This window comes from Girardinichthys multiradiatus, chromosome 19 (genome assembly GCF_021462225.1).
Source record: "Girardinichthys multiradiatus isolate DD_20200921_A chromosome 19, DD_fGirMul_XY1, whole genome shotgun sequence".
Classification (NCBI taxonomy): domain Eukaryota; kingdom Metazoa; phylum Chordata; class Actinopteri; order Cyprinodontiformes; family Goodeidae; genus Girardinichthys; species Girardinichthys multiradiatus.
This window is the reverse complement of record NC_061811.1, coordinates 36,860,117-36,974,523: the sequence shown is the minus strand read 5'-3', so window position 1 is coordinate 36,974,523 and position 114,407 is coordinate 36,860,117. Positions and strand designations below refer to the sequence as shown.

The window sequence follows — 114,407 nt, the reverse complement described above, 5'->3', positions numbered from 1 at the left end:
TGGGTTTTCATGAGCTGTATGCCACAATCATCCGTATTAAGACAATAAAAGACCTGAAATATTTCAGTTAGTGCGCAATGAATCTAAAATATATGAATGTTATATTTTCATCATGACATTATGGAAAATAATTAACTTTATCACAATATGCTAATATTTTGAGAAGGATCTGTAAGTATCGGATATCAATATTGGCCCACATTTTCAAATCTGTGAATCCCTAATTGGGATTTTATGTGACTGCTCAGGTTAGTGTGTAGTGTTAAATTAAGTTGCAAACACTAAGACACTTTTTATTAATTAGGTGACTTCTTAAGGTAATTGGATTTTCTTTAGGGGTATCACAGGAAAGGGGACTGACATACAGTACACATGGACACAAAATGTTTCAAGTTATTTATGAACTGTTTAGAAAACCATGTATGATTTTCCTTCCACTTCACAATTACTAGCCACTGTGCATTGGTTTATTATATAGTCATACTTACAATAAAGTTAGTGATTGTATTGTAACATAATGTGAAAAAGTTCAAGGGGTCTGAAGATTAAATAATAGTTATATTAACTGAGGTAAATCAGCTGAATCATAGCAATGTTTGTCTCTCTGGAACATAACTTCCTTCCTTGTTTTTGCTTGAGTTGAAGGGTGAGTAATGCTCCTAACACATATTTGTTTTCTTTAGGTGTTTCAGACCTTTCTTGTGTCCTTTAATGAGCAGCGTCGGCCCATCATGCCTTTACTGACGGCAATGAGACGAGCTCCAAAGCTGAGCGAGGAGCAACGGGCTCTCAGGGAAGCATGGGACTCTCTCAATGAAAAGGTTTTGTTCGGTCCTCATATGCTTAAAAAACTTTTTATCTGTAGAAGTTCACTTTAAAAAGATGGTCCACCACTGCAAAAAACACTGACTCATAATACTTTTTACTAAATCAATTGTATGCGTAAATTTATATATTTTTGTTATTGTATATTATGATTTTTTTGTACATTAAGTCTTTTCTTGGTCTTAGTTGAATATTAAAGAAAATGTCTTCATTAAAAATTTAATGGACACTTGTTTCCTCTGTTTTCTTTCAGCTACATGAATATAAAGTTGAGTTAGACATGAGTCTTCCACCCCCCCTGGATACTGTAGCTCGATGGTTGCTGAGAACAGAAGGAGCTTTGACTGAGGAGCAAGGTGACCCTCAGGATCACGGCTGTGCTGCTGATGAAGCCAGGGAGAAACAAGAGCTTCTCAGGGTAAATAATCAACTCTAAGAGATGCTACATGGTTAGAGTTATGAAACATCTATGGCAAGTTCCACTGAAAGGGTTTAAAAAGTAATGTTTAGTATTTAGGTGTAATTTACATGTCAAATACAGAAACAAATATTTATCTCTATTCAGATTTCTTCTGGTTTTGGTTTTTTTATAGGAAGAAACTTGTACAATCAGAAACTGAATTTGAATTGCTCATACTGAATCTGTATTTTCATTATTTGAAGTTAAATGCATTGATTTAAAAATGAATTTCACAGAGTTAAATAAATACATGCTTATAAATACAGAATTATATATAGCATGGTGTTGATCACGTCACTTACATCTGGTGACACCTCTGACAAAGACGGACGTTCTGCCGTGGAAACACATCAGGAATGTTTTGACAACTTTGTGTCTTTGATAACAGAAGAACCTGAGGGAATTGCCAAAGCATAGACACTATGCATTTCATTGGAATAAATGGTGTCGAACAGTTTTTCTCAGTGATAGTCTGTGTACATGTGCATGTGTGTTTTCCTGTTGCAGATCTGTCTGGAGGAGATGCCACAGCACTTGAAAATCTTCCAGTCCTTCCAGAACCTCAATGAGTTTGGAAACATGATGGTTCCAACAGACAAGATTGATGAACTAAAGAGGAGGTGCACTGACATTTATCAAAATTATAGTTGCTCTCAAGATGTACACCCCCTGTTGAAATGCCAGGGCTTTATTATATAAAGACTGATACTTAGAAATAACTTTAAACCTTTATCCACATAGTATGTGACATCAGCTTGATTCAGTTTTAGCCTTTAGTCTTTTTCAGTTACTGTGAATCTGATTTACTGTAGAGTTCATCGGTCCGAGTTGGATTTTCCTGACATTTGTGCATCCACCTCCTTTAAATAAAGCCATAGTTTGCATAGAGATTACAAAAGAATCAAAACAATCTCATTGTACAAAGGTACAAATTCCACTGCATTATACAAACAACATGCTGTGGTGAAGGCTTTCATGCCAGAAAAAAGAGAGTTTTGGAATGACCTAGCCGAAGTCCACAATCTGAGGAATTACCTGTAGAGAGGGCAGTGTACCACTGATGTCCTACAATGTGATAAATCCACACACTTAAACAACCACATTATGGCATCTATTTTATTTATTTTCTCCTTCTAATAGTGCAGAATTGAACAGGATAACTTGTACATTATATGTGGAAAAAGTATTGAAATTATGTATTTTGGTCTTATTTTTTGACATCCCAGAAGCTCAGAACTTAGACTTCCAAGAACCACTGAATTACAGACTTTTAATGACATATTTAATGGATCTGGTTTATTGTCATGTTTTGCTAGTATTTGTTTTTTCAACAACCTTATCAGATTCACCAGTGTGAGAGTGACTGCCAAGTACCATGGGATCAAGCTGGAATACAGGGAGCACCAGCACACAGTTCTGGATCTGTTGGGACAGATCAGGACCAAGCTCTACAGCTGGAAGAGACCGTACATTTCTCCAGAGGCTGTCAGGGTGTTGCTACAAGAATGGCATGTAAGTTCGCATTTGGCGTGGCATCTTCAAAGCATGCATCAATAAGTGATCCATTAATGTCTTGACATTAAAATAGTTTTGGATTCAGCTTATTGTAGTCATAGCTTAGATTTATTAGACACATTCATAGTCAAAATTTATGTCACCTGTGGAAATGTTTAGTTGGCTTCTGAAATCAAAACTACACGGAACTACAAACAAACGCACAATGAGCAAATTTGAAAAGTGTTTAAATCAGTCTACCAGGACAGGTAAAAATACAGCAGATTCAATAACAAGCAGACCTCTGAATAACCCTAAGCTTCCTGTTGTATCGGTAGCATGCACACCTTCATTGCTGCTGCTTATACAAGCATTATCCCAGATTTCCTGCAGTTAGTTTGTGTCTTTCCAGTTCTATATGAGGGTTCACCACATTGTAGTTGCTTTTTATTACCTTAGTGAGGACATTCCATGCATATCCGGTCTGAATGCCTCCTGGTACAAAATACTGTGTAACATGTTTAAAAAGACCGCCCTGCATTTGAAGTCATGTTTCTAGTTAGTTCTCCACGAAACAGACTTCACTTTAAATGGAAATTGTCACAATTTTAATATTATGAGATATTGTAGCTTTACACCCCTAATGCCTAATGTTTATAGTACACTATAAAATGTAATTTAATGTGTTGCTTTTTCTATTAAAGATACTTAAGTAGATTTAAAATCATTTTGATTAACACAGGAAATAAACAAACAGGAACTGCCTTCTTTGCTGGAAGCTGCAATTCATAGGCTGAAACAGATTTCTGAGAAATATTCAAGCAAATCTGCCCTCGGTAAGTTTTCTTTGACTACATGACAGATATATTATTTTCAGCCATGTACAATACACAAATTTAACTCACACTCTATACCTTCAAGAACTAACAGATGGAACGTGGCATCTTTTACTGCAATGTTTGATCTCTGTCTGTCTTTGCTTCTCAGCTACAGATTACCACCATGTTGGTCAGCAGGTGAAGCAGCTAGAGGAGAACACTGCTGTTGTTTTGGAGGAGGTGTCGTCAGCCAAGATCATGATGGGCCGTGTTTTGTCTGCCTGGGACTCATACAATGACTGCCTAAGCTCCCTTCAGGCTTGGCTTGAACAGGGCTCTGTAACACACAGCCCAGGCAACACATCAGTGGTATGATGCTCAAACATCTTTTCAGGAATCATTTAATGACAGGATGAGTTCAAGTCGATAACTAACTAGTAGGCCTTGTTTTTTGTGGCATAACCTTTTAATCTCAAAAATACTGTAAACAAGTTTATTATAATAACATATACAGAATAGAATAGAATAGAATAGAATAGAATAGAATAGAATAGAATAGAATGGAATAGAATCCTTTATTGTTCCATAGTGGGGAAATTCAGGGGTGTCAGCACCAAAGTAAAAGGCACTATAAAACATCACCCCAGCAGTAATTGTACTGGCTTCTGGTTAAATTCAGAATAGAATTCAAATCCCTGTGTGTGTATATCAGGTCTTCCACAAGCGTGGTGATTAGAGAGCATGGCTGCATTGACCTGAAGGATAAAAACAATAGGGTGCTATCGTGGAAGGTTTGACACAATACTAATGACTTAACCTGCATTACATACAATGTCAGATGAATCCTCCCAATCCTCTTCCACAGTTAGCTTGATGCTCTAACTACAAACTGACATTATATGTAATGTAGGTCAGGTTAGCATTCAATACTGGCTCATTGTAAAGTCAACATATTACAATTTTCTACAGCAATGTGTGTTATTAAAAATAATCTTTATTATAACTTAACTACCCTAGCTGCTAATAGACTGGAGGAATTAGAACACCGTTAAGAGGTTGGACACAGAACGTCTGTCTGCCTAGTTCGGCATTGCTAAATGCATTTTGGTGGGCGACAGCCATGCAAATTCGAGCTATGCAGGCTAATGCTAACCAACCAACCAACTAATTTGCATAATGAGGCAGAAATTCATAGGAAAATGTAAAAAGCACAGGCATAAATAAATAGCATTTAACAAATAAATAGTCAAAACAAATAAAGGAAAAATACACAAAATATTAAAACCTACACAAATAAATAAATGTATTTAAGAATTAGTCAGTAATAAATAAAGTTGAAAATTGTACTCGTACTCGTCGTCTTCCGCTTTATCCGGGACCGGGTCGCAGGGGCAGCAGACTCAGCAGACTCAGCAGAGACGCCCAGACGTCCCCAGACACCTCTTCCAGCTCCTCCGGGGGGAGCCCAAGGCGTTCCCAGGCCAGCCGAGAGACATAGTCCCTCCAGTGTGTCCTGGGCTGTCCCCTGGGCCTCCTCCCGGTGGTACGTGCCTGGAACACCTCCCGAGGAAGGCGTCCAGGAGGCATCCGGTATAGATGCCCGAGCCACCTCAACTGGCTCCTCTCGATGTGGAGAAGCAGCGGCTCTACTCCGAGCCCCTCGCGGATGGCCGAGCTCCTTACCCTATCTCTAAGGGAGTGCCCGGCCACCCTACGGAGGAAGCTCATTTCAGCCGCTTGTATCTGGGATCTCGTTCTTTCGGTCATGACCCAAAGTTCATGGCCATAGGTGAGGGTAGGAACGTAGACCGACCGGTAAATCGAGAGCTTCGCTTTTCGGCTCAGCTATCTCTTCACCACAACAGACCGGCACAACGCCCCCATTACTGTGGCAGCCGCACCGATCCGTCTGTCGATCTCCCGCTCCGTTCTTCCCTCACTCGTGAACAAGACCCCGAGATACTTAAACTCCTCCACTTGAGGCAGGAACTCCCCTCCAACCTGAAGAGGAAGAGCCACCCTTTTCCGGTCGAGAACTATGGCCTCAGACTTGGAGGAGCTGGTCTTCATCCCAGCTGCTTCACACTCGGCTGCGAACCGCCCCAGTGCATGCTGTAGGTCTTGGCTAGATGGGGCCAGCAGGACCACGTCATCTGCAAAAAGAAGAGACGAAATCCTCTGGTCCCCAAACCAGACCCCCTCCGGCCCTTGGCTGCGCCTAGAAATCCTGTCCATAAAAGTTATGAACAGGACCGGTGACAAAGGGCAGCCCTGCCGGAGTCCAACATGCACCGGGAACAGGTCCGACTTAGTGCCGGCAATGCGAACCAAACTCCTGTTCCACTTGTACAGAGACCGGATGGCCCCTAGTAAAGAGCCACTGATTCCATACTCCTGGAGCACCCCCCACAGGGCATCACGAGGGACACAGTCGAATGCTTTCTCCAGGTCCACAAAACACATGTGGACCGGTTGGGCAAACTCCCATGAACCCTCAAGTACCCTGTAGAGGGTATAGAGCTGGTCCAGTGTCCCACGGCCGGGACGAAAACCACTGCTCCTCCTGAAGCTGGGGTTCAACTATCGGCCGGACTCTCCTCTCCAATACCCTGGCGTAGGCCTTACCAGGGAGGCTGAGGAGTGTGATCCCCCTGTAGTTGCCATGCAATGTTGAAGAGGCGTGTCAACCATGACAGCCCCACAACATCCAAAGACTTGAGGTACTCAGGGCGGATCTCATCCAACCCCGAAGCCTTGCCACCGTGGAGCTTTTTAACCACCTCGGTGACTTCAGCCTGGGTGATGAAAGAGTCCAACCCCAAGTCCCCAGCCTCTGTTTCCACCAGGGAATGCATGATGGCAGGATTGAGGAGTTCCTTGAAGTACTCCTTCCACCGGCCGATAATGTCCCCAGTTGAGGTCAGCAGCTCCCCACCCCCACTGTAAACAGTGTTGGCGAAGCACTGCTTCCCCCTCCTGAGGCGCCGGACGGTTTACCAGAATCGCTTCGGGGCCCACCGGTAGTCCTTCTCCATGGCCTCACCGAACTCCTCCCAGGTCCGAGTTTTTGCCTCTGCCACCACCCGGGCCGCGGCACGCTTGGCCCCACGGTACCCGTCAGCCGCCTCAGGAGTGCCACAAGCCAACCACAGCCGATAGGACTCCTTCTTCAGCTTGACAGCGTCCCTTACTGCCGGTGTCCACCACTGGGTTCGGGGATTGCCGCCGCGACAGGCACCGCAGACCTTACGGCCGCAGCTATGGGCAGCAGCATCGACAATTGATGTGGAGAACATGGTCCATTCGGACTCTATGTCTCCAACATCCCTCGGAATCTGGTCAAAGCTCTCCCGGAGGTGAGAGTTGAATACATCCCTGGCCGAGGGCTCTGCCAGACGTTCCCAACAGACCCTCACTATGCGCTTGGGCCTGCCAAGTCTGTCCCGCTTTCTCCTCATCCAGCGGATCCAACTCACCACCAGGTGGTGATCAGTGGACCGCTCAGCCCCTCTCTTCACCCGAGTGTCCAAAACATGCGGCCGAAGGTCTGATGATACGACAGCAAAGTCGATCATTGACCTCCTGCCTAGGGTATCCTGGTGCCAAGTGCACTGATGGACACCCTTATGTTTGAACATGGTGTTCATTATGGACAATCCGTGACTAGCACAGAAGTCCAATAACAAAACACCGCTTGGATTCAGATTGGGGAGGCCATTCCTCCCAATCACGTCTCTCCAGGTGTCACTGCCGTTTCCCACGTGGGCGTTGAAGTCCCCCAGCAGAATAATGGAGTCCCCAGGAGAGGCACTATCCAGCACCCTAGACAGGGACGCCAAGAAGGCCTGGTACTCCGCACTACCACTCGGCTCGTAGGCCGAAATGATAGTCAGAGACCTCTCCCCAACCCGAAGGCGCAGAGATGCAACCCTCTCATCCACTGGGGTAAACCCCAACACGAGACGGCTGAGCTGGGGAGCAACAAGCAAACCCACACCAGCCCGCTGCCTCTCCCCGTGGGCCACTCCAGAGTAGAAGAGAGTCCAGCCCCTCTCAAGGAGATGGGTTCCAGAGCCCACGCTGTGCGTGGAGGCAAGCCTGACTATTTCTAGTCGATATCTCTCGACCTCCCGCACCAGCTCAGGCTCCTTCCCCCCCAGCGAGGTGACATTCCACGTCCCTAGAGCCAGCCTAAGCATCCGGGGATCGGGCCGCCGAGGTCCCCTTCGTCCGCCGCCCAATCCTCTTTGCACCGGTCCCTCACGGTTCCCCCTGCAGGTGGTGGGCCCACTGGGGGATGGTCTCGCATCTCTCGTTCGGGCTTGGCCCGGCCGGGTCCCGCGAGGAGCAACCCGGCCACCAGGCGCTCTCCGACAAGTCCCGAACCCAGGCCGGGCTCCGGGGTGGGACCCCGGCTCCGCCGTACCGGGCGACGTCACGTGCCTCGATTCTGTAGTCATCATGAGGGATTCTCGAACCGCTCTTTGTCTGACCCGTCACCCAGAGCCTGTTTGCCATGGGAGACCCTACCAGGGGCATTTAAGCCCCAGACAACATAGCCTCTAGGATCATTCGAGCACTCAAATACCTCCACCACGTTAAGGTGGCGATTCAAGGAGTTGAAAATTGTAAGGGATAATAAATCAATAAGGTAAATATTACAAAGTTGAATAAATAAAGAATTTAATTAAATTGGCAGGATTGGTCCTTCATAGGAAAAAGGAGAAAGAGAAGAAAAAAAAGCAAAAGGGAGGGGAAAGGCAGAAATAGAGAAGAGAGGTGCAGAGGAGAAAAATTTGCTAAAATGCTAACATTAGCATATTGGCTTTCACTAGCATGAATGCTGACATTAATTTATTTATTTATTTAAGTTTATTTGATTATAATTTACCCCATCTAGTATCCAAAAAGCAGCGTATAACCCTAAATTAGCTAAAATGCCAATGGTAGCTAAGTGCTAATATTAGTATGTTGGCTCAGAGTAGCCTGTTGGCTAATATTAAGTCAGTCCATCTATAATGCTTGCTGCAGCCTATATCCAAAAGTCTATGAAGTTGCCCTTTGAAATGATTCACTGTTGTTCAGGTGTTGGAACAGCAGTAGAAGCTGTTTAAGTAGCTGACATGAAATGGCCGCTGTTTTGTGGCTCCCCTGGGACCTACAGGATGGTTTTATCATCATAAGTCACAGAGTAGTTTATTCTTTCTGGTTCTGATAGAGATTGGACCTGGTTCTGATGTAGGTTTGTTCCTGGTTCTGATAGAGGGGTCCTCCTGGTTCTGAGGAAGACTTGTACCAGGTTCTGATGGAAGTCTGTACTTGGTGCTGATGGAGTTTGGACCTGGTTCTGATTGAGATTTTTGCCATTATTTGATGGAGTTGGGAACTGGTTCTGATGTAAGGTTCCTCCTGGTTCTGATTGAAGTCTGTACCTGGTTCTGATGGATGTTTCTTCCTGGCTTGGATAGATGTTTCTTCCTGGTTCTGATAGATTCTACCTGGTTCTGATGGAGATTTTTTTTTCCTGGTTCTGATGGCGTTTGGACCTGGTTCTAACGGAATTTTTTTCCTGGTTATGACTGAGGGATCCTCCTGGTTCTGATGAAGATTTGTACCTGGCTCTGATGGATGTTTTTAAGTGGTTCTGATGAAGATTTGTACCAGATTCTGATGGAGATTTCTTTCTGGCTCTGATGGAGTTTGGGCCTGGTTCTGATGGAGTTTTCTTCCTAGTTCTGATGAAGTTTGTATCTGGTTCTGATGGAGGGTTCCTCCTGGTTCTGATGGAGATTTGTAACTGGTTCTGGTGGAAGATTGTACCAGGTTCTGATGGAGTTGGTACCTGGTTCTGATAGAGGTTTTTTTGTGTGTATGTGTGTGTGTGTGTCCTAGCGAGGAAGAAGGAAAAAGAAGATAGTCAGACAGAGGGTGAGAATCACACACAGAGAAATAGAGTGGGGTATAGAGAGATAGAAAGGAAGGAGCAAGATCCATGGCCTGCAATGAATTAGCCAATCAGCATCGAGTTACACGGACACACAGAGACCTGCAGTTTTCTAATGCAGCACCTCATTCTGCCCTTTTTCTGCCCTGCCTTTTTTAACATAGTGGCGCATGCTCCCAAAATACTCCCCATAACTTGGAAACCATTAAGACTATCGATGAAATTCTTGGACCGTTTTTATCAGAAAAGAGACTGGAACAACAATGTCAATCATTTTTTGTTGACAATACATTATTAAAGGCACAACACTATGTGAAAGAAAGGGCAAAATGGAACAAAAGTCAAAACTGCATGAACATGCTCTTGAACAGATTTCTCAGAAACTATGTGGGCTATCAATGTGATTCATGCATAGTATGAATCAGCAGGCCTTGCTGAACAATCATGGAGCTTTTCAGATTTTTACAAGAATGTGTCTATGTGTGACCCTCTAAAAAAGTGGATCATTTTGAAAGTTTTCAATTCAAGGCTGTCTGAGTTGTACCGAGTTGGTACTCTGAAACAAAGTTAATTCCTGACAAAACGGTCATAGGTATCAAATAAATTTTTTAACTGTTAGTGCCAGAAAGCTCTGAAGATTAATTGTTACAATTGGTAGGAGAGGTGGCAAATTGAACACATTTGTGTTTAAGACTTCCTGCTATGAGTCCTATGCCTGCCCAATTCAAGATGTGTTGACTTTGAGATGCTTTGGGGCGAACTGCAAGAAATCTGTGAATCCAACATTAATTAGTTACATTTTCCAAATCCAGAAAGAAAAATCCATATTTTGACGGAAAATTTGTGTAGAAAGAGTAAAACTTAAGTGACTAAGAAGAGTTTGGTTGTACCCATGGACCAGATCCAAAAAGCCATAGTGTGCACTGAGGCAGTTGGAGAATTCCACCTTTGGATTACATTGTAAGAATTAAAACTTCAAAAATTTTGCATAAAACTTGAATCATAATTGAACCGTATCAAAAACCTGAATCATTTGAAAAAAGCTTTATGGCTGGTGAATTGTTTAAAGTTGAATGGAGTTTTTAGCTGAAAGTATCTAAAGGTAGTTATCTGGGACAGGGCTCAAATGTTTTGCAAAAGTTTGCGGAATTTAAACATTTTCCATTAATTTCAATGGGGCCAAAATTCACAGAAAAAGCTGAATATTTTAAATAGCATAACAGCTGCAATTACCAAAAGTCATAGCAGGATTCTCCAGGCTAAACGTTTTGATATCAGAATTGCTGAAATCAGTTGAAGTATGCGGAACTAGTTAAATGCACATAAACTAAAGGAATACGGAATAATAATAAAGAAAAAGAGGAAAACAATAAGTGAGAATACATTATTGCATCTCACACAAACCTGACGGCAGGTTAAAGGTTTCTGAAATAGCACTTGTATCCACTGCTTTAGCAGTTTTGAGACTGGGGTAATCATGTGGAGAAAATCTGTGACCTGGAAAACAAATCTGTTTTTAGTTGCTAAGATATTTACTTATCATAACTGCTCAAGAGAACCCCACTTCCAAAAATCTGAACTGTCCATTTTAAGAGATATCCCCCATTTTTAACTGATTTTGTGTAGACAAACTCATAACCAGTCACTATTTCATCAATGTCAAACGTCACCCAGAAAGGGGTTATGTAAGGACAAAGATAGTGGGCTTCCAGACAGAGAGACAATAAAAAACTCAATTCCATTTTCAAAGAAAACCTAAAATAACAAATTGAGGGGCTTTTTTCAGATACTGAAGTCCTCCTTGCTTCTCTAAGCCAAAATTCTAGTCTACTACAGAAGAGATACCAAGCTCTTCACACAGTGTCAATTAACAAAGGGTCATCTCTGTTAGATTTAACATTACCATTGGGAAAATGTCCTTTACAAGCCATTTTGTTATGTCTGTTGATGCATGGTTTTGTACAGGTAACATCTGAGTCCATGAGTGAGTGGGGCTCCAGACATGCCCTTTTAAATGAGGTGGGCAATTTCCTGATGGAGTCAACTAACCCTCAGACCAGCAGAGGCCTTGCAGAAGAGCTGCGGAAACTCAACAAGCAATGGGCAGACTTTGTCAAAAGAAACACTTTGGTGAGTTAAGAAACAAAATGTGGGTTCTGTTCTGTGCTGTTGTTCTAGATTCATGTGTTTGTTTTTAACTGAAAATTACTGCTGAGAATAATTTTGTCAGGCCGAATTTCAGCTACAGGTGAGCCATCCATGGATACATACAATGCCTTGCAAAAGTATGCAAATCCTGTTTTGACATTTTGTTATGTTCCAATCACAAATTTCACTGTATTTTATTCAGGATTTTATGCAATAGACGAACTCAAAATAGTGTCAGGTTAAAGAAAAATTACACCTTTTTTTTTTTTTTTACATTTTTACAGTTAAAAATGATGAAGTGTGACGTGCATTTGTATCAGCCTCAATCGGATTGGTTGGAGAGCATCTGTGACGAGTGGTAGCACAGATTCTCAGTTCAATGATGATCTTGAATTTGACTAGGCCATAAGTTTTTTTTTGGTGTTAATTTCAAACATGATTGAAAAATAAAAGAGAAACAGAAAAACCAAAATATATCAATCAACACATACAATCAAAGATATTTCACACTATTTCACAGTATTTGCAGTTTAACAGATCAATGTTATATTCGACACACACAAATCCGATTTGACCTAAACTATCCCATTCTAGCTCTGGCTGAAAGTTAAGGGTGGTGGTCCTGCTGGAAGGTGAACCTCCAAACCAGTCTTAAGTTTTCTGCCGCCTCTAACAGATTTTCTACCAGGATTGTCCCCGATTTAACTCCATCCATCTTCTTATCAACTCTGAGCAGCTTCTCTGTCCCTGCTGAAGAAAAGCATTCCCACAGCATGATGTTGCCACTGTCAAAATATGGAGGATGTCTGAGCTCTTCTTTGCTGTGCCTTTTTTTCCTCAGGAAAATGCAACAGAGCCTAGTGCAGATGACCCAGCCAACACACAGGACCTCCAATATTTGATCAGAGAGGCTACTCTAATTCTTAAAGAGCCTCTGGAAGCAATGGCAAGTCCTTTACGAGTGTACAGAAAACGATTACAGGTCAGACCTACAGAGAAATCATCCATTTATTGCACGCAATGTTCATTTGCTTTTCTAACGGTATGTCTTTAATTAAAATTTTGTTTTTTCTCCCATTAGTTCACAATAAGAAAGATAAAAGAAGTAAATCTTGGGGCTCTTGAGCCATCTCCAGAATGCCCACCTGATCAACTACAGAAACGTAGGCTTGCTATACCTGAAGTAAGAATAAGTTTACTTGCATTTATATTTTAGATGCATTTTTAACCATGTTTATTTTTACAGTTTTCATTCTTGAAAATTATATGTCCCATGTATAATATGTTACATCAGTAACCTTCATTATGTTTGCATCAGGTGATGCAAACCCTGTTTGAAGCAGAACAGGTTTGTGCAGAGCTCCAGCACAGTGTATCCGGTTTAGACACCAGACTAGCTGAACTTCTACTTTGGGAAATGGAGGCCAGGGAGCTGTACAAGCTGCTGAGAGCCACAGATCGACAACAAAAAGTACAGGGCCAGGACCCCAGAGCTAGGGTATGATGCCCAAAAGAACAAGAGTATTCTGCCCTAGGTTCAAAGTTGTATTTGATAAACCACTAATATTTATTAAGCAGCATTGTATTTGCAGGTCATCATTTCCCGTGGTCTACAGCTGGAGGGCCAGGTGGTCACAGAGGAGCAGGACCTGCAGGTTATAGTTATGACTAATCAGAATAGCACTCCCATCCAGTACCTTCATGCGTCTGCAATGCAGAAACGAGTCCAAACTGTTGTTGCCCAGTCCCAGGCAAGTTGTTTTTCCAGGCACATATATACATACATATACAGGCTACAAACAGGTGTTTTTCTAATGTATGTGTTCAATTACAGGAAGCTATCGGTTTGCTCAGTAGCCTGGGTGCAAAAAGGGACAGAAGCAGAAGCCCTTCTCCATCAAAGGTCTTCATCCAGGCTAAAGCACAGCCTCAATACCTGAGACAATCAGAGACTAGGCTGCCAACTCATCAGTCAGAGACGAATGTAATTTCACATCAGGATGAAGAAACCTTTGTGCCAAAGATTGTATTGCAAGAACACAGAGAAGAAAAGATGTCTCCACCAATGCCCTATACTTATGCACAAGCTGTAATGCAGACAGGTACAGGAGTGCTTGAAGAGGGCCAAGATGCCAATGCACAAAAACATCAGAAAACTCAAAATAAATGTCAGATACCCCAGCAACAAGCCCTGCAAGAGGAACTTACCAGAAAATGTGAGCAAGAAAAGCAACAACCATCAACAAACAAACTGGAGCAAAAACTAGAAGAGAAAATAGAGCCAGAGTTGAATCTAGAACAACCACAGCCATGTCACAACAAGCCAGAGGAACAAGACATTCACGGAAACGTTTGTCAGTTTCAAATTAAGCAGCACACATATACAAATGTAAAAAAGGAAACCCTTTTTAAACAGAAAGCTAAAGTTCATGAGGAGACTTTAAACCAGCAACCAGCTGCAAAGAAAAAACATCTGAGTTCTCAAGAGCTTCAGAGCAGAAAGGCTCAGGCCATGAAAAACCGCCCATGGCTTCAGAAAACAGAGCTAGGAGGAAAGAAAAGTTCAGATTCTTTTCAAAAACAAGGTTCTGCACCAGATCCCATTCAGATTAGACATATCAAGTCTCAGGTAAAAAGAGAAACTACAAGTTCCGCTCAGGTTGTTTCACAGCATACTTCAACTGGTAGGGCACACCCTAAATCACAAGTAAAGGTGACTAAGCAAACACAACAGTGTGAAAAAGTACAGCAGCAAGATCAACAAAAGAAGCAGCTACAGGACTATCCAAAACAACCACACCGACCTGTAAGACAAACAGAACCTGATTCAGGCACCAAGACTAAATCTCAGATCCAGTCTTTTACAAAACCACATGTAATAAATCAGTCAGAACCTAATGTGCAGGTCAAGCTTCAGTCAGTGGCTCAGGTACAAGTCCAGTCCAGAAGTCCGGTTTACTCTTTTGCAGATAGTCAGCAACCACCAACAACCATGTCCCAACAGATACTTCAACAACCCCAGAGTCACTCTCAAACAAAGGTCCTTTATGGACCTCAGCTTCCTTTACATGTTCAGACAGGGCCTCCGGTCCGACCTATTTCCACAATTCAGGCACCATTACCAGGTTTCATCCAGTTTCCTGTTCCATCCCACATTCACCTTCATAGTCAACCACAGTATTGGGCTCCTGTTAGACCCCCTTCTCCAAAGCCACCAACAACTGACAGGCCTGAAACCCATGGTCAGCAAAGCTTGACTCAGTCTCACCCTCACCCTGCAGCCCCACCTCAGCATGTGGCTTATCCTCAAACCCTTTCCAAGTCAGTTACCCATCCTCAGCAAAAAACAAGTCTTCACACTGATGCGCTTTCCATTGGCCAGGCTCAGAATATTCTTAAACCAATGGCTGGGCCAAATCAGCCTCAAACACAAATCTACCTTGAAACACAAGTTCAACCTGTAGTCCGTTATCAAGATCAGTCAGCCTCTGATCCCACAGCTCTCACTCAGCCACCGGTCATTCTCCAAGGTCTTTATTCTCAGTGCCAACTGCAAACTTGGCCACAAGTTAGAGCTTCAAGCCAAATGTCTATCCAGCAGCTTCAGTCTACATATCAATCTTTGCAGCCTCGGTTTCCATCTCAGCAATGGGCAGAAAAACAAGAACTACAAAACCAAGCTATTCCCCAACAGCAGCATCCACTTTCACAACTGTACCCCCAGCATATTGCTCAAGCCTCACATTCACAGGGGTATTCAACAGTTCAAGCTTTACCCCAGTGGGCTCAGCGAGCAACTCAGATCAGCCCCCATGGATATGTGTTGGGTGTATCCTGTACTCAGCCTCAAGTAAGTCCCCAGACAAACACTCAGTCCTGGACTCAAACCCTTCACCAAATCAGATCCCAAAGCCACATCCAACAGAGTCCACAGACGGGAACTTTTAATGTAGTACAGAAAGAACAAGACCAGATTCAGCAACAGACCTGGTTTCAGCCACAGCCCCAGCCTTATCAGCAGCCTCAATGTGAGACATATCTACCGGCTCAGCATCACACCCACACACAACATCACTCTCATTCCCAGATGCAAACTCAAATACCTTTACAACCTCAACCACCACACCCTCAGCTCTCTATGCAGAACAAACTACACACTCTTCAGCACCAGTCCCAAACAGAAACCCAGACACAGCTGTTGCTACCAAGTAAAATTCATGCCAAGACTAATCATCCTCAGTCTAATCCTCTCCCTCAGCAGGTCTCTCTTCAGCCCATACACTCCCAGGTCATGCTTGACCCAGTGATTGAGTTCAAAAGTGTGTCACCTCCATTGCCCAAACCTCTGGCCCAAGCAGACCTGGATCTGCCAGCTGCATTTGACTTGCTAACTCAGAGAACAGGACAGTCATCAGCCAAACCAAAGACAGAACCTGTAACTGACCACATACAACTAATTGCTACAGCAACCACCATGCTCAATGTTGAATCCACATCAAAAGAGAAGGAGCAGAAACAGATCACATTAGAAACCGTGGCACAGAAACAGCCCGAAGTTCCCTCCCTGCCTGTGCCTGGTGTTGTATCTGTCATACAACCTTTACCTGAACCTCGGGTGCAAGAAAAGCCTGTGGTTCTGTCACCAACCAAAGCTGATGTAGAATCAACACAGCAGTCCATTGTGGTGTCAGAAACGTCATCACAACCAGCAGCTCAGTCACAATTTCGAACCAGTGTTCAGTCAGTGACTGAACTCAAGGTGCAATCATTGTCACCACCTAAACCTCAGGCACAGTTCCCATCACAAACCCAGCAGCTGGCTCAATCAGCAATGCTGACCAAGTCCCAGACGTCAACATTGTCCAGGTCTCAATCATCCCCTCAGACAAGTCCTAAGACTCAGCCAGTTCCCCTACTGACTCCTCATATTCAGGCAGAATCACCGGATCTCTTCACTGAAACATCCTCTCTAGCTCAAGCTCCTTCCCAGGTCTACACAGAAGCCTATGTAAAGGCCCAGGCTCTGGCCAGGAATCACTTTGAGGAGGCCAAGCACTGCCTGCAGGCGCACATCATGGAAACAATCTCTGTCTTCAAAGATAAATGCTTGTCAGCCGAGCAAGCGTCAGTTAAAGAGGTAAATAGAATTTGAATTTTTTGCATGAATTATAGTTAACCTATATAAAAAAGACATAACATACAGTACATACCAAAGGTTTGGACACACCTTCTCATTCAAAGAGTTTTCTTTATTTTAATGACTATGAATATTGTAGCTTCACACTGAAGGCATCAAAACTATGAATTAACACATGTGGAATTATATACTGAACAAAAAAGGGTGAAACAACTGAAAATATGTCTTATATTCTAGGTTCTTCAAAGTAGCCACCTTTTGCTTTGATTACTGCTACGCACGCTCTTGGCATTCTGTTGATGAGCTTCAAGAGGTAGTCACCTGAAATGGTTTTCCAACAGTCTTGAAGGAGTTCCCAGAGATGCTTAGCACTTGTTGGCCCTTTTACCTTCACTCTGTGGTCCAGCTCACCCCAAACCATCTCAATTGGGTTCAGGTCTGGTGACTGTGGAGGCCAGGTCATCTGGCGCAGCACCCCATCACTCTCCTTCTTGGTCAAATAGCCCTTACACAGCCTGGAGGTGTGTTTGGGGTCATTGTCCTGTTGAAAAATAAATGATGGTCCAACTAAATGCAAGCCGGTTGGAATACCATGCCGCTGCAAGATGCTGTGGTAGCCATGCTGGTTCAGTATGCCTTCAATTTTGAATAAATCCCCAACATTGTCACCAGCAAAGCAGCCCCACACCATCACAACTCCTCCTCCATGCTTCACGGTGGGAACCAGGCATGTAGAGTCCATCCGTTCACCTCTTCTGCGCCGCACCAAGACACGGTGGTTGGAACCAAAAATCTCAAACTTGGACTCATCAGACCAAAGCACAGATTTCCACTGGTCTAATGTCCATTCCTTGTCTTCTTTAGCCCAAACAAGTCTCTTCTGCTTGTTGCCTGTCCTGGTTTCCTAGCAGCTATTTTACCATGAAGGCCAGATTCACACAGTCTCCTCTTAACAGTTGTTCTAGAGATGTGTCTGCTGCTAGAACTCTGTGTGGCATTGATCTGTTCTCTAATCTGAGCTGCTGTTAATCTGCGATTTCTGAGGCTGCTGACTCGGATGAACTTAGCGTACGCAGCAGAAGTGACTCTTGGTCTTCCTTTCCTGGGGCCGTCCTCATGTGAGCCAGTTTCGTTGTAGCGTTTGGGGACACTTTCAAAGTTTTCCCAATTGTTCGGACTGACTGACCTTCATTTCTTAAAGTAAAGATGGCCACTCGTTTTTCTTTACTTAGCTGCTTTTTTCTTGCCATAACACAAATTCTAACAGTCTATTCAGTAGGACTGTCAGCTGTGTACTGTATCCATCTCCTGCACAACACAACTGATGGTCCGAACCCCATTTATAAGGCTTGAAATCCCACTTATTAAACCTGACAGGGCACACATGTGAAGTGAAAACCATTTCAGGTGACTACCTCTTGAAGCTCATCAACAGAATGCCAAGAGCGTGCATAGCAGTAATCAAAGCAAAAGGTGGCTTCTTTGAAGAACCTAGAATATAAGACATATTTTCAGTTGTTTCACACTTTTTTGTTCAGTATATAATTCCACTTGTGTTAATTCATAGTTTTGATGCCTTCAGTGTGAAGTTACAATATTCATAGTCATGAAAATAAACTGTTTATAAAAGAGAGTTATTTCGTGAGAATATCCTACTTTGCCTCCCTATATATATTTAGCTCATAAAAAAAGCAGGTGATGTTTTAAAATCATACTGGTTGCTCTGATCAGAAAATCTACAGTCTATTTCAGTTCGGGCAAATTAATTTATGTAAAGTCATTGGGGCTTCACAAAATATCAAGAATATAATATGAATGCAATGGCAGTGTGCAATATTAAAGTTAGAGTGTTAGGAATGCAGTTATTGTTGGCTAATATATTCCAGGTGCCACTTTGCATGTCAAAAAGATATTCTGTCTCACAGCAGCACATTCCCAGTGCTCACCAGCAGACACATGCTGAAGGTCACAGAAAGCTAAGAGCACAAATGAGAAAGAGAGAACTAATGTCAATTTAGCTAATATGGTCATAGCAATATTTATCAATAACATTGCATGACTTTCTAATATCCTGCAGTTGTAATAGTCATAGTAAAAAATCCTATCAAAGCAACAATATTGCACTTAGTTTATCATGAGCAGCTTCTCCTTGTTGGCATCATAACGGTTCAATAAATATTGACAATATGAAAACTCTGAATTTATTTTACACTAGAGGAGAGATTTCAGAAAATTCAGAACCTGGTAAAAAGTATCTCCTTATTTGTATATTCAAACATTAAAGAGGTAGATTTTTTAATCAAGGATTACCAAAGTAGGGTAATCACAGGTCTATCAGGTTTACCTATTTAATCAACATAATAAAGACATTTGCACTGGCCATTCCATTCTTTTTCCCAGGAGACTCGGAAGACTCTTGACCCAGAGTTGCTCGAGGAGTTCCTGAGAGCAGCCAAAGGCATGGAGGCTTTTTGTACTCCCTCTCAACTCAAGGAGATGGAGTTCTTCACTCAGTCTGTCCAGTCACAGTGGGAGGTAGGATATTAGGAGAATTGCTCCTAGTTTTCTGTCTGATTTTAACCAAGCTGACGTTTCTGTTGGGGCTTTAATGAATTTTGCGTTGTTTTTTTTAGGATTCAGCTATTTATAAATGTTTTTTGCAAACCATTTTAACCCAAATACATTATCAGTGTTGTGACTTTGTATCGTTGTGACACCTAAACACCTAAACTCTGTGTCAAGAGATATGCTTACAATCTTTAAGATTTGGAGAACACCTACAAGAAACAGTGTGGAAATATGAACAAGTTAAGGAGTGCATGCTGGCAGACTGGTTTCAAGACTGAATGCTGAATTTAAACCAAAGTGTGTTTCAGCAAATTGCACCGTTATTTTTGCTCCAAATAAATTGTCTGCATGTATTTCAGTTGAACTGAACAAGACATGTCACACAAAAAAGACATTTGAAACTGATTTATCTTGATCTCCAGCTTTAATCTCAGGTTAGTGTCTGTTTAGTCCAGATAAATACAGGATTGTGTAAGTTGGTAAATGAGACAACAGGAGAGAGTGGAGTCTCAGAGCTTTAATTTCTCATCCCGTGGGTAGACCGGCACTTTGTGGTAACCTCTCACCAAAATCCACCTTAGACAAAATGACGGCCTGTTGAAGGTGAACAGAGGAGTTTTGGATATGTGGGATGGGGTACCGGTCGTGTGAGATAATGTTATTCATGGGGCGAAAACCACCACAAGGGTACCAGCTGGCATCTGATTTAGGAACCATGTGTAGGGGAGAGGTCCAGAGGCTGTTTGGGCGCTGCAAAATCCCCAGACGTTCCATGGTGGCAAATTCCTTCTATGCCTTTGCTAGTTTAGCAGCATCTACCCGGCATCCCGGAGCAAGAACTGGCCGGCCCACAGTGGTGATAAAATGCTCCAGTGCAGCTGAGAATGTCGCAACAGTCAGGGTGGGGAGTCGCTGGTATGCATTTACAGAAGCAAGTGTGTTAGCCAGGGTAGGAGGCCTGTGCTCCGCAATGTACAAGGATAAGTAGTAAAATAAACTGCATCATGTATACGACAGTTAGCAATATCCATCAATAGTCTGTGTGCACACAAAAAATCTGCTCTCAAAATAGGCACCGCTACAAAGACCATGACAAAGTCCCAGCCAAACTGATGTCCATTATAACACATAGTCACAAACCTGGTGCCAAAGCTGCAGATGGGTGGGCTGTTAGCTGCATCAAGAAGCGGTCCATGGGCATGTGTCAAGGCGTCTGCTGCGATGCAGGCAGGAGGCTCCTCTGCGCTTCTGTATCCACAAGAAGCCATCTGCCCGACAAAGTGTCCTCAATGAACAGCAGCTCATTTATCTTGTCAGTGCCCATGGCTGCTAATGAGCACCAGCTCTTCCGTTTCCCTGGCTAATGAAGGAGCATGGCATGTTGCAGCGCTTTGCCCTGGCACCAAAACGGCGATGGTAATAACACAGTCCGTCATTGTTCTTCTATCTGGAGGTGGGAGCTGATGCATGAAAAGCTGAACAAATAGAAATAGGTATGGCCCAAGCCCAGAAGAAGCCCATTAGCATGTTATCCATCAGCTCTGTGGGTTTATTCTCTCCCAAGCCGTTAAGAGATAGGAGTTACAAGTTAAGCTTGGCTAGCCTCTTTGTTCAATCCTTAGGACTTTTGAACCACATTCCTCATACATGTGTGGTTTGCAGCAACATTAGTGTTTAACTCAATGGTTTTTCATTTGAAATCTATGACTAACTGCTGCGACATAGAAAGGTTCTAAGTTATCACCTTAGTGATTATAAAGATGGCTCCGCTGATGGCGCCTCGGAGCTTTGCTCTCTTGTCTTCTGAGTGTTTTTGTTGCTTTCTGCCACCATTTGGTGGTCTCTTTCAGCAGAGAGAAACTTCTAAACATCAGACAGTCCTCTCTGGGCATTTTTTCAGCATCATTCAACGCCAGCTTCACTGAGATCCTGGCCAGCGGAGCGACAGCTCTCTATGGGATATACCGCTAGAGACACCGGAGAGGAAAAGGAGCTGGCGTGCTCATGAAGCTGTAAATGAGGGGGCTACGTGCACCCTTGCCTCCAGTCCACCTGACTGTTTAGAGCGCACCGCCGCGCAGACCTATCAGGAAAAATACAAAGCTTTTATATAAACAAAAGTTGGTGTAGAGATACCAAAGTGTTGAAGAAGACATGTAAACCTGACCTGGAGGCATTTCTCATAAACTGTAAACTGTTTTATTCACCATGGGAGTTCTCCTCACTTGTATTGGTTGTAGCTAACATACCACCTCAATGCTCCACATCAACTCTCTGAGCTAATAACAGACATGGAGAAAAACATCCAGACTCTCTCATCATTGTTCTTGGAGATTTTAACAGTGGAAACCTCTCTAATGAACTTTCCAAAAACATACAGCACATTAAGTGTCCCACCAGTGATAAAAACACTGGACCACTGCTACACAACTTTAAAAGATGCACAGTGTACTGCAACGGACAGGTTATACATGGGAGACGTGGAACGTAGGGTGAATACGTAGGTGTGGCATCAGCCGGAGGCGGACTGCAGTGGGACTGATTACTGCGTCAATGATGTAGGGGCCAATGTATCTGGGGGAGAGTTTGCCGGACGCTGGTTTCAGGGGTGGAGAGCCATGCCTGCTGTCCAGGGGTGTAATGGGGAGCTTGGATTCTTCTCCGGTCGGCCAAGTGGCGATTAGTGGCTGTGGAGCGATGAAGCGCTGCGGTGGTCAGCTGCCATAGGCGCTTGCAGCGTCTTATGTAATGTTGAACAGAGGTGACTGAGGCATCCTTCTCATCGGCTGTAAATAGAGGGGGCTGGTATCCCAGTGAGGCTTCAAAAGGAGAGAACCCAGTAGCAGCTGACACATGTAAGTTATGAGCGTAAGGAGATGGGTACTCCAATCCCAGGGAGCTGATGAGGTCACACACCTTAGAGCGGCCTCCAGCTCCTGGTTCATTCATTTCGTCTGACCATTGGATTGACTGTGGCTCAGTAGGAAGAGTAGTCGTCTTGCAATCAGAAGGTTTTGGGTTCGATTACAGCTCCCTGCTGCCATAGGTCGATGTGCCCCTGGGCAAGGCACTTAACCTCAAGTTGCCTACCGATCTGCGTATCGGTGTATGAATGTTTGAGAGTTAGTGAGTGCAATTGGGTGAATGTGGCTCTAGTGTAAAGCGCTTTGAGCAGTCTGTATGACTGGAAAAGTGCTATATAAGTTCAGTCCATTTACCATTGAGGGGGGAAACCAGAGGAGAGACTGACAGAGGTATTTAAAGCTGTGCAAAACTGTTTCCATAACTGGGCAGTGAACTGCGGTCCCCGGTCAGAGACAATGTCTCGTGGGATGCCGTGGAGACGGAAAACATGTTTTATGAGGATCTGGGCTGTTTGAAGCGCTGTGAGAAGCTTTCTGAGGGCAGGCTTTAGAAAATTGATCAATAATTGTAACAATGGTGGTCATACCTCTTTACTTAGGCAGGCCGGTCACAAAATCTAGAGCGATGTTGGACCAGGGCCTCTTAGGGATTGGGAGGGGTTGTAATAACCCTGACAAAGACTGAGTCCCGGTCTTGTTTCTGGCGCAGATGGAGCAAGCAAGTACGTAGGTCCTGACATCATGGTGAAGAGAGGGCCACCAGAATCGACGGGTAATGAGGGCGATGGTGCGGCTTACTCCTGGGTGGCAGGTAAATTTGGCGTTATGGAACCAATGAATAAGTTTGGCACGAATAGAGGATGGAACATAGGTACGGTTAGGCAGTCCCATACCAGGGTCTGGTTCTGACAACAGGGCCTGTTTAACCATACCTTCAACCTCCCATGTGATGGCTCAAATAATGCAGTGAGGCAGTAAGATGGGTTCACCCCGTTCATCATTCTGGGAGGAGTATTACCAGGACAAGGAGTCTGGTTTAGTATTTTTTGAACCTGGGTGATAAGTGATGTTGAAGTTAAACCGTGAGAAGAACAATGACCACCTAGACTGCCTGGACGTTTGGCTGTTTGCAGATATGAAAGGTTTTTATGGTCGGTAAAGATCTGCACCGGGGTTTCAGATCCCTCAAGTAAGTGGCGCCATTCCTCCAGAGCTAACTTAATAGCCAACAACTCCCAATCCCCCATGTCATAATTGCATTCAGTGGGAGTAAGACAATGGGAGAAAAAGACACAGGGATAAAGCTTGTGGTCCGAACTGGAGCGCTGCGACAGTACTGCGCCCACCCCAGAGTCTGAAGCATCAACTTCAATAATGAATTGTTTGGATGGCTGAGGCTGAGTCAAAATGGGGGCCGTGGAGAAATGTGATTTGAGCTCCAAGAAGGCTGCTTGAGCTGCGGGGGTCCAGGAGTAGGTGGTCTTTGTCGACGTCAGGGCGGTCAAAGGTGCAGCAACCTGACTGTAGTTTCTTATAAACCTCCGGTAGAAGTTGGCGAACCCCAAAAAGCATTGTAGCTGCTTACGGTTCTCCGGAACCGGCCAATTTACGACTGCTATGATTCTTTCGGGTTCAGCTCTCACCTGTCCGCCCTCAAAGATGTAGCCCAAGAAGGGCACCGACTTGGGGTGGAAGCCACATTTCTCTGCCTTCACGTACGGTCTATTCTCTAAGAGACGTTGGAGGACTAAATGGACGTGTGTCCGATGTTCATGTAGGGTCTTAGAGAAAATCAAAATATCATCTAAATAAATAAAAACAAAGATATCCAGGAAGTCACCAAGAACGTCATTAACCAACGCCTGAAACGCAGCAGGCACGTTAGTGGGCTCAAAAGGCATTACCAGATGCTGAAAATGGAGTGCGGAAGGCAGTCTTCCACTCGTCCCTTTGTCTAATGCGAACAAGATGATATGCATTCCGGAGGTTAAGTTTAGTAAAAATGATAGATCCCTGAACTGGCTCAAAAGCAGATGAAATTAAGGGAAGTGGATATTTATTTTTAATAGTGATGTTATTTAAGCCTCTAAAGTCAATACAAGGTCGGTGTGAACCATCTTTCTTAGAAAGAAAGAAAAACCCTGCTCCTAAGGGTGACGAGGAGGGACGAATGATCCCTGCAGCCAATGACTCGTTGATGTATTTTGCCATGGCCTCCCGTTCAGGCTTGGAGAGATTGTATAGCCGACTAGGCCCCAGGGAGCAGTTCGATAGCACAGTCGTAGGGTCTATGGGGGGCAAGTGAAAGTGCCCGACTACGGCCAGAGTACGAAATTGTTGCCCTTGTTTCAACTTCCAGATCTTCCTGGAAATTTCAGCTTCACCCCATTGCTGATCAAAAGTGAGCTTCAGTTCACTAAGAAACTCTTGAAATTAACAATCCAAATTGGGATATTTACGAAAATGAGCCAATTTCTAAGCTTTTCTCCTAAACAAACCTATCATGAAGGCAATTTTGGCATCATCACCAGGAAAGGAGTGAGGTGAGCGGTATAAAACAAGTGTGCACTGCAAGAGCACTAGGTGGCACTGTGGAAGAAGTAGCAAAAGGATTAGCTTGCAAGTTGTTTAGCATAGCTGCGATTTGTTCCATGTTGAGAGTAATCTGGTTTTTTTTGTTCTACTAAAGTCCGGAGGACGTTTTCGTGGGTGAGCAATTGGGATTTCTGCTCATCTAACGTGGACCTGAAAGTTACTGCTGGGTCAGCTTGGCCTGAGTTTTCTGTCATCGTTTTATCGAGCTTCTTGACCCACATGCAGAAACTTTCAGGAGACAAATGAAGTTTTAAGATTTTTATTCAGAAGGGATATGACATGAATGAGGAATTCAAGGCGGCTTTGGTGGAACGTCAACTGAGGAGGGAAAGCAGAACGGTGAGTAACGTTTCTGAGTGAGGAGGGGAAGATTGAGTGATGAAGGCTTGCTGTTGCAGGCAGAAATAGGAGTCTGGGAGGCTAGGTCAGTTCTTGGATGGAAGGTCCGTGTTTTCCAAAGGTAAGCAGTTCGTTGGAGGGCAGACAGGTAGGTAGCTAGGCGTCTAGAACCCGGTGATGGCAAGCCTGCGATCCAAACGGGTAACTCAGAAGGAGAACGAGATCAGGTAGCACGGGAACCACCAGAAGGATCCAGGGAGGCACCTTAAAAAGGAACAGAGCTAGGTCACAAGAATATCTCAAAGAATTTGCAAATCAGGAACAGGATACAGGGCTTGAGGTACCACAAAGGACGACACTCAGGCGTCGAATGCTCAGCAACCCTCTCCTTAAAAGACTGCCATAACGAGCTTAATGGCTCACAGGTGTGAGACAGCAGCACGCAGCTCCACCCTCCAACTGAACCTGCTAAAAAACCAACACAGAGAAGAACAGACAGACAGATCCTGACACTTTCAGTGTCTGAAAACAATGAAGGCCTCAGAACCTGATAATGTCTCCCCATCATGCCTGAGAGCTAGCGCTGACTAACTGGCACCCATCTTCACTGAGATGACAGCAAGTCTTTGTGATGTATCAAGAGCCACGGTATCCAGGGTAATGTCAGCATACCACCAAGATGGACGAACCACATCCAACAGGATTAACTGGACACAAGAGGAAGCTGTCTGAAAGGGATGTTTGGGTGCTAACCCGGATTGTATCCAAAAAACATAAAACCACGGCTGCCCAAATCACGGCAGAATTAAATGTGCACCTCAACTCTCCTGTTTCCGCCAGAACTGTCCGTCGGGAGCTCCACAGGGTCAATATACACGGCCGGGCTGCTATAGCCAAACCTTTGGTAACTTATGCCAATGCCAAACATCGGTTTCAATTGTGCAAGGGGTGCAAATCTTGGGCTGTGGACAATGTGAAACATGTATTGTTCTCTGATGACTGTTTTCCCCACATCCGGGAGAGTTACGGTGTGGAGAAGCCCCAAAGAAGCGTACCACCAGGACTGTTGCATGCCCAGAGTGAAGCATGGGGGTGGATCAGTGATGGTTTGGGCTGCCATATCATGGCATTTCCTTGGCCCAATACTTGTGCTTGATGGGCGCGTGACTAACAAACCATTCTTGAGGACCATGTGCTTCCAATGGTTCAAACATTGTATCCTGAAGGCGGTGCCATGTATCAGGATGACAATGCACCAATACACACAGCAAGACTGGTGAAAGATTGGTTTGATGAACATGAAATTGAAGTTGAACATCTCCCATGGCCTGCACAGTCACCAGATCTAAATATTATTGAGCCACTTTGGGGTGTTTTGGAGGAGCGAGTCAGGAAACGTTTTCCTCCACCAGTATCACGTAGTGACCTGGCCACTATCCTGCAAGAAGAATGGCTTAAAATCCCTCTGACCACTGTGCAGGACTTGTATATGTCATTCCCAAGACGAATTGACGCAGTATTGGCCGCAAAACGAGGCCCTTTGCCATACTAATAAATTATTGTGGTCTAAAACCAGGTGTTTCAGTTTCATTGTCCAACCCCTGTATGTACATTTATAAAAATATATTTTTTTCCATTTATTACCCCGCCACCCCCAACCCCAAAAATAAATGAATTGATTCGGATTCTACTTTTAGAATCAGTTGCTTCTTATTTGTTGACTGCATTTTTCTCTGTGTGTGATTATTACCCAGGCTTGCTTCTCAGCTGACTTTGCAGAGGCTGGGCAGCACTTGAAGGTTCTGAAAGAGCTGTGTGGCACCCTGAGTCCTGAGGATGCTCATCGCCTGGCTCAGACGCAGCTTATGGAGTGTGAAAAGAGGCTGGCTGCCATTCAGCATCAGTTCAGTGGAGACCAAGATTCACCACAGCCTGATTCAAGGTGAGGTGACAGCAAAATTTGGAAGGCAGGATAGTAATCTGAAATCTCTTGGAGTTGAAATGATCTACCACAGGGGTTCCCAAACATTTCAGCCTGTGACCCCCAAAATAAGAGTACCAGAGACTACCAACCCTGTAATAATACATACACATATATATTTCATTCTATATTTATGAATTTAAATAATAAATATACAGTTTTATAATTCAGTAGTATAAATAAATGGTACAATTAAATTAATTATTAGGGCATTTAATGGGACATTTATTTATTTCATGATAAATTTATGTATTTAATTTAGTCCCTTTTGGCCCTCCATATGCCCACTAGGTGTCTCCCGACCCCCACTTTGGGAACCCCTTATCTACCATTTTCTACTGTTTTGAGCCGTGTGTCTTCTTCTGCCTTGGGCAACTTCAAGAGTAGCAGTAGGAAAATCATCAATCCCACTTTCAAGGACAGTTTCTTTTTTATTTTTTTAAATAAGGTTAAATAATTTCTTAGACGGATATTTAGACATGCAGCTTCACAGGCCCATATGGGGCCCATAGGGTTAAATAAGGGAATGCTTGATAGGACTATAAATATCTCAGATTAGTTTAGAAAAAAAAAAACAAGGAAAAAAGACCCATGAAACCTTTCTAAATATGGGATTGTATTTACTAATATTTACAATACAGAAATCTTTGAAAATTACTCCAGTGTAACATTATTCTGATTATTATTTTTGCTTTTTTGCAGGGTTCATCAAGCCTTCGTTGAGGATGTGATTACACAGAAGGAATCTAAAAAAACAAATCACAAACTCCAGCTTTCAGCAGAGGTAGGGCTTAACACCAGGTTCTCTTTAGACACAGCTAAAACCTTCTGTTAACAAGACAAGTTCTGTAGAAATAAACCCTGAGCTACACAGATATGCTATATCATGCTGTCATTGTGGCTCGTGTACCCCAGGTTACAGTGCAGAGAACTTCTGAGGAGAAAACAAACATTGGAAAGCAATCATCTGTAGAAGAAATCACAAAGAAGGAAGTTTTAGAAAGGTACATTCTATCACGGAATCCTTTGATGTTTGGTAGATATTATACTCTGCACTTTGTTTTGGTTATTATTCATTTTTACTCATGGAATTTCTAGATATGAAACGTGCAAAAGAACTCTACAAGCTCACCTGGCGAAAACTGAACAGAGCTTCAGGGATGTTCCATCGGACCTCATCTCCCTGAAAGGCCTGCATACACGACTCCAAGAAATACAGGTACATGTCAGGAGATGACAGTTACGTAACAAACAGACCAATCACAATGATGAGGCACAGAGTTTCACTTGGACTCCTCTCCCCCCACAGTTTCTGAGGCAGGAGACTGAGTTACTGTGGTCTGAGTATGCAAACCAGTGTTCCAACTATTCCCAGTTTAGTGGGGACTCTTCGCTGGATCGAGAGAAGGCAGAGCTGCTGGAGCTCTGGCGCAGCCAACAGACAAACCTTCAGAGGAGAGGCAGCTCGCTGGGTGCTGCCCTCAGACAGATTGATTCCACAGAGAACCACATGGTGGACTTTAACGATCGCCTGGACCGCTACCTGAGACAGTCCAAAGATATTACTGGCTTCACCCTGGCCAACACCAACATCCTGAAAGATATCAAGGTCTGCTGTCAGATAGGCGTTTCCTCCTTTTTCTATACAGTACTGGAATGTGTTCCATTTGTACCCACAACTTGGAGTCTCTCACTTTCCTGTCAGGATTCACACAAGGAGAGCCAAAAGACAAAGCAATCCTGACCTTTATTTAATAAATGAGAATATTGTTGAAAAGTGTATTTGTAGTGAAACATATTATATAGATTATCATTTACAATGATTGTGTTTTCATGTTCCCTAAAGGAGCTCCATGACAACATTCAGAGTGAGTTAGACCAGTTATCCCGACTAGACCCTGAATCCAGCGATCTGGACCCCAGAGAATGCTTCCCTCTGACTCGAGAAGTTGAGACTCATAAAGCCAGCTTGGATCAGCTCGGACAGCAGGTCCAGAAGAGCGAAGCGGCTGCCCGTGCCCTCGACAGATTTCTCAGCTCTCTACGCAAGATGGATGATGACATATCTGGGGTTCAAGGTGCCCCCTGCAGTGATTGTGTGGTCCTGCAGGACTGTCGCTGCAAGCTATCTCTGATCAGACAGAGTATTGACAGTCTGAAAGAAAAGGCACCTCAACTGGACTTGCTCCTGCAGGGAGCGAGGCTGACTGTAACCAGGGATGGTTCCCCAGCTTCCTGCCTTGACATGGTGACGGTCCTACTGAGAAGGCTGGAGGAGGCTGACAGAGGTCTGGCCAACCAACAGAGAAGCCTCCAGACAGAGACTCAAAGCAAATCTTTTGGTCTGAGGAAGAGGGTAGCACTGGGGGAGCTGAGGAGACTTCAGGATGTGATCGAAAAACAAGGCCTGAAAGAGCCCACCATGCCTGCTGTGCAGCACACGTATGCAATTTACACCCACTTTTATTAGAAATTTAACATTAATATGATCTTCTGCAATAAATCAACAAGTTTCTCCTGATAGAGTTTAATCTTCCCTAATTAATTCATTGAACGTTACATTAGGATGAAGCAAATTAAAGATTTAAAGGCCATGCGGGATATTAAGATTTTTACTAGTACTGCTTTTAGTTTTGTACTTGTAGCTCAAAATAGTTCTATTACTTATAATGTCCAAGCAATGGCATTACATGAGGTGACTGCTGTGACTAGCTTTTAAGTCTGAGCTTCTGGGTAGAAAACACAATTTTATTTTACATTTTTCATAAAATCACATGTTTAACTTGTTGTTGGCTGGAGCACTAACCTTGGGGGCTATTTGAGCCCCTCTTCTCTAATTTGTTGTAGTATTCTATTAAAATAAAATAGGAAATTACAGCAAATTAGTCTGTATGAGCTTCATATCGCACACAGGTGTGCAATATGAAGGCAGAGTTAGCTGGTCTTGGTGAGAAGATGGAAGAGATGAGGGGTGCTTGCAGACAGCTTCAGTCGAATCTGAAGAGGTTCCCTGATTGAGACTTCCTATGACATCGAGGCAGACACATTGATGGACAACTGGCTGGACGTTTGGACATGTGCACTTAAAAATATATGGATAATATAGCACAATAATTTTTGCTTTTTCACCACTTTATTTTTGTATCTGTCTGTTACTCTGACCAGAAACACTTAACAGACCAATGGTGTGCAGTGAACATACTTGTACTGGTGTATTTGTGAATGTGTGTCACAATTTCACAATTTTTATATTGTGAAATTTTATACTTTCAAGATTTTTACGTCTTCAGGAACTAAACTATTGTATTTAGCCTTTAAATGCATAAATAAGTGTCATCATGTCAGTATTGTTTGGCATGTTTTTTTTCCCTCGTAACATGAGACCCCAGAATAAAGCAGTCATCAACACAGGCTTTGCTTGTAAAAGAAGACTCACGTGGAGAAGAATAGTTTAGGTTTGTTGTGGACATGACTGAAAGTAGTGAGTCTAAAAATACTTCTGAATAGAATCGCCTCACGTGTGTCAGTAATTTAACATTTCTGCAAATTAAATATCATGCTGTTGCTTTTAATAGACACACATTTAAGTTATGAAAGTCTGGATTTCCTAAATCATTTGTAAAGATTATTTGACTTTTTAGGCTTTGGGCTCTGGTAGACTTGGAGGGACAGCTACAGGCTCAACAGTCTGAGGTTCAGAGTCTCCGTGAACTACAAGAGCAGCAGGGCGGAGAAGAGAATGTCCTTCAGGACCTGGAAGCTCAGTGGGAAGAGACTCAAAGATATTTCTTTGACAGGTAAGGCACACACCCAAATCCTAAACTGCTTAATGAAGCAAATATTGTTAATGGTAGTGGTGAGCTGTGATCCTGACCTGACAGCACTGAGAAGGTTGTCTGTTGTACAGATAATGGGAAGGATGTTGTTGTATGTACCAACACCAGTGGTGATTGTATCCAGAAAACCAGCACTATCAATCCCATCTGTCAGGGCTAAAGTCGCTCCTGCTAACGTACCCCGTACCACCCTGTATGGGTGAAAATGTCCATCTAACCCTTATCCAGCAGTGAATAAAGTGGTTCACTATCTCCTTGGGCGATTTGTGGTGATAGTCCTTGCACTGAGTCTTGTGAAATGGTTGATTACATGTATACCACAGTCCTAGCCCAAGCTTATGCAGATCCACGGCAACAGTTTCATTGTACTTTAGAGCCATAGGTAAACACACTACATGCCAGTGTTTTGGTTTACTGTATCGGATGCATGTTTCATAGATTTTTACAATATTCTGCAGGACTGGAATGCTTTTATTATCACTGTTATCTGAGCAAGACAGTTTTACAGTCTGTCACCTGAGACAATTATATTTGTAGTTTCAGCAGGACTGCTAATTTCTCATTTGTTGTCATGTTTTCTGTCACAGTGATAATTTGGCCATCATCATTAGGCCCCTCATTTTTTATTAGCTGGGTTTAAATAAGGTCTCTTTCATTTCTCTAGGTTTACACAATATTTTCTAGAAGATGTTAGTTTGAGTTTCACAGGTTGATCAAACAATGTAGCCTTGTCATGATCAATGTTCAAAACTGCTTGTTAGTCCTTTGCCCTGTGATAAGTGCTTTGGCATAATGCTCATCATATTTGTCAAGTGGATTGTTCCCTGCAGCTGTTCTTAGGAGTTGCTCTGAGTTTGAACTTCATCATGCGTCACTGTGTACTTTAAGTAGGCGCAGTGACCCTCTTGTGCTGAAGAGACATTATTATTAAAATTTCTTTTCAAGGCTGATTTCATATTATCAAAAGAGACGGTGCTAGCTGTTTGTCTTTAGCATTTAGCCCTGCTGTGTCTAATAGCTTAAATGCTAACACTGCATCTCGTAGTTTCATTTTTAACTTACGTACCATGTTGTAGAGTCGTTCTTTTCCTCTTAAAAAAACACATAGTTCAGTTTGGTCAAAAGATCAGACATTGCCGTATCAGTGTTAAGGTCTAATCCAGTGATTTCCAGCGTGCAATCTCTCGATACTCCTGGTAACAACAAGATAACCACTACAGTCATTAACGGATCTCCAAATCTATCTTCTTCAACTTTTAAAGAATTCTCATCGAATGATTGTGGAACTTTGCAATTCCCAGCAGCAACCATCCTCTTCTACCAATGTTAGTACAGTAACAGCACAGTTGTCATTTGAGATCACACATTAATGGCAAAAACAGTAGCAGATGTCCCTAAACATTCTTTCCTTTTTTTGTCTGCACATGCCTTGCTAATAGACACATGCGCACTAGGTTACCTACAACTTAACAAACCCATGGCCCTTTTTGGAATGATTTATCTGTCCATTGGACATTTGCCACTCAATGTTGTCATTCTTGGCATTAAGTGATAACATACTTCATCACTTAATTTCATCAGTGCCAGGCTACTTCCCTATGGTGTCAGGAGAACTCCAGCTGATTGTATTCAGTCTTCACTTCAATGTTGTCCATCATCTGGGCAAACAGGTGGAGGGGAACAACTCCCTATTAACAGGTCTGTGGGGGGAGTGCATGCACACAAATTTTGAGTCAAGTTGGACCATTGCTTCCTGGTGCTGGACCCGATGCATAACTATTTTGGTCAGTCAGTGTTTATTGAGAGATTATGACATATATTTGAGAAAATGTTGGGGGAATGTGGCTGCAGGCCTGAAATTCAGAAATTGGTGAACAGTAAATTAAGAAGTAAAGTGGAGTTGATGAGGACATAAACAGAAGATGTATTGGGTTCATTCTGTCTGAAGTTTAAGTCTGTTTGCATTTTTCCATACTGTCTGTCCCAGATTTTTCAGGTTTCTGTTCGCACATTTGGTCGAATGTAAATAATGTAAATACAACATACAATAGGTGTCCGTGTGGACTGGAATAGCCTCTGTTGTGTTTGTTTTTTGCAGGAAGAAGCAGTGCAATGCCCTACTGGAGCTTCTGAAGAAGTTCCAGACCTGTCGCAATCACCTGAGCACCACTATTCAGAAAGCTGAGCAGACCATCAGCGATCAAGCTTCCTATATGGGCAAGGACAACTTGCAGAGAAGCATCGTAAAGGTAAGTCCAGACATTCTAGTTATGCTCCACAAATGATTTTTCACCACTGCAAAGATAACTTTTTGTCTTCTCACCTACCTTCCTCCAGGTGTGCGATATGAAGGCAGAATTAGCTGGTCTTGGTGAGAAGATGGAAGAGATGAGGGGTGCTTGCAGACAGCTTCAGTCGAATCTGAAGAAGTTCCCTGATTGCACTGAGACATCCTTTGACATCGAGGCAGACACATTGATGGACAACTGGCTGGATGTATGGACATGTGCACTTAAATATATGGATAATATAGCACTCAGTGAAATCACTAAATAATTTTTGCTTTTTCACCATTTTTTTTTGTATCAGTCTGTTACTCTGACCAGAAACACTTAACATAATTTAGCACAAATGCAGAGAATGGAACTGAATAGGATGTTAAAGAGGCTGGAGGTGTAGAACAGAACAAAATTATATCATGACTTTTACAGTAAAATCACACTATTGAATTTATCACAGCTTCTCTAACCAAAACGAAAGGTCTTAAGACCTGGTACTTTCCCTGCTTTCTGCTTCTATCTCTGTCAACGAGTCTAAGCAAGAGCATAGAACTGCAATGCGCAAACTGAGCCTTATAGACAATCCCACGATCTCTCAGCTTTGGCAGATTGTCAACAACAGAACAGAAACAGAAGATAGCTCATAAATGAGGAAGGAGTGGAGAAGACAAATGGTGACCTAAGAGCAGTAAAATCCAAATGTACAGAGAGCGCAACAATGAAGAAAATAAACATAAAGAAATGAACTCATAATGCAATACCTTTCCAATACCTACATGCAATCTGTGTGCAAGGATAAATATTAACATCTACAGTGTCTCACAAAGTTGAGTACACCCCTCACATTTTTGTAAATATTTTGTGAGATGTTTTCATGGGACAACACTGAAGATATGACGCTTTGATACAATGTAAACAGTCAGTGTACAGCTTGTGAAATACTGTTAATTTGCTGTCCCCTCAAAATAGCTCAACACACAGCCATGTTAGTTCACCACTAAGTGAAAATATCCAAATGGGGCCCAATTAGCCATTTTCCCTGCCCCGTGTCATGTGACTCATTGTTGTTACAAGGTCTCAGGTCTAATTGAGAATCATGTGTGTCAAATTTGGCGTTATCGCTCTGATACTCTTTCATACCGGTCACAAACAATTCAAGGTGGCACTTCATGGCAAAGAACTCTGAGGATCTGAAAAAAAAGAATTGTTGCTCTACATAAATATGGCCTAGGCTATAAAAAATATTGCCAACACCTTGAAACTGAGCTGCTGCACAGTGGCCAAGACCAAACAGCGGTTTACCAGGACAGGCCTTGACACGGTCGACCAAAGAATTTGAGTGCACGTGTTTTGCATCATATCCAGAGTTTGTCTTTTAAAAGAAGACATGTAATTCCTGCCAACATTGCTGCAGAGGTTTAAGGGGTGGGAGGTCAGCCATATGCCACACACTGCGTCTGACACTGGTTTGCATGCCCCAGGAGCTGCAGTGCATTGAGGAAACCATGAATGCCAACATGTACTGCTACATACTGAAGCAGAGCATGATCCCCTCCCTTCGGAAGCTAGGGCAGAGGGCAGTATTCCAGCAAGACCTCCAAGACGACAGCTGCCTTGCTAAAGAAACTGAGGGTAAATGTGCTGGACTGGCCAAGCATGTCCTCAGACCAAAAACCTATTGAGCATCTGTGGGGAATTCTCAAATGAAGGGTGGATAAGTGCAAGGTCTCTAACGTCCACCAGAGTGGATGAGGATTCAAGTAGCAACCTGTGAAGCTCTAATAAACTCCATGCCTAGGAGAGTTAAAGCAGTGCAGGAAAATAATGGTGGGCACCCAAAATATTTGCATTTCGGATACAATTTGGACATTTTCACTTTTTTCACTAGGGGTTGTGCTCACTTTTGTTGCCAGTGGTTTAGACATTAATCATTTCATGTTCAGTTATTTTTAGGGGGCAGTGAATTTATACTGTTATACAAGTTGTACACTGACTACTATACATTGTATCAAAGGGTCATATCTACAGGGTTTAAAAGATATGATGAAATATTCACAAAAATGTGAGGGGTGTACTCACTTTTGTAAAATACAGTATATGGATGCTGGATGCTTGAAATTAAAAGTAAAACCAACAGTCTCTCAGACCCCTGTCTGAAAGATTGGGCTGATAGTTATCTGAAAAGTTGGAGGTACTCCCTAAATATGGACAAAAAATACAACAAGTCATTGTGTTACAGCAAAAGTTAAATGTGTAGCCAAAACACAGTCGACAACTGTGAATTTCAGACCCTTGATCCCAATAGACATGCACTATTCAAACTGAGAGCACATCAAAACTAAAACAAATGCATGACAAACCTTGATGTTCTTCAGCATCAACTTCATTTCCTCACGTTTAAGCATGTGCTACATTTTTCAATACACCAACCTAGGGAACGATGTGATATTTAAATACATTTAAATACATTTTACATTTACCTTTTTACATATAGATTTAAATTTTTTTTCTGATGCTTTTTCAGGTAACTGAAAAGACAGATGCCTATATGGATAACCTTCAAGTGGGGCTGGAACTGTGGGAGAAGCAGCTGATGCTGGGAGGAGAGGTGGACAGCTGGGCTGGAGCTAAACTTGCCCTGTTTGCAGAAGGAAATCCCTTCAACAATGAACAACAAGTTCTTGCCGTTAGAGTAAGATCTGAGTCTTAAAGTTATCCAATCTAACACCCATATTTCACATTCGATAAGATTCTTCTGGTTTGCAGGATGAGATTCACACAAATGAGGAGGATATCAATCATTTTCACAAGAAGTCAACTGAAATTCAGGAGATGCTGCTGAGTCAGGAGGCTCCTTTGGAACTGCAGGTAAACAACCATGATATTCTTTCTCTAGAGTAGTTTGGTCTTTTTTTTAATAGCACATGAATACTTAAGCCTTTATTCTTAATTCATCCCTGCTCTAAACGTTTCAGGTGATGGAGACCCAGCTGAGAAAGAGAATGGAGCAGGTAAAGGAGTTGTTTAGTGACTGCACAGATGTGTTTGAGGAGATCATAGCTGTGAGAAAACATCTGTCTGAGAAGATAGAGGAGTGTCAGACAGCTGTAGAAAACATCCAGAACTGTCTCAGTAGGACTGATGCTAAAGCAGAAACCCAGCTACAGGTACACAACTGGTTAAATATTAGAGTTGCCCTCACAAATGACTGGTTTCAGTGATTAACACATCCTCTACTGCTTATCAGGACCTATGTGCTGAGCTAAATTCTCAGGAAGAGCAGACTGAGTCTGTGTTGAAAGAGGTGGGTTTGGTGTCCAGTGTGGCCAGTCCGCAGGTGGTGGAGCAACTGTCTGTTGACTGCAGCAGGCTGAAAGAGGCCATCATCCATACCAAAGACATGATCCATCTGAAGAGGGAGGAGGGGGTCAAAGGCCTGTACAGGGTCATCAATGGTCAGTGGTTAAATAGATGGAAAGCTGTGCGATAATTGGAAGTTGTAATTTTGTTAGAAGTGATGGTAATGCACAACAGCATTATAAATTGATATACAGATGAGTTTCTAAAACCTCTTAGAGCCCTAGGCAGCAATGTACGGGGGGGGGGGGGTCTCCAATCAGCACTCTCCACCCTAAGATAGTAAATAATCTGACTGTAACATAATTTAGTCATTTATTTATTTTTTGGCCTATATTTACACAAAATATACACAGTATCTGAAATCTTTGGAGGGCATAGTGTAAGTCATCCGTTTAAGAAAAATTCTTAGAACTCACAGATACCCAGATAAGCATATTGAGAGGTTGTTATTGCTGGTGTTCTTTCCTCCTGGTAAAAGGAGGCAGGGGTTCAGAGACAATCAAAGAACATGATCCTCACAGCGCTTCCAGGCTTCTCCAGGTGGGTCAAATCTCATGCAGGAGGTAGGTGAACTGCAACCTTCTTCTTCATTCTTTGACAGATCTTTTACTGTTCTTCTACTTATCCTTCATTTACAGTTTTTGTTTCATTATACAGGGGCGATTAACAATTCAATTCAGTTTCAGTTAGCTTTATTTAGTGCCAATATCAACAAATATCATGGCTCTTTGCAAAAACTCAGCTCAATCATACAGACAGATTCCAAGACAATTACACCCATTCTAATTTGATCCTTCCTTCTTGTTGACAAATTTATACTGTGGAAGAATATTTTTCTGACAAGTTAAAGCTTTAAGTACACAGTTATACTGTTGTAATATGATGTTTGAAATCCTCATTGTACATTAATGTTGCTATGAAGATTTTTATTTTTGAATGCACTATTGTTTTTATGGGTCACAGACTTTAGAGGATTTTGTTGTCTCTGATATTAATATAAAGTCAAGCTAAAATGAAATTACACCTGCTTTAAATTCCAGGGTTAACACATTTTGGATGGATTACTATGTCTTTGTGGCATACTATGTTTTCTTGTGGATTGTATTGCTTTACACTTGAGGTGAAACTTAGATCAATTTAGAACCTGGTAAAACAAACAAGCATTAATTTGCTAAAACCCCAGAAGTTAGCCTTTGTCTTCCTGTGTGCCAATGGTTCCCAAACCTTTCAGCTTTCAACCCACATAATAACAATGCAAGAGAGTCATAACTCTAACTGCCTGGTCATGACTATAACTGCCTGGTCATGACTCTGACTGCCTGGTTAGGACCCTGACTGCCTGATTATGACCCTGACTGCCTGGTCATGACCCTGACTGCCTGTTCATGACTGACTGCCTGGTCATGACCCTGACTGCCTGGTCATGACCCTGACTGCCTGGTCATGACTCTGACTGCCTGGTTATGACCCTGACTGCCTGATTATGACCCTGACTGCCTGGTCATGACCCTGACTGCCTGTTCATGACTGACTGCCTGGTCATGACCCTGACTGCCTGGTCATGACTCTGACTGCCTGGTTATGACCCTGACTGCCTGATTATGACCCTGACTGCCTGGTCATGACCCTGACTGCCTGGTCATGACCCTGACTGCCTGGTCATGACCCTGACTGCCTGTTCATGACCCTGACTGCTGGGTCATGACTCTAACTGCACGGTCATGTCTCTGACTGCCTGGTCATGACTTTGACTGCCTGGTCATGACTCTGACTACCTGGTTATGACCCTGAATACCTAGTCATGACTCTGACTATCACGTTCTGGGTTTGGATCGACCAAAGTGCAGATAAGAGCTCGGCAGCCGCATGATGAGAGGAAGGCTTTTCTTTAATTAAAGGTTTCCAAAACGTAACATATTCATAGCTTGTACAAACATGAGTCAGGCCAAAAACTTACATGTGTACACAGTTGTAGCAAAACTGAGCATAAACAGGGGTAGTGAATGAGGAATAGTGACGGAGGAACCAGCAGGGAACAAAGAACACAGACCAACTAATATACAGGGAGTAAAACAAAAGCAGGTAATCACAGGAACTAAGAACAGGTGTGGCAAGTAGACATGGAGGCATAAGGGACAGGTGGAACTAATTAACAATAAAGGAAAACATAGACCTAAGAACGGTTAACACAAAAACACAAACCAAGTCCAAGGATGTCATACCATGACACTGACTGCCTGGTCATGACTCATTAATTTATCCAAGGTACAATGAAAACCCTTTTTTTAACCTATTTTTTACCTATTTGCAGGTTATGTTTTCTTATCTCTTCTAACATTCATAACTGAGCTCCAGCATTGTCATTTTTGGTTCTGATGTAGATCTCCAAACCAATAGATTTGTGACCCTTCACCTCAGGGACTTTGGAAACCACTTCTGTAGACAATGAGCACAGAGCAGCATCATTACAACAAACATTGTGTATGCAGGTTGTGACTGATGTTATTAGGGAGAGATCGCCTGATTATCCTGCCTTCTGTTATAATTTTTTCCCCAGATGAAAGACAACTATTTGAGGAATGGTTCCAGGATTTGCAGCTGTCTGTCAACGAGTGCTTTGAGAGCCCTGAGAGCAAAACAGACGTGGAAACATCTGTGCAAAGACTAACTGTAAGAGAATGAATAGGTGACTAGATGCTGTAAAGGTATGAGGCTGGATAGCTGAAGCGTCTTTCCCCTCATATCCACCAGGATTTCCTAAAGCCAGAAGATACAGAGAGACGCCTGATCCAGCTAAATGATCAGCTGGAGAGAGCTAGGCAGCAGGTTCCTCCTCAGCAACTCTTAGAGATGAGCGACTGGCTGAAGGAGCAGCAGGAGGAGGTGGCTACATTTAGAACCCACTGCCAAAACAGACAGGAGCAAATGGAGTCTCTCCTTGATGACCTGAATACGTACGTTTCTCATAGAATGTCTTGATGACCAGTATGATCCAAATAGCCTTATTAAACAACATAACTGAACATGGTGAGAAACATTGTCCAAATTGCAGAAAATGTACTGGTTTTATCCTAATCCTAGCCTACAGACGCAGCATGAAAGCCTCTGTGAGTGGCTGCAGAACAAAGAAAAACAGTCGGCGATGCCAGAAAATGTGAAGCTTCTCCTCAAAGAACTTCAGGATGAGAGGTGACTTTGTGGATGCACACAGCCAAAACTGGTTCACATGTGACATAAATAGTAAACAAGTCAACACTGCTTTTGCAAGGCAGGATCCTCCTTGTCCAAGATGATCTAGAGAGTTTTTTTTTTAAATTAATTTAGCCATTACTTAGGATCGATTACTAGTGACAGCACTGTACAGGATGAACTGCAGAAGCCCCCTGCTGACCTTATCTCGAGATTTCTTGCAATGCCAATTTTTATTATCTAAATAGCTGCAAAGTACTTTTTCAGGGTCATTAATTATTTTGAGAGTACTGCGAAGAAGTATTTGCCTCTTTACAGATTTCAGTTGTTTTGCTTTTTTGTCACACTGAAAACCCAAAAAGAACACATAGACTCATCTCACATTTGTCCTAAAAACATCTTAATGAGCCACAATACATTTAGTAAAAAACATTCTGTGGACTGAGCAGACAAAAGGGGATCTTTTTGTAAGGTCTGTGTCCCATTATATCTGGTGTAAAACATCATAGCAACAGTCAAACATGGTGGTGGTAATGTGATGGTCTGGAAATCCTGCTCTCAGCCAGGAAATCTTCAGTTTGTGATCTTAAGCTCAAGCCTATATGGGTTATGCAACAGGACAGTGATCTAAATATCCCCAGCAAGTCCAGCTTTGTTAAATAAAGGAATGTGTTAGACTGACTTACTTAAAATTGGGATTTAAAAATAATTGAATTGCTTTGGCATGAACTGAACAGCCAGTTTATGTTCAAACCCCCTACGGTGTGGTTGAATAAAAAAGCAGAGTGGGACAAAACTCCTCCACAGGGATGTGATGTGGTGGAACAACCAGTTATTAGGTGTGCGGGGTCCTTACTTTTTCGCAGAAGGCCAGGTTGACGTGGATAGGAGATTGCTTAATAAATGAAATCATAATTTTAAATGTTTTTTCTTTTAACTCAGGGAATATTTGTCTAAAGTTTTTGTCTAAAATTCATTTGAAACATGTAAGTGTGACAAAAAAGTAAAACCAGAAGTAAACGGTACTGACTTAGAACAGCGAACACACCTCAGTGGAACATTTTATTTCCTATGTTAAACTTCTTGCACCGTTTGTGCTACCTCTAACTTTATTTTTAAACATTTCATTGATACAGAAGAAAGCTAAACATGTCTTCCCCCATTAGTGACAACTTCCACTCGGAGGAGTGTTGTTGTCAGTGTGAACTATTCAGGTATTGTTTTCATTCACAAGGGTGGGAATATTTAAATACTTTACTGAATGATTCCAAAAGACAAGAATGTGATTATTAATCGGTTTTTGATTCAACGTGACTCCCCACCCCAACACACATATCCCTGGATGGGTATTTAAACACCTGAAAATCACATTAAATTATGAACAGCTGGTCTTATTCACAAGTAATTAATGACTCTCTCACTTCATCAGTAACTGAAACTAAATCATCCTTAGCTATCTGCCATCCCTCTGCTATATTCTTACTCAGCTGGTTCATATTTGAATCTGTTTGACTCTCATTCGCTGCTCTTGTTTGGAGCGCACATGTTAGCTGTTGCACATTTGAAAATGCTCAGTTATGGAGACATAAGACTGCATGGCATCGGCTGTCCATGGATCACGTGTCGGAGCTGTCCTACCTGTTTTCCTCCATGATTCTGTGACCTTGTTTTAGGTCTTTGGTTTGAGTGTGTGAGGCTCAGCGTGTCTGAGGTCGGATGTTATAGGTGGAAAGTCCTGCTTCTTAACAACTGGCAGTGTTTGCAAATCCTTCACAATTAAAATGACCATATACCTTGTAATTAGCTCCAAGTTAAGGGGGACCTTTGGCATGGCTTAGCAAGATACAGTCATTTGTTTTTTTTTGGCCTTGGCTTGAACCCATGTAATATGGTTTCTCATGTTTTTTTAAATATTATTATTAAATATAAATATTATTAACTTTTATTTAACCAGGTAGATCTCGTTGAGGTGAATAATCTCTTTTTCATGGGAGACTTGGGTAAGAACGGCAGCAACACACAGACATTACCATCATAAAACCATAGGTATAAAAGTAGAATGAAATACATATGATAAAGAAAAAATAACAGAGAAGAAATATAAAACTTAAAAAGACAGGACAAAAAAACAATTAGGTATAATTCAAAACATTTACAAACAAATGCCTTGTTTAAAACTGAATGAATGGCGTGAAGAACGGCCTTAAAAACTTTAAAAGACACCAACTCCTTGTTTGTTGTGCTTCAAAATGTTTTAGCTTAATTTTCTAAAGTCTGTATATTGTGTGGCTCTTGTCCAAAGTCAGTTTGTCTTTAATATACAGAGTTCAGCTTGTATCTCAGGCTCAGCCTGTGTACTATAAACTGTCTGAGGGCTGCATTCATATACTTCCTTAAAATTATGTTAGAAATCAACATTCAATTTTGATGTTTACAATAGGATTCAGAATATATTTGCATCTTGATGGATCAAAAGGTAATTCTATTCCCTACCCCTATTCAGTGACTGGAAAAATATAATGTTTTTAGTTTGAGATGAGCCGAGCCCTTATTGGGCCAGGATGACTCTACTCACCATCCAATTCTCTCACAGTATTTGTTGATCATCATCAGGGAGGGTATTCTAGGACCAACTACAAACTGCAGACCATTGTGGAATTTTGGTAGTTTTTAGTGTCTGTATATACTGTAGAAAACAGTTTCAACAAGCAATGGTATCAAATCATTCTTCAGCATGTGTCATATTTGAATCTTTTTCCCATCATTTCATGCTGCTGTATGTTTCCCCTTCCATACATCAGTGGTAGAGCTGAAGCCCTCAGCGAGCTCTTAGCATCAATACGCAGGCAGGGTGTAAGAGCTGAAAACATCCTGAAGGATGGGGACAACTTGCTACAGCGCTACCGAAACCTGGAGGCCCGGCTACAGCAGCAGGCTGCGGCCCAGAGTGTCCTGGAGGAGGAATACAACAGGTTCAAAGCCCAGACAGAGAGCACCAGAACCTGGATTAGTGAACTCTCACAACCACTGATGTCACCTGACAAAGACACAGACGTGGAGGAGATTAAGCAGAAAACACTGGTTGGTGGAACCTGTTTAAGCCTGATCTAAACTCTAACCATTTCTTATCCTTTATTTGTATTTATGTTGACATAATCAGCTCTTCTCTGTTATTTTTAACCGAGCAGCTTGTTTTTTAAAGCTTGGTGTGTTCATGTTGTATTCAAGAATACTTTTTAATACACACAAATGTTAGTTCAACATATTTAAGTGGGATGTGTTTAGAGGCTGTGAAGGGTAGATATCTGAGATTGGAGTATTTACATGGCAGAGGTTTGCTTTGGTCGTAGTCTTCTCTGGCAGGTGGAAAACTAATCTCTGTTTCATCAAAGTAAAGATGCTGAGAGAATTCCAGCACCTTCCTAAAGGTAATCCAATTTCAGGGTGTAACACAAATTTCAGTGAAAGATCAACACAAAGTAGCACATAACTGCAAAGTGGAAGACATCGAGGTCCCTCTGAGCCAATATCTTGTAGGACCACCCCTGGCGGCAATCACATCTGCATGTCTTTTATGTTATGTCTCTACTAGCGTTGGACATATAAAGATTTTTTTGCCTGTTCTTTTTTGCAAAGTAGCTTAATCTCATTAGATGGATAAATGAGAATTTAGGACTGGACTTTGACTAGGCCATTCTAAGTATGTTCATGTGTTACATGAACATACTTTGATCAAAACCATTCCGTTGTAGCTCTGGCTGTATGTTTAGGGTAGTTGTCCTGGTGTAAGGTGAACGTCTACCCCAGTCTCAGGTCTTCTGCAGCATCTAACTGGTTTTATTTGCAGGATTGTCCTGGTTTAAATTCCATCCATCTTCCCATCAACTCTGACCAGCTACCCTGTTGCTGCTGTAGACAAAGCTTTCCCATAGCATCATGCTGCCACCACCACATAGTGACACATAAGGATGGTGTGCTCATTATCAGTGTTAGTTTTCTGCCACAGACTGTGCTTGCAGTTTTGTTCTTGTCTGAACAGAGCACCTTCTCCCACATGCTTCTCCTACATGGATGGGGCAGACTGCAAACTGGACATTTAATAACTTTCTTTCAATAATGGCTTTTTTGCCACTTTTGGTTACCTTTTCTACAGCAGGAACAGGGAAGCTCTCCTTACTGAAGAAATTCATCCATATTGCATGATGCTACCACCAGAATACACATTTCATTATGGCAATGGTGGGATTTACAGTATTAGGTTAAGACCACACATAGCAGTTTACATGTAGGCCTAGGATGTTTTATCACACTTTTTACTGGTGTTGAAGGGTATTAGAGTAAAAGGAATGAATAAAAATGCTTGCCACACTTTCCAGACATTTTAAAACCTTGTATGGTTTTATTTTCACCTCACTATTATTATTATTAAGTTACTTGGTGTTGATCTTTCACATGAAATCATAACAAAATCCCACTTAAAACACTGAACTATCCTTTTGACATTTTATTAAGAAAATGATTTGCTTGTACTGGAAATAAAATGTTTCTATGAACGTGAATCCAGCATTAAGACCAGGATTATAGGGGACATTCTTACATGAGGAAGCAGGTGATTAAAGGGGACATGTCAGGCAAAATCCACTGTTTTAGCCCTTAAATACATTTTGTTTTGTACTTGGAGTCTGTGGGAGTGCAGCAAAGTTGAATTTAGTCTCTCCAGGTGTTATATTCTGTTTGGGTTGTATTTTTTAGTTTGTTCACTTTTCTCTATTCAGTCAGTCAGTCATTTTCTACGACTTATTCCATAGTGGGTCGCGGGGGAGCTGGTGCCTATCTCCAGCAGTCTATGGGTGAGAGGCAGGGTACACCCTGGACAGGTTGCCAGTCCATCGCAGGGCAACACACAAACAACACTCATTCATACACCTAAGGGCAATTTAGAGAGACCAATTAACCTAACAGGCATGTCTTTGGACTGTGGGAGGAAGCCAGAGTACCCAGTGAGAACCCACGCATGCACGGGGAGAACATGCAAACTCAATGCAGAAAGACCCCCGGCCGGGAATCAAACCCGGGATATTCTTGCTGCAAGGCAACAGTGCTACCAACTGTGCCACCGTGCAGCCCTTTTCTCTATTCAATTCAATTCAATTCAAAACTACTTTATTAATTCCAGAGGGAAATTAAATGTTGTTGTAGCTCATATTATGCAGGTTTTTTCAAAGAGCCGTTGTAGATGCCGATGACTGTGGGCAGGAAGGATCTCCTGTAGTGTCTGTCTTACAGCAGATCTGAAGAAACCTCTGACTGAAGACACTGTTGTTGTACAACAGTCTCATGAAGAGGATGCTCAGGGTTCTCCATAATGTTCTTCATAAAATGAAGAACATTATTTTTTTAAATTAAGTTTTTTGAACTGTTACGTCACAGTATTTGCTGCGGAATCACTAAATAAGGTCATGGACTTCCGGCTGATCAATTTCGCGTATCCGCCATATTTTTTTCTCGCTGCGATTTTGAAGTCCAAGCTTAAGTATGCCTATGCTGCGTTCGGTTGCTGAGTGTATTAACCCACACAATTCATTACACCAGCCCCCAGCATCAGAACCTCTTTGAAGTGCCTGGTTAAATCTTATTTTTCATGGAAATGTTCCCTCATCAGGTGGGAAAATTCCTAACGGGGATCCTGTGGAGCTACAATAACAAAGAATTCATACCAAGGCAGTTCACTTTATATAGACCACAACTGAATGATTTCAATATGAGAAGGAAGGATTTAAAAGCATAATATGTCGCCCTTAAAGAAAATAGTGTGGGGCTTAACACTGACACAACACCTAATATGTAGCTGGCTTTAATGGCAATGACAGCTAATTCTAACCTGAAATGTAAAACATCAGTGTCTGACACAGGCTATGGTTCTATCAGCACCATTTTGCTTTTTTCCAGACTATCCTAAGCTGCAGATCTGAAGGAGACTCTAAAGTGAACAGTCTGCTTGGAGCAATGGAAAAGCTGTGTGAGCAGGAGGACATAGACGAACAGAGGAAACGTGATGTTAGTTTGCTGGTCAGAGAGATGGAGAGTGAGTGGAGGACTGCCCTTCAAGCTGCTGAGGAGGCTCTCAGTAAGGCAGAGACAAAAGCCCTGTTAGACAAACTGCTTGATGCTTTCCAAACCCACACTGAAAGTTTTGGGTCCTGGATCAAAGACCAGAGTGAGATTCTCACTTCTCTGGGTCCACACATGGAAGTTGATGAAAGACTCCAGATTGCTGAGGTGTGTTGAACTAGTCTCCGAATCATTTTGGTAAAACAGTATTAGATTAAATATTTAGAGCAACTTAAGAGAGTGTGCGTATCCTTTCTTTAGGCTGTTCTGAGCTCCAGGCCTCATGGGGAGTCAAGGCTGCAGGATTTGAGGCAACAATGGCAGAGCATCTGTGAAAACCAGGGCTCAGACAGTAACAAGAGGACGGAGATTTGTGATGCCATCAGACACGCCGAGGAGCAGTGGCAGAATATCATGCAGGCTGCTAAATTGACTGTGGAGCAAGTGGCAAGCCAAGCAGCCTCTGAGAGGGAGTTTGAGGCTTTTAAAAATTTGGATAAAAGCTTCCAGTCCTGGATTAAAAAGCAGAGGCAGAAACTGTTGGGCCTGGGTGGTCACATGCAGTTTGAGGAGCGGTGGCAGACTGTGCAGGTAAGCGAGGACTGAGTTATTGTATTTTTGTGGTTTTGTTTTAACTTAGTGTGCAGAATATTTGGTGTTCTCTGTAAATTTTGCTGTTCATGGTTTTTGAGCTACTTTTGAAAACTTTTCCCAAACACTGTTTTGACCAGTAAGGACTGAGCTCACCTGTCCTCACGTCTGGTATTTAGACTTTAAAACCGGCTGGGTCATTTTTAATAGAAATTTTCTTTGGTTCAGTTACTCTATGTCAGATCCTCTGTTGTCCTCACTCTGATGCCGGTCAGTTCAGTCTGTTAAATCATTTTTGTTTCACTATACTCCTGCCTGTTTATATGTATGTTATCTATCTAAGCCCCACTCCATTTGCTTCTGCAAGGTCATTTGTATTACTCTGTGTATGAACGATGTTATATAAGCAAACTTGCCTTTCCTTCAGGCTGTTATAAGTTCCAAACCTGAAGGAGAGTCCAAGCTGCTTGACCTGAAGATGCAAACTGCGGGTCTGTGCAAGCACCTGGAGAAGAGCAGGACAACAGAGATGGAGCAGCTAGTGGCACATACAGAGCAGCTCTGGGGAGCAGTTCTGCAGACAGCCAGACAAGCTGAACTCCGAAGTCTTTTAGACGACTTTTACTGTCAAAGTAAAAACACTGAGTCCTGGATACGAGAAAAACAGCAGAAGCTGCAGTCTGTGGGCTGCCACACCCCGCCTCAGGAGCGATGCGACACAGCACAGGTCTGTTCCCATCAAACGAGGCATCTGTTTCTACAGTGGACATGTATGATTAACTTTAGATGACCTGGGTATAAGGTCCAAACTACAGAGCTTTGCAAAAGTATTCATAGCCCTCGAACATTTTACCATTTCATCAGATTACAACCAAAAACCCTCAGTAGGCATGTTTACATGGACAAGAGTAATCAGAATAAATGCCTGATCGGAATAAAAATGCATTATGTAAATGCCAAATCTGAATTTTGGGATCCGATTTGGCGGAAACTGTATTCCAAATGTGAGTGGTGGTTTATGCCCATTCTGATTGTGGCAAACTGACCCAACTGCGCATGTCTGCCCTATGTCAATGTGACGCATTTCCACCTTTAGTATCAAGACGCTTACCCGCAGGGAAACAACTGGTCTGATGACACATTAAGTTTGTTTCTTATTATGGAAAGCAGCAACGCCTCAAGCGCTCTCAGAACCTCATGCAGCTCTATTCTGGACGCTCAGAACACTTAGAACCAACACACTTCCAGGTTTGTTGTTTTCTTTTTTACAGCACAGACAGAAGTACAACTTCTTCTGCGGTTGGTTTAGGAATATTCAACAACTCTGCGCAGGTCAAAGACCTTCGATTCTGCATAAAGCTTGGTGCATGTAAACACGTCATGGTCGGATTATTTAATTTTGCGCCCATATTAACGGTATATTTGGATTTATTAATTTGAATACGATCATAAAATGTTTTGCCTGAAAACAAAGCTGGTGTGTTTTATTGCCAATGTGTTCATATATATACACTGTATATATATATATATATATATATATATATATATATATATACAGTATATATATTGATTGATTTCTTTCCTTTGAAGGCAATTTTGAGTTCAAGACCTGATGGTGACTTTAAGGTGAACAACCTGAGGAGACGAGGTCAAACCCTGTGTGATCACCAGGATGCTGACGAAGGTCGGAAAGTCCAAGTTCAGCAGACAGTTAAAGAGACGGAGAAGCAGTGGAGGGACGTCCTCCAAGGTGCTCAGCAGGTTGAAGCTACAGCAGCAGCTGACATAGCTCAGGAGAGTGAGAGGAGGAGGTTGGAGGTGAGAGCATGATGTTAAATTTAAGCAACCCTAAATGCATTTTATTGGGATTTTATGGAAGGAACCAACAGCATTTTGGGAACAGCTTTTTTAACACTTGGTTTATAAATAAATACTAAATAAATTGCATTTAGAAGTCACTAAATTATTTAATAAATTTTATCTTATTGAAATTAGATGTTAGTATAGATTCAGCAGTTCTGTGAAGGCCTTTTGGGTTTGCACATGGATACAGCCCCTTTGTTTGGACACCCTAAATAAAATAGGATGTTGTGGTTGTAACATCCAGCAGTTAATCTAACCAAAAGACAGAAATCAGACATTGTTTTTGATACCAAACATGCAGGAGATCAGCACTCGACAAGACTCAATGGGGCTAAGGAGCATATAGAGCATGCAAGAAATCTTGGTGTTGTTTTGGACTTGGATCTAGACTGCCTTTACATGTATTTGAAAATCAGGCAGCTGCATCTCATCCAAAATGCTTTTTCCAGAGTCCTGACAAGCACCTAGAAAGCCAGTTCTTATATTGCTGTACTGACTCCCTATTTGTCAAAGAATCTGCTATTGGTCTATAAAGCACTCAGTGGCCTTGGACTGAAATACATTTCTGAGTGGCTTCTCAAGTATGAACCATCTAGACCCCTCGGGTCTTCAGAGACCTGCTTACTCAGTGTTCCCAGAACCAGAACAAAACAAGGTGAGGCAGCATTTGTTTCTATGCTCATCACATCTGGAATAATCTGCCTGAACACCTGAGATGTTCAGAAACATTTGGTTCCTTTAAATCATGAAACTAAAAAAACATTTTTGTTCACAAAAGCTTTGGATTAAACAGTCTGACCAATAGTCTGGTTGCCTGTTTGGAGCCTGAGACTAAAGATCTGATTTAGATTTTTATTTAAAATTAAAATTTGGATTTAAGTCTGCATTTTAAAATTGTTCTTCCATGCAAAGCTTTTAGATGTTTGTTAGCTGTTTGTTCTAAGCAAATTCTTAAAGGTCTTTTAGTTACTGTCTGTCCTTGCTGTGATGGCCAGTAAAGCACTCTGGATTGCCTTGTGTATGAATGGTGCTGTATAAATAAACTGACCTTGAAAATTACTTGTAGTCCTTAACCCTAACAGTGATGTCTTCTGTTCCAAGTGTAGGTTATAATGGATCTAAGATAGAAATAAACATAAAGTCCACATTAATTTGTAGTGCTGCTGTTGAACCATGTTAACTTGACCATGAGAATATTGTTTCTTTTTTCAGCTGAGAGAATTGGAGACCCTTCAGCACGACACCGATTGCTGGCTTGAGGGTCTCCAACAACAACTGGTTTCCTTGGGCAACCAAGCCAAACCTGACCACAGACTTCATGCAGCACAGGTGAGCTGCTTGCTAGCTTAAGTGGACACCATCGTATTGCAGTAACTGCCGTTATATGCATGAGACAACATTGCGTTAGAGGTATCGTTTGTTGTGGGTTCTTCTGTTACACACTTTTGGATCAGTGCTGGAGAAATGTTGGAAATACAAGTTCTGCTTGTGATTCAAGAAACTTGTCCTGTCCAAACACATCTGGATGCTAAAAACAGCTGGTATTTACTTGCCACATCCCTGTTTAGATCCACTTTTGGTGACATTGCCTACAGACTGGATGACAGAAAATGGTAACACTGGTTTCACAGTTTGTAGAGCATCTGGTGTATCTGTGTCTAAGGAAGTGTCTTGGAAGAACAGGTTTGACACAAGCTTTCTCCACCACTTATCAACTTGCCCTTGGGCAAGGCACGTAATCACAGAATGCCTACCATTCAGTGTGTCAGTGTATTAATGTGCCATCACTGTGAGTGCAGCTGAGTGAATGTGACTATACAAGTAATGTTCAATATGACTAGGAAAGTGTTATACAGTATATATGTTCAGCCCATTTACAGTGTGCTTAGCTGTGGCTTTACACAACCAGGTTTCCCTCCTTATATGGAGCTCTAGATTTTGGCATTTCTCTATGGTTACATGTTTTAGAAGATAAAAATCAACTCAATAGCTACCGATCAATCTGCATAGAAATTTGATTTAATACAGGACTGTTTAAATTGTTGTGTGTGCTGCTCATTATCTTGTAGTATTTTATATTACATTACATCAGTGCAAACAATCAGGAATGAATCCTACAGTCCTGATTCACACAGTAACATTGTTTTAAGTGCAACAGCAATCCTCCTGAAAAATCCTGAGTAAAGTCAGTTGGCTAAAAATATGTCATATTTCAAAAGCTGAATGTTTTTTCATCATTCTCTGTTCTGAGTCTGTTGGCTCTGCAGTAGGTAACTTTTGTTAAAACTGTCACTATGTTCTGACAGTAAAAAACAACACAGATTATCACTGAAAAAAAATAAACCTCCTCTGACTCCTCCCAGTGGTCATACTGCCATTTGTAGAAGCACACAGCTTCCAGTAAGAGACAACCAGACCAATCAGAGCCAGGAGGAATATTGTAGCAGAGTCATTCTTTCTTTTGTCTTGTTCGGCAATGTGAGTGCCAAGAAGAAGCCCAACCGATTTACTTTCACGAATTGAACATTACGGCTAACGCTCTAATGCTCCACTTGATATATATATATAAAAAAAAAACTTAATTAGAAACTGTTTTGGGATAATTTCAATTGCAATGGGCATGGAGATAGAAACGAGAAGGAAAAAAAAAGAAGCAAGAAAGAGAGAGAGGTTGGGCAAAAAGGAAAAACGGAGGAAAATAGAATAGAGGAGAGAGGGGTGAAGAGAATACAAGAAAACTTAAAGGCTGCTTTTAGACCTGCAGAAACATGCATATAGAACAACAGCAATGTTACCAAAAAAGTGCACGGTACTAATGTATGCAAGATGTATTTGGTGGTAACTGCGGCTCAAAAAGTACTGCAACTGTTATGATTTGGGGTTGTTTGGTTTTTGGTTGCGGGTTTTTCCTCTTATGTTTCTCACAGTTAAGGTTTTGAATCATACTTCTGTTTATTATTTTCCTGGTCATGCTTTAGTTTTTGTCTTCTTGTTCATGTTTTGTCAAGTTAGGTTTTTGGGTCTGGTTAAGCTTTAGTTTCATGTTTTTCTAGTTATGTTTCTATTACTTTGTATTCTTGAATTTCTGTTTTGCTCCATTCACATTGTGTTCTCTCCTGTCTGTCAATTTTATTCGGTTCACCTGCACTAAGCAAATCAGTCTTCTCGTTTCACCTTGTTCTTGTTCTATATAAACACGTCTGTTCTGTTCATTACGTGCGGAAACATTTTGGATCATTCACTCACTCTGTTCATGTCTTGTCCTTTTGCTTGTGCCAAGCCTGTCTTGCCAGCCTGCTCATGTCTGTTTTTGCTCATTAAATCATTTCGCCTACCGTCATGCTGCCTGTCCATCTGCATTCCGGGGTTCTCCACTACACAAGCCGTGACAGCGACACTAGAGTCTAAGACCTGTTGTGGGATTTAAGTGTATCCTATGTGTATCCTACATGTCCAAATTGATACATTCCAAAATTCAAATTAAATTAAATTAAATTAAATTCAGTTTATTTATATAGCGCCAGTTCACAACACATGTTGTCTCAAGGCACTTCACAAAAGTCAGGTACAATTAATCCTAACCATTGAACAGTGCAGTCAGATTCAGTTATTTATTCAAATTGGATAAAAAGTTTTTCTGTCTAAGGAAACCCAGCAGATTGCATCGAATCAGAGACTTGTAGCATTCACTCCTCCTGGATGAGCATGTAGAGACAGTGGACAGTCACTGGTGTTGACTTTGCAGCAATCCCTCACACTGAGCATGCATGTAGTGACACTGGAGGGGGAAACCTCCCTTTTAACAGGAAGAAACCTCCAGCAGATTGTAAAATGCAATGAAGTATTAAAACAAATTCTTTGAGGAAAATATTAATTTCTAGTGATCTCTGTGGTGACATTTCTCATCCCATTTACAGGCCATAATGAGCTCCAAGACTGAAGGTGATTCCAAGCTCCAGAAGCTTAAGAGACACTGTCAGAGTTTTTGTACTCAGGATCTTGGTGAACAGAAAAAGCAAGACATTCAGCAAAGACTACGAGACAGTGAGGAGCAGTGGACGAAGCTGCTAAAACATACTAAACAAGCAGTGAGTGAAGCTGAAAGGCAGCATGCTCTGGATCTTGAGCTAAGGAACTATGAGGTTCTGAAAGAAAGCACCAGCAGCTGGCTAGAAAGGAGGCAGCAGGCCCTCACCTCTCTGGATCATGAGACTGATCCAGAACAAGTGATAAAAACAGTGCAGGTATGTCTGAAGTTCTAGCAGAGACTTTTGCAATATGTTGGAAAAGCGAGATATGACACATGTTCTTATATTTAAAATTATACCTCATTTGTTCATACAATGCCTCCCCTGAATCAGTTCATCACGATTCAGTTTGGCATCTCCTTGTTATTGTTTGACAAACACTTGTTCATATCTTCAGTATGTTTAAGCGATTCATAAGATACCTGACCCTAGAGACCTGTTGAAGATATAATTGTGAAGATGGGGGCCAGTTATCCAGCGCTGGTTCTCAGCATGAGGCGGAAACATTGACAGACAAACCACAAATTAGTGCTTGACTGTGAAGCAACTAGGAAATTAGTGTTGTTTTCTTTCTTTTACAAATATATATAACAATAGTGCTGTGCATTTGATTCCCCTTAATAAAGTTTACAGCAACTATCTTCAGAAATGATCAGCTGTTCTGTTTCTGGCCTCAGAGGTTTGTTAGAGAACATTAGAGAACAAACAGCATCATAAAGACCAAGGAGCACAGCAGATATGGAGAACGTTGTGGAGAAGTTTAAAGCAGGGTTAGGTTCTAGAACAAGCTTTAAACATCTTTCAGAACTCTGTTCAATCCATCATCTGAACATGGAGAGAGGATGCTATTTGTGGTAGCATACCATCTTGAGAATGCCATCCCCAGTGAAACATGGTGGTGGCAGCGTTGTGGTGTGGCAATGCCTTTCTTCAACACAGATGCCGATGCAGGTCAGAGTTGATTGGAAGATAGATTGAGCTAAATTCAAGACATTCCTTCGAGCAGGACAACCACCTTAAATATCCAAGCAGAGATACAATGGAATGGTTTAAGTCCAGACTTAAAATTTAAATGAGAATTTGTAGTTAAATATCATATTCTTTTCACTTTACTGTCATGCACTATCACATAACATCCCAGTGAATCTCATTGAAGATTTTGGTTTTCCTTTTCCCTATATGTTTATTTAAATTGTTCTTTACAGAGATTTAGTTCTAGAACATTTATAACTACTTTATACTAACTTAAGATGTGCTAATGTGCTTGATCATCAGAACATCCTGAGCCTCAAGCCTGAGGCAGACTCAAAGCTGACTGAGCTGACAAGACAAAGCCAGAATTTGTCTGAGCAAGAAGACATTTCGGAGCACGCACGGCGAGAGGCCCAGAAGGCAGCGCAAGACTCGGAGCAGCTTTGGGGGATAGTCCTGCAGACTGCTGAGAACACTCTGCTGAGAGCTGAGGTCCAGTACTTGCTGTCCAGGGAGATGGAGGCCTTCCGTAACCATGCGGGTAGCACTAAGAATTGGATTGAAGACCTGCAAAAACAAGCTGATTCTATGCAGTGTGGTACACAGGGCAGCAAGGCTCAGCTAGAGGAAAGAATGAACACCGCACAGGTAAGATGTACAGAAGAATAAAACATACAGCAGTGAGCATTTCCTTGCACTTTTAGGTTTTATACAAGTTTTTACTTGTAGCACAGCAAAATATGACTTTCAAACTGCTTCACAGCATTTGAAAATGTTTATCTGGACATGAATGTCTGTGATTTATATCTATCAACACAAACTTTGTGTTTAGGCCATCTTGAGCTCTAAGTCAAAGGGTGAAAGTCAAGTGATTGAGCTGAAGACTCGAGCACAGAGTCTCTGTGAACACACAGACCTGGAAGCAGATAAGAAGGTGGAGGTTCAGCAAATAGTCCAGGACGTAGAGACACGGTGGAGGACAGTTGTACGAGCTGCTGAAGAGACCCAGAGGTACAAAACCTGTTTTAGAACCACAGAGGTTCATTTTACCATAGTTTCCACAAACAGCTCTGTGTTTTTGTCACTTCTTGTGCTGGTGCACTGAAAAACTAGCAAACATGGTTCCGAAGTCAATAGTCCTTTTGTGAAATTTTGACAGAGAGAGGCTCTGATCCAGATTTTGGGACCAGTTTCTTATTCTGGTTTCTGTACAGCTTTCATTGTTGCAAGCTTGTGTGAAAGACCCAAACACAGCAAGGAAGAAGTTGAAGTTGTTAAAGAAGGTATTACATAAGTGATGATAAGGACTGAAAACCAAGAGCAGCAGCAAAATGCAAACAACACAAAAACACAGGAAACTTCAGTATTGGTGGCATGGAGCGTCACAGGTGGATCTGGCTCTGGGCTGAGGAGACCATGAGATAGAAATGCTGGGAGGACGATTAGTAAACAAGAAAAACATGAAACTAATCATTGAGCAGAAACATGCTGCCCCTTGGCCTTTGATGCATGTCTTCCTCTCTCTCTCCACTCCATTTCCTGTCGGTAAACTTGCAAAATAAAGGCCACTAGTGCCACACAACTTGAAAAAGGGAACATGTGCAGAAACGGACCAGAACCTAACCATTTCAGCGGCTAGGATGACAAGAACTAAAGTGACCAAAGAAAAAATGAGGACATGGTATAAAAAGAAAACAGGAAGTATATGGAAAACAGCACACAAGGGAGAAAAATTATCAAAATAAAAGATTTGGAAAAAAGACTAAAACTCTAAATTCTAAATCAACATTTTGTGTATTTTAAGTAGTTTTAAGGTGAATTATGGTTTTTATTGATGCTCGTAGTTTAGGTTGACCCTGAGATTCTTTAAAGAATCCTGTAAATAAAATGTATTATTATTATTGTTATCATCATCATCATCATCACTGGCTTAAAGTGCGAAATGAAACCTTAAAATAAACACAAAACTAAAGTCTGAGTTCTGATTTACTTTAAGAACAAATCAGAAGATGTAGGAAAAGCAAGCTGCCAGGTTTTCAGGCTTTTGTGCCCTAAGTGGTCATTAACTAATTTATTTTATGAGCATCTAAGCGATTATTGTCATAAGAGCGGCTGTCACTGTGTGAGAAACTTCCAAGACACTGCCAACATCGGTCGCTTTTGGTCACCACATGGTTTTGTTGGCAGAACTCATGAAGGTTTGAAAGTTTGATGGATTTAATCCTTCTTGCTGCATCATGTCTGGTCCTGATTTTCTCTTATCTACCACCTGCCACCCTGTAGACAGTTGCATGGTGTTATGGAGCGCCTGTTGTCTTGCGAGTATAAGCAAGACAAAGCTGAGGCCCGTCTGGCTGAGATCCAGAAACAGACATCCGACCTTCCACAAATATTCCCCTGGCCAGGCTTGGGAGAGCGAAGACAGGCTGTAGAGCAGGCCCGGACCCTCCTGGACCAGAGCACAGCCTTAGCCCCTCTACTCTCAGATGTACGCTCACAGGTAAACACAGAGAAGAGTGTCCTGCTACTGTAAAATGTTTAATTCATCACGTGGCAATACTCTATATGACTGTTTCTTTAAGCGCGAAGAGCTATATGAAATCACACAGGACCAAAGTTGGACTAATCCATCCTGGAAAGCCAGGGATGATGCTATCCCTGCTCTGCTAACACAGCTAACTGTGAGTCCAACAAGGAGCAAAGAGAAACTTTGCTGGATGTTAACACTAAAGCTGTGGTATCAGTAAAAAAATTATTTTGTGTTCTCAGGATGTGGTAGCAAACTTGGAGCAAGGAATTGTGAAGGAGCAGCAGTGCACTCTGCTTATTGAGCAGCATGAAGCAGCTCAGGACTGGCTGAGGGAGCAGGTTAAAGGCCTGGGGCCCCCTCCTGCAGACAGACATGGCCTTCGCAATGCTGTCAACACACTAAAGGTTAAATACCTCTAATATATAATGTGTTGGTTGAAATACTGAGACTTTCAGTCTGGACCTCCTTGTCTCACCCTTTTGTCCATTTTCAGGCTTTGCTGCAGACAGTTGACAGAGAGCAGAGAGAGATGATGGAGCTGGAAGCTGCCAAAGACTGTTTGTTGAGTCTCTGTACTCCTGGAGGACAGGATGCTATCACCCTGGAGGTCAGCCACCTCCATGAGCTGTGTGCCAACTCTGAGCAGGAAGTGAGGGAGCGCCTGACAACCTGTAAAAGGCGGTTAGAGGAGATGGACTGTGAGCTGGCCCAGATTTCCCAGGGGCTGAAGGAGAGAGCGGCTGCCCTGCAGTGGGAGCTCCGCTCTCTGGATCAGGCATTTAGTTACAGTGAACCACAGAACAATATCGCTCAGCTTCAGCAGCACTGGCACAGCCTTCAGGTAGTATCTCAATCTTCTTGTAAAAAGTGTCTTGTTCTTGAAAACAGCCCTTTCTGAAACACATTTTGAAGCAAATGTTCATCTGATGTTGACTGATGTGACTTTTTGTTTTCCTGTTAGAACTGTGAGAACTCGCTACTGGATTTGGGTGTCAAAGTTCATGATATGTACCAAGAAGTAAATTCAGCAACGTTTACCAACGAGTTACCTGCAGATATTGTCAGTTTGGTTGCATCTTTATGCCAGCAACATGCCAGGTACCCTGCTTTACAAACCGTCACCATTTCCTGATGCTTCCATAGAGCTGCCATGATAAAGCTGGAAGGATGCAAAAGAAAATAGACTTTTTGCGCTCTTACAACTGCTGAGTAGAAAATAACCCTGTTTGGGTTATGTTGCTAACCAGGGTCTGTGTCAAATATGGACCGGTCTGGGACTAGGTTGATTTAACACAATTGGGTTGTGTTATTGGTTTGATCCAGCATACTGGATTAGGTTTCTACTCAAAAATATGGTTTACTACCAATCTCAAATGGGCAAGAGGCAGAAAACACCCAGAACAGGGTGCCAGTCCATCACAGGGCAGCATTCAGACACACAAGACCGTTTAGTATGAATCTCTTTGGGAGGAAGCTTGAGTACCCAGGGAGAGCTTTATAACCTCATAATATGTCATGAGTTTTATTGACAAGTCAATATGGATAACAAAAATTCATCTTAATATGTACCGTTGCCATTCAAATTATTCAACCTCAATTTTATATTAGGTTTATTAGAAAACCTTTACATTATTCAGGTTTGTGCAATAAACCAATGGCACAAGAAAAGTTTTAATGGTCCAATAAAACTAAGACTACAATGATTAGAATAAAAATAAACTAGATCATTTCCTTGGACACAGAAGGAAAATTATACAAAACAAGTATCTGTGGGAACCTGAGGGTTCCTACAGAAACAGCCAGAAGCATAATTTACAAGGTTGAAGTTAAGGCAACAGTGGTTAAGCCACTTGGTGGCTGAAAGCAGAAGCTGCCCCTAGATTCCTGAGAAGGCAGGTGGTCAGAAGCCCTTGACTAATTGAAAAAGTTCTGCAGGAAGACTTGGTGGCTGCAGCCAATGCGTTTTCAGTTTCCACAGTAAGAAATATACTAAACAGTGAAGACCTCTGCGCCTGTACAACGATACAGACCTAAAAGCAAGAAAAATCAGCTTATTTGTATTGCATGATTAAAAGAAAGTATTTTTTGTTTATTTTGTTTCCCATCTTTATCATTTATAATTACAAATGTAATACATTTTATTTCCCTGCATTGACAGTCTGGAGTGTAGGCTAAGTGACCACCAGGGGGCCTGCTCAACAAACACAGCTCATTATTTGAAGGATTGTATCTCTGCAATGCAGCAGTGGAGCCACAGCAACCCGTCAGACTCACCTTCTTCTGTGCAGGTTCTCTTTCTCTCTCTGTCAAGCAAAACTAATATTCTGATGTCAAGTTACTGCTACTATTCTGATTCCTCATTTACGCTGTCATGTAGCACGTAAGACACATAAAATATATTATGCAGGTTTGTGAATAAAAGTTTTTTTTTTCCTCTTGTTTTCAGGTGACTTTAGAGGAAGGTACAAAGCTGCAGCACAATCTACACGAAGCACTTTCTCATCAACAGTTTCTAACAGCCTGCCTGACAATGGACTTGTTTGAGAAATTCAAGAAAGAATGCTTAGGGACACTCAGACAAGTAGATGTTCACAAGACTTCACTAAGTCAGATCTTGAAGGTATTCATATCATCAAATTTTATTTTTAAATCAATATTAAGCAGGATGAAGAACTACATTTTGTGCTGTAACATGCTGTGTATCTTACTTTAAATAGAGTAAATTAATTCTAATATAAACATTTGTTAAATTAATCAAGTTTTGTCTGTTTATTGAAGGAAATTGAAGAGAGAGATAAACGACTGCCTGATGCTCAGTCCTCTGATGTGTCTTATGTAAATCTGGTGGAGACAAAGACTAATGTTGTGGCACCACCACGTAAGAGCAAGCATTCCTATGAGACGCAAAGTGTTTCCTTAGCAGAAAAATGTACATCTATTAAGGATAAATTATCATCCTTAACAGATGTACATGCAACTGAAATGCAGACAGAGGCTCAAACTCCCGAACCCAGTTTGAGACCAGTCATGGAAGTTTCAAAAAGCGCAATTTATGAGGAAACTTCACCACTACCATCCAGAAGAAAATCAAAGAGTTTAGACATTAAAAAGGAACCTGTCCATACAAAGGTTAGGTCTGAACTAAAGGAAGCCCCAACACCCGTCTGCAGTGATATCACCACCGGTGAATCAAAGACCAAGCTTGAACCAATTAGTAATGAAGACAGGAGTCCGATAATACTCTCAAAGACAACTTATTCTAAATCTAAACAGAACCAGGAACATGTTGAGAATGCACCATCTGTAGCTACTACTATTGGAGAATATACAGATGTGTGTGATCCACAGCTTGTTCAAGGGTACACTGACCTGTCTGTTTTGGGACAAAGAGAGCTTTTGCCTCCCAGACGAAAACCAAAGAGTCCAAAATGTCCTCCTAAATATCTTGAACAGCAAATAGCACAAAAAGAGCCCACAGAAGTCAGCCATGGAGAAGAATCTAAACTCATACCAGTTAGAAGAAAGTCAAAGACTGCCATCCCAACTGCAACTTCTCTGCAAAGTGCTTTTGATAGCAGAGGTACAGAGTTTGAAGCTGAAGATAAGAAGACGCCAACAAGTGAAACCACCGACGTAAAGAAAGGTAAACCTTCTCCAACCAAAAGAAGATCAAGAGGTCAAATAATACTCATGGAGCATACTGAGAAAACATTGGCAGAAAGCCAGCCTGAGCCAAACAGTGACAAGTCTTCTGAAGAGCAACTGCAAGTGTTTGTAGAAGAAACTGCACTTATGCCAAGTTGGCAGAAGTCTGAGAACCTTGAAGTTCCTATAGCTCCAGAGCTTATTTACCCTCCCATAGGAATACCAAGTGTGGACTCTGAGGATACCCAACAAGAATCAGTAAAGTACGTTGCAGTGAAAAATGAAAGTACCTATCTGCCACCTAAGAGAAAGTCAAAGAAAACAGACCTTTGTCTTGTACAAGCCCTTCAGACAAGTGAAGAGCCTGAAAGCCATAAATCTTTTCAGTTTGAACAAAATAATATCAAGTCTGTGGCTCAAGAGGCTTCAACTTCAGATGAAATCAAAGGATCAACTGAACCTTCTCTTGTGAAATGTAAGCCTTCGCCAACCAAAAGGATGTCAGGAAGCTTGAAACCTTTGCAAGACCCCATTGCAAAGCCAGTACTGGATACGTTAGAGGAACAAAAGTCTTCAGAAGGAACAAAGACTACCATTTTAACAGAAACAGAGCCTATGCCAATTGTGAGAACATCAGCAAGTAGAGATGTTTCAGCAGCTGTCCAGCCTGCCACTGTGGGAACTTCCAGCCTAGAGTTTAATGAAACAGGAAAAGAACTTGAAAGTGGAAGAACTACTGATCAGGAAGTACATGAGCTCTTCCCAACCACAAGGTCAAAGAGTCTTGTAATTTATCAAGAACATTTGAACAAGGAGGAAATACAGGGCATGGAAAGTGGTCAAATAACAGAAAGTGCAGCTGTGCTACAAACCCAATTACCAGGTTCAGACAGCCTGCCTCTTCCAGGCCCACAGATGGCCATGGCAACAACTGAAACACTTGTTGTGGAAGTTATTTCACTTTTGTGTGAGACCACAGATGCACCCAAATCTCCAAGTTTGAAAGAGCAATTACACATACCTGAAATAATATCAGCCAATCATGAGCAAAAGAATCTCACTGAATATGAGGAAGGTTTGGTTGCACAGGTAGATGAAAGACATGCTAATATTGTAGTAGATGTTAATTTGGTAGGAACTGAGCCTAGACAAAGAAGGAAAGACCTAACAAGAGCTGAGCCTTCAGAAGGTCCAGAGTCACTATTTGATGCTGAAACACACACTGGTGTAGTCACTAAACATCCTACAGAAGACCATGACAATGTTCAACCTATCACAGCTATGAAGATGACAGAAAATGACAGCATGGACAATCAAATTGTTGCAGAAGACATCAGCCCAGAAGATGAGAAGGTTTTCCAAGATCAGGATCAACAGGAAAAGGGAGTGGCCACAGTTGTTCTAGACATAAGTGGACGATTTATGCCTGCAGTGGATAGTCATTCCAATGAAGTAGAAACACGTGCCTTAGCTCATGCTAAAGACTCTGAGGTTGACATTTATGCCAGTTCAATAATACTGAACAAAACTTCAGACACAGAGTTACAGAAAACTGAGCACAAAACCACAGAGGCTTCTCAGCAAACAGTTTTCCAATCATCAGAAAGAGACTTGGACACAGTTGCTGAATTACAGCTCCCTTTGTCTTCTGACTCTACAGATGTTTCCAGATCTTTACAACCAGAGACTATGGATGTTGGGAGTGGTGGTTTGGAAATTAAGGAAACAGGAAACAAGCTTGACAGAGCAAGAGTTTTCTCAACTCAACAATCAGATACACTAACTCCTGATCAGGAGGAATATGAGTTCTTTACCAAAACATCAACAAAAAGTCCCATAGTTTCCCCAGAACCTTCTTACAAGGAGAAAATAATGGGCATGAAAGTTTCTGACAGTCAACAATCTGAAGCTGATGATGAGTTGACATATTTTAGAGAGCAGCAAGGACTTACTGCTTCAGTGATAAATGAACAAAGTCCAGACAAGATTGAGTTAAATTATCTAATCAAATGTGATGAAGCTGAAACTGAAAGTAAAAGTGAAGAAGCAACTTTATCAGCACAGGAAGACAAAGGACACCTCGCTACTGCTGTAGTGGAACAGACTTCATTAACCAACCAAGAATCCGAAAGTCTTGAAGACTTTGATGGAATTAAGGCATCCACAGATAGAGAAGTACTCACAGCACAAACAGAAAAGGACAATGCCAACAATCAAACTGTTGTAGAGCAATCCAGTGAAGTAGATGACAAAACTGAAATTCAAATTCTTGAAGATCATGCTCTAAAAGAAAAGAAAATGGACACAATCATTATTGACACAAGTGAAGGATTTATAGATGAAGCCAATTTTCTTCCTGATGAGGTAGGAACGTGTGCTTTAAGCTCTCAAGCTAAAGAACTCATTTCAGCCAGTTCAGTAATGCCATATCAGGAGTCTGAGCATAGACCCAAAGAGGCTCCACAACAAACAGTTACCCAGTCTTCAGAAAGAGGCTTGGACACTGCTTCCAAAGTGCAGTTTTCTTCTTCCTCTGACCCTACAGATGCACCAAATATAGCTGATTACATTGAGAATTTATGGAAAAATACAGACGAAATTGAAAAGAAATATTTGATTCTCGATGTGCCTGACAGAGCAATCGGTCAGACATTTGATATAGACCTAAAGCAACCTGACAAAGAGTCTGAAGGCAAACATGATTCCAACAGACTTTGCTCTTCTGTTTGTGCGATTGCTATGTCTCAAGAAGGAAGGGCCGGATTGATGGAAATAAACTTCTCTGAGGATGAAAATGTGAAGCTGAGAGGAACTGGGAGTGAGCAACAAGAGTCTGAGCAGGGAACATCACAGGGAAAATCTAAAGAGCTTGAGGCAAGTGATGTGCATGAGGTCAAACAGATCAGGGAAGAAAGATCTGCTCAAAGGGAACCTTCATGCAATCTACCCCTGGATATTGCTACCACTCCTGAAGTCACTGATAACACTTGTGTCACAGGAAATGGGCCAAATAAGGAGCCTGCAGAAGCAAATATCCAGGAAGGTATTACCAAACAAATTTCATCTGAAGCCAAGCCTTCTGCTTCAGAATCGGTCTCGGATCACAAAACAGAATTTGTAGAAATATGTTTTTATGAGCAAGACCAAATACATCAGATTGAGACGAAAATGGCGAACAAGTACAGTATTCCCGATGAACATTCCACTCTTCTAACACATATGGGTGATCCAAAATCTGTCACCTTGGAGAAATCTCCAATGCTGACTGAAGTGTGTGAGCTAGATATACAAAGGGGTCCAGAAGACAGTGAAACCACCTCTATCCAAGAAGAAAAAGAGATCCTCATAGATATTGTTCAAACTCATAACCAGTCTGAAAAAAATGTAGCTGATATTATCCCAGATGAAGCTGCAACTGAAATGAATGAGATAAAAATGCAAGAGAGTGGTACCCAATTTCTAGGTAATGTTGCTCAAAGTGACTCTGTTCAACTCAGTTTTCTTGGTTATGAGTCAATACAACCACATGAGACAAGAGTCATTGAAATAAGCTTAAAAAACATAGGTCCAAGAGAACATAAGACAAGGATGGAGCTTTTGAAAACAGAACAAGAAAAACCTGGGCTGGATGAAGAACATAGTGACATGAAAGACCATCCTGAAATGTCAGCAGAAACACCTGATGATTTTTCTAAGAGCCTTGGTGAACAGTCAGAAGAGGGACAGAAAACTCCCATGGAACCTGAAGAACAAGTAGCAACACAAGCTAGTGCTACGGAGCATAAAAACATGTTTGCCAAAGTAGAAGAGCCAGCAATAGATACCACAGGAGCAGACTCACAACAAACTGACTCCATGTGGAAAGAGATTGTGTCTCAAAGTGACTCCAATCAACATATATTGTCAACATTACCATCATGTGATGCTGACACGGTACTTGAAGACAGAAGTGCAACTGAGGAGGATCATCTCATACCACAAGCAGCTATTAGGCAAGACATCTCGGAAACAATACAGGAAAGACCTGGAGATTTGCCCAAAAATCTGAATGAGAAGGCTGTTTCAGAGAAAGGAACCCAGTTATTGATTTTGCAACCAGATATTCAGGTGCAACAGACCACTTCATCAGTTATAATAGCAGAGGTGCCACAGACTGATTCGAATGAAACAAGTATACAGGGCCAAATAGTGACAGAGCAGCAAGAGCCGCTTTCTTTGGATATTTACCCATTTACAATGCTAGAAGTAACTGTAAAACAACAGGGTCAGCAAGAATCTGTTGAAGCAGGGCCATCTGAAAAAGGTTGTAAGGAAAGAAGGCAAGATGATACGCTAGAATCCTACAAATGCACATTATCTGAAGTAGAAAAGGATCCCAGTGTTACAGACCAGCCATCTAAACCATCAATACGTGACACAAATGTTGCACCAGAGACGTTTTATAAGACGTTTGTTGAAAATAGGGAGATCCTTGTTAACCCCTTTGAGTTCCAAACTGTAGACACTGAAAAGCAGCCAGGTATGGAAACAAGTATGAAGTCTTGCACAGTAAAGGAAAGTCAAGATTCAACAGTAGCAAAGGTTCAGCCTGACGGGTCAGCAGTAGGGTGGAATAAAGAAGCTGTTAAAGAAACCGTTACCACATTCCTTTCTGAATCCAGTTTGGTCCATATGGTCCGAACGGATAAACACTCAACAGATGCAAAAGAGAAGATTGATGGACAAGTGAGAGAGACTGAAGAAAGGACAGTCAGTGCGGAGCTGCCACTCGAAACTACTGCTGATGAAGTAAAGCTTCAGAATGTGAACTTGCCAAAGGTATGTCATTCTAATATGCTAATCAGAATGGTATGATGCAATAAAAACAAAAACCTTGATCTCAAATAGAGTACAATGTCTAGTTTGTTTTTTCACAATTTTCCTTCTTTTCAGTCTTCCCACAAAACATATTTGTATAAAATGTTTGCAGCTTCCAGGGCCATGTGACATATGACATATGCCATTGTAACAGACTCTAAAAACTGCATTACCATATTATACAGACACACAACAACTTATTTCCAAAATCGCCAAGTATGAAGTCTGACACAGTTTAGCCTCTCACGTCTGGGTTAGCCGTTCAGAATTTATAAACAAACTCTTTCACTAGACTTGTAACACTGAACTACACTAACTAAAAAGGAGAAGAATGAAAAAATCTAATAGACTCCTGGAGGGAAAAAAAAAAAGAAAACCAATAACCAATAAAAATGATGCAGTGATAACACAGCTCAGTTTGAATATGCTCATTTAAAAACCAAGGTTTGTCTTGTGGACAGAGGTCAAATTATTTTTAAAACTAATTAGGAACAACACTTTGAATGTGTTCCAACAACCAGTTTATATTGAAAACCATGAGGGTAAATAAAATATTGTTTCAATAAATGATATTTTTAAAGTATTATGACGATTGATTTTTAGTGTCGTTAACTAGCCACCACTAAATAATCTTTGAGTGGAGTGATGGGCTACTGACATGGCGATGAGGAATGTTTTTAGCCTCTCATATCTGGTTTAGCGGTTCAGCTGCACAAATCTTTATTCAGCAATCCTTTTAATTCCCACATGTGCTTTTAGTCATTTTTACTGGGAATAAATGTGGGAGTGTCCTAAGTTATTCACAAGAAACAGATTCTTTTTTTTATTTTACAGAAGGTTTTAACATGTCTTTTCTGTTAATTTATGTTGCTTGTTTTTTCAGTATTGTAAAAATTTATTTTAAATATCCAAGTATATAAAAAAACCACACAGGCTGCTCTAAGCCTTTTACATGAATATATACAGGGGTTGGACTATGAAACTGAAAAAACCTGTCATTTTAGTGTGGGAGGTTTCATGGCTAAATTGGACCAGCCTGGTAGCCAGTCTTGATTGATTGCACATTGCACCAGTAAGAGCAGAGTGTGAAGGTTCAATTAGCAGGGTAAGAGCACAGTTTTGCTCAAAATATTGAAATGCACACAACATTATGGGTGACATACCAGAGTTCAAAAGAGGACAAATTGTTGGTGCACGTCTTGCTGGCGCATCTGTGACCAAGACAGCAAGTCTTTGTGATGTATCAAGAGCCACGGTATCCAGGTTAATGTCAGCATACCACCAAGAAGGACGAACCACATCCAACAGGATTAACTGTGGACGCAAGAGGAAGCTGTCTGAAAGGGATGTTCGGGTGCTAACCCGGATTGTATCCAAAAAACATAAAACCACGGCTGCCCAAATCATGGCAGAATTAAATGTGCACCTCAACTCTCCTGTTTCCACCAGAACTGTCTGTCGGGAGCTCCACAGAGTCAATATACATGGCCGGGCTGCTATAGCCAAACCTTTGGTCAATCATGCCAATGCCAAACATCGGTTTCAATGGTGCAAGGAGCACAAATCTTGGGCTGTGGACAATGTGAAACATGTATTGTTCTCTGATGAGTCCACCTTTACTGTTTTCCCCACATCCGGGAGAGTTACGGTGTGGAGAAGCCCCAAATAAGCGTACCACCCAGACTGTTGCATGCCCAGAGTGAAGCATGGGGTGGATCAGTGATGGTTTGGGCTGCCATATCATGGCATTCCCTTGGCCCAATACTTGTGCTAGATGGGCGCGTCACTGCCAAGGACTACCAAACCATTCTTGAGGACCATGTGCATCCAATGGTTCAAACATTGTATCTTGAAGGCGGTGCCGTGTATCAGGATGACAATGCACCAATACACACAGCAAGACTGGTGAAAGATTGGTTTGATGAACATGAAATTGAAGTTGAACATCTCCCATGGCCTGCACAGTCACCAGATCTAAATATTATTGAGCCACTTTGGGGTGTATTGGAGAAGCAAGTCAGGAAATGTTTTCCTCCACCAGTATCATGTAGTGACCTGGACACTATCCTGCAAGAAGAATGGCTTAAAATCCCTCTGACCACTGTGCAGGACTTGTATATATCATTCCCAAGACGAATTGACGCTGTATTAGCCGCAAAAGGAGGTCCTACACCACACTAATAAATTATTGTGGTCTAAAACCAGGTGTTTCAGTTTCATTGTCCAACCCCTGTATTAGCTAAAGGATGAATGGGTGGGTTACCAAACATTTGGCAATTTTTATGTCCTTCAGTATTAGTAAAATTATACAATTTTCATAAAACTTTTATTGTTTTATCCTTTGATAAACATGCATGCGAATATTATCTTAAAATGCTTAAACATAACATTAACCCTGAATCATCAATTTTTTTGTTTGTTCAAAAACGTCTAGGTTGGTTCAAGTACTGAGAAGATGCTGACTGAATCACTTCAGATGGTTGAGAAATCATCGTCTGATGTTGCCCCAGGAGCTGTAACCCATTTGCAAGAACTGTCAGCTCAGGAACATGAAACACAGCATACTGAGAAACTGGATCAGAAAAAATCAGAAAGAACCACCATAGATAACATTTTCACAGAGATACTCTCAGGGTCAAGAATCATCAGTCAGCTTATTGAGGTACTGCACTTAGATCTGTCATCATGTTTGTTTTGAAAAAGACAACTAGAATTCACCAAATTGTAGCTTACTACTAACTTACAAATGCAGGAGTGAGACGGCTTTTTTGCAACAGTGAGTTCTGATAAGAGTCTGTATTTCAAGGTTAAACTACAGAACAATGTCCCAGAGGATCTGATCGGACCCACCAGTGATTGGGATCTTCAGCTGAGCAGACTAACTTCTCATGTCCTTTGCATTAAGAATAGTCCCACTGAGCTTAACCTGAAAATAATGGCCCAGCGGGTGGAGGAGGTCCAGGTGAGATTAAAGGCTGTACTCTTATCTATCTATCTATCTATCTATCTATCTATCTATCTATCTATCTATCTATCTATCTATCTATCTATCTATCTATCTATCTATCTATCTATCTATCTATCTATCTATCTATCTATCTATCTATCTATCTATCTATCTATCTATCTATCTATCTATCTATCTATCTATCTATCTATCTATCTATCTATCTATCTATCTATCTATCTATCTATCTATCTATCTATCTATCTATCTATCTATCTATCTATCTATCTATCTATCTATCTATCTATCTATCTATCTATCTATCTATCTATCTATCTATCTATCTGTCTGTCTGTCTGTCTGTCTGTCTGTCTGTCTGTCTTTCCATACTTTAAGCACAAAATTTGCATGAAAAACAGGAGATTCAAGTAATTCTTACCTTCTTTCCCCTTTTTAACAGCAAGTTTTAGAGTATGCACAGCTTCAGATATCCTTGCTCCCTCAGCTGAGAGAAGCCGATGCTGAGAAAAGGGGTGTTCTGGAAGACCTAGAGAACCAGTGGGGCACTTTGGCACAAGAAGCAGCTGCTGTTATCCGGATTAAAGAGGCCCAGTTGCAGCTTGTTGCTGTTTACTGCAGGCACAAGGAAACAGCAAAAATGGTGATGGATCAGCTCATTGCAGAACATGATGCCATGAAAATGTATGTTATAATCCCATTTTTATTTTTATTTTTACTTATTACTTTTATTCATTTAAATTTTTTGGAACACTTTACTTTGCTGGTGTTTTTCTCTCACTCTTTGCTTTCTATTAGCATCAGATTCACAAATCAGTTTGCACTAAATACACGTAGGAGCAAGTCTAGCAGATGGCAGCAATTTGGACCTATTTTTGTTTCAGGTCACAGTTTTTCTCTCTTCAGTGAAAAACACAACAGATCATTTTGCTGTGCTCATGTAAATATAAACGAATTTGGGCCAGATTGTGTATTTTGAGGTACATTTTATTTTAACATGATTTTTTTTCTTTAAATCCTTGATATAAAGAAAACGGAGATACTTTAATCACTAAAACTGACATTCAAGGGGTAAAAAAATCAAATCATTAATTCATGGTTGTTTCATACAGTGAGAACTGAAGTTAATAATGGAATTCATAAATTGGTACAAAAAAGCTGATGCGATATTCTTATTATAGCAACCTTTAAAAGAGCATTTTTGTTTCTGAGCGGCTCAGGTGGAGTAAAAAAAAAAAGGACCCCCAAGAATTAACAGGAAGCTTTAGATCCTCGTCTGACGAGGTTTTGCTCAGAATTCTGAGAACGACATCTGACAGGAGGAATAACAATCCAACAGTGATGCTGCAGATTGTAAGACAGTGGAATGATGCATCCGTTTAACTGATTCATTCAGAGATAAAAAGCAGAAAAAGATAAAAAGCAATAATTGAATTCATGAATGCATTATAGTAAACTACATGTAGTCTAATAAAACATATCTTGAGGGTTATAACTTTCATTTATGTTTTACAAAAAAGAGACACTGTTTGCATGGGAAAGCTATTTTGAAGATCTGCTTTTGTGTCTGATTTGAGTACAAAAAGTGTAAACTCAGACTGCACACATTTAGCACCTTCTAATAGGTTTGTCAATGTGTCTCCCTTAGCTTTTGTTTCTGTTATAGTTGAAAAACATAGAAACATCTTGAACAGTCACACAGTAACTTTTTTGCCCTTCAGGTCCCCACAGGAGAGCTGTTACAAGGAGGCAGAGCGACTGCGTTGCTTCCAGAGACGTATGGAGGAGAACCGAGTAATACTTGGGGAGCTGCTCATGACACATGCAAAGATTTGTCCCCACCTCAGTCGATCGCAGCAGGAAACTGCACAGATTGAGCAAAACAACCTTCTAGAAATGTGGAGGGTTTTGGAAAGGACAGTTGAAAGCACCCTTCATCACACAAATGTCCATTCTCACCACATCAACACTCATCTAACAGATCTGTCTAGTCTGCAGGAACGCATGGATCCAATCTGGAAAGACCTTGAGGCCAAGACTTCCTTTACTACTCAGTGGAGTTGCAAGGAGGCGCAACACCTGATGGAAGCAAACGCTGAAATTAAAGCAGTTAAACAGCAATACCTCCATTTACAGCAGCTGTCGGAAGATTTACTTCACAGTTTACAATGGACGAGAGAATCAGAGAATATAAGCAACAGGCTTCAGGAGATAAAAAACAAGCTTTGCCTCACAGAAGAACTGTTGTCATCTCAAACAAAAGACAGCAGCAACCCCATCATGGGGAAAATGATTGCAGTGATGAGAGATGGCCTTGCATGGGCCAAACAAACAGAGAGTGACATTGAGGGCAGGAGGAAATGGCTGCCTCTTCTTCCAGAAGAGGTTCACCGGCAGCTCAGAGATCTAAAGAAGCTGCAGTCTGAAGTGATGGCCAAACAGAGCCAGCTGGAGTCACTTGTCGAGGAGGTGACAGAGCTGCTTCCACAGCTGGACCAGGCTCAGGAGGTGCCAATTGTGAACACTTCTCTAGAACGCCTTGAAGAACTCTCAAAGTCCACCACTGACAAGCTGTCCAAAGCTATAAATGAGGTAGAGTCTGGACTCCAGACAAGAGAAAAGCTATCTGAGCAGATCTCTGACCTAGACTCTTGGATTGTAGTTTACCTACAGTCAGAGGTCTCAAGGAGTACAAACAGTGAATCTATGAGCCAAAGTGATTTGGATCGTAGAATTCGCCAGGTCCAAGAACACCTGGCTGAGGCTGAAAGACAGGCAGCAATCTGCGAGGCTCTTTCAATGAAGAGTAAAGATATTGCAGTGGAACTTGGTGCAACAGACAACTGTCAGCTTTTTGACACGATCAGGAAACTCCAGGAAGATATCAGAACCATAATCAGGCATGAGAAGGCCCAAAAAGAGGAGCTGGATCAACTCATCAAGGCTGTAGAATCAAGAAGGAACACCTTAGACAGTATTGAAAAAAGCCTGAGGCAAATGTTAGTCGACATGAGCAGACTGAGGTTCCCGATTCCAAAGGAGTCCCTGCAAGTCTTTAAATCTCTAAAATGCCTCCTTTTGGAACACAAGTCCCAGGTTGATCTTCTGATACCATGGACTCCTCAAGAGAAGTTGAAGGCAATTTTTGATTCCATTTCTGAACTTCAGTACAAAATTGCATCGTTTGAAATTAAATCCAGGGACCATGAGAATTACCTGAACATAAAGCAGCGCTTGGAGACTCTGAAGGAGAACATTCAGCAGCAGGTTCATCTCACCAAAGAGGACAGCATGGACCTGGTAGAGAAGTACAAAATGTGCCACACTCTCTTCCTCCAGTTTTCTCTAATAAAAGGATTGGGTAAACAGGCTTGCTCCCATCTTGAGCTGATCTCTGCAGACCTGTATCCCTCACAACTGACTGCTGAGCAACAGTGGCTTAAACAAAATGAAGACAGCCTTGACACTTGGGAAATCACTCTCTGCAACAATCTCAGTCTCATTGAACTGAACGTGCTGAAAGAACAAGAGCTTGAATCAGTGAGGAACTCCACTCAGGAATTTCTCTCAAGGACCCTAAGCGAGCTTCAGAATCCCCCACTGTTGGAGCCTAAGCAAGTTATAATTGACATGGAATACCAGAGACTTGTGTCTTTAAAAAAGGCAGCAGAGTTACAAATGAGAGCGCTTCAGGTGTTAGAGCAAAAGAAGGGAAGCAAACAAAGAAGACAATTCAATGAGTTGATGGGCCTGAAGAGTGCCGTCCTGAGTGAATGTGACTCAAAAATGGTAAGTCCTGATTTCTATTTGCTGTAAATAATGTATACTAGGACACATATCATGTTATATATAAGGTATTTCATGTGGTTGAAGAGTGTCCATAGTGAGGGTTGCGTGGCGGCGCCGTTGTTAGCACTGTGACCTTGTATCAAGTAGGTGCTGGATTGAATCCAAGCTTTCTGCTTGGAGTTTGCATGCATACATGGGTTATCACAGTACATCCTTCAATTTCTCCACTTTGTCAACTCATCAACACCTTATAACCCTTCACAATCTAATCTTGTCATTTTGTCACCCTCTATGTGTATTTGAATTTTTTTTTTTTAATATAATTTCTCTATTAGCAAAGTGGTACAACAGCATAAAATGCAATACAATAAGATACAACTAAATTATGGTGTTACAATGTAGAGATTCTATGTCCCACAAACAGGAGTGGTCATTTTGAAGATGGCAGTTCGTGCTCTAGTGATGTGATGATTATATACTATTTTGTTTGGTCACATTTCACCAATTACCACCAAGTGACTTCATATAAAATCCCACTCAGATTAATGGCTCACATCTATAAAAACTTTTAGTAAAAGAAATACAGTACAAAAGGAAACGAATAAATAAAATGTTGCTTTTAAACATGATCTTTGAACAATGCTTTGAATGTTCAGTCATAAAATACAATTACTTTGAAAGCTAGGGCAAGGAATGTATGCGCAGGTTGAACATCTGAGGGTTCATCCATATTTTACCTGGTTTACCAGGTTTTCTGAGTAGCTTTTTTCCCCCAGTAAATAAAATCAGCATTTAAACTCAATCGGCTATTTCTATGAATTGTCTTTATTTGATGTTAAAATTTTTGATCACCTGAGACATTTAAGAGGGGGAAAAAACTTAAAAACAGAAGAAATCTGTAAGGTAAATTTTTTTTTTTACAGTACAGTAATTCTGTAATGTTTTGTTCATTTGCAGGAGGATGTCTTAAAAGCAGGGCAGTGCTTGAGAAGCTACACCCTCGCTGTCAATAAAGCTGTCCAGTTTTTGCAGGACATCGAGGTCTCTTTGCTGCCTCTCCAGGGTTCTATTGGACCATGTTGTGAAAGACTAGAAGAGACCCAACAGGCTTTGGCGTCTCTTCAGCATCAGTTTCAAACCTACATCGAGAATCTTCAAAACCAGACTCTCTTGCAGACTTACTTGTCTTCACAGAAGGTGGAACAGCTCCAGGAAATGATTCTGAGCCAGCTCCTAGTTCGGATGTCAACACTCCTGGCCAAAGGACACATACGACTGGAAAACCTCTGCAGGTAAATTAGGTCTAATTGCTGGTGTGGTCAGAAGACAGAAAAAAGCATTGTGGTTTCTAAAATTAAAATGTTTGAAAAATGTTATAATTTTCCAAATTCTTCATAGTACTGCATCTAGAGATTGATTTATTAGCCTTGCAAAACTATTTATGCCACCTAAACTTTTCATTGTGTTATATTTGCTTTTTCTGTGACAAACCAATAGAAAGAAGGACTAAATTGTGAAGGGGAAGGAAAATGATACCTGTTTTTCAGTTTTTGTTTTTACAAATAAAAATCTGAAAGTGTGTTTTTAGCTACTTACAAAACCCTTTTAATAAATCAATTATAACTATGAATGTTTTGTTTCTGGCCTCAGAGGTTTGTTAGAGAACATTAGAGAACAAACAGCATCACGAAGACCAAGAAACACTGCAGACAGGGAGAAGGGTGTGAAGAAGTTTAAAGCAGGGTTAGGTTCTCTATGGGGTTCAGGTCAGGAGAGTTGGCAGGCCAATTGAGCACAGTGATACCATGGTCAGTAAACCATTTACCAGTGGTTTTGGCACTGTGAGCAGGTGCCAGGTCGTACTGAAAAATGAAATCTTCATCTCCATAAAGCTTTTCAGCAGATGGAAGCATGAAGTGCTCCAAAATCTCCTGATAGCTAGCTGCATTGACCCTGCCCTTGATAAAACACAGTGGACCAACACCAGCAGCTGACACGGCACCCCAGACCATCACTGACTGTGGGTACTTGACACTGGACTTCTGGCATTTTGGCATTTACTTCTCCCCAGTCTTCCTCCAGACTCTGGCACCTTGATTTCAGAATGACATGCAGAATTTGCTTTCATCCGAAAAAAGTACTTTGGACCACTGAGCAACAGTCCAGTGCTGCTTCTCTGTAGCCCAGGTCAGGCACTTCTGCCGCTGTTTCTGGTTCAAAAGTGGCTTGACCTGGGGAATGTGGCACCTGTAGCCCATTTCCTGCACACGCCTGTGCACGGTGGCTCTGGATGTTTCTACTCCAGACTCAGTCCACTGCTTCCGCAGGTCCCCCAAGGTCTGGAATCGGCCTTTCTCCACAATCTTCCTCAGGGTCCGGTCACCTCTTCTCGTTGTGCAGCGTTTTCTGCCACACGTTTTCCTTCCCACAGACTTCCCACTGAGGTGCCTTGATACAGCACTCTGGGAACAGCCTATTCGTTCAGAAATTTCTTTCTTTGTCTTACCCTATTGCTTGAGGGTGTCAATAGTGGCCTTCTGGACAGCAATCAGGTCGGCAGTCTTACCCATGATTGGGGTTTTGAGTGATGAACCAGGCTGGGAGTTTTAAAGGCCTCAGGAATCTTTTGCAGGTGTTTAGAGTTAACTCGTTGATTCAGATGATTAGGTTCATAGCTCGTTTAGAGACCCTTTTAATGATATGCTAATTTTGTGAGATAGGAATTTTGGGTTTTCATGAGCTGTATGCCAAAATCATCCGTATTAAGACAATAAAAGACCTGAAATATTTCAGTTAGTGTGCAATGAATCTAAAATATATGAATGTTAAATTTCCATAATGACATTATGGAAAATAATGAACTTTATCACAATATGCTAATATTTTGAGAAGGACCTGTAAGTCATGTACTGCATATTCACTCTCAGCAAACCATCAGCGCAGTGACGCAACTGGAGTTGAGGTTCACCTTCCCGCAGGACAACCACTCTGAACATACAGCCAGAGATACAATGGGATGGTTTAGATTAAACATATTCATGTGTTACAATGAAACTCAGGCCATAACAGAGAATATATGGCAAGACCTGAAAACGGATATTCTGACAAAGCTTGAACTGTTTAATGAAGAAGAATGGTCATAAATTTCAGTCTGTAGATGTTGAAAGCTGGGAGAGATAGACCCCAAAAGACCTGTAGCTGGAGCTGCAGCCAAAAGTGGCTCTACAGAGTACTATATTGCACTATTTTGCCAAAGGTATTTGCTTATCCTGCCAAATTATTTAATTCTGGTGTTCTAGTTAGTTCCTTGGCAGCAGCTGTGTAAACTCCAGCATTTAACTCCAACACCTAATCATTCAGATTAGCTGAGAAAAAGTTTGTAGAGATCCACATGGAATGGGTTTCCATCAGCTACTCCCTGTTGTAAAAAACAATTTTGTTGCTATGGTTATGCATCATAAGAAATGTCCAAAAATAAAAATATTTCAGCAAAAATCTTTCCAGCTGCACAGCATCCAGTACTGGAAAAAAACATCGTCTGAAAAAAATCAATCTTTATCGACAACAGGAGCATTTACAATTCTTAAAAAGAATAACAACATAAAGTAACAGAGCTACCCCAACATGTTTGCCATCTTGAGCGGCACAATTCTAGAATGAGATGTTAATAAAGTTCACGTATGTGTAAAGCCAAGTGGCCAAATACTTTTGGCTTTATAGTATATATACTCAGTGTGACTGAATGGAAAGGCATGCCAAAAATTGTAGAAAAGTTTTTATATTTTACACTGTCAAAAAAACAAGAATCTTTTTCTATTCACTTCATAGTTATGTCAAACTTTGGATTGTTTTATCATAAAAAATCTCCATAAAATACATTGAGATTTGAGATTGCTACATTAAAGAGGTTGAAAAATTTCAAGGTGTATGAGTCCTTTCTCAGAGCACAGTACATGTGAGGGACAATAAGGCTTTTTAACAATACTTTTACTGTGGGTAAGAAGGAATTTCTTTTTATGAAAATTAACCTTTTCAGGTGTGCAGAGCAGCACAAAAACTACAACAAGTTTCAAGATGAAGTCCTCGAAAGCGTTGCTCGTTCAGCAGACAAACTCCTGCAGCAAATCTCTCAGAAGGTCACTTGCCTTGATGACTGCACTGACGAACAAGAAAGACTCACCGTATGTATACACTGCTCACTCATGAGGCTGAATTCATTTCAAATTTCAAAAACTTTTATGATGAAAGCGAGTACTCTTCACCAGTTGTTCTTACATAAAACCAGAAAAGACTTTACAAAACATGGGAATTGACTCTGTCACAGTGAGTCTGCCTCTTGTTCAGGAGCTGTCTGAGCAGATGAAGTCCATCCTAAAGCATCTGGAGAACATGATGGAGTGGTGCTCAGAAACGAGTTGTCGTGGAGGTCGGGAGGCAACTGTGGCCACCATTTGGAGGCGGGTGTCAAGATTACGTAGCTGCATGCACAAGCTGACAGCTCGCAGTAAACGGAGAATCACGGAGTGGCTTGACATTACAAACAGTGTAAGTAAACCCAACAAGTTTGTTTTTAACACCTATAATTGCATTTTAAGAAGCATGCTAAGATAGGGGACCATAAAATAAGATTTGGAGAATTGTGATATAGAAAAATTACCTTTGTTGACTTAAAAACATATATTGTTGCTGTTAACCATGAGGTCCTAATTACCATGTTTTTAAGATGTAATATTTCATTTAATGCAATGACACTGATACAATAATACGTAAACAATTGAGAACAGTGTGTTTGCAGAGATGACACATTTTCTAAAATGGCTGCTAATGATGATGGTGTACCTCGGGGTTCTACATTGGGTCCTCACCTTTTTGGATTTTTCTGAAATTTGTCCACCTCATGTAACTTATGTCAAATGTATACAGATCACACTACTGTATGTGTGCATGTAGAAACAAGCATCAGAGGTACAGTCAAGATTTTTAACTGGTTATGTTATAATTAGCTGTTATAATGGATTCTCTATTTACTTTCAAAGTGCAAATTTTAAAAAAACATTTGGAATTAATTTCAGTTTCATGTCAACTACATCATATAGATGGCTAAAAGATGTAAATAATCACCAAAACGAATCACTGGATTCAACATTTTATTCTAACTTTAAACCATCAACCTGCCAGGAACTGCAGTTGGAAATTAGCTTCTATAGCTAAATCATCCATATTTACAACATGGACTGAAGATTGTGTTTATTCATGTGCACTGTCCCTAAACAATATATAGTAAAGGTAAATATGCTATTCTATTAAATGGATTTGCTGTTTAGGTGGAAAAAGCCTCAGCTGTTTTGGAGAAGCTAGAGGCACAGCTTCCTGATGCGTCTGTGAAGAAGGTCTCCACTGAGGAGCTTCAGGAGCTGCTGCAGTCTTGGGAACAATACCAGGACGGGCTGGATTGTGAACATCGAGCCCTGTCCGCACTGGAGCTGCGCACAGCAAGGCTGCTGGGTGTCCCCGCCCACCTGGAGCAGGCTCCACCCATTCCACTCTGTCAGCGCCTGCAGTTAATGCAGGGCCGATACAACAGGTGTGTATTATGTACAAATTCCTGCAGTAGTGTTTACTTCTTTTCTCAATGATTTAGGAAAGTATTAATGTGGTGTTGTGAAAAGTTAGTTTACCATAAGTCCTGCTACACTTAGATTATCAATCAGTAGTTGCTAGATCGTCTGATCTAGCAAGATATCTGTAATTTATTATTGATATTTTTTGCGATAGCCTTAGTGACAGTGGACAGTCGCTTGCATTGACTTTGCAGCAATCCCTCATACTGAGCATGCATGTAGCGACAGTGAAGAGGAAAAACTCCCTTTTAACAGGAAGAAACCTCCAGCAGAACCAGGCTCAGTGTGAGCGGCCATCTGCCACGACCGACTGGGGGTTAGAGAGAACAGAGCAGAGACACAAAAAGAACACAGAAGCGCTGATCCAAGAGTCCTTTCTATAGGAAAGAAGAGTAAAACATTAATGGTAATAGCTCCTTTAGTGGCATCATTTAAAAGAGAAAGACAAGCAGCTGAGCTAGTTTTTGAGTCTATAGTGGCGGTGAGGCATGCACCTACTACCAAATCTTGTTCTGGCCTCTTCTGTGACTTTCTGGATGATTTATTGATGAGCTCTTGGAGTAATGTTGGTAGGCTGGCTATTGCTAGAAAGATTCTCCACTGTTTCATGTTTTCTCTAGTTGTGGATAATGGTTCTCACTGGGGTTTTCTGGAGTCCCGAAACCTTGGAAATGGCTTTGTAACCCTTTACAGATTGATAGATGTCAATGACTTCATGTTGTCAGACAAGTTTTTATTAAGTGATTTCTTGAATCTACAGGTCTGACAGTAATCAGCTTTGGTTGTGGCTTGGGAAATTTCAGTTTTTGTGCTTGATCAAGTGTATTTTATAATTTATCAAGGGTAGCAGTTATTTTTGGACATCACACCAAGTTGGTTTGAATAGCTATGGTCTTTAATAAACTAAACAATTATTTGAAAACTGTATTAATACAGTAATCTCAGGTTATCTTTGATATTAAAAGTTGTTGAATGATCTGAAATGTTAAGGTGTAACTATAAATAAAAAAACAGAAGGAATCCATAAGGGGGCAAATAATTTTTACAGGAATTTATACTGAGATAGATTGACATAGAAGTGGTTGTACTAGATTTTATTAATGGGTAAAGAGAGCTGATTATATTAAGGCAAGGTACACGTTTTTCATCTAATTCTGAGATATGCGGTACTTTGTGTTTATCTAACACAACATCCTGACAGAATACATGTTCTATAATGTGCTACACTGTGAAAAAGCTTCCAGGTGTATGAATACTTTTGCAAGGCACTGTACATAAGAGGTTGAATGTGTGTGACGGTGTGTATTGTCAGTGTGGGGATCAAGAGCAGGGAGGGCTTACTTATTGCCAGACTGGAGCTGGAGGAGAGAGAAAAGATCCGAGAGGAGCTGCAGGCTATCCTTTTTTGGCTGGAGGCTTCAGAGAGTGTGTTGTCAAAGATGGAGCAGAGCAGCAGCACACAGGAGCTACAGGTGAGAAAAAGCTACATCCCTTACACAGCTTCTTTTCACTGTATAAAAACATTGTCTTTATACACAAAATAATTAGCATCTTTATATGCTGCACCTGTGAGGTGGGATGGATTATCTACGCAAAGAAGTGCTCACTATCACAGATTTAGACAGATTTGTGAACGCAATTTGAGACAAATTCTTATTTTGTATGTATAGACAATGGTCTATACATACAAATGTATGTATGACAATGGTCCCCCAGTGGGCCCACCACCTGCAGGGGGAACCGTGAGGGACCGGTGCAAAGAGGATTGGGTGGCGGACGAAGGTGGAGGCGGCCCGATCCCCGGATGCTTAGGCTGGCTCTAGGGACGTGGAATGTCACCTCGCTGGGGGGGAAGGAGCCTGAGCTTGTGCGGGAGGTCGAGAGATATCGACTAGAAATAGTCGGGCTTGCCTCCACGCACAGCGTGGGCTCTGGAACCCATCTCCTCGAGAGGGGTTGGACTCTGTTCTACTCTGGAGTGGCCCACGGGGAGAGGCGGCGGGCTGGTGTGGGTTTGCTTGTTGCCCCCCAGCTCAGCCGTCTCGTGTTGGGGTTTACCCCAGTGGATGAGAGGGTCGTATCCCTGCGCCTTCGGGTTGGGGAGAGGTCTCTGACTATCATTTCAGCCTACGGGCCGAGTGGCAGTGCAGAGTACCCGGCCTTCTTGGCGTCCCTGTCGGGGGTGCTGGATAGTGCCCCTCCCGGGGACTCCATTATTCTGCTGGGGGACTTCAACGCCCACGTGGGGAACGACAGTGACACCTGGAGAGGCGTGATCGGGAGGAATGGCCTCCCCGATCTGAATCCGAGTGGTGTTTTGTTATTGGACTTCTGTGCTAGTCACGGATTGTCCATAACGAACACCATGTTCAAACATAAGGGTGTCCATCAGTGGACTTGGCACCAGGACACCCTAGGCAGGAGGTCGATGATCGACTTTGTTGTCGTATCATCAGATCTTCGGCCGCATGTTTTGGACACTCGGGTGAAGAAAGGGGCTGAGCTGTCCACTGATCATCACCTGGTGGTGAGCTGGATCCGCTGGAGGAGGAGAAAGCCAGTCAGACTTGGCAGGCCCAAGCGCATAGTGAGGGTCTGCTGGGAACGTCTGGCGGAGCCCTCGGCCAGGGAAGTATTCAACTCCCACCTCCGGGAGAGCTTCGACCAGATCCCGGGGGATGTTGGAGACATAGAGTCCGAGTGGACCATGTTCTCCGCATCTATTGTCGATGCTGCTGCACGTAGCTGTGGCCGTAAGGTCTGCGGTGCCTGTCGCGGCGGCAATCCCAGAACCCGGTGGTGGACACCGGCAGTAAGGGATGCTGTTAAGCTGAAGAAGGAGTCCTATCGGCTGTGGTTGGCTTGTGGGACTCCTGAGGCGTCTGACGGGTACCGCGAGGCCAAGCGTGCTGCGGCCCGGGCTGTGGCAGAGGCAAAAACACGGGCCTGGGAGGAGTTCGGTGAAGCCATGGAGAAGGACTACCGGTTGGCCTCGAAGTGATTCTGGCAAACCGTCCGTCGCCTCAGGAGGGGAAGCAGTGCTTCGCCAACACTGTTTATAGTGGGGGCGGCAGACTGCTGACCTCGACTGAGGACATTATCGGGCGGTGGAAGGAGTACTTCGAGAATCTCCTCAATCCTGCCATCACGCATTCCGTGGTGGAAACAGAGGCTGGGGACTCGGGGTCGGACTCTTTCATCACCCAGGCTGAAGTTACCGAGGTGGCAAGGCTTCGGGGGTGGATGAGATCCGCCCTGAGTACCTCAAGTCTCTGGATGTTGTAGGGCTGTCATGGTTGACACGTCTCTTCAACATTGCGTGGCGGTCGGGGACAGTGCCTCTGGACTGGCAGACTGGGGTGGTGAGGGTGTGTTCCAACTACAGGGGGATCACACTCCTCAGCCTCCCTGGTAAGGCCTACGCCAGGGTATTGGAGAGGAGAGTCCGACCGATAGTCGAACCTCGACTTCAGGAGGAGCAGTGTGGTTTTCGTCCCGGCCGTGGAACACTGGACCAGCTCTACACCCTCTACAGGGTGCTCGAGGGTTCATGGGAGTTTGCCCAACCAGTTCACATGTGTTTTGTGGACCTGGAGAAGGCATTCGACTGTGTCCCTCGTGATGCCCTGTGGGGGGTGCTCCTGGAGTATGGAATCGGGGGCCCTTTACTAGGGGCCATCCGGTCCCTGTACGAGCGGAGCAGGAGTTTGGTCCGCATTGCCGGCACTAAGTCGGACCTGTTCCCAGTGCATGTTGGACTCCGGCAGGGCTGCCCTTTGTCACTGGTCCTGTTCATAACTTTTATGGACAGGATTTCTAGACGCAGCCAAGGGCCGGAGGGGGTCGGGTTTGGGGACCAGTGGATTTCGTCTCTTCTTTTTGCAGATGACGTGGTCCTGCTGGCCCCCTCTAGCCAAGACCTACAGCATGCGCTGTGGCGGTTCGCAACCGAGTGTGAAGCGGCTGGGATGAGGATCAGCTCCTCCAAGTCCGAGGCCATGGTACTCGACCGGAAAAGGGTGGCTTGTCCTCTTCAGGTTGGAGGGGAGTTCCTGCCTCAAGTGGAGGAGTTTAAGTATCTCGGGGTCTTGTTCACAAGTGAGGGAAGAATGGAGCGGGAGATCGACAGACGGATCGGTGCGGCTGCCACAGTAATGGGGGCGCTGTGCCGGTCCGTTGTGGTGAAGAGAGAGCTGAGCCGAAAAGTAAAGCTCTCAATTTACTGGTCGGTCTACGTTCCTACCCTCACTTATGGCCATGAACTTTGGGTCATGACCGAAAGAACGAGATCCTGGATACAAGCGGCTGAAATGAGCTTCCTCCGTAGGGTGGCCGGGCACTCCCTTAGAGATAGGGTGAGGAGCTCGGCCATCCGGGAGGGGCTCAGAGTAGAGCCGCTGCTCCTCCACATCGAGAGGAGCCAGTTGAGGTGGCTCGGGCATCTATACCGGATGCCTCCTGGACGCCTTCCTTGGGAGGTGTTCCAGGCACTTCCCACCGGGAGGAGGCCCAGGGGACGGCCCAGGACACGCTGGAGGGACTATGTCTCTCGGCTGGCCTGGGAACGCCTTGGGCTCCCCCTGGAGGAACTGGAGGAGGTGTCTGGAGAGAGGGACGTCTGGGCGTCTCTGTTGAGTCTGCTGCCCCCGCGACCCGGTCCCGGATAAAGCGGAAGACGACGAGTACGAGTACGAGTAGACAATGATTTAAATCTTTGAGTTCAGCTCATGAAAACTGGGAGCAAAAACAAAAGTGTTGCGTTTATATTTTTGTTCAGTGCATTTTATAAAAAGATCTTTTGCACCTCCTGTCAACACATGCCCACTCTGGCTCTCTGTACTAATATCCTCTTATAGGTTCATCCACATGTGTGATGACTGTGTTTCTGTTACACCTTAAATGTAAACTGAAAACATTAATGACAAAAATAAAAAAGGGAAAAACTGGGCTCCAGCTGTTTTGTAAGAATCTTTTTCCCAGCACCTCTTCAGTCATGCTTAGGATGTTTTTTCTGTTGAATTTTAATGTTGTAAATTTTATTATCACTTCTATTTAATTCAATTAAAAACAGATTCAAATTCAAACTAATTAAAGCTAATAAAATTAATAAATGTAAATTATTTAATAAATAAATAAATAAATTCAGGTAATATAGAAGGCTGACTCTGTTCTGGTGACTCATTTTGGAACCTCTGGAGATCATTGTACAAAGAAGGATTCTTCATACAATGATGAACATTATGGAGAACCCTGAGCATCCTCTTCATCAGACTGTTGTACAACAACAGAGTGTCTTCAGTCAGAGGCTTCTTCAGATCTGCTGTAAGACAGACCTCTACAGGAGATCCTTCCTGCCCACAGCCATCAGCATCTACAACAGCTCTTTGAAGAAACCTGCATAATATGAGCTACAACATTTAATTTCCCTCTGGGATTAATAAAGTATTTTTGAATTGAATTGAGATCACTTTATATACCTTATTTTAAGAGTTTGAGCCTTTCTCTCTGTCTTTTCAGAAAGAGTGGAAATGATAGGCCTTTAATGAGAATGGGCACCCTCATCATCCCTACTGAAAGCACAATGATGTATATGTGCTCACTTCAGCTTCAAAGTTGTTGTAATTTTCACACCTTTCTATGCTAAGACACATTTCCATAGCTACTCATTAAAAACACATATTAATAAGTAGTTACTGAAAATTGTTATTATAATTTTGAGCTTTTGAAAGAATCAATTCACCCCCTCCCTCCCTCTATAGTCAGCCACATCACTACGACCAGTCTTACATCTCATCTGACACCACAACCCTTTTGTGCTATTTTACTGGCAGATCTTCCAGTTGACCACTGGTGCCAAGTCAGTCATGGCCAAAGATATAATAAACTCACTTTTCTCTCAGCCAAGGTTAAACCTGTTTGTAAGCCTAATGTAAAACTACAGGCCCTGTAAAAAGAAAGTACACTCTGTGTCAGTTCTAGCAGTTTAAAAAGAATTAGGTCTTACCAGGTTCTAAAAATTGTTTATCTCTTCCTATGTAGTACAAACCCACACACTGTAGATTCCTTCATTTAACATTTAAACATAGATGAAAAGTTGGGAAAAGTAAATACTCCCCAGTGGCTATCAGAAGTGTATAAGCCCCGTTTAAAATGTTTTGGTTATGTGCAATAAGAGATCATGATGAAAGACATTTTCTAACGTTTTTGTCGCTATTGTGACATGTAGAGAACAGTTTAACTGAAAATCAAAGTCTGTTAGAAGGACAAATAATAAAACAATAGGTGCAATAATCTGCTTTCCCATATTCACCACCATGCAAACGTTCTCTAAAATATCAGATTAATAGTGTTGTACATGTAAACTTGCTCTGAATTGAAATTGAGCCTCTTACTGGAAAAGTTAAAGTCTTGTTGTGTACCATGCCTTGACTGATTATTTCTTTGGATTTTGTTAGACATTTCATCACACAGTTTTCTCTGTTTGATTTCAGGAGATGTACAGCCAACTGTGCGCCCACAAGGCTTTATTGCAGCACATTCTTGAGAGCCTTAGAGTGAAATATGCTGTGGTCCCTGCTGAGATTGACAGCCAACTGCAGGAAGTCACAAAGTCACTGCACTACGTGGACACAAAGGTACACTGGACATCTGTTCAAACCATTCAAAGTTTGGAATTTGTTGGCGGGTTATTTGGTACCATCCATGGTCCATATTTTCAGCAAAATGATGAGTCTAATTGTATTAGACTATAGATGGTTGTAAATTCGTACAGTTATACCATTTTGCCTTGATAACTTGGATCATCCATTAATCTGCTTGTCCATGGTAGTTGATCTCATGAAGGGTTAATGATTGCAGTCCCTTAGCTAGTTTGAACTCCAGCTCAAACATTATGATCAGGATGGACTAAAATGCTGATACTTAGCAAAGGAGGATGTGGGACTGGGAGCTCAACAGCAGTGTGCTGAGCCAGTGAAATGCCAAAAGTGCTTAAGTGTCAGTGATCAAAATTCACAGGCAATAGGTCTCATCCAAGCTGATTTATGTTGATCTTGAAAGATAGTTTTAAGACTACTCTAAGTAGCAAGTGCAGGTGTGACCAGGACTCTAAATAACTCTGACAAAGAACCTGAGTTGCTCTTGTGACCAGAATCTGACAGTTTTTAGTGGAACCCTCCTGACCAGTGACCAGCCACTCAGACATTCAAAAATCATATCTTTTTCCAATCAGTCATACACCATACTAGTGCCACTTGGTTGTGCTTATCATAACACTCTTTGGCGTGGAAGAACACTGAAGAAGATTGAGATTTTGCTATTTTCAGTTGCAATTCAGTTCAATTCAATAGTATTTATATAGCGCCAATTCACAACACATGTCGTCTCAAGGCGCTTCACAAAGGATTTTTTAATGTTGCGGGGTTGTTGGGGAGGTTAGAATAAACTATTGAGTGTTAGAGTTTGGCCATTGTAAGTCAAGTCAAGTCAAATTTATTTATATAGTGCTTTTCAACAACAAGGCACTCAAAGCGCTGTTCATGAGGAAAAACATTACAATGATAAAGAAAATCAAACACAGAAAAACAAATCAAATGACATTAATAATCCTTGGGAGTTTACTGGTAAGAGCTGGTTCTAATCCAATCTTTCTTATTAGATTATTAAGTCCTCTGTGGTAAGGAATTCATTCTATCCTAGAAGGAAAATTATAATATTAATCCCTGAGGTCGCTGTTATGAGGCAGTTGTGGTCCCATCATTCAAATAGTAACAGTCATGGGCACTCACTGAAGTCTAAGTAGGGAAGCTGGGTCACTGGTATAAAACATTTTTAGTCCAAACTTTTTAAATACTAATAATGTTTGGCTTTCACTGGTATGAAACTGTTGTTATACAATCCTTCTAAGAAATCTGAAAATCTCTGGTCATTGGTGTAAAAACAGCTTTAGTCAAATTTTCATATACGAATAATATTTGGCTTTTGCTGGTAATCCTTCTGAGAAATCTGAAAATCTACGAAAAGTAATGAAATCACACATTTAGGTAAAGTAAGATAGGAGAGTAAAAAAATTGTAGTTCAGACTCTATTCTGAGCAGAATACGGTATGAAGTAGTACAAAAAAACCTCAGCAGGGGTAAGCAACACACACATAAGTAAAGATTCAGCAAGGGTACGGTGGAATCTTGAGGGTGCGAATGTAAGTCTGAGTGTGTTTGCAAGAATTAGACTGTCAACACTGATAGAAGCGCCATTGTCCTTGAGAAGAGAGGTGGAAGTTTTATCAATCGGCCGCATAGTCCTATCAGCACACAGCTGGTAGGGGAGTGCTGGGGAAGAGCGTTGTGTTTATATAACATCCAGGAGATATTTTGTCGATAGCCAGTTAGCAGAAGTTGCCAAGGCCACATTGGGGCGACAGATTTAGAAAAATAATAAATGTTGTGGTTCAGGCAGTTGTGAATTTCCATCCACCTTTAGAGTTTTAATTGGTATGTCTCAATTGCGAATCAAAATAGCCAAATTTCTAGTACTTTCCGCAGATCTCGAGTGTTCAACTTCTCCAAGATTATATCCTTTAACCTTTGAGTTCAACTGCTGCCAGGCTGCGATTCTAGAATCATGTCCAGATTGCGATTCTGCTCTCTTAACATTTCAGTCTGAATGTTGATCACTCTACAGACTCCATCCAACATCGAAGGCAGCTTTGGAATGCTTTGAACAGCCACCCACATTTTGCGAATCACTCGATAAGCCAGGTAACCACCAACTCCAAAAAGCAGAAATTCTGTTATCAAAAGTCCAAATATGTACACATCTTTTACGTCCTCGACCAACATCGTAGTCAGGTAAACAATCTTCCACTGCTGCCAAGAATCCATTGTGTATCCAGAGAAGGACGTCCCGTCTGGACAAGAGGGTTCTCCTTTACCCTGTCTTCCAGTAGAAAAAAATTGATCAATTATGTTGAGAGACCAGCTGATTAAATCCATAATTTACAAATTTGGAGGATATGCAAAGTGAGGCTCTGAGAAAAATACAGACAAAAGCAGAAGCAGGGATCAGCAGGGAGGGAATTAGAGAAAACGCGTGTGTCTTTCACCGAGAACAAGAGAGAATTTTAGAATGGGCTATGTGTAGGTGTACTAAGTAAAATAATAAACTGATAAAGTTTGTCCATCTAGAGCCCACTGGTGGCCATTGTTAGTAAAACCCACAAAGATTGGGGGTACCTCTCTCTGTCGGACTGATTATAATCATTGAATAAGAGTAGGGTTCACGCAGTTAGCAGAAATGGAGGGTGTGTTTGCACCTCAACCATAACTGAGCCGGTTTTGGCTAAACCTGACTCCCCCTTACTCTATCCAACAGGGAGGGAGGAAGGCAGAGGTAAAAATAATTGGAGAGTGTTGTTTCCTGTTGCATTGTGTGAAAGGTGGGCAACTTTAAAATGAGCTAAGTCAGTTCAATCATATCATACAGATTTCAAGTCAGGTACATACATTCCAATTAATCCTAACTATCCAACATAGGTCTTTAAAAATAAAGTAAGAGGACGCAAAAATTTAGGTGTGAAGCTATTCAGTGGAATTGATTCTTACCCAACATTTTTGTGCATGAAAAGGAGGCCACAGGATGTCAGTTCATTCTCAGGTTGGGAGACGTTTTGTCCTCTAATATGCAGCTGTTGACCCCTTTATACAACTCCAAGCTCCATCACCACTGTAAGGCCCCACCGTCAGAAACTCTGTCTGATTCATGTTTGATGTTCTTTCCTTTAGGCACACTATAAAAGCCTGTTCCTGTTACCTTCCAGTTCACGCCTGCACATAAGATAAGAAACAGTATACCATTATAATGACTTATAAGGGTAGTTTGTGTTTAAGATTAGGGTCAAGCTTAGGACTGGGTGTCAAGGTTATTATGAGCTTACTGAGTGAGAGCCAGGCCCACCTACAGGTTTGCCGGGGCCCCGGATAGCCATCTACCTGTCACACTCTCTGACATGGGGCGGTACAACGGAGTTGGTGACGCAGTTAAGCTAAGCTGTGAGTTTCAATATGTCAGCTGCTCCTGCAATGCTTTCGTCTGCTCCGCTCTGGCGGCAGAGTGGACCCCCTACCCTATGCTGGGCCCAGGACAACAAACCCGTTTGTCCATACCTGTCAGCGAGCCTGAAGAGAGCAAAAATTTGTGAATTAGGAAAGGAGTGTTGATGGTTGGGCATGAAAATTGTTTGTTCTTAGAATGGTGCCTGCAATTTGATTTGAAGAAAGAGAAATGAAACAAGCCATACAGCAACGTTGTGCTGTTTTATTATTCTTTCAACATCTGTGTTCTGAAACATGCTGCATTTGTCAATGTCAGATTTAAGGAGAAGGTCTACAGGTCCTTCTCAAAATATTAGCATATTGTGATAAAGTTCATTATTTTCCATAATGTAATGATGAAAATTTAACATTCATATATTTTAGATTCATTGCACACTAACTGAAATATTTCAGGTCTTTTATTGTCTTAATACAGATGATTTTGGCATACAGCTCATGAAAACCCAAAATTCCTATCTCACAAAATTAGCATATTTCATCCGACCAATAAAAGAAAAGTGTTTTTAATACAAAAAACGTCAACCTTCAAATAATCATGTACAGTTATGCACTCAATACTTGATCGGGAATCCTTTTGCAGAAATGACTGCTTCAATGCGGCGTGGCATGGAGGCAATCAGCCTGTGGCACTGCTGAGGTCTTATGGAGGCCCAGGATGCTTCGATAGCGGCCTTTAGCTCATCCAGAGTGTTGGGTCTTGAGTCTCTCAACGTTCTCTTCACAATATCCCACAGATTCTCTATGGGGTTAAGGTCAGGAGAGTTGGCAGGCCAATTGAGCACAGTGATACCATGGTCAGTAAACCATTTACCAGTGGTTTTGGCACTGTGAGCAGGTGCCAGGTCGTACTGAAAAATGAAATCTTCATCTCCATAAAGCTTTTCAGCAGATGGAAGCATGAAGTGCTCCAAAATCTCCTGATAGCTAGCTGCATTGACTCTGCCCTCGATAAAACACAGTGGACCAACACCAGCAGCTGACACGGCACCCCAGACCATCACTGACTGTCGGTACTTGGCACTGGACTTCTGGCATTTTGGCATTTCCTTCTCCCCAGTCTTCCTCCAGACTCTGGCACCTTGATTTCTGAATGACATGCAGAATTTGCTTTCATTCGAAAAAAGTACTTTGGACCACTGAGCAACAGTCCAGTGCTGCTTCTCTGTAGCCCAGGTCTGGGGAATGCGGCACCTGTAGCCCATTTCCTGCACACGCCTGTGCACGGTGGCTCTGGATGTTTCTACTCCAGACTCAGTCCACTGCTTCCGCAGGTCCCCCAAGGTCTGGAATCGGCCCTTCTCCACAATCTTCCTCAGGGTCCTGGTCACCTCTTCTCGTTGTGCAGCGTTTTCTGCCACACTTTTTCCTTCCCACAGACTTCCCACTGAGGGGCCTTGATACAGCACTCTGGGAACAGCCTATTTATTCAGAAATTTCTTTCTGTGTCTTACCCTCTTGCTTGAGGGTGTCAATAGTGGCCTTCTGGACAGCAGTCAGGTCGGCAGTCTTACCCATGATTGGGGTTTTGAGTGATGAACCAGGTTGGGAGTTTTAAAGGCCTCAGGAATCTTTTGCAGGTGTTTAGAGTTAACTCATTGATTCAGATGATTAGGTTCATAGCTCGTTTAGAGACCCTTTTAATGATATGCCAATTTTGTGAGATAGGAATTTTGGGTTTTCATGAGCTGTATGCCAAAATCATCCGTATTAAGACAATAAAAGACCTGAAATATTTCAGTTAGTGTGCAATGAATCTAAAATATATGAATGTTAAATTTTCATCATGACATTATGGAAAATAATTAACTTTATCACAATATGCTAATATTTTGAGAAGGACCTGTACATTGTCTAAGGACATTTACAATTAGTAATGCTAACTGAGCTAACCATGCTAATTGCTAACATAAGATACCAAACACAGTTACAATGTCAACCTGAATAATTTTTTCTTTGTTTTTGTCATACCTGTTTGTGTTTTGTGTTCTTGAGTTTGTGTTTTGTTATTTTACCTGGTCTAGTCCTTTGTTTTCTGTCTCCCTGCACCCCAAGCCCACACCTGTTCTGTGTTTTCCCCTGATTGTCTGGTCATGTGTGTCATTGGTTTCCCATGCTGTCCAGTTTTGTATTTAAGCCCGTTTGTTTCCTTTGTTCCCCTCTGGTACCTTATGTGTTGTTTGTGTTTGTATGCATGCCTGGTACCCTGTCCATGTCCAGCCATGAGCAATAAAGTGTCTTCTTACCTGCAAATGTCCAGCTTCAGGAGTCCCCTGCATATTGGTCCAACAGAAACCCACTTTATGACAGAAGGAACCAGCCAACGGGACCAAGCGGGAGGAATTGTGAGGGAATTCAAGAGGGGTGAGGGAATTCAAGACGGGTGAGGTTCTGGCCAAATAATGTTTTCACCTGGTGACCTCTCCCAGCTCACCATGGAGAAGGCTGGAAATAGCTGGCAGCCTCCAAGACTGGCTCGAGGCAAGGAGGGATTTTTTCCCTGATCCTCGGATCCACCATATCATTGAGGCAGAGCGACAAAGGACCCTGGGAGAAATCACCGCTTTTATGAGGAGATCTCCTGCTCCCTCCTCCACCCGCCTCTCCACCGAAGCTCGACACAGTTTTCCGGCTCATGGTTTAGCTCCTGATCAGCCATCGTTGCTGCTTCCAACTCCTATTCCTGTTCCTGTTCCTAGTTCTGTTCTGGAGGGGTCCCTAGCCGAGCCGCCCTCACACTCTGTTCCTATCCTGGAGGGTTCCGAGGACGAACTGCCTCCATCCCTGGTTCCCGATCCCAGTTCGTGGAGGACCTGTCTCCACTTCCCGTCCCTCGGCTTCTATGTCACCGGCCTGCTCAGCTCCTACGTCGGCGGCCTGCTGATCGCCTGCCCCTACGTCGCCGGCCTGCTGATCGCCTGCCTCTACGTCGCCGGACCGCTGATCGCTGGATCGGCCGCGGACAGCCCGCTGATCGCCGGGTATGCCGAGGACGGCCCCGGGGCCGGCCGCCTGAACTCTGGGTCTGCCGGGGACGGCCCCCGGGCCGGCAGCCTGATCTCTGGGTCTGCCTGGGCAATAAAGTGTCGTCTTACCTGCAAACTTCGAGCTTCAGGAGTTCTACCCCACATATTGATCCAACAGAAACCCATTTTATGACAGTTTTAGATTAGGAAAACCCTGTTTTACAGCCACAATTTTCTCACACACAGTGGGATGTCACCTCTATTTCTAATCTAAAATAGAAATTAACGCCAAGATTAGGAAGAGAAGAAAACATAGGTTGAGTTTTGTTAATTACACTCCCTAATGAGAAATGGAATCAGCTAAAATCATTATTGACAGGTCCAAACAATCGCAAATCTCTGATGGGTGCATCTCTTATTCTAATGTATTTAATGAGACTTTTCTGTTCCTGGTTCCTACCATTAAAACCCGTTCCCAATGCAGTAAATCTTTCTTTCTCACTATAAAGCCTGTGTGTGGCAGCAAAAGCGAGTAGAGATTACTACAGCCTAAGAGCAAACAATATAAATAGCTACATACAGCAGTCAAGTCTATTCCTGCTTTAATCCATGATCTTTATCTCTGATTGATTCATCAGGTGGCAGAGGCAGTGGAGAGGAGTGGTCCTGTCCACAGACTGGGAACAAAGCTGTCAGATGTCCAAGTTGGCCTGAGATCAGTTCAGAACAGAATGAAGGAGAGGAGCCCCACTGTGATTGAAGCAAAGATCACACAGAAGGTGGGTGCCATCCATTAAAGATCCAGTCTCTTTATGGTTCGCATACAGTAGCGTTCACAATAATAGCAGTCCAACTAGACTAACACGATCAATCACTGTTTGTGGTAGAAATCATATTACCACATTGCAAATAATTTACTAGTCATAGAAAACCAACATTCTTGAGTCTGTGTGATTGAATAAATGACTCAAATACATTTTTCTAAATGGCTTGATATGGAAAATAATGTGCAGAGTTCTTAATGCATGGAAATAAGAACTATTTTACAGATTTTGAGTTTTACTCATGTTTTTAAACACATTGCTTTATTTTGAACATAAATGGTAAATGGACTGAACTTATATAGCGCCTTTCCAGTCATACAGACCACTCAAAGCGCTTTACACTAGAGCCACATTCACCCAATCACACTCACAAACGCTCACACATTCATACACCAATACACAGATTGGTAGGCAACTTGAGGTGAAGCGCCTTGCCCAGGGGCACATCAACATATGGCAGGAGGAAGCTGGAATCGAACCCACAACCTTCTGATTGCAAGATGACTACTCTTCCTACTGAGCCACCAATGTGTGATTATTGATCAAATTAGCAGACTAATTGCCATGATAGAGGTAAAGATGTGCTTGAAATCATTGTACTGTTGCATTAGAAAGGTTTAGCCCCAAATGTGTGCATTTATGTGCCATCACTGCTTTGCATTATCATTCCTCATAATTTCTACTCTATGCACAGCTTTATACCTCCATAAGTGACTAATAGCCAAGTGAGTAATAACCACAGATGTATATGTGCTTAGCGTGTATGGGATGAGCTGGACGTTTGGCACTCCCGACTGGCAGCTCTAGAAGTGGAGATGCAGGACTTGGAGAAGCCAGATGATGTGCTGATCCTCACAGAGAAGCTAGTGGAGGTCCAGCAGCTTCACTCCCAAGTGGCCAAACAGGCAGAACAGAGGACGACTCTACTCAGCAAGGTGAGAAGCACTCTTCTATTTAATATAAAATCTGCTGATTGCCTCTTTTGTGAAACCTGATGACATAATATGATGAGGACATTTTAAATCTCACAGTTCTGTATTTACGTGGAGACTGTGCAGCTTCTTTTCATTGTTGTTAGTTACTTTAAATAACTTGCAACAGTATTTATGCTCCTTCATGTTATGTTTGTTTTGTTACAGCCACAAACCTTATTGTATCTTGCTGGAAGTTCATGTACTGGATCAACACAAAGTAGTGCATGACTGGAAAGTGGAAGGAAAATTGATCTTTGAGACATGAACTCATAGTTGAAACATTGGTGTTTGCTGATTAATATGCCTGCATATATCAATCTTAGCTATGTGACACAAATCTAACTTTGTTTTATGGTCAAACTTAATTACTTCAACAATTTTAAAATTAATGTGCTCCCTAACACCATTTAACAACCAGCACCACATCTCAGAACACATGGATGAGACATGTAGCCAACAGAGTTATAGCATGCAGAGCTCCATATAAATATGCAGCAGTATATCAGTTATAATGAGGATGGAATTCAAACCAGTACAAGGAGCAACCTATGCCCATCCAGGAACAATTCCCCATATCCATCAGCATCACATATAACAATCTGGCTTTTTTTAGAGATGCAATGATATAAAGACAGATTTCCTTACTTTGAACATAAAGTCTAAACATCTTTATCCTTGTCTTTTAATAAAAGTTAAGAAAATAACTAAAACAGCTTTTCATCCTGTCAAAGACTTAGCGAAGCCCAGCGGATCTGAGCCTCATCAGTTCGAGCTGCTGACTCAGTATTGCTCGAAGCCGGTGCTGCCGAGGCAGCGGAGGACTGAATGGGAATGGGTCCAGTTTCTGAGTAGAAATGTGATGTTAGCAACATCATTGCTAACATGGGCTAACATTCAAAGCAGTAACAAACTTTCAGAAAGTTTACATTTACATGTAAATTTATATTATCTCAAGTAATGCAAAAGATCGAAGGTATAAAGCATAAATAATCAATGCCCGCAATACCAACTCCTGATTCACTATGGGTGCGTGTGTGAGTGAGCGGGTTTGATACCCGAACTTGGGGTTGTGACGTAGACATGTACCAAAAATGTACAGTTTTAACCAGTAGGAAAATTCAACAGTCGTCTTTAGAGCCAGCAGCTCTTCTTTTGAATAAAAGAGCTAGTTCCTGTTTGAACTTTTAGATGGATAGCATACATGGGAAAAAGGTTAAAACGGGGTCAAGAACTACTTACTTCAGGGTGTCCACGCATCTTTTAAAAGTGCTACAAAGTCTGAAATTCATCTACCTAAAATTAAGGCCTTAAAATGTCTCACATTCAGAGAAAAAAATCCAAGTTGGTCTTAAATACGTTAATCACGGGTCTTAAATTTTGTCGTGGCCGGGCTATTTAAATCTTGTATATTCTTGTAGTTTTTTCTTGCAGAACTTTTCTGTCAAACAAAAGTTTGAGCTGTGTGCAGACATCCTCAATGCATTTTGTGACTCGAAGCAGTTGAGACTACCGGTATTTAGCTGCAAATATATCCTTGCTAGCAAGCTTTTTTGAATGTATTATGGGTAAGTGCAAATTTATGACCAGATAGCTAGACAATGTTAATTTTTGCCACTGGCTCACTTCTGTAGCCAATCCATACGAGACTAGGTGCATTCTGTGCAAAAAACTGTTATGTTTTGCATTATGGGGGTTAAGGCTGTAGAGAGCCATTTGAAGTGTGAGAAGTGCCACATACGCACCTCTTCCACTGGCTCATTTTAGGCACTATCGGTGAACATCAGTCTGTTCATGTCACATGTAGTCCTGACTCAGCCCAAGTCCTACCTGCTCCGGAGCAGGGACCACAAAAGTAGGTACCGGTCAGAAAAGAATAGTAACTGAAACGCTCCGAGTGGGGCCATATCTAGCCAGTGCAACAGAGGGCAAAAGAGACCCCAGAAATGTTACTGTTTTGCTCCCCTGGCGTGGCTAAAGCTCTTCAGAAAACTGCTGCTGCTACTGCTTGCACTGATCTAAGAGCAGCATTTGGTGTGACACAAACTATGAAGTCAGAGGTTTTGTGGATTTTAAACATAGTGGTCAAGCACCAGTCTTACAATTCCAGTGAGGGGATAAGGGGGTATGTTTTGTTTAATGATCCGTGACTCACAATCGCAAGCAACTTTTTTGCACTTTTTTATACAACAAATAAACCAGAGAGCACTTCTATCACTTTATTGAGCATACAGTGATAAAATTGAACAATTGGTTCAATTGTTGTATTCATAAATAGACAAAAACTAAATGTGAATGTGTCTCATTGTGTTACACACATGCTATGCTTGATTGTAGGATTGTAGGATTGCAGGATCACCCAACCATCCCCTATATTCACTGGTTGTTTTTGGGCCTCACATTTCATTTGAGGTGGCAATAAAAGGTCTTAAAATGTCTGAAATTTGACTTGGTAAAACATGCAGTTACGCTGTAGAAGAGACCCCGTCTCAACAGCACCCCCTGAGATGCAGGCCATACATTTCTGCTGTCCTCTTTGAAAATTATGAATTGTTTTCCTTCCATTTCACAATTGTGCATGCCTTTGTGTTGGTCTGTCACATAATATCTCAATAAAATAGAGTGAAGACTTGAATTGTAATGTGACAAAATGTAAAAAGATTAAGGGGGAGTGCATACATTTGCAAGGCTCTGTAAAAGTTATTATTTCTAAGTTGATTATTCCTGTCCAGATACACATGTGGCTTCAAGAGCATCAAGAGATGATCAAGAGTTCTAAGAGCTGGATGACTGAGGCCCAGTCATGGCTTGCTGCTCCTTGCACATACAACACAGCTAAATGTCTGAGCAGCCACGTTCATGCTCTGCAGGTCACCACACATTGCTGTGTTCTCTCTTTTCTCCTCTTCTCCTTCTTTATGAGCACATTGTTGTATCATCCTTATTTGTCCCACAATGGAAAAGATTGGTTTTTAGTTTCAAATATACTGTGCATTTGTTGTAGACTGTGTTAGGTGATGCATCCCAGATCCGATCGACGCTGCAGAACTTCAGCTCAGTCTTGAGGGAAATGGCGCAGGTTTGTGATGTCACCGCTCTCCAGGACCAGCTATCTGACGCAGATCACCAAGTGGCAGAAGTTCAAGACAGCTTCACAGCTCCTCTCTCTCAGCTAGAGCACGCCGCTGCTGTGAGTGTATGATTTAATCCTTCCTGTACCTTTAGGCACAAACAATACATTTTCCTCAAAGAACATCTGAATATATATATGTACTGATACCAATAGTGTCTGATCCAGATTGATCTCACCTAAATTGTTTAAAAAAAATACACACAAAGGCACTGACAGTTATAGGTTTTTATTTTTGCTCATATCTGTAAATTTACTGAGGAAATTAAAATAAATCATATCAAACAGCTTATTAGTTTATTAGATGTGTGAAATTAAGTCAACATATAATGCAGACAGTTTATTTTTATTTTAAGTTATTTTTGACAACTCTTGCCCAAGAGTGCAAGCCACCTTTAGCGTCACTAACAGCAGTCTCCTTATGTTTTTGCTAGGTTGTAGCTATTCCTACCTTGTGTAGGTCATTAAACAGGCTGTTGTTTCCAAATCACAGGCCCTGCATGGCAGGTCATGTTTAACCTGAATATAATAACATAACACAGCTTCTTCTCAACAAGTTAGTCTTCCTGTTGTTCCAAGGCTCTGTGTTACTCCTCTGTAGAGTTCCAAAGTTAGTTTTACTAAAACAATTTGACATGAAATCACAGTTTGAAATATTTATAAAAATCTTCCCTCGTATTTCTCCACCCCCCACACTAAAATATCTTAACTGATAGCAATATTCTAGAGAATAAAGCTAACACTTAGCTTCTGTAACAAGCTTCACCTGTACATTTAAACTGTGAGGCATCAGCCAAAAGAAATCCTCCTTTGACATACATGCAACATTTTTTATTTAAAATTATTAAGATAAACGTAACTTGATTTTTAATTGTGCTTAAACTTTCCGTATAACAGAGTTTCCACCGTGAACTCAGCTAAAATATGAGCTGCTGCAACGCAGGACCATGGAGGCTAGATAGGTGGATAGATCTTCAGCTTCATTTCGATCAGCTTATCAAAGTATACAATGTTTTAAAAAGGTCTATATTTTAAAACTGCTAAAATAACTTACCAATCCTACAATTTAAAGTCTTCCTACTTAGGTTACATAGTGGCAGAGTGACTTGTTGCTGGGCACTGCAAGTCAGCTTGCTGAAAAGATTGTACTATATTTTTCCTTTGTCTCCCAAAAAAGAAATTTGAGTGTTTGAAAATGTTTAGCGTGCATGGACAGTCAGGTAGTGGAAACTAAAGGAGCACCAGCCATCACTCTTAGTAAGGTAGATTTAGAACACCTGTTGGTACTCTACAACAGTCATGTCCACAAAGAAACCGACTGCAAGCTCTACTTTGGTTAATAGCCTGACTAATTACCACGATATAATTTTTTTATATTTCTAGTTTTATTCTAGAAAGAACAAACTTTCAGAATTTTGCCTTTATTTTAAATTTTTGCCCAAGTTAATGTATTAAAATTAAAATACCTCTAAATATAAGGTACAGATAACATTAAAATGGCTATGATAATGTAACTGGATCGGATCTATCTTTAAAATCTTTTATTTCATTTTACCCTGTATCTCAGCTGCCGGTCTGGTTTTGAGTTTCCTGTTACCCTGACACTGATACATTGTGTGTTTAAAGGAGGTGGAGGCCATAGAGAGCGAAGTACGGCGAATGGAGAATGATATAGCTGAGATTAAGACCCTGCTCTCATCCCCGGAGACTTTTCCCAGCCCCAAAGAGGATAACCTCAAAGTGAGCCATGCAAACACATTGAAACAGATTAACTCTGTTTAAAATAAAATGAAACCAACAGGTCTGCCCTTTTTCACCAAGAAGATGATACTCTCTATCTTTTGTTCATCTGGTTGTTCTCCTGATGTGCACAGATGATTGAACAGAAGATCCAGTCAATGAGAAGGACAGTAGCTGAGATCCAGAAATGTAAACCAGGTCTCTGTCTCCCTGAGAAGGCTGAGGAGACACTGACTGTCTTTAATGTGGTAGAACAGCTCCAAACTCTGCTGCTGGACCTGGAGAAGGTTTGTTCACAATTTAGTCGGGTAGGATGACAACTAGATTCACCTTAAAGAGCCTTACCTGAAGGACGTGTTTTATTTTTACAGAAGGTCCCAGCCCTGTTCATTCAGCAGCCATCAACTCAGAGTCAAGCCAAAGTGACACCCAGACTCCAAAGATCCACATCTGAGGTACATTGGGTCTAAAGATCTTTTCCTGGTCATTTTTCTCTAATTAAAGGCCTCATCTTTCTTTTCTCTGTCCAAGGACAGACTCTTATGTTCCTCTGTCCCTGGACAGAGGAACATAGAGTCTGGCTGATTAGGATGGATTTTTTCCTTAATAAATGAAATAATTATTGGAAAACTGCCTTTTGTATTTATTTGGGTTATCTTAGTCTGATATTAATGATTGTCTGATTACGTGAAACAATTAAGTTTGACACATAATTGAAATCACAAGTAGTCTAAAAGGTTATGTGCATACTTTATACAGCACTGTTCAATGCGAAGAAATAAAAGGTCCAACCCCTGCTGTGTTCTTTGTCCTAGAATGAGGAGCAGGGCCAAATTACAGTTGTTCATTTTGAGGAGGACATCCTGAAGAGATCTGGAGGCACTCTGCAGACTGTGAAGCAGTCCTCTCCTGAACAGAGAGAGTCCAGCAGGCCTGACAGCATCCCGGTAAGATTATAGCTCTCCACTTATCTCACACAACAGCAGAGAATGACTTTTTCTCCCGGTCTCAAGATATACGTGGAATAAATTGCCTTATAAGTTAATATAAGGATTTTAAGAGTCCAACGTGGGAGAATGTTATTGGTCTATGAGGCTGCTTCGTAGAAGAACCGCCGCATGCATGCATGTTCAGTATACAGAGTTTTACTCTCAATTAACAATTATTTTAAAAGAATAATGGTCTCATCTTTTCCATGTATAATTCTACTAATTTGCTTGCTGAAGAGATGTGTTCGAAGCTATGTGCGCTCACAGGTAGACAGGATTTTCATTAGGTAAAACCACAGTTTCAAGCAGCAAATAATATCAAATATCGTTACAAAATAAATGAATAAATAACTTAGTGATGTAATATTTTAGATTTTATTTAGGATCTTGAAATGCCAACTTTTACTCAGGGACACAGGTTTGTTAGTCCTCTGGTAAACATGTGTAGAAAGCCTTGAAATAAATTACATTTTTATTGGTGTAGCATAATTCCAAACTGAAAATTCAGCCTTTAGTTCTCGATGTGTCAAAGATGGTGAATCAAGTTTCAGACTCAAACTCAAGTCGCACATAGGTCACAAAAACAAAGACTACACACTTGGTCTGGACTCGCATTGTAAAGACTAGAGCTTTGGCACAGACTTGTGGTCTGAGACCTGAGGACAATATAAAACACAGGAATTAACAGGTGTTAACCAAGTCAATATAAAGACAACATGAAAAAAGGTTGTTTGATTCATTTAGAAGTTCACATTTACAAGTTTAATCACTTTTTCAAAACTTTCTGTGGATTATATTATATTTATTTATATTACCAGAGAGGCAAATATTCTTAATTAATATTCTGGCAGCTTATCAACATTTTTTGCATGGCTGCAGTTAAATATGTTAAATCACGCCTATTTTAATTCCCAACAATTCCTGCAATGCAGTGTCATAGGCAAGGTAGATGACATACATTTGTTGTAAAAATATTTCAGTGATTTGAGACATTTGAGATTTTTTTTGTGTCCTGTTGCAGCATTTCAGGCATACCATATAGAGCAGATGGTTGCCTACATGTGCCAGGGCAGTTTTGCTTGATAAAAAGGATATCTCAAGACAGTATCCTAACTGCATGATTAATTTTATTAATTCCAGATTCAATCCGGCATCAACGTAGGCAGGCCACATTGATGTCATAGTAACCTGTTTGTATGACCTTCAGACATTGAGAGTAATTGTGTGTTGGTGCATTGGTGTGTGTGTTATTGTGGGTGGTTGAGCATGTGGGTAGAAATATGTGTGTTTTTGTTGAGTGGGTGTATGAGAGTGAGAGTTTGTCACCTGGAAGTGAACATTTGTAAGGTAGACCTGGCTACAGAAGGCCGCAGCAGTCCCAAGCAGCAAGACATAAAGCATCACCCCAGGGCAGTTACACACTTTGCACAGAAGTATATTGGCAGAAAGGCACAGGAGCAGCAGCCCCTAGGCAAAATATGCACAGAGCAAGACATAGGGCACCTGGCACCCATGACCCAGCCACACCCCCAGCCCTGCAGGCCAAGACCAGGAACCAGTCCCCCCGGCGACCCAGGGCCCGCACCAACCCCAGGCAGGAAAACTGCCCTGCACCATGCAGGGGAGACCCCCTAGAGCCCCTTACACAAAGGAAAGGCACCAGCTTACCGGAGCAACGCGAACCGGGATGGACCAAGGTATGAGGAGCACATTGTATTTCACCAAGGTCTATTTCACCCCATCGCAACCTCCACAGCCATCAACCGGCTCAAGACACCTCCAAGAAACAAAGGCCACCAGACAGGGGCCACCACACTGGGACATGGCCTGAGCACCCAAGGAGGGCAGCCCCAGGAGCCAGGGGACCACGCCATGCCCCCTGAGCACAAACCCGACCAACTCCCCACCCCCATAGTGGTCTTTATGCGAGTGTCTGTGGTAATGTAAAGTGCTGTGATGAATGCAGATGTGTATGTGCATTAACATTGTGGTTGTGGCTGGGGTGTACAAGACTCCACTGTTCCCCCAACCCAATCCCAAAAGCTCTAAGAGTCTTTAGCACATTAAAATTGAGGTGCAGGATGGGGAAAAATATAGTGGCGGGGAGGCACTGCATAGTGCTCCCACAGACAGACGAGCGTGCCAGAAAGCATGTAGATAGTCATCAGGCAAATCTCCCATGCAGTTTGGACATGTGTTGGTAAAAAGGTAACATCCTTTTTTCCCTGTGTAGTGTGTTCTTATGATTTTATATTGTATCAGCTGAAGGTTAACATTGTTTCTCATTCTAAAAGTGTTTATGCAAATTTTACTCCATTAGTGAATATCTGTACCAGTAGATAAATCAGCATACCATTTACTGAAAGCAAGTCATTTGAGAGTTGACTTGGGCAAAAGACTTGACTTAGATTTGAGAAAAGTAACTTGTGAACATGTCTGATATCAGTTTAATTATTTAGTAGTGTGAAAAAAGATAGGTTAAGACCTTTGACTATTCCTATTTTCAAATTCTCTCTGGATGGCCCAGAGTCCTGGCTCCTCTGTTTTCTTAAACTAAGCCCACAGGCTTCTACTGGCTTGAAGTCTGGGACTATGATGGTCACGGATGGAAGTTGATTTTGTGTCCAGTAAGCCTTTCTTTAGCCATATGTTTTGGATTATTTTCCTGTTAGATGACCCAAAGGTGACCAATTTTCAGTTTACTCACAGTCACCTCCTTCACCTACTGTTTACTGTCTGTAGGGGTCAGCCAGGTGGCCAGTGGCCAAAACAGACGAGCCTGTGTGTCACATGGTTATACCCCAGCAAACAAAAGGGTCATGGATTACTAGTTAGAAGATTTTAAAAACCCTCATTAACCTAAAAAAAAGAAAAGATATAATTTTGGATATACAGTACATATATTGCTTCGGTTACATGGATTTTAAGAGATTTTAGGGGTACCAACAACTGTGCCACTGGTGATTTAATATTATTTCTTAACCTGGGATATGCTTTCCACACTAAACAAATGTACTCAATGAATGCTTGGATTTCTTTGACATTTCTGTGAGATAATGCTGCTGCAATAAAAGACAAATAAATGAGGGGCATAACAGTACAGAAAAGTCACAGCTCGGATTCGACTCTAAGGAAGCAGGCTACACACTGCAAGACCCAATATGTCTCCTGGTAGCCTCTCTTTAAAATGATAAAACATTCATAACCGTTTAATTCAGTTTGAACTAAACATTACCCTATAGGTCACAAGTCAAAAAGAAAGTTCCCTAACTGAAAGGTAATTTCTGCCATGCCAATAGCAGCAAATAGAAAGGGACAATTCTAGTTGCTTTGGACTAAAATTCAAGCAAAACAAAATGAAATTCTGTGCTGAATCTGATCCCGTTGGGTTGCCATAAATCAACACCAAAGAAAAACTAAAGGATGGTAACCATTAAGAATTGTTGCATTGCTGTGGCGTGTAGAGCTTTACATGGTACCTTTATTTACTTATGCATCACTGCACGGATGACAAAGCAGTAAAAACACATTGCAAGCGCTCTGGTTGAGGGCATTGGTCTGCTGCGACTAATGCAGCAACACCACATTCTGCATGCACTGTCAACTGTGGCGCTTGCACATTAAGATGCAAGTTCACCAATAAGTCAGAAAATACGCTTCCATCCATCTGTCAGCTGTTAGAATTACTCAGTTATCAGTTACTGACCTAATTAAAAAATTTGTAATAACATTTCAGTGGTACTGTTTAAAATGCAAAATGTTGCTGCTTTTTGGGTCACTTGAATAAGACATGAATTAAATTGTATACTTCTTTTAAAGTAAAAATGTTCCACATTATATCTGGGACAGGGTTGCACAGAGGTACTGTAACTCACAAACATATTCACACCCTTTGAACTAACCAACTGTGTCACATTTAGAACCACAAACGTTTTTTATTGGAATTCTATATGTAATGCCACAACGAAGTAATGGGTAAATAGGATCTGGAATTAAAGTGATGTGTGGTTTTCAAACCACTTTTATTCAGTCCTCCTGAGTCAATACAAGTCTTTCCTGCAGTTCCAGCTACATGCTTTTGAAATATGGCTCTATCTGTTTTTTGGGATTTACAGCTCTTCTTTTTTAAATTTGATCAAGCTCAGTCAAATGGGTGCATCTGCAAACACAATATTTCAAGTCTTGCCATAAATTCCTAGCTTGTCTGAAACAGGACTTCATATGGCCACATTTCCATAAAGATCAGATTTGTGGTGTGCAACTAGATGTCCCGTTGACAGATTCTCCCCCCTAAACTGAGGATCTCTGCAGCTCCTCCAGAGTTGTCATGGTCTGCTGTGTTCCTTGGCTTTCATCATACTGTTTGTTCTCCAATGTTTTCTAAGCAGCTGTTCTGTTTCTGAGGCCAAAAACAGAACAGCTGCATTTAGATACTGATTACATTACTAACTGCTGGACTCTGGTTAATAATGAGCTGTCTTCTGAAGAAAGGTTGTGCTGGATTTTAATTAGGATTTTTATTTAGATTACAGGCTGAAAACAAATGCACAGCACACTTTTCTTGGTAAAGGTTTTAAAAACCATGTATGACTGTTCTTCCACTTCAGAATTTTTCACTGCTTTGTGTCTCATAAAATCCCAACAAATACACAGAAGTTTGTGGTTGGAATGAGAAAGAATAGGAAAACGTTTTGCTTTCACCATGAAATGGTAGCGTTTGACCCCCACCCTCCACTTCTGTTTGACTCATCATAAGAGCATGTCTCCATGTCAGCAGCAGGAGCGTCATGGTGAGCTCCCGGCTGAAGAAGCTACAGAGAATAAAGGCAGTGAAGCGCTGAGGGCGGAAGATGATGGAAGAAGTGTGTTTTGGTGGCTCTGGGAATCTTTCCTGGGAGTTTCACCTAAGGTAAAGAAGATTGGGGCTGCAGTTGAAAACCTTGTCTTCCACTCTGCTTCATTTTAACATTGAACCCTTTGGTTAGGTTTTTCTCACACTGGTGTTCTTTGTCAACTGAAGGTCAGCTGCTCACTTTGTGTGTTGGGGCAGATGTACCACAGATGAGGCCACAAGTTTAGGATAAATATAGAATAAATCATGTGAAAGCAAATAAACTGTGACAAGCAAACAAGAGCGAGCCTGAAAAGCCCAACTCTACCGCCTCTAAAGACTGCATGATTAAACCCTAGCCTGGCTCACTCTGCTCTCTTCCATTGTTATTGACTGCTTTCACCTCCCTAACCTCCTCCAATGTCTCCATTGACATTAATTCCTTTCTTCATTGCTTATGCATCTCTTCTATTGCTGTTGTTTTCAGTTGCATTGTTTAAAGTGTCTTTCACACCACTCCCATTAGAGGGCAGTGTCAGACTGGGTTTGTAATTTGTTCAACAGCAGAGACATTCTCTTGAGTTATGGTTTAAGCCCCATTTTCCTACTCTTGCTGTTAGGAACCAGAGGATGTCTCAGAAGAGAGTGAAGTGGAAACTGGCCAAGGTGCTGATCAGACTGCAGAGGATGGAAAGGTAACACCCTAGAACATTCTCGCTGCTTCTTATTACTACTGTTAGCTCTGATTGATTTCAGCAGGACACATCTGGCCATTAAAACACACCGATTAAATTTACAACATGACTACATTAAATAGAGATGCACTGAAAATTCAGCTGGTTACAGGTATCATGATTTCAACTTGATCGCTTCTGACCAGGGGGGGGGGGGGGGGGGGTCTTGTGCCATTTTTTTTTTATATTTGCAGTTCTGGTCATATCTTACTTTACATTGTTGTGACTATGAATCTGAAAATATTTAAATTTAATATTAATAATTTTATATTTTATCAAATAATATTTCGGTCTGTTAAGGGTTGTCCTGTGAATACCAACCCAGTCAGGTGATGGTATTAGGACAAAATCAAAATGGTGAGCCAAGCTCTGACATTATTGAACAGCAAAACTCTGCACACACATGGAATTAATTCACACAATTTCTTAAAATACAAGAATTTATTAACAAAAATAAGTCAACTCAAAGTCAAACATATTTCAATCAACAAACTCTTTACTATGCTAAAACAATCCAACTAAACTACCAAGCAGAATTAAAGAATAAGGAAGACTAATGGGCTATGTACAATATAAACAAGTTGATTAAAGATGGATGAAACCATGACCAAAAGAGTGATGCAACATTAACATGCAATGTTTATGTTTGAGAACCAAGGATTATCTTGAAGAATCTGGAAGTGAAGTTAAGTTAGTCTTGGAACTAACTTAGGCAATAATCAGCATACCTTTAGACAACCATTCACAATGCAAGATCAGATAAAATATTATTTTAATAAAATAATGTTTTGAAGAATGATCTGCTGAATAAAACCAGCCTTCGGAATGACTAATTCTCAACGGTGTCTCATTAGCTGCTTTGTTTATTGAAATAATATTTAAAGAAATATTATTAAGGAATTGGTAAAATATTTAAGGAAATATTTTGGAAAAGAGCCAAATCTTTCTGGAGAAATGGGGCTTAATGGTGTTTACTTAGTTATAAAGTTTAGTAAAATAATGTTAGGGAAATATTATTTACTAGATTGAAAACTAACATCCTTTCTGGGTAAATATTCTTTAGCAACAAGCACATGTCCTTACCTTTTAGCAGTTAAAGCTAACGAAAGAAGCTGATAGCTTAGCACCAGAATCAAACACACACCTTTAAAAATATCATCAATAAAAGGGTTAAAATGCATGAGCGCGGACGGCGCGTTATGATCAGTCTTCGGTGTTTAAAATCACCCCTTTAAATAAAGTTTGTCTTAACTTTAAAAACACACAAACACACGCACAAACACACGCACAAACAGCACGTGTGCTGCAGATAGCCTGCTAGCACTAAGATAGCTGAGTTCAACACAAACAAAACCAAACTTCATAAAATGAAAACTTTCAGATCATTTGATCCTAAATATCTCTATTACTCTGCCCAAACCCTAACCTCGTATGAACCATGCTGAGGAGTTGTCCGGGCGACGATGAAGTTTGAAGAAACATCCAGCTAACCCCCGAAGCTGTTGGGGGGGGGGGGGGGGGGGGGGGCTCCTGATGCGGCTCCTGTTGTCCTCCTTTCAGACTGGGAAACTTCTCCATTCGGCTTCGTAGAGACAGCGTCTCTGCAGGGAACTCTCTGGAACACGGTTTGCTTCTGCAGGCCTCAGAGAGAAAGTAAAGCAATGCTTATATCTTAATTACCCCTTTTTATGAATGAATACCGGGTATACAAACAGTGATTCATTCGTACTCAACTTGTGCATATGATCGAGTGATCATATGACACTCTCGGATCCAATTGAAGAGTTATGTCTGTTTGCCAGCAAAGAGACATTAGCACGCTGTGTCCCCCTGTGGTCCCTCTGGAGGCCGTGTGTAAGAGATCGGACCATTGGGAAGGTGGGGGTTTTATACGGGCAGTGGCATCATGGGAAGTCCACTGTTACCCCCCTTCCCCTTCTGAAGTTGTGCTGGAAGTCAGTTAAATGCAATTTATTTTGAAAGTTCCACAAAAGTCTGTACCGGAGTTTTCATGTTGCAATCTATGGCTGTGGGTCCCAACAACATTAAGTTGGAAAATTAGCTGTCAGCCAAAGGATGTCATTCTGTTCCTGCCTTTGGGACATTTGGTCGAATTAGCAAAATACTGAATTGATGCCTTAAAAACTGCGGTTGAGACCAGGATGGCTGAAATGTTTCATTGATTTGAGCTTTTAACCCCTGCCTTCATTGGAAGCCATTAGGAAATCTCAAGCCCCTGTCACAAAGGAACAGGATTTAGACTGAGGTAGAGAAGGGGAGCTGACGTTGGGCCTGACTCGCCTGGCGGGGTAGTCCCATATTGTGTGTGATGTAGTGATTACAAATGTTCTGTGCAGCCAGCTGATTGAGCCATTTAAAGGGAAAAACGTTTGTATATTTGATGGACACCTTTATTGCTATTAACACTCACTGGATGAGTCACATAATAGTGCACAGGGAAAGAACAGATTGCTAGATTTCAACCTAGGGTAGTTTCTTCAGCTACAGTTCTACTACAATAGAATAAAACCCAAGAAGCAGTTGTGTTTAACATTATAGGAATTTTCTGACACCTATTTCATGCGTAGCCCCTGCAGAGCTCTGCCCCACTTCTCATTTGGTTCTGTAATGCTAATGCTGGCTTAATTTTTGAAAGCTCATATTTGTGAGATTTTTCTGGCTTCATTTCTGCTTTATAAAAGGACCAGAGGGAGCTCTGAGAGGGGCTCGTCTTTCTACGAGACTGGTGTTTACAGTTATGCTAACTGTGCTAATCATGCTAATTGTTAAGATAAAGTTTAAAATGTCAACTATAAATAGTTTTTTCTTTTTATTAAATTAATAAAACCCAATTTTATAATGCCTTCCCTTCTCTCACACACAGTGTGGTGCCACCTCTGCTCCTATTGTAAATACTTAAAGCCCACCCACATCAGGAAGCATTTTAAATCATTGTATAATTCTAAAATTGATATGGGTAGAAAAAAACATAAAAAATTAGCCTGAAAGTGCTTATTGGTGCATCTCTAATGATAAGCTAACACAGAGTTACCTTTAACCCTTGGCAACAATATTCCTAATATAACAGTGTATAGTAATAAAGTAACAGTGTATGAGTAGCTGTTTGGTGTCTTCTCTCATACAAAGCTGGTATTTTGAATAACTGACTGACCTGACTGATCTTCTAACTCATGCTCATGTTTCTTCAGGATGTTGAGAGCTCCACTGACAACACAGAAGCAAGTTCATCTGAAGCTTTATCAAAACCTCTGGGCACAGTCAGAACCCAGTCCCTGTCTGAGAGCATGGTAAACACAGCCTCGGCCGTGAACGTCTCCAAGACAGACTCTAGCTCCCAGCAGAGATGTGTAGTTTCCTAGATCTAGAACGTTATAAAATCTGACTATGATTTTTCTACTCAATGTCTCAACATTGTTCCTGAGAGTCAGTTTAAATTACACTAGAGCATTAGAATTGTCATTTCCTTTCTGAAACCAGCTCTAAAGCTTCCAACATTTTGTTAGAAACTAAGTCTTAGATAAAACTGTCAACAGTTGTGTAAATTCTGCATTTAATGTGTAGTCTAGAATCAGCCATAAAACTGTATCTCAGTTTTTATAAGGATGTCTGGTGCTGTTTCTTTGTCAAATTACAGTTAGACTGTTGAACTGTTCTAGAGTCAATGTTTTGCCAAGTCTCTCAATCTAATTTAGTCTGAATCTAGAAAACTTGCCTCTCCTACACAAGAAATCCTGCTCCAAGTAGTAGTCAGGAAAGGATCTCTTTCCTTAATCATTTCTGGAAACCTTCTCTACATTTTTAAACATTGTTCTACAGGTCCTTCTCAAAATATTAGCATATTGTGATAAAGTTCATTATTTTCCATAATGTCATGATGAAAATTTAACATTCATATATTTTTAGATTCATTGCACACTAACTGAAATATTTCAGGTCTTTTATTGTCTTAATACGGATGATTTTGGCATACAGCTCATGAAAACCCAAAATTCCTATCTCACAAAATTAGCATATCATTAAAAGGGTCTCTAAACGAGCTATGAACCTAATCATCTGAATCAACGAGTTAACTCTAAACACCTGCAAAAGATTCCTGAGGCCTTTAAAACTCCCAGCCTGGTTCATCACTCAAAACCCCAATCATGGGTAAGACTGCCGACCTGACTGATGTCCACAAGGCCACTATTGACACCCTCAAGCAAGAGGGTAAGACACAGAAAGAAATTTTTGAACGAATAGGCTGTTCCCAGAGTGCTGTATCAAGGCACCTCAGTGGGAAGTCTGTGGGAAGGAAAAAGTGTGGCAGAAAACGCTGCACAACAAGAAGAGGTGACCGGACCCTGAGGAAGATTGTGGAGAAGGGCCGATTCCAGACCTTGGGGGACCTGCGGAAGCAGTGGACTGAGTCTGGAGTAGAAACATCCAGAGCCACCGTGCACAGGCGTGTGCAGGAAATGGGCTACAGGTGCCGCATTCCCCAGGTCAAGCCACTTTTGAACCAGAAACAGCGGCAGAAGCGCCTGACCTGGGCTACAGAGAAGCAGCACTGGACTGTTGCTCAGTGGTCCAAAGTACTTTTTTCGGATGAAAGCAAATTCCGCATGTCATTTGGAAATCAAGGTGCCAGAGTCTGGAGGAAGACCGGGGAGAAGGAAATGCCAAAATGCCAGAAGTCCACTGTCAAGTACCGACAGTCAGTGATGGTCTGGGGTGCCGTGTCAGCTGCTGGTGTTGGTCCACTGTGTTTTATCAATGGCAGGGTCAATGCAGCTAGCTATCAGGAGATTTTGGAGCACTTCATGCTTCCATCTGCTGAAAAGCTTTATGGAGATGAAGATTTCATTTTTCAGCACGACCTGGCACCTGCTCACAGTGCCAAAACCACTGGTAAATGGTTTACTGACCATGGTATCACTGTGCTCAATTGGCCTGCCAACTCTCCTGACCTGAACCCCATAGAGAATCTGTGGGATATTGTGAAGAGAACGTTGAGAGACTCAAGACCCAACACTCTGGATGAGCTAAAGGCCGCTATCGAAGCATCCTGGGCCTCCATAAGACCTCAGCAGTGCCACAGGCTGATTGCCTCCATGCCACGCCGCATTGAAGCAGTCATTTCTGCAAAAGGATTCCCGACCAAGTATTGAGTGCATTAATGTACATGATTATTTGAAGGTTGACGTTTTTTGTATTAAAACACTTTTCTTTTATTGGTTGGATTAAATATGCTAATTTTGTGAGATAGGAATTTTGGGTTTTCATGAGCTGTATGCCAAAATCATCCGTATTAAGACAATAAAAGACCTGAAATATTTCAGTTAGTGTGCAATGAATCTAAAATATATGAATGTTAAATTTTTATCATTACATTATGGAAAATAATGAACTTTATCACAATATGCTAATATTTTGAGAAGGACCTGTATATCCAACACAACATCCTACACTAGAATTATTCCCACATTTGAATATTTCCATGAAAGTTTTTGCCTCTATTGGAACTTGCTTCTGTTTTTTCTGACATGCTGATTGTCTGTGACCAAAGCAGGGCAGTACTTCCAAAAGTCTTCTCCATGCAGTACAGTACAGTTCAGCACATACTGCTGTCTGGAATAGTGTATGATATGGAACAGTTACACCATTTAATTGTTTAAGCTCACGAGATGAGTTACTTTTTGGGACAACACAGAATTTTTGGGACAATGCAGAATCCACCTGTTTATTTCTTTTACAATTAAATGTTTCCTAGATTACAAACCATGTGGTAAAGACCCTGTAATCTGGGTAAAGGATTCTTCCTTACTTGTATAACCAAGTATTGTCAGCTAGCCCATTGTGGAGTCTTTTTTCAGCCAACTGTGGTAGAACTTCAGGTAAGATTTTCTTCTCAAGTAGAAATATTGTGATGTTTTATTATTCTGTTCAAAGCTTAGAAATTCTGAAATGTTCATAAAGGTGTATTTGATTTCTGGAAAGAACCAGATCAACACCACTGAATGTGTCGGTATTCAATGCAAGCAAAGGGAGATTTCCATTTAGCCTTAAACCTCCCTGAGCTGTCCATCCAGAAGCAGTTCAAGACTTCCAGACTTCCTATAGAAACATCTCTATTAACCCAGTCAATGCATTTACATGGCAGCAGTTAACTGATGTAGACTTTTTCACTGAAGAGCTGTAGTCATTTGGTTCCATTTAAAATTTTGTGTTTTGGGATTGAAGCTCTTGTTCTTCCAGGCTTCCTGTGTGTCTACATGAAGGACTGCTGAGCTGGCATACAGCATATAAAACATATGTATCAGCACAAATGAAGGTGCTGTGATGGAGTTTAGCATGTAGAGAAGGTTTGTTGGAGGTCTTTACTCTGATGAGTTGGGATGTTGTTTAAAAAGACAAAAAGAAAAGATTCATGGAAATGTATTTTAGGACTTGTGTTTTATAATGTATCATAGACTTTGGAATTTTTAGCTTTTCATTTATTGTCTGCTCCTATTGGCCAGCAGGTGCAGAGCTTATTTGTAATAATAAACAACTCTTTATGTTCATATTGATATTTGTATCTGTGAATTAATTAAGTGGAGTATGTTGTTTCCAGAGCTGATGAATTAATGGAATGATTTCTTACCTAAATGACCAGCTCAGCTGCTGTTCTGCCAAACAGATTCTTTCTTTGATTCTTCCAGAAATGAGTTATGTGATTATTGGCCATGAACAATCACCAGTATCACCTGATTGCTGTTTAACAAACTGCTGTTGGCAAGTGAAAATACCACAGTTGGTCCACTTTTCACTTGACAGCAGTAGGAACCTCTCACATTACATGCATGTGTTGTTCCTGCTTTGGTTCACTTTTCTTCACGCGTTTCTGTGAAAACCCAACAAGACAATAAATGTGCTTCAGTGATTTACTTCTCAGCGTCTTCTTTTCCTGTGTCAGCAGCTTTTAGGGTGGTGGTGGTGGGGGGGGGGGGGGGGGGGGGGGTGTATGACTGTGTCAGAGTTCAGGCACACACGCACACTGAATCAGAATAAAGTTTTCTTGTTTTAGGTCAGTCAAGATTAACAAACTGTTTTCTATTTGATAAATACCAGTATTTGGTCAAATTGCCCTTTAAACTGTGTGTCCTGGATCAAATGTTTTGGGTTTCCTCTCTCATTTCTGACAATAGTTTGCTGGAATTTTGGCCCGTTGGTGAGACATTCAATCCTTCTTTGTCCGCTTTTAACTTCTCCAGGAGTGAGAAAGAACTTTGCTCCGGCCTGTTTCTCCGCATAAGATGTGCTTCCAATATAAATCCAGTGTGTCGCTCTTCTGGCTCTGCAGCAGCATGGATCGTTGTCCATTTCAGTGGGTTTGGGCCAGACTACTTCTGAGTTTCATTCTGTGGGAACTCACAGTGTGATTTACAGAAGACAGGCAGGCAGGCTCTCTCTTTCAGGCTGTGCTGGAGAAGCGTCGAGTAGCCATGGGAAGGGCAGATTACTAAAGTCCAGACTCAAAAACGCAGATGTTGCACTCAAATCCCATACATGTATGTATGTGTGTGTGTGTGTGTGAGAGAGGCAGACGAAAAGTTTAGTATAGGTTCAGATTTTGCACACAGAAACATCAGTCAGTCAGTCATTTGTCCACCATAACATGCACTATACTCCTTTCTTTTCCGACTAATCGCAATATTTAAGACAAACGAAACTTCCTGCAGGAAAGTTTTAACTCTTTAACCTCTTTAACACCTTAATTGATGCACTCTGTGCTTTTTAATCTTTTTCTTATGTTTCTTATTTTTCTCAACTACATCCATCAACTGTTTTACTTGAAACTATCTAAACTATTTAACTTATTTACCCTAAAACTTCCACTCTGTAAAAAACCAAACTTATCTGGCCAAATTAAAGCATATTTAACACAATCGCAGAGAGCCTTGAACCCTTCCACTCAGCGGGACTTTTTCAATCTCTCCTGGTCCGACCGCTGTGATGCCAAACCCAGTTTGACACCTAGGAATCAACCCTCCGTTGACTCCCTGGAATTCCTTTTTCTTAATCTTATTATTACAGTTTCACCATTTAAGGATCTCAACTGTCTTCCCTCACCTGCCAGTACAGGGTCTCGGGGTCCTATCCCTAGCCACTTTGAGGTGTCCCAATCCCTCAAGGAGGCTCTTATTAACCCCAGCCTAAATACCCCAGTCCTCGTCAGCACTGAGTTTGGATTGCAAAATCCGGAACTTATTTACTGGCCACTTTGAGGCGTCCCAATCCCTCGGGGAGGCTCTTACTAACCCCAGCCTAAACACCCCACTCCTCTTCAGGACTGAGTTTGTATTGCCAAATCCGGAACTTATTTGCTTCAACACCGTCACCATTTAAGTATCTTCGGTGAAAAGTATGTTACAGCCTCAACATTCAAGTATCTCGGCTAAAATTTATCTTGTCTCAATCAACAAATATTTTTACGCAATATATAATTTCTTTACCGTAAGCCATTATTTCAACCAACAAATATTTTACCCAAAACTGATCAAGCCTGTAAAATTGAGAGAAAACATATCTATTCCACAACACCACCTACACTATTAGCAGGCAAAAGGAGAATAAATATAGATCTCCTTACCATTTTGGTTTTGGGTCGACCCTGTGGTGTTGTAGAACGACGTCTGCCTCGTAATCAATTAATTATCCTTTAGTTAGTGCCAATCCGGGTCACGGCACCAATTGTTGAGGTAGGAAAACTTTACTGGCCTTCAGTTAACTCTTACATTACTCCTCACCTCTCCCCGACTCTTTTATTTGGCACCCAAAGAACAATCCTCAGTTAGAGATCAGTTGTACGCTTCCACAAGTTTATAAAAAACCAATCTGAATTCAGAGAGGGGACACACACTCACACTGGTACCTGGAAACGTCTGTGTGTTGTCCGTTTTGGAGGGGCCACAAATACCTTTATATACCCTTCGCTGCTATGCAGTACACATACACAATCATTCTATCTGTGGATATCTCCCCAGCAACCATATAACCTCATATCCAAATAAGGAGTACTTCTGGTTCTTCTCTTATAACAAACTTATCGTGTCTGGCCCAATTTATGACCTTGCCCTCTCTGTGCGCTGTTCTCCCCTGTCTTCTTCTCCCCCATCAGTGATTCCTTGTCCTTCACTAATTTATTACTTTGGACTCTCTACTTCCCTCCCCAAGGACCTTGCACTTTCTATGCTTCACTCCCTAAGCTTGACCCCCCCTATGCTCTATGTACACATGCCAGTTAACAACATACAGGTCCTTCTCAAAATATTAGCATATTGTGATAAAGTTCATTATTTTCCATAATGTCATGATGAAAATTTAACATTAATATTTTTTAGATTCATTGCACACTAACTGAAATATTTCAGGTCTTTTATTGTCTTAATACGGATGATTTTGGCATACAGCTCATGAAAACCCAAAATTCCTATCTCACAAAATTAGCATATCATTGAAAGGGTCTCTAAACGAGCTATGAACTTAATCATCTGAATCAACGAGTTAACTCTAAACACCTGCAAAAGATTCCTGAGGCCTTTAAAACTCCCAGCCTGGTTCATCACTCAAAACCCCAATCATGGGTAAGACTGCCGACCTGACTGCTGTCCAGAAGGCCACTATTGACACCCTCAAGCAAGAGGGTAAGACACAGAAAGACATTTCTGAACGAATACGCTGTTCCCAGAGTGCTGTATCAAGGCACCTCAGTGGGAAGTCTGTGGGAAGGAAAAAGTGTGGCAGAAAACGCTGCACAACGAGAAGAGGTGACCGGACCCTGAGGAAGATTGTGGAGAAGGGCCGATTCCAGACCTTGGGGGACCTGCGGAAGCAGTGGACTGAGTCTGGAGTAGAAACATCCAGAGCCACCGTGCACAGGCGTGTGCAGGAAATGGGCTACAGGTGCCGCATTCCCCAGGTCAAGCCACTTTTGAACCAGAAACAGTGGCAGAAGCGCCTGACCTGGGCTACAGAGAAGCAGCACTGGACTGTTGCTCAGTGGTCCAAAGTACTTTTTTTGGATGAAAGCAAGTTCTGCATGTCATTCGGAAATCAAGGTGCCAGAGTCTGGAGGAAGACTGGGGAGAAGGAAATGCCAAAATGCCAGAAGTCCAGTGTCAAGTACCCACAGTCAGTGATGGTCTGGGGTGCCGTGTCAGCTGCTGGTGTTGGTCCACTGTGTTTTATCAAGGGCAGGGTCAATGCAGCTAGCTATCAGGAGATTTTGGAGCACTTCATGCTTCCATCTGCTGAAAAGCTTTATGGAGATGAAGATTTCATTTTTCAGCACGACCTGGCACCTGCTCACAGTGCCAAAACCACTGGTAAATGGTTTACTGACCATGGTATCACTGTGCTCAATTGGCCTGCCAACTCTCCTGACCTGAACCCCATAGAGAATCTGTGGGATATTGTGAAGAGAACGTTGAGAGACTCAAGACCCAACACTCTGGATGAGCTAAAGGCCGCTATCGAAGCATCCAGGGCCTCCATAAGACCTCAGCAGTGCCACAGGCTGATTGCCTCCATGCCACGCCACATTGAAGCAGTCATTTCTGCAAAAGGATTCCCAACCAAGTATTGAGTGCATAACTGTACATGATTATTTGAAGGTTGATTTTTTTTTGTATTAAAAACACTTTTCTTTTATTGGTCGGATGAAATATGCTAATTTTGTGAGATAGGAATTTTGGGTTTTCATGAGCTGTAGGCCAAAATCATCCATATTAAGACAATAAAAGAACTGAAATATTTCAGTTAGTGTGCAATTAATCTAAAATATATGAATGTTAAATTTTCATCATGACATTATGGAAAATAATGAACTTTATCACAATATGCTAATATTTTGAGAAGGACCTGTAGATAGTTAATATTACACACATAGTTTATATTCTACAATTCACACATTTTAATCCAAAATGCGTTCATCTCTGGTACACAGAACCCATCTCCTTCCTGAACCATATGATGGCTGGACATTCTCATGCTGTTTATACTTGTTGGAACAGATGAACGTGGCACCTCAGGACATCTGAATAATTGAATCCAAGAATAAACCAAACCTAAGGAGGTCATTACTTCTCTTCCTGATATCTTGGCTGATTTCTTTTTGATATGTCCATGTTGTCACACAAGGAAGAGGAGCCTGAGTTGAATTAACTACACCCTCTAAAGGGTGCTCAAAAGTACATGGGAGTTAGCACAACCAGCGTTTTGTGGACCTGGAGAAGGCAGTCGACTGTGTCCCTTATGGTGCCCTGT

At 41.8% G+C, this 114,407-nt stretch overlaps 1 protein-coding gene across 1 annotated transcript; it reads left to right on the top strand.

Moving 5' to 3' along the window:
• Positions 1-39,683: 39,683 nt before the first annotated feature.
• LOC124885087 (nesprin-1-like) lies at positions 39,684-107,026 on the top strand. The gene is made up of 39 exons (XM_047393283.1): positions 39,684-39,837; positions 42,639-42,918; positions 45,787-46,116; positions 46,210-46,539; positions 46,967-47,266; positions 48,130-48,357; positions 49,615-49,731; positions 52,320-52,646; positions 53,706-54,050; positions 54,235-54,413; positions 55,686-55,902; positions 55,985-56,083; positions 56,172-56,336; positions 56,426-56,773; positions 56,894-57,030; positions 58,091-58,220; positions 58,379-58,619; positions 60,857-64,395; positions 66,869-67,096; positions 67,241-67,396; positions 67,842-68,083; positions 69,121-71,188; positions 72,146-72,480; positions 75,225-75,369; positions 75,533-75,733; positions 76,513-76,772; positions 78,122-78,281; positions 83,301-83,444; positions 90,520-90,660; positions 91,464-91,640; positions 94,409-94,546; positions 94,681-94,866; positions 96,433-96,546; positions 96,681-96,833; positions 96,918-97,001; positions 97,362-97,493; positions 102,310-102,444; positions 102,987-103,061; positions 106,310-107,026. Exons 1-39 carry the CDS (start codon positions 39,704-39,706, stop codon positions 106,478-106,480), a joined length of 12,891 nt encoding a protein of 4,296 aa, XP_047249239.1. The 5' UTR covers positions 39,684-39,703; the 3' UTR covers positions 106,481-107,026.
• The last annotated feature ends 7,381 nt before the right edge of the window (positions 107,027-114,407 follow it).

Coding starts and splice junctions, on each gene's coding strand:
- LOC124885087 (XM_047393283.1), top strand. CDS start 39,704: ATGTACTGGTTTTATCCTAATCCTAGCCTACAGACGCAGCATGAAAGC. Junction 42,919..45,786: donor AGATTAAGCAGAAAACACTG/GTTGGTGGAACC, acceptor GCTTTTTTCCAG/ACTATCCTAAGCTGCAGATC. Junction 64,396..66,868: donor AGAATGTGAACTTGCCAAAG/GTATGTCATTCT, acceptor AAAAACGTCTAG/GTTGGTTCAAGTACTGAGAA.